The 103,358-nt window shown below is 40.9% G+C and overlaps 3 protein-coding genes across 9 annotated transcripts; 2 read left to right on the top strand and 1 right to left on the bottom strand.

Moving 5' to 3' along the window:
* Positions 1-1,733: 1,733 nt before the first annotated feature.
* Positions 1,734-16,187, top strand: ociad1 (OCIA domain containing 1). Of its 7 annotated transcripts, none has more exons than XM_008117617.3 (8): positions 1,734-1,844; positions 5,225-5,309; positions 6,018-6,071; positions 8,077-8,124; positions 10,737-10,863; positions 12,714-12,913; positions 14,392-14,544; positions 16,015-16,187. In XM_008117617.3, exons 1-8 carry the CDS (start codon positions 1,749-1,751, stop codon positions 16,050-16,052), a joined length of 801 nt encoding a protein of 266 aa, XP_008115824.2. In that variant the 5' UTR covers positions 1,734-1,748; the 3' UTR covers positions 16,053-16,187. The 7 variants fall into 7 exon arrangements, with proteins under 7 accessions (XP_008115824.2, XP_062837670.1, XP_003225356.1 ...); XM_003225308.4 differs by having other exon boundaries at positions 1,765-1,922; XM_008117619.3 differs by having other exon boundaries at positions 1,769-1,918.
* A 702-nt stretch (positions 16,188-16,889) lies between these two features.
* ociad2 (OCIA domain containing 2) lies at positions 16,890-43,005 on the bottom strand. The gene is made up of 8 exons (XM_003225309.4): positions 42,850-43,005; positions 30,461-30,564; positions 27,177-27,267; positions 23,644-23,697; positions 22,467-22,514; positions 20,204-20,309; positions 18,142-18,228; positions 16,890-17,007 (listed from the first exon to the last, which is right to left on the bottom strand). The coding sequence occupies exons 2-7, from the start codon at positions 30,512-30,514 to the stop codon at positions 18,147-18,149; spliced, it is 435 nt and encodes a 144-aa protein (XP_003225357.1). The 5' UTR covers positions 30,515-30,564; positions 42,850-43,005; the 3' UTR covers positions 16,890-17,007; positions 18,142-18,146.
* Positions 43,006-52,006: 9,001 nt separating this feature from the next.
* Positions 52,007-88,591, top strand: cwh43 (cell wall biogenesis 43 C-terminal homolog). The gene is made up of 16 exons (XM_003225318.4): positions 52,007-53,355; positions 55,829-56,020; positions 57,721-57,841; positions 58,104-58,279; positions 58,964-59,147; positions 67,373-67,461; positions 68,366-68,620; positions 70,249-70,374; positions 71,446-71,525; positions 72,405-72,510; positions 80,546-80,681; positions 81,305-81,454; positions 83,302-83,446; positions 84,961-85,022; positions 85,949-86,104; positions 87,479-88,591. Exons 1-16 carry the CDS (start codon positions 53,190-53,192, stop codon positions 87,555-87,557), a joined length of 2,223 nt encoding a protein of 740 aa, XP_003225366.3. The 5' UTR covers positions 52,007-53,189; the 3' UTR covers positions 87,558-88,591.
* The last annotated feature ends 14,767 nt before the right edge of the window (positions 88,592-103,358 follow it).

Below are 103,358 nucleotides of genomic sequence, written 5' to 3'. Positions count from 1 at the left end.
ATAATTCCGGGAATGCTTTTTCTGTGATTTCTCAAAGTCCCTAACCTGTCAGTAGTGAAACAGAACAGGAATCCTGCTTGAGACTCAAATGTCTAAGACTTAAAATGTACCCTTCTGACACACACACTCCACAAAAACCCTGTATATCAGCTCATTCAGGCACAGGCAACATTTGGGGGGGGGGGGGAGTATAGTTCCTCCAGTGTTATGACCATGTTCACATAGTATCAACCAAAATCAGGTAGAAATAAGAACAAGACAGTGTGCATCAGATAGTATTGTTTAATGACCCTATATTAAAATAAAACTTAAAAAAAGAATTATGTTTCAACTGATTCCTTTTAAACTGCTTTGGGGAGGGGTTCAGTGCATAAACAATTAATGCCCTTTCAATTTACAATTACTTTTGGGCTTTCCATTTTCCATTAGCCAATTTTTTTCAAAATATTAAAGAATCATCACTTTCCTGAAGGTTTATTTTTTGAAAATGTGAAAGACCTTTTAATTGTCTGCGCTAAGGATATGTGGTATCTTCACGCTCGAGTTAACAATTGCCTTCAATGTACTGCCTTGTTTCTCAAACTCTGCTCCTCCAAATGTTTTGGACTTCAGTTCCTAGCAGCTGGTAAGCTAGCTGGGATTTCTGGAAGCTGAAGTCCAAAATACCCGGAAGAGCAGAGTTTCAGAAAAACTGATCTACTGGATATCTTGACTGTTGTGACTGATTAGAACTTCTCTTTGCTGCCCGTCCTGGCGTTCTTTTGACTGCCAATGAAGGAGTAAGCTTGTTGTTGTCTGATTTCAAGTGCTTCTTGGTTTATAGTGATCCTATCATTTGGTTTCAAGGTTGAGAGAGTGTGACTCACCCAAGATCACTCAGTGGGTTTCCCTGGCCGAGCAGTAATACGAACTCAGGGGTGCAGCTACACTGTAGAATTAATGTGGCTTGACTCCACTTTAACTGCCATGGCTTAATGCTGTGGAGTCACGGTCGGTCGTTAGCTTTTTTAACCAAGGAATGCTGGTTCCTCACTAAATTACAACACCCAGGATTCCGTAGCACTGAGCCATGGCAGTTAAAGTGGAGTCAAACTGCATTAATTCTTCAGTGTAAATATATAGATGCACCCCTGGTTTCCAATGTCATAGGGTGCATCTACATCAGGCATGGGCAAACTTTGGCCCTCCAGGTGTTTTGGACTTCAACTCCCAGAAATTTCAGCCAGCCAATCGGCTGTTGGGAATTGTGGGCGTTGAAGTCCAAAATACCTAGAAAGCCAAAGTTTTCCCATGTCTGATCTACACTGTTAAATTAAATCAATTTAACACCGCATTAATTGCCATGGCTCAATGCTATGGAATCCTGGGTGTTGTAGTTTGTTAAAAAAAATAGCATTCTTGGGCAAAGAAGGTTGAAAACCTTGTAAGACAACAGCTCCCATGATTCCACAGCATTGAGCCATGGCAGTTAAAGTGGTTTCAAACTACATTAATTCTACAGGGTACCATGCACCCCTTATCATGGGGCATTCGGAGGCTGGATCTACACTGTGTTATATCCCAGGTAATGTGGCTGTGTAGACTCACATAATCCAGTTCAAAGCAAATAATCTGGGAACACATCCTGGAATATAGGGCAGTTTGAGGCACCTCCAGAAAAACCAGCACGCGTTCCCATACGGTTTTCATCCTTTTGATCCTCCGGAAGGCTTTCTAGCCGCGTCCTGTCTATGGAAACACAGGTCCGTATGGGAAAGCGTCGCCCTTCGTGCCCTTCCGGTGATTGGAGCTCGGCTTCCGGTTTGTGTGTTCTGTTGTCTTCCTGGGAGCCTCGGGCGAAGAGAGTGAGTGAGTGAGTGAGTGGTGGGCTCTGTAGCCGAGGCCACGCCCCCGCGCTCTCCCCAATGGAGCCTTCCAGGCAGGTGAGGGACAGGGTGGGATCCCCGGCCAGGTACTCTCTTTACTTTGCTGCTGTCTCGAGCCCGGAAGGCGGGGGATAAAGCGAGAGGCTCTTTCGTCCACGCCTCCGCCTCTCGTCCTTCTGCGCAGGGCTTTGGTATGTGGGGAATAGCAAGCCACAGGTGGCTAATAGCCATGTCCTGGCCTAAAAGCCCAGAGGGGCATTGAAGCAATGGCTGCTGCCTATAAGGGTTGAAGGCTTCATCAAGGGTAGTAGGCCGCCATTTAGGACAGAACAGGAATGCAAAAAGCCAGTTGTTCCCATATTCTGATCTTGTATGAGCCTAAATACGCTAAAAGCAAGGCTAGCCCAGGCTAGTACTTGGATGGAAGACCACCAATGACTAGAGACTATATTTCAGAGGAAGGGACTGGCGAAACCTTTTCAGTTCCTTGCCTAAGAAAACCGTATGGAATGCAAACAGTAGCCATAAGTCTACAGGGGATTTGGAAACATAACAAAACACAGCCACGACTTTAGGGGATCATCAGATTTTCTTTCTTTCTCCATTCCAGAAAGAAATAGTTATTTCAAACACAGCTGGAGAAGAAGAAGGGAAATATTAAGCAGACGAAGAAACAAAGTACAGAAGACTCTCAGGCCCCTTCCACACAGCTGTATAAAATCCACCTTAAACTGGATTATATGGCAGTGCGGACTCAGATAGTTCAAAGCAGATATTGTAGATTGTCTGCCTTGATATTCTGGGTTATGTGACTGTGTATAAGGGCCCTTGGGTTATATGGCTGTGTGGAAGGGCCCTCTGTTAACTGAAACGCAAGCAGAAAAAAGTTATACAGTGAAACTGTGTTGCATTGTTTGTCTGAATTTGCTTTGAAATTACTGTATTTTGATATGAATATAAAATCAATACAGAGTTTATGATGGAGTATACCAGTATGGAGCATACTATTAAGCCTGTTTTTAATAGTAGCTCTTAAGCAATCAGAAACTACATTTATCCTGGTTCTACCAAACCATATGGGTGCAGGTTAACTGAAAACCCTTCCACACAGCTGTATAAAACCCCACATTATCCGTTTTGAACTGGGTTATATGGCAGTGTGGGCTCAGATAACCCAGTTCAGAAAAGATACTGTAAATTATCTGCCTTGATATTCTGGTTGTGACTGTGTGGAAAGGCCTTGAGGCCCCTTCTACGCTGCCCCATATCTCAGAATATGATCCCAGCTTATCTGCTTATCCTAATTATTTTGCAGTGTACACTCATATAATCTAGTTCAAAGCAAATAATTTCAAATCAGTTACTGGGATATAGAGCAGCGTAAGTTAAGCTTGAGAGTCTATGGGCCCTTCCACGCAGCAATATAACCCAGAATATCAAGGCAGATGATCCACAATATCTGCTTTGAACTGGAATATCTGAATCCACACTGCCATATAATCCAATTCAGTGTGGGTTTCATACAGCTGTGTGGAAGAGCCCTACTGTATTTCAAAGTGACTGAGATGTGGATAGTCTTTCAGATGTGTTATATTTGGTGTTACAGTTACTGTAGTTACATTTTAAGCAGTTGGCACCTAAATAAAAGTTCAAGTTGTTTATATCACTAGGAAAGCAATCACAAATAACAGCAGTGATTTTACAGTCCTATGATGTATTTAAGTGCAACAGGCATCTTGTACAGTGTCAGGAACTTTTAGGGGTAATAACCCTGTGATCGGAGCCCCGGTGGCGAAGTGCGTTAAAGCACTGAGCTAGAGACTGAAAGGTCCCAGGTTCAATCCCCAGGAGCGCCGGGAGCGGCCGCTGTTAGCTCCAGCTCCTGCCAACCTAGCAGTTCGAAAACATGCCAGTGGTAGTAGATCAATAGGTACCACTCCGGTGGAAAGGACCTTGGAGGTGTCTACGGACAATGCCGGCTCTTCAGCTTAGAAATGGAGATGAGCACCAACTCCCAGAGTCAGACATGACTGGACTTAACAGGGGGAAACCTTTACCTTTAACACTGTAAGTAGATGTAGGATTGATATTGTAGGAAAAAAACATTACAAATCTGAAATGCTAATCCATATGTAGGTTACTGAATTATGATCCAGAGAGCAAAACCCAATTAAAACCTGGAAACTAATTGGTACAAAACTCCGACATGAAATATCAGTTTAGTACAGATATCCCTTCATTTCCCAGGTATATTTTTAGGTTTCATCACTGGATAGTAACAGTTTCGACACAGGATTGCACTTCCAACTTCTAAATGTTATTTAAAACACTTTTCCAATTTTTTGTCACTGCAGTCAGATTATAGATTGCATTCCATTGTAATGGTATCTTTTACTTTATTTTGAGTTTTTTTAGTCATCTGCTGCTTGTGGAGTGTCATAATAACACTAACCATGCTCTCCATTTAAATTAGGGTGTACATGTTTATATGACAAGGCTTCAGATATCAGCTTTAAAAAACAACTTGCTTTTGTGTTTCAAATGTGGTTTATTTTTCAATACACAACATATCTAATTATTAGCAAGAAATTTCAAATAGATACTATAAGCACAGTATCCAGTTCTTTGGATTCAACCGTGCTTAATATTTTTTAGGATTTTCACTATTTATTGTTAATTGCCATCAAGTCAATTTCAATTTACGATAACCCATGCTGTCATTACCAGTGCTGCTTAACTCTTGCAAACTTAGGGCCATGGCTTATTTGATGAAATCTGTCCATCTGTAATGTGTTCTTCTTCTATTCTACTGCCTTCCACTTATTTTTAAAGAGTCCTGCTTTCTCGTGAAAGTAGAACCACCCCATCTTATTTATTTTGGCTTCTAATCTAGGGAGACTTTAGGCTTGATTTCATCTTGAACTCATGTATTTGTTGTCTAAAGGAAAGGTACTAATTTTAATTACAGTCGTAAATTAAGGCAATATTGTTACATAAACCCTTTAAGTGTGTTCACTGGCATACATTCACCATGAGTTTTTGAGACTAATACAACTGAGTTACACAATATTTTGTCAGTAGAAAGGAAGATATATTTATTTGGTTTGTTGGGAAGTAACATATATGGATGTGTTTCCAAAAAGCGAAAGGTAATGTACGGCAAAACAGTTCCCATGTTCTAATGCCCTATGGAATCACAAAGAGTGTCTCACTAATGAGTTTAAACTGTTTTGAAATAGCGTATCTCATGTACATTTCATGTACACTGCTGAAATGTTAGCAAATATTTTTGCTTTAAAATTTATATAATTGCTGGTATGTTTCATACACTGACTTAATGTTCTTTGTTTTGTCAAAAGAGCCAAATAAATATGACTTACATACCCACAGAGGATGAAAAGAGAGTATTCAGAGAATGCAACGAGGAGAGCTTCTGGTACAGATGTAAGTGAAATGTCTCAAGAAGTAATGCCTACTTATATTCATATATTGTGTTTTATGAAACAATGAATATTGAACTCCTCAAAGAGTATAACTCTATCAGGATATTCAGGTTGTTAGTTGAGTTTACCAGGGAGCTGGGGTGGCACAATGGGTTAAACCCTTGTGCTGGCTGAACTGCTGACCTGAAGGTTGCCGGTTTGAATACGCAAGACAGGGTGAGCTCCTGTCTGTTAACTCTAGCTTGTGGGGACATTAGAGAAGCCTCCCAGCAAGACATCAGGGCATCTCCTGATAATAGAATTTAAAAAACAACAACTTTATCCTCATTCTTGCATCTATGAGGACTTTGAAACTCTGTTAATGAAAAGTAGGGGTCTTCAAAAATAAATTGCTAAAGTGTGCAGATGGCACACTCTCTATATTTCTTTTCTAAATGGTTCTAAATCATTTGATCTTGGTCAAAGGGAATAAAAAGTGATATGATGCCAAGAAAGAAGACCTCCATATTTGATAACGAAGGTATCAAATCTCTCTTAAAAGTAAAAAAAAAAGGAAATTTATGCTTTAAAAAGATTTAGTGCAGAATATTTGTGAACAAGTTTACCCAAAATCATTCTGAGTGCAACTGAAGTTTGCAGCCTTTCAAAAAAAGAAGGTAATGAATTCTAATTTCAGTATTAACAACTATATTTTTTTCCCCACCCACAGCCCTGCCTATTGCTAGTATAGGCATGGTGATCACACAGATGCTAATCAAGAAAGGTAAGCTTTCAACACCTTTGATTGAATTTGGATATCTTCTGTTTACCTTTCTTTGTGTTATTTAGAAACGTAATTGATAAAGATGGTTAAACATAAATGGAAGGGAATAGTTCAAAAACAAGAGATGTGGAAAAAAAAACCCTAAATGAAAGCATTACATTTTTTTAAAAAAATCAGAAATGAGGATTAGTATCTGCAATCAATCAGATATGTAAATACTTCACAGAAATTGTCCGCTAAAGAAATTACTTAGAAAGCTTTGAGTCATTTGTTGCCCAAAATAATGGAAATTTGTAAAGCATCATCTTTTTGTTTCCTAGTGGTGATTTCACACTCCACAGGAAATTAGGCATGGACTCTTAATGAGCCTGTATTAGACTCATTTATAAAGAGGAAATATATTGTTTGCAAAGTAGTTTGTAAAAAAATCAAATATTCATAGCGAAATTATCTTTTAAAGCCTGACCTCAGCTTTTATTGGATTTTGTCAGCAGATGTAGTTCCAAAACTACGCATGAGTGTTTTTGGACGATTCAGATTTAGACCTCCTTTCAAGATGTTATGGCACCTTTTAAACAAGGAAGTGATACTAGCTGCTTAAAACTAGGAGAGAGGATATTTCAAGTAACTGACAAAATGTGTGTAACCCACTGAACTACTTTATATGATACACAGAGCTATTTCTAGAAACCATTGCATTGATCTATCAGTGTGCATCCCTTTCCATGCGTGGATTTTATCTATGTTAAAATAAACATTTTCCATAAATGGCATGACATGGAATTATATGTACCTTCTACTTTGAACTTATTTAAAATTGTCATGCTATTACATTGTTATCTTCCCAACTGGGTTTTTTTTTTGGGGGGGGGGGGAGACACAATTTTAAAAAACCACTGATTGTAGACTAGAACATGTGTACTTGTAAGTGTTCTAGTTCACTGGTTCCCAATTTTGGACCTCTAGGTGTTTTGAGACTTCAACTCCCAGAAGCATCAGCCAGCTTGGCCAACTGTCAGGGGTTCTGGGAGCTGAAGTCCAAAACAGCTGGAGGACCAAACATTGGGAACTAATGTGGTGAATACTTAATTCATATTTATATAATTACTAGACATGGGTTCAGTTACTGTTTCATCCGTGTTTTTGTACCATTTTGTTTATTCGGAATGCACGAAATGGTACACATCCCCCCTCCAGTACGGAAACAGCAGTGAAACAAATGCAAAGTAGGAACAGTAACTGTTTGTCGTCTGATTTTCGTGTCTGCCAGGGCTGCACGCCCTGGGAGGCACGAGCACATCTCTCTTCTCCCCAACTTAACTGTGTAAAGCAAAAGAAAAAAATCTTTACTGTAACTCCATCAGCATGTGTGGACATAGCGCATCTTCGGTGTTCCACTTTGGGGTAGGCGCACACGTTTTGGACCTGTTTGCCAGACACACCCACCTTGGAAAAGGATTGCATCTGGCAAGCAGACCTGCCAGCAAGCCCTGAAGCAGAGTGCCGAACGCCAAGCACGACTTCGAGTCTGAAGAAGAGTGCCGAGTAAGATGTGTTTGGCATTCGGCACCCCACTTCAGAAACTGCTGAACGGCCAGACTCAGTCTTTTTCCAAAGAGAGTGTGTCTGACGAGCAGGCGCAAAATGTGTGTGCACACCAGACCCTGAAGTGGAGCACTGAGCGCCAAAGATGTGCTGTGTCCACACACGCCGATGGAGTTACAGTAAGGTTTTTTTTCTTTGCTTTTCATAGTTAAGGGAGGAGAAAAGAGAAGTGCCTGTGCCTCCCAGGGCCTGCAGCCCTGGTAGGCACAAAAATATTCGTTTTTTTCAGACCTTTTCCAAAATGCCCATTTGTATAGGCGCCCATTTTTGGAAGCAGTGCCCAAAAACGAAAATGGGGCCATACGATGGAACATACAGAAACAGATAGCAATTCCATATAAATCCACAACCCTAATAATTACCCTCTTTCCTCACATTAATCGTTTTTTGTTTTTTTTAGGGATTCTTACAACGCATTCAAGATTTGGCTCAATACCAAAAGTTGCATGTGAGTGTGATAGTTTATGTCTTTTAAATAGGTTTTTATTGCTTTTAACTATTATTTTTTGAATAGTCCTAGGCTTAATTCTATTTTATTGTTTATAGTTGTTAGGTAATAAATTGCATAATGTTTTCTGCACACTTAGCCACTTTAGGTCTGTTTTGAGAGGAGGAAAAGAGTAATTTAGACAGCAATTGAAGAAATCTGTGTGTAATAATCATCACTTATCCCAAGGGAAAAGATCTATAGGGGCCTAAGCTTTTACTGAAGATGTCTAAATCAGAATTTCTTAATCCTTTTCATGCTGAATATTCTTAGAATAGTTCAGATATCTTGAGATGCAGAAATAAAGATTGACTAGTTTACTGGTACTCCCTTTTTCTAGCTTTAATAAAAGTTAAAAGAAATTCAGTATGGTTGAGATTCAATCACTTGATGGTTTGGAAGTCACATTTCTCTTTCTTTTCATCTACTCCGTCCCTTTTTCATTTCTTTCCCTCTTCTTTTTGATTTGTTTCCTGGCAGAGCACTTTTATAGGGCTCCATTAGTGCCAACAACATGTCATAGACCACACTTGTATGCTGGTCATTTCCCTGCTTCTGAGTCAGTATTTGCCAGCATTCACAATTCTACCACTGTCACTATAAAAACCTTAACTCTTATTTAGCTGGTTGTGTCTTTAGTGTAAAAGTAAACAAATAGTTTTAATAAACAATATATCTATTTGATTTAAAACAAGCATTACATTATCTGTTATTAACTAAATCATTGTGTTGAAAAACACTAGTGATGGCTGAAATAGTTTTTAAACTTAGAATGGGCTAAAGTTGAATAATCTACTTCAATATCAACCAGTTCTCCAACCAGGTTTCATTACAGGCATGCCTTTTTGTACTTCCTTGCCTTAAATATGATTGGGACTTGCTAGATGAAATATTTATATAAAATCTTCACTTAGGTATAGCAACTCAGTCTGAATACAACTCTCATCTCACTGTCAGGCTGCTGGCTCACTTGAAACCTACTCCCCACAGGGTCTTCCTCCCCATTTCTCTGATAGAGATCTTTGTCATGCTTGCCTTTTACAGTGTTATCAGCTCTAATCCTGCTGGTAGCCACTCATTGCCTTGTGTCAGCCTTAGTTCCATTCTTTTTGGGTTTCTCTGCTGTCTTCTATAGCAGAATCCACACTTCAGCTACTTCCTCCCCTTGTGTTTTTGAATGCTACCTTATATCATCCTGACAGTTTCCTGTCTATCAGATCTGAAGGACCCAGCATCTGAAGGACTCCTCCCACTCTTGCTGTTAACTTCCCACCAGTCGGCTGTATCAGAATGTTATCCATTGCCCAATCAGTAATGCACAATTTGAATTCCCTCTAAGCATGTAAATACCTAAGTTCGAATCAACCTGATAATTATGCTCAGTTAAATCTCAGTAGCAATCAAGATTTTGTGTGTGTGTGTGTATGTATGTCAGGAGCGACTTGAGAAACTGCAAATCTTTTCTGGTGTGAAAGAATTGGCCGTTGCCCAGGAGACACCTGGATGTTTTGATGTTTTACCATCTTTGTGGTAGGCTTCTCTCACGTCCCCACACGGGGAACTGGAGCTAACAGGGAGCTCATCTGCACTCTCCCCGGGTTGGATTCGAACTGGCAACCTTCAGGTCAGCAGTCCTGCTGGCACAAGGGTTGAACCCATTGTGCCATCTGGGGCTCCAACAGTCAATATACCTGTCCACCTTTATACAGTGACTGCCCTAATACAAGTCTTAGTTCAAAGTCCTCTTTTTCTTCTGTGGTTGTATAACCCAGCAGTAGCTATTATATATCAATTAATATAAATCTGTATATAGGCATAATGCATTCTGCCACACATCAAAGCTGTTTCTGCGTATGTCTTGATCTTTCTGTAACTTCCAAAAAACCATGATAGTTGTGACTTCAACTTTCTCACCTTCCTTTCCCCACGTGATTATTTTGCCATATCTACCTAATAAATAGTATGTTAGTATGCTTTGAAAGCTAGCATGATATCTTGAAAAAAAGCAAGCAATAATATATTCTTTAAAATATAGTTGCAAGTGGTAGCTCCACAAGCAAAATACACTTGTAAGTCTCACACAACATCAAAATGTACACTGAGCAAAGTAAAGTACCCATCCCATATTTCCTTCTCTGCTTGAGAGATACTGATCCAAATAAACAGGGCTTGAGTTCAGTGGGATTTAATTCATAGATAAATTATTTTATGTTGTTTCAACTCTAGCCTTGTAAAATGAGCTTCTGAAGAAATAGTTGTCATTTTCTGTACAGTAGTTGGGAAATGTAGTTATTTGCCAAGAATGATCTGGTAGATAATCTGCTTTTGGAACAAGATTAACCAGGTTCTTGCTGTCTGGGGATGACCTAGTTGCCTCTGACCTTTTCTAAGATCTCTCTTTTGTTGTCGTGGAGAAGAATGCTCTGGGGACTAAACTAATGGTTTTCAGTGCTGATTTAAATATTTATTTTGCTTATTTCGTTATGTTTAATTTTAATCAAGATTGTATTCTTTATAAAAGTACCATGACATCAAATAGGTTAAATTGGTGTTTACCTTCCTTTGTAAATAAGTTGCTGGCTTCTGTGGATACATCGGCGGAAAAGTTTCCTATATGAAAACATGCCAAGAGAAGTTTAAAAAACTAGAGAATTCCCCGCTGGGAGAAGCTCTGAGGAAGCATAGACCCATGCCACATGAGTAAGAAATTATCTTTACTTTAAACTTTAGATTTTTTTAAAGTTTAGTATTAAAGATGTATGCAATTATGATTTTTTCCCCGTAGAAGCTGAATCACTCACGATCACAATCCACTCATGATTGTTATAAACACACACAAATTATTGTCTGCTTGAAATTTTGAGTGTTCTAGCATAGAAAATAATGTATTTTTAGACCACTGCAAAACAATCTTAAATGTACTTGCTTAATTTTGTTGTGCAATTATAGTGTGATTGTTGGGAAGGTGGCACATATGTGAAAATAATAATAAACATTGGATGTTTTTTTCTAGAAGTAAGCTTGGCCAAGAAAAAGAGTGGTAATATTTGAGCATTAACTATTTTTCAAAGTTGAGTATTCTGAGACAGTTTCTGAACAGGAAAAGCTTCAGCAGGATGTGGGAAAGTGTGTCAGTTCTGATGTTTCCCTTGAAAATAATATTTTATGCATAGAAAATGACAGCATTCAATTGATTGCAAGGACAGTTGTGAGAAAAACTAAGCTTTGAAGGAAGGAAATTAAAGAAACTTTCAATTCCGTGCACATGAACTCTAGTTAGCCTCACTATAGTCTTTTTCTGTGGTCTTTCAACTTCAAAGACACTTTACAAAGCAAAGTGAAATGTATGGGTTAGGCCTATAAAGCACACACCAGAATCGATAGTTTTCAGGGTTCCTGTACTCAGGGAACTCTTTTGAATTTGACTATTCCTGCCTCAATGTTGTAGTGTTCTCTTGAAGCACTCTTGTCATGCACTGATTTACAAGGATAGAATTCCACTCAGCCCCCTTGGTCCTTTTCCCCTCTGCACTGAAAGTCCGTTTTAGAATGTGCTCCTATTCTTGCTGCTCTGCAGGGAAAGAATTGGTATCTTGACTTTCATGGAGGCTTATCTGTCACCAGGAATTTATTTCTATCTGAAAACCATTATGCCAGACTGCAATTTAGTCAGTTACAGCTAGAAAAAAACTCGGCTGTCATTCATTGATGCAAGCAAAAAGGATTAAGATACCAGGATAAAAGGAATTTGTTTGGCAGTGAAATTTAGAAAAACATCATAAGCAGGCCTTCTCAAATAAAACTTTGGAAAGTGCAACTATTTTTCACACCACAATTTCTTCCACAGTGCTGTTCTGTGCAACATTCGCTTGTTGTATTAGCCAACACTATACTGTTTAAAACGAGTGCAGTTTAGGCCTCATCTATATTGCCATATAGTCTACACTGACCACATAATGCAGTTTCAAATCTTGGTTATACAAACCTCTTATCTATTTATATATGATGCTGCTCTTCTGATGGTGATTCATATTATATTTACTGTACATAGATTTATATACTGAATGTGTATTGAATAATCATTGTTTTGTTTAAAAACATAGATATTAACTGTTTGAGAATTATAGCCTGGTGTTTTTGTGAATAGACAGAAATATTCATTGTATGGTATTCAATGTTTATATTTCTGTGGCTGTTGTAAATATTTTCAGAATGGAAAGTTAGCCTTTAATTAAAATCTGCCATGCAGACATCTTTGTTATGGAATCCCTGTGCTAAATGAAGATTTCAGCCTGCTCTTAAGAATGAAGCAAATGCTTCTGCTATTCTTATGCTTTCCTTTGCCATTTCCATCTAATGTAGTTCACTCGCAATTTTGCTTTCATTTCTCTCTCTGCTATAATTGTTCAGTTTGTATAGTAGTTTTTCTCAAGTATTATAAATGTCTTATTGTAGGTATGAGTTGATTTTAATGCACTATACATATATCTTTAATAAAAAGTCTGTTTTATTTAAAATGAGCTTCTAATAACCAGTGTGTTTCTCTGCAGGTACCAGTCTAAACAACCAGGATTTTCAAATGCGTCTCCGCCTTTTGAAAGTGCTCCAGCAGCAGAATCACAAACCTCTTCAAAATATCCCGTTGATAATTATGGAATGATAGACTTTCGATCTAAGTATGAACCTGCCCCATTTAGTTCTTCCATGAGTGAATCTTCACCTAGTGGAATAACAGACAGTTCCCCTCAAGGTACAGTCTGTCTTGAATTTTGTAATGTATTTATTTCTCAACAAAAATGGACAGCTTACAATTGAGTTTTCATTCCACTGATAGAAGTGATTTTTTCACATTTAAAAAGGTGGCATTAGTATGCGTATTAGGAATATGTGTTTCATAAATATTGAAATGTCCAGTGTTGATTCAAGAAGTGGGATCATATTTGTGGGGAAGGATTGATAGGCACAAGGGGAATGCTCCTGCCAGTTGTTCCTGGAGATTTCCAAATAATAATAATAATAATCATCATCATCATCTTTATTTATATCCCACCACCATCTCCCTGAAGGGACGGCTTACAAAGGCACTCCAAGGTGCATATATAACATAGTAAAATATGGTACATAAGTATAAAGTCACATAAAATTATAACAACAACCCCTGTAACACATATAACATAAAAGTCAAAATAATACCATTTTAAAAACATCTGTAAGTAAAATTACCCTGTTTCCCCGAAAATAAGACAGTCTCTTATATTATTTTTTGCTCCCAAAGGTGTGCTAGGTCTTTTTTTCAGGGGTTGTCTTATTTTTTCATGAAGAATTCACGTTTATTGTTGAACAAAAAAATGAACATTTTATACAGAGTTGTCATCACAACCCAGCATAACTATGTATCTGCTTTGAAGTGGATGATAATGAATCTAAACTGTCACAGAATCCAGGTTTCTGAATCCAGATTATCTGCTTTGAAGCAGATGGTATGAGTTTAAACTATCATTGAAAACAGGTTTCTGAATCCAGATTTTCTGTTTTGAAGCAGATGATATGGTATCTGCTTTGAAGTGGATGAGTCTAAACTGTCACAGAATCCAGGTTTCTGGATCTAGATTATCTGTTTTGGCCTGGATGGTATGAGTCTACACTGCCAGATAATCCAGTTTGAAGCAGACAAGCTGAATCCGGATACTGGCAGGGGAGACGGGGCTGAGGCCTGGCATGAGAGAGAAGCCCGTCCCACAGCGTTCCTCGCCAGGTAGATGTCCCTGCCAACGAGGGGCTCAAAGGCAGAGAAAGACTCGACCATCCGGCCCCTCCCCTGCTCCCCGGGAGGCCCTGCCTCGCTGGATTTCTCCCAAGTCTTCCTCCACTCAGCAGGGAGCACCGTCCCTGTTGCCGCTGCCATCTTCCCCGTCTGGTGCTGGTGTCATTTGATGTTCCACTTACCTTAAACTTCATCTCATAGATCCCTGAATTTAGAGCAGTGTTGCAATGAATACAGTGCATTTAAAACAAAGACAAGCAGGCTTACTGTTTGAATCCACTTTCACTGTAATTTCAGTTACTTTTTCCATTAGAGAAGCCAGTTTTTTTTTAATTGGTTGACGTCAACTGCTCACAAATGAAACATTTCCTTCATTCCCATACTTCATCCATGTGTCATGTTATTCATCCCACATTTCCTCCCCCCTTCTTACTCTTTTATCTTTATTTCTTTTGTTCCTTAAGAACCAATACCATCTCAGGAAGAAGGTCCAAAAAGAAGAGGATTTACATATGATGAACTAAGGAACAGAAATAGAGAGATGTATGAGGCAGGAATAACACAGAGATCAGAGGTTCCATCAAAGTCATCACAGGAAATACCATTGAAGAAGGAAGGTAAATTGTTAAATCGCTGAAATATTTGGTAATGACATCTGCAGTGGTTGCGTCAAGGACATGGGAGTTTTGTGTTTAATCTTGCCTTTCCACTGGGGACTGGCAGCATTCTAAAGAGTAAACAAGTGTTCTTTTAAAAACTGATTTTACGCCTGTTTCCTTTCATTGGAATGGCCTGATTTATTACTGGGTACCATTCACTGAGACTGAGATAAATTAACCCAGGTGTCCCTTTCTGTTCTTTGAGCCTGAAGAAATCGGCACAGTAAATTGGTCTAGATCAGGTGTCTGGAAACAGCCAGCTTTTTGAATTGTGGTTTTTAATTAACCTTTGAATTCATAGAAGAATTCAGAAGGATGTGCCATTGTTTAATTCTGTTTACCCTTGTACTGGAAGGAAACTGTACTTGGCACCAAATGTGAGACTGTGCTTTTCTGAATAGAAAAAATCCAGTACAAAGAAGCAAAGACTGAAATAAGCTAGAAAGTCATACTACCTGTCATTTAATAGAAAATAGTATCTGTGATAACAAGAATCTGAATGAGAATATATTGTCTTGCAGTGTACTCACCAAGTCAATTTTAAGGCATTGTATTTTTATACAGGAAAAGTATTGTGTGAGGTAATGTATAACATGTCCCAAAAATCTATATCTCCTCAGCAGTTTATAATTTTGGAATTCTTTTGGATTTCCTCCCACCTCCAAAATGCATATATTTTTAATACAGTAAAATTCCAGTAATACCAAGTTTCATGAAATTACAAGGGCAACTTTAAATGTAGTTTGCAACTCTGCTTTGACATTGTGATAATGTCTACAGGGACAACAATTTGGACATGTTCCATAAAACTAATCAAAGATGGAATTTATAACTCCCAATAAATCATTATTATAGTGGAGCCTTGGGCATCAAAATCTGTATATGCTCGAGCCCCATTATGTACAATGGTGTAAGCAAAATTGTGCCCTTTATAGAACATGGCAAAAATCAAGGTTTGCTTTTGAGGTGGTAGAATCTGTTTATACAGAATCCATGGATATGGAGGATTGGCAATATAACAGCTATTCTTCAGTATCAATGTAAATAGCTTTCAAATAATCACCATATAACTACTAGTAGATCTCAAGGGGTATATGCATTTTTGGGACACACTGTGTATATATACAAAATAAGTCACAAACAATAGTGCCCCTCCTGTTGACGAAGGAAATTCACTAGCAAATTAGCTGGTTGTACTGTTGTGGTAATCAAAGTTAGCAAGTCCAGTGCTGTGCCAGATATTTTTCTGGCAAGAGTTCGTTTTGTTCTTAATAGAGATAGGGAGGCATTGAAAAAACAGAAAAATTAGAAAAAAACTGAAGGGGGAGGTGAGAAAACCTGGTTTTTTCTAGGCCTTCCCATTTCTAGCTTTTAGTATTTACATGGTTAATAAGCACCTTTGTGTACTACATTTGTTTTCTTTTTTAGGTAAAGTCAATAAGTATGGAGATAGCTGGGAAGAATGAAAACATTTGTACCTTTTGAAGACATCTCATCAATCAAATAATCCAGCTTTATTATCAGTGTGGGTTAAATATCAGAATATTCTGTATTCTGTGCAATGCAGATATGTGACAATAAAAATCTTAGGCTTGCCTTTTTCCTTGGCAGTGTGTGTTGATATTGGATCAAGCTAAAATTGTTTAATTTTCAAGAAACCAATTAAAAGTTTTTAATTAAACACTAAAAATTAGAAAATGCGTAGTCAGATTTGTGTACTACACTCATCCTTTCACTTTAGTGGTGGTTAGGGACACAGGATCTCTGCAAGAATATCTCTAGGCCTCCCCCCAATATACTTAACATAAAAACAAATATCTTTACGCAACAGAATCTTGTAGCCCCTGAATGAAGCAGACTAGGGACCGATTCGCATGGGCCAATGAGTTGGTCTGGGGCTGAATGGACTCTGGCATCCACATGATGCATGAGATCCATTTGACATAGTGTATGAGAAGGCCACAAAACCTTGCCTAGTGTTTTTAAAAAATCGCAGTATACTTGTCTGCATTTTGAGCCATTGTGAACAGTTGTACTGCTTCCTATTTGGAAAGTGGCTTTACACCACCATCCCACTTTCCCCAGATTCAGGCAGCCTGGGGACGGGAAATAGCACCTGCCTCATTCTGGGCTTTGCAGTTCGGTGGAGTAGCTCTCACCTACCATTTGTTGCATAACTGCGATTCTTTAGTTCATATATGTTGAGAACTCCAGTTTTAGGTTCCAAATCCAACAAGCAGAGTATTTCTCTGCAATACAAGTAATCCTGTTAAAAGCTTTGCAGTTCGATAAAAAATGGCAAATTTTGTTATAATTTTATTTAAAATCAATAATAAACATTGTGATTGAATGCAGTTTTTAAAAAAATTGAGGCCATAATCGAATATGAGTACCATGACAAAATCATCTCTTCCATGTTATCTGAAACAGAAAAGTAATATTTATTAATATTTTACTTATAACATGTTTAAGCTAATCTCAGTCAATATGGACATGACATCAAGATAGTATACAAAAAGAGCACTAATCCACCCTTTTGATGTTAAAGCAGAAATTCATAGATGTGAGGGGTTTTTTTCTGATCAAGCAGAATTAATTGCTAAAATGCAATAACCTTATGTAGGCAGTATAGGGGTAGATTTCTTTCACTTCCTGTTGTCTCTCACCCCTGTTCTTAACTATGAGTCATTTGTAAGTCAGATGTTTGTAACTCAGAGACTGTCTATATTAGTTCATTATTTCTAAAGTGTGGTATAGAAGAAAACAAATAATCTTGGAATATTCCCAATTTTCAAAACCTCATACTTCAGTGATGGTTTTGAAAAACATGTTAATACGAGCATACATTTGAAACATTGGATGCTTCATAGTATGAAGATAAGTAATAGTCATGCACCAAATCAGAGAGCAGCTTTAAATGTGAGAAGAAACACCATCACCACCAATTGAATGTAATTTTGAAATCCCCTTGAAAGGCAATTGTTAAAAGGAAACAGATGCAGGCTTTATAATGTTTCAAACACTACTATCACTTCAGCAAACTATTTAGCTTCAATTCACTTGTCTTGAAACCAATGTCAAGCTTGTGAGAATACTTGAAAGGTAAGCAGGACTTTGCTCTCTATTGCATATTATTGTTAAATAATAATCTAATACACAATAGCTAGTCTGAAGCATTCTCTCTCACGTATGATGCATGGCAAAGTAAAGCAATGTAGGAAAGGGAGGAAACAATAAAGTAAAGGCGTGTATTCCAGGCTGGGAAGGGAAACTATTATGTTTCTTGCCAATTCTTTACAAGATGCCAACAATACACAGGGAGTGTGTGTGTCTATTTAAAATGTTATAGTTTGAGGACATCTTTAAGGTCAAATTTAAGATGCTAGAGTTAGAAATGTCACAATCTGGAGTTGTTTCTGTGAAAAATCTTGATTGTATTTCATCATGACAGAAATCACTTGACTAAATCTGCAAAATCACAATGATTGCCAATGCAACTGATTGCTGAAAAGCTTCAAATGTTATTAAAAGTGTTGAAATTTCATAGATGTGTACCTGGTTTAAGAAGCAGAAGGCTGTGGTTTTTCCAGCTGGCTTGCTTTATTCTTAGCTTTACATTCATCACACATGTGATGACAATGCCTAAAAACATTAAGAATTTAGAAAAAAAAATGCATCAAGAAGTTTTCCGGAGAAGTGAATCCGAGATATACCGTATATAGGCCGAGTATAGGCCGATCCGAATATAAGCCGAGGCACCTAATTTTACCACAAAAACTGGGAAAACTTATTGACTAGAGCAGGGGTCCTCAAACTTTTTAAGTGGAGGGTGATTCATGGTCCCTCAGATTGTTGAGGGGCCGAATTACCATTTGAAAAAAAACTGAACAAATTCCTATGCTCACTGCACATGTCTTATTTGTAGTGCAAAAATAAACCAACCCCAGCAACAATTATTTATTTATTACATTTATACCCCTCCCTCTCTCACCCCGAAGGGAACTCAGAGCGGCTTACAAGTTGTATGTACATACAATATATTATATTATTAGCATAGCACAATATTAGCATTATATATTACTACAGTAAAGTCTCACTTATCCAACACTCGCGTATCCAATGTTCTGGATTATCCAACGCATTTTTATAGTCAATGTTTTCAATACATTGTGATATTTTGGTGCTAAATTTGTAATTCCAGTAATTACTACATAGCATTACTGCGTATTGAGCTACTTTTTCTGTCAAATTTGTTGTATAACATGATGTTTTGGTGCTTAATTTGTAAAAGCATAACCTAATTTGATGTTTAATAGGCTTTTCCTTAATCCCTCCTTATTATCCAACATATTCGCTTATCCAACGTTCTGCTGGCCCGTTTATGTTGGATAAGTGAGACTCTACTGTATATTGTACTATACCATTATACTGTAATATTATTAGTAATATTATATTTAATATATAATATATAATTAATATTTATTATACAATATTATTATATTGTATTATTATTAGCTGCCCTGAGTCCCCTATTGGGTGAGAAGGGCGGGGTAGAAATACTGTAATAAATAAATAAATAAATATTTTATTGTATTACATTATAATATTTATTATCAATATTATATGTATACACAATATTTATTTATTTTATTACAATATATTATATTATTACCATATCATTCATTTACAATATTTCATTTACAACACTGGTAAATGAAAAAACAATACGAAACATTCTGTTTCTGTTTTGAAAGTGTTGTTTCTTGTTTAATTGTGCGGTAGTTACTTTGAAAGTAGATATTATACACCAGAAACTTCGTTTTTGTGACTGCCACAATCTAGGTTGACTTGGTTGAGACTCTGTGGGCCCTTCCACACAGCCCTATATCTCAGAATATCAAGGCACAACATCCCATAATATCTGCTTTGAACGGGGTTATCTGAGTCCACACTGCCATATATTTCAGTTCAAAGCAGATAATGTGGGATTCTATACAACTGTGTGGAAGGGGCCCCAGAATATCAAGGCAGATAATCCACAATATCTATTTGAACTGAATTATCCGAGTCCACACTGCTATATAATCCAGTTCATTGTGGATATTATACAGCTGTGTGGAAGGGGCTTTTGAGATATTCATTGAAAAACTATAGCAAAATGTCCCATAAAAACAAAGTTTTTGTAGTTTAATAAACTTTCCTCATGTTTTTATGATAGAATCAATTAGGAAATGACACTTATAATCCAGAAAAAAATCATGTTACATAATGTTATTTAATGCAGGAGTGGGAAGTGAGTAGGTATCCAAATTTTGTTAAGTTGAGCCTCCCAGCAGCCCCACCAACACAGACAATAGTGAAGGACACTGGGAACTGCAGTCCAGCAATATCTAAGCAATCTCATGATTTCCACTCCTGGCTGAGAGAGACATTTGACCAGCCACTCCAGGAACAAAAGCATTCAAGTGGTTATGTTTATGACCAAGTTCCTCTCCAGATTGTCTGGATCATGATACTGAAAGAATAGGAAACAGAAAGCAAAGTTGCATCCTTACAACAATGCATTTTTAACATGCACTCAACATGTCATTTTAAGAAAGCAAAGTATAATCCAAACCATTTTCGTCCTGGGCCGGGAAACTGCAGACCAGCCTGTTCAAACTTCTTCTGGCATGTTCTTATATACGACATTGTCCCAACAGCAAAACCCAGGGCACCAGCAACTACCAGGAGGGGAAAGTAAAGAATAGTGGATTGTGGCAATCATTCAACACTGTATTTTTAACTTCCCCATTGACATCATATGGAGAAACATGATTAGAACAAATTAGTAGATTTGGGGGGAGTGTCCTTCTTTACAGTTCAATGTGGTTTAAAAACAAATCTCCTTAGGAGATGGTATTTGAAGTTTAAACTACTGATGTATTTCAATTTAATTTAAATATGAACATAATTATTTGCGTGGAAAAATATACATGGGTGTAAAGAGGATCTCAGTGTGTTCACACACAGAATGCATGGTTGTTGCTGACTGTGGGCACTAAATGTTTACAGTAATTTAGTTGTGAATAAGCTTGTCAGGTGAAATTAAGGACAGGACTCATTTCCCTTTGATGCATGTGCAAAAGGACATTCCAGCAAATGTTGCCTGAGTGACAACACTTGCTGAAATTTCCTCTTCTACACAACTATTAAATGTACAGGAACCTTGTCCCTAGTTGAGAGGAGAGTGAGATATTAAGTTCTGAGTTTCATTTTTAGTACTTCTTGGGAAAACCAGAATGACATAAGAGTACTGCAATACTGTAATGACGACATAGTGAAACGGCATAGCGTTTGTTCTTTTCAAAAACAAGAAAGCTATATGTAGGTAATATGTCTTCACGTGACAGTAATCATGAGACATGATAATTAATTGTAGAACGGCATTAAATGTTTGCCATATACGTATTCTGTAATCCGCTCTGAATCCCCTCGGGGAGACAGAGTGGAATATAAATAAAGCATATTATTATTATTATTATTATTATTGGATATAGGATCGGATATCACTATAGTGCATTTAAGTTTCCAGTTTGCTTTTTTAAAGAAAGCAGCATGAAAGAGCATATGCATAAAGTTCATCAGCTGCTGCCAATACTCAAAAAAAAAGGCAGAGGGCAAGAGTAGGGCTACCTTCAGGGCCACATTGTGAAAAGACAAATGCAGCCACCAAAGCTACTGAACAAACTATCTTTACATGTAGGGGGGAAAGTACAATAACAACAGGCCGAGGTAGCGCTGTGGGTTAAACCACTAGCTGCAGGAAATCTGCTAACCGGAGGGTTGGCAGTTCGAAGCCGGGAGTACGAGTGAGCACCCAGCTGTGAACCCTAGCTTCTGCCAACCTAGCATGTAATGCAAGTAGATCAATTGGTATCGCCTCAGCGGAAAAGGTAAAAAAGCGCCCCATGCAGACTTGCCAGCAACACAATTAGAAATGTATATGGACAACAAGCCCCTTCGGCATGGAAAAATGGAACAAGAGCACCTCCCCATGGCCGGAGTTGAGCATCACCTCCAGACTCCGGAGATGAAAGGGGAGGCCTTACCTTTGTCTGTGTATTTTATGTCACCGCTATTCACTGTTTTAAAAAGGCACTGAATGTTAGCCTTATATGTGTATTCTATAATCTGCTCTGAGTCCCTCCAGGGAGATAAAGCGGAATATAAATGAAGTATATTATTATTATTATTATTATTATTATTATTATTATTATTATTAATAATAATAATAATAATAATAATAATAATAATAATAATAATAAGTATCAAACACCACACTAAGCAGTAAAGGTTTAGTTATTCCCAACTGCAAGGTGGTGGTGGTGGAGGGGTATCAAATGAATTTCCCTGTGAAATAATGTTAAAATCATCCGACTTACATACAAATGACTCAAAACTAAGAACGGGGGTGGGACAACAGGATGAGAGAACTCTACCTCTAGGAACGGAAATTCACCCACAAAAGAGTTATCATGGGGAAAAGATTTCTCCACTGAATCTTTATCTCCAATCCTTTTTTCCACAACAAGCCAAAATGTTCAAAATCCAAATGATCACGGGGACAGAAAGTGGGGTGAAATCTTCTGAACAAGGGCACAGGCAGCAAAACAAACACCACAGGGGTTTAATCCTTTCCTGTGCTATCCAAAGTTTATATATGGCTGGAGTTAAGACTTTAAAAATGTACCTGTTCTGACTTACATACAAATTCATCTTAAGGACAAACCTACAGAACCTATCTTGTTCGCAACTTGGGAACTGCCTTGTATATGCCCAGGGATAGCATTCTAGTAATGTTTCATTCCAATAATACAGATCTACATCAATTTACTTACGTGCCATTTTAGGTAGAGGTCCAAGTTTAGGATTTGGTTTTAGGACACCTAAATAAGATACAGTTATTACAAAAAGTCGTATATTCCATCATTCAATCATGTAGCAAGAGAAAAACATGATCAAGTGAACAAAGTGCGCCTACTATTTTTTCCAATTGTAAGTATGACACTCCACTCTTCACAGGATAGCAATGGCTTGTTTACCTATGTGAAATGAATTTATTTTGAAAGCTTCCTTCTTGAATAGAAAGATTCTTAACAAAAGGATCCTTGTCTTTCAATGACAGAGCCACAGTCTTTTAAGCCAGTAATCAAAATTACTGTTATCAATGCAAACAGTTGCCTCTAACTGTTTGCATTGATAACCTCTGACGATGCCTGCCACAGATGTGGGTGAAATGTCAGGAGAGAATACTTCTGTAGCATGGCCATACAGCCCGGAAAACACACAACAACCCCGTGATTCCGGCCATAAAAGCCTTCGACAACACAGTTGCCTCTAATTTACAGTTAGACCTTCACTTTTCTCAGTTAAGAAAAAAAAAGACACCAATTAGCAAAAATTAAGAGATGTGAGGTCCAGAGGTGTGGCTGGATTTTAAACATGGTGTTCAAGGCCAGGATACAGTTTTGTCTTCCAGTTAGAAAAATATGGTGTGGGCGGTCTTGGAAGGTACTATGGGATATGTCTGTCAGCACCTAGTGGGGACCTCAGCTAAAAACACATCTAGAGAATGGTGAGAAAATATTAAAATATATTTATATCTTGTTTAATACTCTTATTTTCCAATAATAACAATAATAATACATGTATTACCTGCCTTTCCCTGTGGCTGTGATAACCCTTTACAGCTGTTATCTCACTGTGTTCAACCAATATGCAAAGAACAGAGCAAACTACCACTGCTCTCATTCCATGGCTTTCCTCATATAGAGAGCGAGAAATCAATATGGATGAGCTTCTAGAACTCGTGTAGATACACTGAATCACTAGGAGTTAGCCAATTGGGTCTATTGTGGCTGGCACTAAGAATTAGATTTTGACCTTGGAGTTTAAGGTTCAGTTAGAATGAACGTCCCACCTCTTTCACCACAACAAAGCAGTTCATTAGTGATGATTCTACAAAGTTTTTGTACACATTTTTAACTTTTTAAAAATGAAGAAAAAAGGATTTACCTTGGCCAACCAGTCCTTGAACAACAAGCATACTTCCCAAAGACAGAGGAAGAGCTGCAAACAATAAAAGATCAAATAATTATAGCCTTTGCATAATTTCGAATGCACTCCACCCTCAAAACTCAGAAGAGTCAAACAATGTTCTGAAATCAATTCAGTGTCCTTGCTTCCCATAACAATGCTGAACTCTTTAGATGAAAAGTGAGATTATAGTAAAACTGAAGTTCCTTCTACACTGCAATATAAAATCCAGATTATCTGATTTGAACTGGATTATATGGCAGTGTAGACTCATATAATCCACTTCAAAGCGGATAATTGGATTATCTGCTTTGATAATCTGGATTATATGGCCCGAGGCTTCTGGACACAAACAAAGCAGGCTCCTTGGCTTGGAAATAGAGAAAGAGTATCTCCCCCAGAGCCAGAGATGAGCACTGCCTCCAAAGCCGGAAATGAAAGGAGAAGCCTTTGCCTTTGTCTGTGTAAGTGTATCCCATTGTATTGTAATAAGGCATTGAATGCTTGTTTGCATCTGTTTACACTGTAATCTGTATTAAGTCCTCACGGGAAGAAGGGCAGAATATAATATAAATAAAGTATTATTATAACATATTTTGAATTGTGTTTGTATTTTTATGTGTCTATTTGTTGATGTATCTTAACTGTTCTCTGCCTTGATCCATAGGGAAAGGCCAGAAAATACAAACAAATAAACAAATACATAATGGACTTTTAAAAAATAAACAAAATTGAATGTTCTTTTGCCAGTTACCTTAGTTTCAAAAGTATTTTGCTCCTACTTAAAAAATGAGCGTTTTTTTAAAAAATTATACATTTAGTAATTGAATGGGGAAGTTTCTCTCTGCTTCCCTATTTTCCTTCTAAACCAGCCCCATGCATTCTTTTCATATTTTACACTCCACCTAGAACAGTAGTTTTCAACCTTTAGTTCTCCAGATATTTTAATTATCAACTCCCACAGTGTCTGGGAATGCTAGCTTGAGATTTTCTGAGCAAAAGTCCAAAGCATTTGGAAAGCTGAAGGTTGAGAAGCACTCTTGAAACTTAAGTGATAAAGTGGTAGATTCACATGCTTGGCTTGGAAGAACCAACTCCCTTTTCCATTAGTCAGTTGAGTTGAAGCAACATGATTGGGAAAGGAATCAATCTCTTGAGTTATAGAGTTACAGAGTGGTAATTGTGCTTTTGTTCGGGTTGCTGTGAGTTTTCCGGGCTGTATGGCCATGTTCCAGATGCATTCTCTCCTGAAGTTTTGTCCGCATCTATGGCAGGTATCTTCAGAGGTTATGAGGTCTGTTGGAGACTAGGCAAGTGGGGTTTATATATCTGTGGAAGGTTCAGGCTGGGAGAAAGAACTCCTGTCTGTTTCAGGCAGGTAAATGATGCAACTGGCCACCTTGATTAGTGGCCAATGCTGGACTACTCAACTACCATGTCAGAGTACACAGAGAAGGCACTGAAATCCACAAGCATGTGGACAATTTCAACAGAAAGGAGGAAACAATGAATATGAACAAAATCTGGCTACCAGTATTTAAAAACTCTAAAATCAGGATAGTAAATAAAGAACAATACTAAAAAAAACAGGGTAATTCCAAATAGGAAACAATCAGGGCCAACTAACACCTCCCAACAAAGGATTCCTCTAGGCAGGAAGCAGCCAGACCTTGAAGCGGCAAGACTATTCAATGCTAATCAAGCTGGCCAACTGCAACATTCACACATGCCTCAAATAGTCAAGAGTTCTTTTTCCCACCTTGGACATTCCACAGATATATAAACCCCACTTGCCTAGTTTCCAACATACCTCACAACCTCTGAAAATGCCTGCCATAGATGCGGGCAAAACGTCAGGAGAGAATGCTTTTGGAACATGGCCATACAGCCCGGAAAACTCATAGCAATCCAGAATAGGTTCTACTGAAGAACTCACTCAGTGGGGCTGAATCCTCCTCCCAACAGAGCCTGCGCCCACTTCTCAAACATTGGGCGAAACAATGCAGGCGAAACGTCAGGGGAGAATGCTTCTGGAACATGGCCATATAGCCTGGATAACTCACAGCAACTCAGTAATTCCGGCCATCAAAGCCTTCGACAACACATTTTGCTCATGTTTGTTTACATGAAATAATCCTCCACATCCAAATACCCTCAATCCCTGTGTGATTTAAAGTATTGGAAGACATTGTCTATCTGTCAGAACCCTGGCAGCAGAGCACCAATAACCATACGCAGAGGCCAATCTCTATCTAATATCTTTATTAAAGAAATATATAAAAGCAATAAAAACAAGTGAAGAATATAGTTCAGAAGCAGACCTTTCAAAAGAGGTCAAATATAGTCCAAAAATGTATTGTCCAATAAATGATATTAGAGTTCAAAGTTTTAATCCACTTGACCGAAACACACACTTTGCCAAGCAATAGTGTGGGGAAATAGCAGAGTCCTAGAGTTCAATGAAGCTTGACAACAAGGCTGGAATTAAACTTGATTCTTGGCTAGATTCGTAACTGGAAACAAAGGCAAAACATGAGCGTGGAGCAGGGTCCGTGGTAAAACTGCAAGGCTAGGCAAGGCTCAAAAACTTGATCCGAGAAGCAAGGAACTGGGGTACGAAGTCCACACACGATCCCTCTCCTGAAGCTGATCAATTGACTCCGCAAAGAATTCCTCGCGCCAACCACCTATATTGGGTCTCGTTTTCCCGCCAACATAACTCTTTCCCTAGAGAACGAGAAGCGAAACCCAACTCTGTCCAGATGTGTGACTCCTTAGAATTTCCCAAGGGAAGCAAGCCTAATCAGCTTGATTTCTGGCAGCAATGCGTAAACTCCTCCGTTGAGCTTCTCTGATTCCCCTTTCTCTGGAATAAGATTCTTTTCTGGGAAACGGGGGGGAGTTCTGCCCAAGGCCTGTTTGGCTGAATTCCTGAGGGCAAACATCAACATCCTGCAGGTGAAGAGACTCCGGCTCTTGCTGAACCGGCGAAAACCCCATGTTTTCCTCTTCGTCTGCCACAATAGTACTAGGAACAGGACTACAAGGCCCATGAGTCATCACACTATCATAGCTCCAGAGCGCCCCCCCCCCCCCCAAGGAAACAATGGTCATAAACAAAAGGAGCGGTCATGACACATTTGCAAAAAGGAGGGCCTTGTGCTGGTGGGACATATTTACATGTAGTATCATAATCATGTGACAAACACAATGCCCACAAATGAGCTGATGCATATTACCTTCCCCTTTAAGGTTTTTAAAATATGTGAGGAACAGTTGAATGTGGAAGTGACAAGGAATGTCAAGCATCCTCATAAAGTGGGACAACACAAATCTGTACAGATCATCAGTCTGGATTTCTGAATTCAATTTTGGTCCCCTCTAACTAAAACCTTCTTTGTACTAGTATTCAAAGCAAAGCAGACTACTAAAATGAAGCAAATGTTACAAGGAAAAGAAACAACGGGAAGATCAGTTATGTATTTCATTGCATTAAGAACAAAAGACTGTACCTCTGTACCAAAAACTTTCTTCTCTACACTGATTACGGATCTTTGCAAGTTCTTCAGGATGAATATTTGCAATTGGACAAGGCCGTGAACCCTGCGATTTAAAAACATTTATAAAAATGATTAATAATAAACAGAAGACTGTTTAAGGCTCTTTTCTTTGCCCCTCTACATTGGCATCTGTGATTTATTGTAAGACTCTGGAAGTTCTTGGAGTTGAAATCAAGCTCACAACAACAATACACTGGAAGCAAATGATTTATTCCGTCTTTCCACAATCACTAAATAACAGTTCTAAAGATTTCCTGCTCAAACACCTTGTAATATAACAGACCAAATCCCATTCACCCCCTTGTGGCCAAACACTGAGCCCACAGTCTGTTAACTGCAATTTCTATTTTTCTCACAAAACAGATATCTTATATACATTACCCTGCACCTAGTCTCCCCCCGCCCCCCACCCTCTTCTTTATGTCAGAGAACCAAAGTAGCCAGTTCCAGGCTGCTACGGTGATCCTGACAATTTACTATTTATCTTATATGCCCTCCCTGCACTTAAATCTGTGATTTACTATTTATTTTTCTATCACTGCATTCTCACCTGAAGCCTTAGAAATGGCTTTTAAACATTTTTTTTCAACAAAACACAGAACTAGTTTCACTTTGCAAATAAAACAGAACATTTCAAAATATTCTGCCACGGTAGTGAGAATCCTAGCCTTAATTCTGTCTTGTGACTGACAGCTTGACACATCAATTCTATAGATTACACTAAATTTGAAAATAGGGGAAGTTTGGCCAGATAAATATGCTGTTGCAACATGAAATGACAACCTGTATGACTGAGTTTTAAAGCTAACACTGTTAGACACGTATACATTTCCCCCTTTGACCATTTATTCTCAGTTTACAATACGTGACAGGATGTGAGTGCTGATAGTCTTCTTCCTGTCTGTAACTTTCTTCTTTTTGAATTGTCTTGCTTTCAGTCTCCTTCAGTCTCAAGGGGTAACCAAAAACTTGTTGACACTTTCAGTGCTAATAAGATAAACGGGTGCCTGCTTAGTTGTCTCCAAAACACACACTCAATGCTTTAGGATAAAAGAGACAACACGAACTTTGCTAATATAGACTGGACATCCCTTATGCCTCTGGTGGCACAGTGGGTTAAACCCTTGCGCTGGCAGGACTGCTGACTTGAAGGTTGGGTTGCTGACCTAAAGGTTGCCGGTTCGAATCCAACCAGGGGAGAGTGCTGAAGAGCTCCCTCTATCAGCTCGAGCTGCCTGCGGGGACATGAGAGAAGCCTCCCACAAGGATGGTAAAAACATCAAAACATCCAGGTGTCCCCTGGGCAACATTCTTACAGACGGCCTATTCTCTCACACCAGAAGCGACTTGCAGTTTCTCAAGTCATTCCTGAAAAAAAAATCTGAACGACCAAAACACTTCAAAATTGTCCACATGGGATCGTGACTCCTTTGCTTTCTAATGCTTCAAATGTACACACACTTTGCTGCAGGCACGCAATTATTTAAAATACTGTGTATAAAATTACCTTTCAGGCTAGGTGCATATGAAACATAATGAATTTCATGCATAGACTTGGGCCCCATTGCCAACATACCTCATTATGTAAATATATGCAAATACAAATATTCCAAAATCTGAAATCTCAGACACTTCTGGTCCAAAGTATTTTGGATACAGGATGAATAAGGATGTATAGTTTCATAAAGGATGGGGCAGACCAAGATTAGAAAGTGCGAGACTTGATAGCTGCAACATGGAGAAAGGAAATTTTATTGCCTTAATTTGCTGATTTGGTTTCCAGTGACTTCAAAGCCTTATTTCAGAATGGGAAGGAGATGGTATTAAGGTACATGGATAAGTTCTTATGGGATCACTACCAAGTGTGTGTTTAGAGAAAAAGACTCACCCTGGCTAATCAACCCACAGGCTGAGTAATTGGAGTAAGGTCAACAAGTTTGGGCCACTCCCGAAGATGTATAACTTGGGAGCTTTTGTTGTATGTCTTTTGCCTTGCTGAATGTTTGCTCCTGGGCTTAATCGGAGTAAGTTCCTGGCTTGCAGCCTATTTGACGTTGGCAAGGCTGTCTTCCATGCTCGCCTCCATGAACCAGAAATGAAGATTGTAAGAAGATATATTTTCTGATGGAAAGCATTGCATGAATGAAATGCAAGGGCCATATGTGAATTTGATACTCTAGACGAACTGTGACTGTATTATTACTAGAAAGTATGTATTGAAGTTGCTGTTTTCCCCCCCATGAACTCTGCTGCACAAGAGTAAATATTTAGTTTTGCATTTTCTTCTATTTGTGTTACTTTCTTTGCATATACAAAGGACTAATCTTCTGCTGGTCTGCACGCATGTCAAACCATAACAGATGGGACCCAAATTTCTGTATGTAAATGTTTGCTGTCTCTCTAAGGCCACTTCTACACTGCCATATAATCCAGATTATCAAATCAGATAATCCACTTTATCTGCTTTGAACTGGATTATATGAGTCTACACTGCCATATAATCCAGATCAAAGCAGATAATCCTGATTTTATGTGGCAGTGTAGAAAGGGCCTGGGATACACATATGCAAGCCTCGCACAGAGAACCCATTTCTGCATACACTATCCATACATAGCAAACCAATCTTGGGTGCATCTGCACTGCAGGATGAATGCAGCTTGAAACCACTTCTACTGTCAATGATATGGAATCCTGCAAGTTGAAGTTCTGCAAGGTCTTTAGCCTTCTCTACCAAAGAACACTGGTGTCTCATCAAACTACAACTCCCAGGACTCCACAGTGATGCCAAGCTGCATGAATTTTGCAGCGTAGACACACTCTATGATGCACTTTATAAATACACTGAGAGTCTTTGTACACTCAACAAAGAGCAAGTCTAGATGAAGTTTATAAACTGCTTTGTCAACATCTGGGAGAGAAAGGAGGCAATGACAATAATAGATGCCAACAAAAGAGAAGGGAGACTATTGCAAAATGTGTTTCTGCAAAAAAGAACTTGAAAGTATATTATTTTGTATATTATTTATTAACCAAAACTACTTGGGACATTGTTTGAAAAAGATCACTCAGTGGACAAAATAATCATCATTTTTATTTGTACCCCGCCTCATCTCCCCAGATGTGGCTTCAAAAACATGTGCTGGACAGATTATATACATGTCATACATCCCCTAGATCAGTCTCTACTTCAGTGCAAAGAGCAGGCCTTTCCTGAGTCAAAGTAAAACATACAAACCTTTTGTTCTGCTGGAGAGGTTTGAACTTTCCCATCATCTGGAACAGAAGCCATGGCTGTTTCACTGTTGCTTGCAAATCTCAATCAAGCCAAATAAGAGTGCCCTAAAAGAAATTAAAGTTATAAGCATTAAATATATATTATATATTTTAAAATAAATTCTTTTTTATCCAAAGAACATATTAAAAAGTCTTTGTAGCAAAGGAGACCGTTCAGTGTAGCCTATTCTCTAATCAGTGTCAGTTTTTAAAATCTATACATATAATAAAAGTGAAAATATGTATGTATGTGTGTGGCCCAAGTGTCCACTTCCACAGATAGCTATAGATCCCGCAGCTCAGGAGACACCAATAGCCCTCCCCCCAATGACATTGCAGGTTATAGAGAGCACCGTAAACTTGTCCAATGTCCTCCACAAACACCATACTGCCCACCACCCAAATGAAGGCTTTCATACGGGGACAATTTCATCCTAGATTTCCTGTTTTTCCTCCACCACAGACATCCCAGTGTTTCTTAATCTCTCCATTGGTGTGGAATTTGCATGACCCCGCCCACTGCTTCTCCCGTAACCCTTTTTATTCTTTTCTATGGCACACAGCAACAAAGCAATTGATTGGCAACTGAACACATACGAGAGAGGTTTGAGGAGAATTCACCCTGATTTACAGGAGTTGTAGGTCCTGGGATGTATAGTTCACCTGAAATCTAAGAGCACGCTGAACTCTACCAATGATGGACCTGGAACTAACTTGACACACAGAACCTCCATGACCAAGTTTTTGGAGGGATTTATAGGAGTTATAGTTCATCTACATTCAGAGTGCACTATGAACCCAAACAATGATGGATCTGGACCAAACTTGGCATGCATACCCGATATGCCCAAATTTGAATACTGATGGGTTTTTAGGGGATTTAGCCTGGACATTTTGGAGTTGTAGGTATTGGGATTTATAGCTCACCTGCAATCAATGAGCACTCTGAACTCCACCAAAGATGGAATTGGACCAAACATTGGCACACAGAGCCCCTGTGACTAGCAAAAATAATGGAGGTCTTTGGGGAAAATTCACCTTGATTTGGGGGAATTGTAGTTCACTTACATCAAGAGAGCATTGTGAACCGAAACGCCAATGGATCTGGACCAAACTTGGCACACATACCTGATATGTCAAAACTTGATTCCTGGAGGAGTTTGGTGGGAACTGACCTTCCTTTCTGGAAGTTGCAGTACACTCACAACCAGGGAAACGGTGACCTCCCCCAATGATGGACCACAGAACCCACATGACTAACTCAACTTACTGGAGAGATTTGAGGGGACTGACTCACCATATTGGGAGCTGTAGTTTACCCTACAGCCAGAGAGCACATTGAATTCCACCAATGATGCATCTAGAGCAAACTTGACCAACATAACAAATTTTACTGATCAAGTTTCTCAGGATTAACCTGGCATGATGTCAGTTGTAGTTAATCCACAACCTTATGCATTTTGTGCAATTAAAAACTTGACTTTTTCAAATAACCTGGGCAACGCCGGGTATCCAAGCTAGTTGGAAATAAAATTGTTTATTGGATTTCCATAAACTGAACATCCTTTATCCAAAATTGGAAAATTTGATATTCTCCAAAATTGTCCACAATGGGGGCTGAGATAGTTATGCTCTTTCTTCCTGATGGTTCCATGTTTTATGTACAAAATTAATTTTAAAAATCGTATAAAATTACCTTCATGATACATGTACAAGGTATATAAAACATTGATGAATTTTGTGTTTATACCTCAGTCCCATCTCCAAGGATAAACCCCATATCTTGTATATGCAAATATAGGCATTTCAAATTTGGAGAGGGGATTCCAAAATCCAAGATGTTTTTTGTTCCAAGCACTTAAATCTCACTTTTCTGTAAGGTACTGGCAGCAATATCAGATAGCAAAAGAACACAGGGAAAATACAAAAGACAAACTATTTAAAGAATTAAATTGAAATAATCATTTTTTTAAAAAAACTTACAAGATATTGGGTCTGGGACAACTTGCATGCATGTGCTTCCACTGACCTATGTTCTCTCCATCAAGGCAATCAGGAAAGAAGTGATATGTAATGAACTTTGATTTTGTTATCTATTGTAGCCATTCCATTGGATACGACAGAGTTTTATGGTTTTGGAAGCCACCTTAGACACAATTCTGCAAAACATTCAGCTTCAATTTTTATATCTATCTATCTCTATATAAAAATGTTCTGACCGTTTCTGCTTTAAGGTAAACAGCAAAACTAAACGCCCAAAACCCACAAAACTTGGCCACAAAAGACATGGTCATCCCGGCTGTGTTTAGACATAAAAAAAACCCCAACAATTCAAATTGGAAGTCACTCAAAACCCCAAAAAAACTGAATACTGCACTGTGCGCATGCACGGAGGAGCTGCCCCCGGCCAACTGAAAAAAACCCGGAGGCTGAGACCACTGCGTATGAGGCCAAACCGAAGTTTAGTCACCCTTTCCCAGGAAGGCACAAAGAGGGTGCCAAATCGGACCAGAGGCTTAAAAAACAGAGAGGGAGAGAGAAGGCAGGCAGGCAGGCAGGCAGGCAGGCAGGCAGGAAGGAAGGAACGAAGGAAGGAAGGAGAGAAAACGTCAAGCGAGCCTTCTTCTTTCCCTCAGAGAGACAAAAGAAAGGCAGGAAGGAAGGCGCCGCAGCCTTCTCCCCCTGCCCCCTTGGCCAAACGGTCAGGAAAATGGAGCACCACCACCCCCAACTCAAATAGGGCCCCGGCCGTGGGTGTTTTGGAATGGCTGTGGGTCGCTTTGGGTGAGGGAAACGAGGAGGGAGTGGCCGCCATTGTTCTGGGGGGTGGCTTCCTGGGCATCCCATTCGGAGACCTAGCATGTAGGCCCGAGCCAGCCCTCGATTAGTGCCAAGGATTGTGTTTATATCACTCTTCTCCCTGTTTTGGGGTACATAGGGTGCCCCATAAGTCGCCCTACATGTTGGTGGGGGAGTTGTAAGCATAGACCCCTCCCACAGATCTGTATAAAATCCGCATTAAACTGGGTTATATGCCAGTGTGGACTCAGACAACCCAGCTCGGACATTGTGGACTATCAGCCTTGATATTCTGGGTAGTATGGCTATGTGGAAGGGCTCTTAATGTGCCATTGAACTGGATTATATAACAGTGGGGACTCAAGGCCCTTCCCCACAGCTATATTACCCATTTATAATCTTATATTATCTGTTTTCAACTGGATTATCTTGAGTTCACACTGCCATATAATCCACTTCGGTGTGCATTTTATACAGCTGTGTATAAGGAGCCTCATATAATCCAGTTCTAATCAGATAATATAAGATTATAAATATACAGTAGAGTCTCACTTATCCAACATAAACACCCCAGCAGAAGGTTGGATCAGCGAATATGTTGGATAATAAGAAGGGTGTGATACCTCAGGCACCTTTGGTCCCTCACCCTGTGGCCATTGCTGACCAGGATGAAGAAGACTTTGGTTTTTTCCCATGTCAGCAAGATTCAACTCCTTTCCAGATGCCTTCTATTGACATTTCGGAGCCAGCGCCAATTAAGGATGCCCTTGAAACAGTGCCGGCTCTCCCAGATTCTCCTGACGGGTTAGTGTTTGATCGCAGGGCTTTTTTTGAAAACAGAGAGATCGCAGAGACAAAGCTTGAGGAGAAGCGCCAGATTAGCGGAGCGTGGAGACTATGGCTAAGCTTAGTTCTCTTGGGAAGAATTAGGGAGTCAGGCACCTGGTTTGGGGGAGCTTATGAACTTCAATAAAAGTACTGCGCTAGGAACTTTCCTTTGCGGTGTCAACATTACTTCTTACTGAGAAGCATCATCATCTCTAGCTCTTGAAATCAAAGTGGCCTGACGGTGCGCTTACTCCTGAGTAGATCGGGCGCCGGTCTACCTTCTTGCCCAAGTTTGGACTGCATTTCAGCTCCTGCACATCCAGCTCATGCCTTGCCCTGAAATCCTGCTTTTGGACATTTACTCCAGAGAACTCATGTGTGCCACTTTGCCCTTTTTCCCCACTCAATACTCAAGCCGAGTTTGAGTGTGTTTCGGTTTCTGGACTTTGGACTTTAATATTGGACATGAGACTTTCACTTCTTGGACTAATTTTGATCTTTCCTGGAAGGTCAATTGCTTGTTTAACTTTTCTGCTTATTTTCTTTTGAAACTTTATTTGCTTCAATAAAGATATTATATTGTTATTGGTCTCTGTGTTGGTTTTCAGTGCTCCCGCTGCCCAGGGATGTAACAAAGGGATTAAGGACAAGTCTAAACTAGGACAGTAAATAAAGAGTAACACTCAGAAACAGGGAAATTGGGAATTCTAGAAAGGAAACATTCAGGGCCAGCTAACACTTCCCAACAAAGGATTCTCCCAAGCCAGAAGAATCCTCGCTCCCACTATTACAACAGTCTTACTTACTCTGGAAAAATAATTAAAAAAATCATTTATAACATCAGGGAAGCAAATAAAGGGGAACCAACTGAAAATAAAGGGAATTCCAAAAATACAACAGTCAGGGCCAGCTAACACCTCTATACAAAGGATTCCCCCAAGGAGGACACAGCCACACTTTTGTGACGCCCCTGGCTGCGAGAGCACTGGAAACCAATACACCGAGGCCAATAAACAATCTAATATCTTTATTAAGGAATTAAGAAATTAAAACGAAAACAAGCAGAAGGTATAGTTCATCAATAGACCTTCCAGGAAAGGTCAAATATAGTCCAGTAATATATTGTCCAATATATAATATTAGAGTTTAAAGTTTGTAATCCAAACACTGAAACACACTCAAACTTCCAAGCAGTTTGAGTGGGGAAATGTCCAAGTCTTTTTCTAAAGTTCAAAAGCAAGTCCAAGGCAAGGAATTGAAGACAAGGCTGGATACACGGCACGACAAGGCAAGGCTGGATTCACGGCAAGACAAGACAAGAAACACGGCTAGGCAAGGCACGGCAAGGCTGGAAAGTAGTGGACTTAAGAGCAGTCCACACTTGGCTGGAAGCGAAGTTAATCCTCCAAACTGACACGTTGACTCCGCGCTGGCTAGCCAGCGCACAGAACTTTTAAGAACTTCGAATCTTCCCTTGGAACAGGTGTCTCCACTGCTCTTTTCCCAAGGGAAAAGAGCTAGAACAACATCTTGACCAGATGCAATCCTCCCTTAGAGTTCTCAGGGGAAAATAGGTTAATCAGCAGATTCCCTTGCTGCTAATCTCGCGCTTCGTCTCTGTCCAGCTTTCTCCTGTCTGTTCGTTTGCACAAACATTTTTCTATCAAAGGGAGGAGAGCTGGGAAGAGAAGACTCCGTTTCAAGGCCCTTTTTAATGAGCACTGAACTAGAATTGTCAATAGGGAACATCTGGAACGGGGCAGAGTCTTGCTGAATTGGCACTAAACCTGTTTCCTCATCACTGTTGTCCACAATAGAGTCAGGTTCACGGCCCAAGGGTCCATGGGACATCACAACTTTGAAGCTGCAAGGCCATTACATGCTAATCAAGGTAACTAATAACAGCATGCATACTTGCCACACCGAGAGTATTCATTGTATTCCAGCTAACCAAACTAGGATTCCTTTAGGAAGAAAACGGCCAGGCTTTAAGGCTGCAAGGCTATTCACTGCTATTCCACTTAAGCCAAAGCAACGTGTGGCTGGGCACAGCTAGTAACAAATATAATTAAAAAGCAACACATCACAAACACACCAATAATAGCACCAGTACTATGAACTCTTGTTATCTATATATATAAAAGAGTGATGGCATCAGGGCAGCGGACAAAACAACAAAACTACAGAGGAATAATAGTATTTATCCAATTGCTGCTGGTTAGAAGGCTAAGCTCCGCCCACTTGGTCTCCTAGCAACCTACTCAGCCCAGGGGACAGGCACAGTTAGGCCTCACTTAGGCCTCTTTCACAGATTATCAGATTTTAACTGGATTATATGGCAGTGTAGACTCAAGGCACTTCCACACAGCTATGTAACCCATTTAGAATCTTATATTATCTGCTTTGAACTGGATTATCTTGACTCCACAATGCCATATAATCCACTTCAGTGTGCATACTAAACATAAAGACTACCATGCAACAGACATTCAATACCACCACTACCTCAACAATTTCTCACCAACACCACCAGACAACGCCACAGCAACACGTGGCTGGGCACAGCTAGTTATGCTTATATAACTCTTAATTTAGGGCAGTATTAAAACATTCTAACACTGCATCTCGGCCATAGACTTTATTTGAATAGCGACAAAATGCCACAAGTCATAGAATCATAGAATCAAATGAACGACCTTTGTCCTGTTCTCAGTGCAAAGCAATAATTCCTAGCTTTTATATTCATATTGTTGGAATGGATCAACAAACCTGGTGGTATTGTTCTCTATTTAATACTCCTTTATACTCAAAATGCTGAAATTACAAATGGCTTGCTAATACACTGCAAGTTACATCTTGTTTGTAGAAATGGCTTGCTAGTACATGAACTGAACAAGTTGCTGGTTACTACAGTCCTGTTTATAACTCATTTTCCCAGCTATGTTCACACTAGCCTCATCCACACTAGAAAGTAAATAAAGCATAACTGTGATAAATTTATATTCTCAAAGAAATTCATGGGAGGTTTGCCCTCATTTGTCTCAGTTTGCTTTTAATTACTGTGCTTCAATATCAATATCCAGAATACAGAATTTATGGTATAGTGTGTGAGTAGATCAATAGGTACTGCTCCAGCAGGAAGGTAACGGAACTCCATGCAGTCATGCCGGCCACATGACTTTGGAGGTGTCTACGGACAACATCGGCTCTTCAGCTTGGAAATGGAGATGAGCACCAATCCCCAGAGTCGGACGTAACTAGACTTCATGTCAGGGGAAAACCTTTACCTTTGCCTTTATGTGGTATAGTGGAGCCCCAGTGGCACAGCAGGTTAAACCGCTGAGCTGCTGAGCTTGCTGACCAAAATGTCAGCAGTTCGAATCCAGGGAGCAGGGTGACCTCCCACTGTTTGCCCCATCTTCTGCCAATCTAGCAGTTCAAAAACATGCAAATGTGAGTAGATCAATAAGTGTCGCTCTGGCAGGAAGGTAATGGACCTTTATGCAGTCATGCCAGCCACATGACCTTGGAGGTGCCTACGGACAATGCCGGCTCTTTGGCTTAGAAATGGAGATGAGCACCACCACCACCCCAGAGTCGGACACAACTAAATTTAATATCAGGGCAAAACCTTTACCTTTACCTTTGGGGTATAGTATTAGTTAGGACTATTTTAGATAGTAACTCTCAAGCAACCAGAAACTACATTCTACTAGTTCCCATAGATGCCAGTTAACTGAGAGTCTACTGTACTTGTTTTTCCATAGCAAAGATGGGAACTGTTAATTAGATTATTTGTTATATTTATAACTCGTGTTTCCTCTGAGGTCAGTGTGGCTTACATGGTTCCCTTCTCCCTGACTTCACAACGATCCTGTGAATTAGGTCAAGCTAAGAGAAAGCCAGTGGTCCAAGGTCAATTCAGTGCTATTCATTGGTTCATGAACTCGTCTATGGCAGGTTTACATGGGGGGAAAGCAATTGTTGTCATGGGGCACAAGTATTTTAATGGAACTCAGGCTTATCTATACACATAATAAAAGTGAAAATATGAATGTATGTGTGTGGCTGGGACATCCACTTACAAAGGCAAGCTCCCACTTCCACAAATAGCTATACCTCCCACAGCTCAGGAGACACCAATGGCCCTCCCTCCAATGACATTGCAGGTTATAGAGAGTGCCATAAACATGTACAAGAGCCCTGGCAATGTCCTCCCTTGCCCACCCACCACTCAAGTGAAGGCTTTCATACTGTGACAATTTCAGTCTTGATTTTTTGTTTTTCCTCCACCACAACATCCCAGTGTTTTGTACTCTCTCCTTTGGTGTGGAATTTGCATGGCTCCACCCACTGCCTCTCCCATAATAACCCTTTCCTATTCTTTTCTATGAAACCCCGGTGGCGAAATGTGTTAAAGCACTGAGCTGCTGAACTTGCAGACCGAAAGGTCCCAGGTTCAAATCCCAGGAGCGGCATGAGTGGCCGCTGTTAGCTCCAGCTTCTTCTAACCTAGCAGTTCGAAAATATGCCAATGTGAGTAGATCAATAGGTACCGCTCCGGCAGGAAGGTAATGGCACTCCATGCAGTCATGCCGGCCACATGACCTTGGAGGTGTCTATGGACAACGCCGGCTCTTCGGCTTAGAAATGGAGATGAGCACCAACCCCCAGAGTCAGACATGACTGGACTTAACGTCAGGGGAAACCTTTACCTTTTACCTATTCTTTTCTATGGCACACAACAAACAGAGCAATTGATCAGCAACTGAATATACTAGAGAGGTTTGGAGAGAATTCACCATGATTTATAGGAGTTGTAGGTACTGAAATGTATAGTTCTCCTGCAATCCGATCACTCTGAACTCCACCAATGACGGACATGGAACTAACTTTGAACACAGAACCCCCATGACCAACAAAAATTACTGGAGATCTTCGGAGGGATTTATAGGAGTTGTAGTTCACTTACATCCAGAGTGCAGTATGGACCCAAACAATGATGGATCTGGACCAAACTTGGCATGCATACCTGATATGCCCACATTTGAATACTAGTTGGTTTTGAGGGGGGATTGGCCTGGATATTTTGGAGTTGTAGGTATTGGGATTTATAGCTCACCTGCAATCAATGAGCACTCTGGACTCCACCAAAGATGGAATTGGACCGGACTTGGCAGAGACCACATGACCAGCAAAAAAAACCCTGGAGACCTTTGGTGGAAATTGACCTTGATTTGGGGGAGCTGTAGTTCACCTACATCCAGAGAGCACTGTGAACCCAAACACCGATGGATCTGGGCCAAACTTGGCACACATACCTGATATGCCGAAATTTGGTTACTTGGGGGGGGGGGCTGTTGGGGGGAAATAACCTTCCTTTCTGGGAGTTGTAGTTCACCCACAACCAGAGAAACAGTGACCTTCACCAATAATGGACCTGGTCCAAACTTGGCACATAGAACCCCCATGATTAACTCAATGTTCTGGAGCGGTTCTAGGAGACTGACTCAACATAGTGGGAGTTGTAGTTTACCCTACAGCCAGAGAGCACACTCAATCCCACCGACGATGCATCTAGAGCAAACTTGCCCAACCTGCTTGCAAAATAACATAGTTTAGTTTTTTTGCTGCTTGTCTTGTTTGCAGAAATGGTTTGCTAGTACAGGAGCAGTGTATATCACTTATTACGACAATCCTGTTTCTAATTCACTGTCCCATGTATATCAAACATCGACTCCTTGAAACTGGCACATTTCTGAACTGTAAAAAATTAATAACAGGAAAGGATAACAACACTATGGCCCCTAACACAAAACTGTATAAAATCCCACATTATCTGCTTTGAACTGGGTTATATTGTAGTGTGTTCTCAGATAACCCAGTTCAAAGCAGATATTATGGATTATCTGCCTTGATATTCTGGATTATATGGTTGTGTAGAAGGGCCCTACGTAACACGATTTTTGTTCTGGGGTTATAAGGTTTCAAAGTAAGTGTCGCACAGTTAAACAGGAAAAAACACTTTGAATCCAGGAATAGATTTTGTTTCAAATTTTTTACATTGTAACACTTTATTTTGTTATCTTGAGTTTACAACTTTTATAATGTGCACTTTACTTTGTCTATTATCATAACCGCGCTGTTTTTAATTCCATGTTTTATTAAGTGTATTTTTTATTTTTATAGGTTAATATTTAAAATTTTATAAATTGTGTATTTTTTTGTTTATTGATGTATTGTATATTGTTATTGTTTTTATCTGGTATTATCTGTAAGCCATCCTAAGTCCCCTTCGGGGGAGATGGAGGCGGGGTATAAACAAACTTCTTCTTCTTCTTCTTCTTCTTCTTCTTATTATTATTATTATTATTAGTGTAATTGGATTATCGCTTATTTCAATGCTCACTTTCCCCCCAAAAGGATTTATTTTAATGTGACTGCCATCCTGAACATCTTAGACTGTGTCTGATTTTGCTAACACTTTAAAGTTACTACAATACTGTTTAAGGCCCCTTTTCCACACAGCTGAATAAAATCCACATTGAATTAGATTATATGGCAGTGTGGACTCAGATAATCCAGTTTAAAGCAGATATTGTGGATTATCTGCATATTCTGAGTTATATGGCTGTGTGGAAGGGCCCTATATTACATTATCACACACTGTAGAGTCTCGCTTATTCAACCTTCGCTCATCCAACGTTCTGTATAATCCAATGCAGTCTGCATCCCACCTGGCTCTAGGCAGCAATTCTAGCTTTATTTGTAGTCAATTTTTTAGTAGTCAATGTTTTTATAGTCAATGTTTTCAATACATTGGGATGTTTTGATGCTAAATTCGCAAATGCAGCAATTACTACATAACGTTAATGTGTATTGAACTGCTTTTTCTGTTGATCTGTAGTAAAATATGATGTTTTGGTACTTAATTTGTAAAATTATAACCTAATTTGATGTATAATAGGCATTTTCTTAATCCCTCCTTATTATCCAACATCTTCGCTTATCCACTGTCTTGCCAGCCCATTTATGTTGGATAAGCGAGACTCTACTGTATATCTCAATGTGTATCAGACATGTGCTCCAATGAGGCTGGATTTACACTGCCCAATGATGCAGTCTGAACTGCATGATATGGTCAAAGTAGCATGGGTCTACACTAGGTAAAAGTTTTCCCCTGATGTTAAGTCTAGTTGAGTCCGACTCTGGGGGCTGATGCTCATCTCCGTTTCTAAGCCGAAGAGCCGACACTGTCTGTGGACACCTCCAAGGTCATGTGGCTGGCATGATGGCATGGAGCGCCATTACCTTCTTGCAAGAGTGGTACCTATTGATCTACTCACATTTGTAAGTTTTCGAACTACTAGGTTGGCAGCAGCTAGAGCTGACAGCAGGGCTCACTCCGCTCCCCGGATTTGAACCGCCGACCTTTTGGTCAGCAAGTTCAGCAGCTCAGTGGTTTAACCCACTATGTCACTGGGGGCTCCTATGGATATAACATTACACTGACCATATTAACCAGTTCAAATTGCATTGTTTGGCAGTGTAGATTCAGCCTGAATCACAGAATCATAGTTGGAAGAGATCTCGTGGGCCATCCAGTCCAACCCGCTGCGAAGTAGGAAAATTGCATTCAAAACACCCCGACAGATGGCCATCCAACCTCTGCTTAAATGTCTCCAAAGAAGGAGCCTCCACCACACTCCGGGGAGAGAGTTCCACTGGTGAACAACTCTCACAGTGAGGAGGTTCTTGCTAATATTCAGGCGGAAACTCCGTTCCTGTAGTTTGAAGCCATTGTTCCGCGTCCTAGTCTCCAGGGCAGCAGAAAAAAAAGCTTGCTTCCTCCTCCCTATGACTTCCCCTCACATATGGCCCTCATCATGTGTCCTCTTAGCCTTCTCTTCTGCAGGCTAAACATGCCAAGCTCTTTAAGCCACTCCTCATAGGGCTTGTTCTCCAGACCCTTGATCATTTTTGTTGCCCTCCTCTGGACACTTTCCAGCTTGTCAACATCTCCCTTCAACTGCGGTGCCCAGAATTGGACACAGTATGTGGTCTCACCAAGGCAGAATAGAGGGGAAGCATGACTTCCCTGGATCTAGAAACTATACTCCTATTGATGCAGGCCAAAATCCCATTGGCTTTTTTTGCAGCCGCATCACATTGTTGGCTCATATTTAACTTGTTTTCCACAAGGACTCCAAGAACCTTTTCACACGTACTGCTGTCGAGCCAGGCATCTTTGCACTCTGAGTTGTGTTTTAAGGGACCCAGTTGGAAAGAGAGTTCTTACCTGACTGAAGGAGGTTGGACTAGATGGGCTCTGGGGCCTCTTTTGCACAAAAACAGGCCACTAATCAAAGTAAGTTCAAAGTAAGTTCCTTGACTTACTTGCAAGGCTTATCAATGCTAATCAAGGCGGCCAATTGCATCATTCACCCTTGCCTCAAACCGACAAGAGTTCTTTCCCCCACCCTGGACTTTCCACAGATATATAAATCCCACTTGCCTAGTTTCCAACAGACCACACAACCTCTGAGGATGCCTGCCATAGATGCGGGCGAAACGTCAGGAGAGAATGCTTCTGGAACATGGCCATACAGCCCGGAAAACTCATAGCAACCCAGAGTAGGTTCTACTGAAGAACTCACTCAGTGGGGCTGAATCCTTCTCCCAACAGAGCCTGCGCCCACTTCTCAAACATTGGGGCTTCCTCACCTGCAACACTTAGTTGCTTCTTTTGTTTTTCTCTCCCGTTGCCTTTGCTGGGACGCCTCCGCTTCCAGGGCAGCCCTCCAAACTGTGTCCGTCCGACCTGGGAGGAAGCAAACAAAAGCCCAGCCCCATTACATAACATGACCTCCGAAAAGGCGGAGCCTTCGCCAGGCCTGGAGGCCCCATGCCTTTCAGAGGGAGATTGTGCGCCTTTGTGCCTGTGCTTTCAAGCTCCCTGTCAATACTCACAGTTACCTCCCTCGACAGCTCTTGGCGTGCCTTGGCGATCGGTCTCCCATCCAAATGCTATCCAGGGCGGGCCCTGCTTAGCTTCCAAAATCACACACCCGCTAATCTGATTCTTGTGGTGATATCATTAAGCCACGAAGACTCATAGAGAGTCTCCCCTTACAGTACTTAATGTTCCTTGGTGGTCTCCCATCCAAATGCTATCCAGAGCTTGCCCTGCTTAGCTTCCAATATCACACACCCGCTAATCTGGTTCTTGTGGTGATACCATTAGGCCGCGAAGACTCAAAGAGAGCCTCCCTTCACAGTACTGTACTTAATGTTCCTTGGTGGTCTCCCATCCAAATGCTATCCAGGGCGGGCCCTGCTTAGCTTCCAAAATCACACACCCGTTAATCTGATTCTTGTGGTGATACCATTAAGCCACGAAGACTCAGAGTCTCCCCTTACAGTACTTAATATTCCTTGGTGGTGTCCCATCCAAATGCTAGCCAGGGCCGTCCCTGCTTAGCTTTCAAAATCACACCCGCTAATCTGGTTCTTGTGGTGATACCATTAGGCCACGAAGACTGAAAGAGAGTCTACCCTTACAGTACTTAATGTTCCTTGGTGATCTCCCATCCAAATGCTATCCAGGGCGGGCCCTGCTTAGCTTCCAATATCACACACCCGCTAATCTGGTTCTTGTGGTGATACCATTAGGCCGCGAAGACTCAAGGAGAGTCTCCCTTCACAGTACTTAATGTTCCTTGGTGGTCTCCCATCCAAATACGATCCAAGGCTGGCCCTGCTTAACTTCCAAAATTAACCCCTTAATCTGATTTTTACGGTGATACCATTAGGCCACGAAGACTCAAAGAGAGCCTCTCTTCACAGTACTTAATGTTCTTTGGTGGTCTCCCATCCAAATACAATCCAGGGCTGGCCCTGCTTAGCTTCAATAAACATATCCCTAAAGAAATAAAAATGCCCCCTCCCTTCTCTTTTTTTAAAAAATAATTACTGCTATTATACTCTAATCATAGGTGGTCTTGGTTCTCTTGGTACAGTTAGTTTGCTGGCTTTATTGGCCATTTAATATTTTAATAACTACTTCAATGATCATTATGTATGTTTTATAGAATTTATGGTGAATGTATTTTTACAAGATGCAAGGCAATTTGGTAGATTATGTTTCATTTAATTTTTGTTCAATTTTGTCTTAGTTGTTGCTTCCTTTTGAGATTTCATTTGACATTGAATGTTTTGCCTTTTTGGTTGGAATCCACCCTGAGTCCTCTCTGGGAGAGAGGGCAGAATATAAATAAAGTTTTATTATTATTATTATTATTATTATTATTATTATTATTATTATTATTATCCCCCATCTAGTTCTTAGGGTGACCCTACAGGCATGGGATATTGAAAGGTGGCTTTCCGAAGGCCTCCTTCAACTATTCTCAGCATTCCTTTGGGGTCTTCCATCTAAGTGCTATCTAGGGCTAACCCTGTTTAGGGTCTAAGATCAGATCCCCGTCTGGTTCTAAGGGCGACCCCATAAGGCCAAGAACACTAAAAGATACCCTTCCTTCACAGTACTGGACGTTATTGGTGGTCTCCCATCCAAATAATATCCAGGGCTGACCCTGCTTAGCTTCCAAGCTCAGACATACACACAAAAACACTCACCAACCTGGTTCTGATGGGGACCTCATTAGACAAGGGATAGTCAAAGGTGGTTTTGCCAAGGCCTCAAAAGCCTTCTTGGTGGCCTCCCATCCAAATGTTATCCAAGGCTGGCTCTGCTTAGTTTCCAAAATCAGACCCCCATCTGGTTCTTATGACAACCTATAAGGCAAGGGATACTCCTCAATAGAATTTGGCGTTCCTTGGTGGTATCCCATCCAAATAATATCCAGGGCTGGCCCTGCTTAGCTTCCAAGATCAGACCCCATCTCGTTCTTAGGGTGACCCCATAAGGTAAGGAATACTAAATGATAGCCTGTCCCTGTCGACTTCTGCCAAGCCTGCAAGGCAAAGGATACTCAAAGTTGACTCCCTCGACAGCTCTTGGCATGCCTTGGCAATTGGTCTCCCATCCAAATGCTATCCAGCCTGCTTAGCTTTCAGGATTAGACCCCAATCTGGTTCTTATGGCAACCCCATAAGGCAAGGAATATGCAAAGATAGCCTCCCTTCACAGTACTTGACGTTTCTTGGTGGACTGCCATCCAAATGCTATACAGGGCCGGCCCTGCTTAGCTTCCAGGATCAGATCCCTATCTGGTTGTTATGGTGACCCCATAAGGCAAGGAGTACTAAAAGACATGTCTTGACGTTCTTTGGTGGTCTCCCATCCAAATTCTATCCAGGGTCGACCCTGCTTAGCTTCCAAGCTCAGGCCCCATCTGGTTCTTATGACAACCTATAAGGTAAGGGATGTTCCTCAATAGCACTTGGTGTTCCTTGGTGGTATCCCACCCAAATAATATCCAGGGCTGGCCCTGCTTAGCTTCCAAGATCAGACTCCCGTCTGGTTCTTAGGGCAACCGCATAAGGTAAGGAATATTAAAAGATAGCCTGTCTTCACCATACTTGACGTTCCTTGGTGATTTCCCATCCAAATGTTATCCAGACCTGACTCTGCTTAGCTTGATTGATCAATTGATTGACTTTATTTATATCCTGCCTTTCTCCCTGTGAGAACTCAAGACAGCTAACATGTTTTCAAGATCAGAACCATCAAGTTCTTATGACAACCCCATTAGGCAAGGGATACTCAGAAGTGGCTTTGCCAAGGCCTCTTTCTAGTACTTGACATTCCTTGGTGGTCTCCCATCTAAATATTATCAAGTACTGATCCCCTACTCAACTTCCAAGACTCCATCTGGTTCTTATGGCAAGCCCACAAAGCAAGGAATACTTAAAGGTGGGTTTGCCAAGGCCCCTTTCTACATGCCCTGACATTCCCTGGAGGTCTCCCATCCAAATGCTGTCCAGGGATGACTCTGCTTAGCTTCCAAGATCAGACCCATCTGGTTCTTGGGTACTTGCCTTGAGGAAAGTCCCACTCGCAGCATGGAAAATGTGTGTTGCCTGTCAACTTATGGAAATAGTAATGTGGTTCATAGGGCCCTTGCAATCCACACTGCCCCTTTATCCCAGGATCTGATCCCAGATTATCTGGCTGTGGGGACTCATATATTCCAGGTTAAAGCTGATAATCAGGGATCAGATCCTGTGATAAAGGATAGCATGGAAAGCCAATAGAGCAGGGGTCCTCAAACTTTTAAAGCAGAGGGCCAGTCCACAATCCTTCAGACTGTGGAGGGGCCGAATTATCATTTGAAAAAAAAATGAACAAATCCCTGTGCACACTGCACATGTCTTATTTGTAGTGCAAAACAACAACAACAATGAAATAACTATACAATATTTAAAAATAAAAACAATTGTAACCAACATAAACCTATCAGGATTTCAATGGGAAGTGTGGGCCTGCTTCTGGCCAATGAGATACCCAAGTTAATTAGGATTGTTGTTGTTGTGCCTTCAACTCATTTCAGACTTTGGGCGAGCCTAAGTCTAAAATTATTTATTTATTCATTTACTATATTTATTTATATCCTTCCCTTCTCACCCCGAAGGGGACTCAGAGCAGCTTTATGTACATACAATATATTATATTACTAGCTGTGCCCGGCCACGCATTGCTGTGGCATTGCCTGGTGGTGTCTGTATTTTATAGGCAGTGTGGAAGGGGCCTAAGTGAGGCCTAACTTTGCCTATCCCCTGGGCTGAGTGGGTTGCTAGGAGACCAAGTGGGCGGAGCTTAGCCTTCTAACTGGCAGTAATTGGATAAAAACAATTATTCCTCTCCCTCTAATTAGGACTTTATTTTTCTTTTCTTTTTGTTGTATCAACCTAGAGGCATGGATGAGGGGTTGTGTTGTCAATTTTCGAGGTTGTGGGGTGTTTAGTTTTGTTGTTTTGTCGGTCGCCAGGATTCCATCATTCTTTTATATATATAGATTAGCATAGCACAATATTAGCATTATATATTACTACATTGAACTATACCACTATACTGTAATACTATATGTAATATATAACATATAATTAATATTATTATATGGTATTATTATTAGTATTATATTGTATAACATTATAATATTATTATCAATATTATATGTATATACAATATATTATATTATTAAAAATGATGTAAAAATATTATATTATAAAACTGAGGGCAGGGGCCAGGTAAATGACCTTGGAGGGCCGCATCCAGCCCCCGGGCCTTAGTTTGGGGACCCCTGCAATAGAGTTTTCTTAGGCAAAGTGGCTTTGCCAGTTCCTTCCTTTGAAATTTAGCCAAAGGTATCGTGTATTCGGAGCCCCTGATGGCGCAGCAAGTTAAATACCTGAGCTGCTGAACTTGCTGACCAAAAGGTAGACGATTTGAATCCAGGGAGCGGGCTGAGCTTCCGTTGTTAGCCTCAACTTCTGCCAACCTGGCAGTTTGAAACATACAAATGCGAGTAGATCAATAGGTACCGCTCTGGCAGGAAAGTAAAGTTTCATACAGTCATGCTGGCCACATGACCTTGGAGGTGTCTACGGACAACGCCGGCTCTTCGGCTTCGAAATGGAGATGAGCATCAACTCCCAGTGTTGGACACTACTAGACTTAATGTCAGGGGAAAACCTTTACCTAACCTTTTCATGTATTCATTAGTGGTTTCACATCCAAATAATAACCAGGACTGACCTGGCTTAACTTCCAATGCTAGATGGATTCTAGGAAGAAAAATTACATAGACATGTCTTTTATCGCTAAAGGAAAATATAATGGCAAGAAAACTAGTCTTACTGAGGAGTGGACTTCTGATCTTCAGTCACTAATGCAAACATTCTGGCAGCAATGCCACACCTTTCTCTGTCATTCGTGCAAAGTTTGTACAAATAAACCAACACAACTGGTGCAACTGCCACTTGAAACAAAGCCTGCAAAAAGAGGGGAAAGGTTGTTGTCCTTCCTGAAAACTCTGCAGCATGAAACAGATGTCTGTTTACCAGGAAAGAAGTCATGTTTTCGGTTGAACGTACTCCTTAGAAAGTTTTCAAAGAGTTTTTTCCTTCTGGGCCAGGAAAAGGTTTACCTGCAAAAAAGCATCCTGTTGCTAATGAGCAAATAGACACATTGAGCACATGCAAACATATTCATGGACTGTAGGAGTATTCTGTTCTTGGATTATACCTTTTCTCTTCTATACCAGGGTGATTCATATTTTTTGGATTGCAAATCCCATAAATCTAATAGTGAGATATGCCGGGACTTGCAGTTCAGCAACATCTCAAGGGCTGCAATATCCTTGCCCTATTTCTCCTGTAGGATGATAATATTAGTTTCAAAAACAGAGCTCTTCTTCCTGATGCTGAAAGAAAAACATATTCCTCCCTACCTACCCGATTTATCAATGGTGCTATTCAAGGATTCTAAGGTTTTCCAGTCATTAAAGACAGTTCTAGTTGTACTTTATTGCCACCTCCTGGCTGCCGGTGTATAATGATAACGTGTTGTTGAAAGCTTTCGTGGCTGGAATCACTGGATTGCTGTGAGTTTTCCGGGCTGTATGGCCATGTTCCAGAAGCATTCTCTTCTGACGTTTCGCCCACATCTATGGCAGGCATCCTCAGAGGTTGTGAGGTCTGTTGGAAATTAGGCAAGTGAGGTTTATATATCTGCGGATAACATGTGTTCATGCATAAAGTTGGCCCTCTATAGACACAAATTCTGCACCCACAAATTCAACAGTGTACTATTTTAAACTATTCAAAAATAAGTCCTAATTTTGCTGTATTTCTCTCAATATCTCACTTTTCTGTAATTGCAAATTCATAGACAGTAGCTTGCATATAAACCTACACAACAAATCCAATATTATTATCAATTCAGTGGTTACTCAGTTTTGATTCCCTTGATGTTCCAGTGTGATTCCGTTTAATGCTTTGATACAGAGTTCTGTGATTCGTATCAGCAAATGCACATGTTTTGCATGTCTCTTAGAAGACTCTAATACTCTTCTTACTGTTTATTATTTACTCCCCAAAGAAATCTTACTCTATGACATCTATCTATATATATAAAAGGGTAATGAAATTTTGGCCTAGGACAAAACAACAAAACTATACATCCCAGAAACACTAAACTTGGCAGCACAACCCCTCATCCATGCCTCTACATTCATACAACAAAAAGCTCCAGCTACTCCAGAAAACGGCCGGGCTTTGAGACTGAAAGGCTATTCACTGCTATTCCACCTGGCCAACAAAGGATTCCCATAAGCCACAGCAAAACGTGGCCGGGCAAATCTATCTATATAAAAGGGTAATGAAGCTAGTCTATATATATAAAAATGTAATGTTCGTTTTACTATGGAGTAAACAACAAAACCACTAAACCAAATCACACCAAATTTGGCCACAAAAGACATAGTCATCCAAAATATGTCTTTCAATAAAAAAAAACCTAGAAAAATAGTCCAAATTACAGAGGACAAGGAAGAGCCTTTCTCCCCCTAACTGCCAGTTAGAAAGGTAGGCTCTGCTGCCTTTAGCCCCCCATCCCCCCCCCCCGGCTGCCTTTAGGCCCTGCCCCCTTCATATCCTAGCAACTCCCTCAGCCAAAATGGCGCCCAGGGCACAGGCAGTTAGGCCTCTTCGAAACAGCCTATAAAATACAGATTATCTGATTTGAACTGGATTATATGGCAGTATAGACTCAAGGCTTTTCCACACAGCTATATTACCCAGAATGTCAAGGCAGGATAATCCACAGTATCTCCTTTGAACTGGATTATCTGGAGTCCACACTGCCATATAATCCAGTTCAGTGTGGATTCTATATAGCTGTGTAGGAGGGGCTTCATATAATCCACTTCTAAGCAGATAATATAAGATTATAAATATAATATGAAATAATTACTGTGTTATAATAATACAGAACAATATAATCTTTAAAGCCAGTAGAGTAAATAAAAATCAACACTTGAAAGCAGGGAAATTGGAAATTCCCGAAAGGAAACAATCAGGGCCAGCTAACACCTCCCAACAAAGGATTCCCCCAGGCAGGAAGCAGACAGTCTTTGAAGCTGCAAGGCCATTAAATGCTAATCAAGGTGCCTAACTGCAGCATTCATACCTGCCACACTGAGACAATTAATTGCTATTCAAGCTGGCCAACCAAAGATTCAGCAAGGTAGAAAGCAGCCAGGCTTGCAAGCAGCAAGGCTATTCAGTGCTATTCAACCTGCCAACCAAGATTTCCCCTAGGTGAAAAATCCCCAGGCTTTGAAGCCATGAGGCTACTCCGTCCCATTCAACCTGGCCTAGCAAGGATGCCCTATGTAGAAAGCGGACAGGCTTTTAAGCTGCAAGACTATTAAGTGCAATTCAAGCTGGCCAAACAATGATTCTCCTACAAAGGAAGAAGCCAAGCTTCAAAGTGGCTCTTTGATTGAGGATACTACTCCAGCTCACCAAACAGGAATTCCAATAGTTATAACACAGCCAGGCATTGAAGCTGCAAGGCAATTCAGTGCAATTAGACCAGACCAACAAAGGATTAACTTGGTAGAAGGCAGCCAGGCTTTGAAGCAGTGATACTACTCTGTACTATTAAAGCTGACCAACCAAAGATTCCCTTAGGTAGCAAGCAGCCAGGCTTTGAAGCAGTGAGGCTATTTGTTGCAATTCTAGCAGCTCAAAAACCCATTCCCCTAGAATGCAAGTACCCAGCCTTCCAAGCAGCAAGGCTATTCCACCTACATCTAAAGCGCACTATGGATCCAAACAATGATGGATCTGGACCAAACTTGACATGCATACCCGATATACCCAAATGTGAATACTGATGGGTTTTGAGGGGATTTCGCCTGGACGTTCTGGAGTTGTAGGCATTGGGATTTATAGTTCATCTGCAATCAATGAGCACTCTGAACTCCACCAAAGTTGGAATTGGTCCAAGCTTGGCACACAGAACCCCCATGACCAACAAAAAATGCTGGAGGTCTTTGAGGAAAATTCACCTTGATTTGGTGGAGTTGTAGTTCACCTACATCCAGAGAGCACTGTGAACTCACACACTGATGCATCTGGACCAAATTTTGCACACATATTTGAAAAACCTCAAATTTTTCAGAAAAAGTGACATCTTTCAAATCTGAAAAACTTCCAAAATTTAGATATATCTGACCTGCCGGGTTTGGAAAAACCTCAAAATTTCCAGAAAAAGTGACGTCTTCCAAATCTGAAAAACTTCCAAAATTTTGATATTTTTGACCCGCCGGGTTTGGAAAAACCTCAAATTTTCCAGAAAAAGTGGTTTTACAAATCTGAAAAACTTCCAAAATGTGGATATATCTGACCCCCTCGGGTTTGGAAAAACCTCAAAATTTCCAGAAAAAGTGACGTCTTCCAAATCTGAAAAACTTCCAAAATTTTGATATTTCTGACCTGCCGGGTTTGGAAAAAACCCAGATTTTCCAGAAAAAGTGACATCTTCCAAATCTGAAAAACTTCCAAAATTTGGATATTTCTGACCTGCTGGGTTCGGAAAAACCTCAAATTTTCCAGCAAAAGTGACAAGGAATACTTGGTATTGTCAAAGGTTTTCATGGCCAGAATCATGGGGTTGCTGTGAGTTTTCTAAGATGTATAGCCATGTTCCAGAGACATTCTCTCCTAAAGTTTCGCTCACATCTGTGGCAGGCATCTTTAGAGGTTCCGAGGTCTGTTGTAAACGAGGCAAGTGGGGTTTATATATCTGTGAACTGTCCAGTGTGGGAGAAAGAACTCTTGTCTGTTTGAGGCAAGTGTGAATGTTGCAATTGGCCATTTTGATCATTTAATGGCCTTGTAGATTCAAAGCCTGACTGCTTCCTGCCTGAGGGAATCCTTTGTTTGGAAGTGTTAGCTGGCCCTGATGGTTTCCTGTCTGGAATTCCCCAGTTTTTTTTTAGTGTTGTTCTTTATTTATTGTCCTGATTTTATAGTTTTTTTTAATACTGGTAGTCAGATTTTGTTCATTTTCATGGTTTCCTCCTTTCTGTTGAAATTGTCCACATGCTTGTGGATTTCAATGCCTGCTCTGTGTAGTCTGTCATGGTAAAGTAGAGTCTCGGTTAACCAACCTTCGCTTATCTGACATTCTGTATTATCAAATGCAGTCTGCCTCCCACCCAGATCCACAGCTGTTTCTCTAGGCAGCAATGCGCAACACGCCCAACAATAACACAAGGGCAGCCACACTCCCAAACAAGTGGCAGACGTTGTAAAACATGATTTTTGGTGCTTAATTTGTAAAATCATAATGTAATTTGATGTTTAATAGGCTTTTCCTTAATCCCTCCTTATTATCCTAAATTTTTGCTTATCCAATGTTCTGCCGGCCAGTTTATGTTGGATAAGTGAAACTTTATTGTAGTTGTTAGAGTGGTCCATCTCTCCTGGCTTGTTCTTGGCCTATTTATTTATTTGAAAGGTTGTATTTCTAGTCTCCCACAAGGGCTCCAAGGAAATGAACAAATAAAAATGAATTAAAATACTATAAGGCAGGCATGGGCATACTTTGGTTTTCCAGGTGTTTTGGATTTCAACTTCCACAATTCCTAACAGCCAAAGTTTGCCCATGCTTGCTATAAGGTATCCTTATTTGTTTGCTTATGTGCTTCAGATCCAGTACGACCCTTTTATCTATGTTGATATCCAAAATTTCATTTCCCCATGCTTCAAAAATTTTAGTTCTGATGTTAAAAGCTTTGCATTGGGTGTCTACAACAAAGAAATCACCTGTAGAAGCTGCCTATCTTTGTAGGCAGCTGCTACAGGTGATTACTTTGTTTGCTGACACCCAACACAAAGATTATAATGTACGATTCCAGGAATGGATAGGGAGAAAATCCCATAGCCGTACAGAGAGCATGCACCCCACCCCAGTAGAGTTATAAAAAAAATATATGAGTATGAATACTGAGCTCAGGAGCTTTTCATAGCCAACAAGTAACAGTTTTACAGTGGGTGTGGGCTGACTGGCTGGCCCGGGTATTGTTTTTATGTGTGACATTATATGTCATAACACCATACATTCATCTCAGAGGGAAGTCATTTCTTCAGTCACCTTGGAGTATGCAAGTGTGCTTCTGGACAGCAAAGGAGGAGAAGCTTATAGTGAAGCGATGCTTTCTCTATGGAAAGAAATTCTAATTGAAACATTCCTGGGTTTGTAATATTTCCTAATGCATGTTGTATCATTAATGGGCATGAAATTATATTTGTAAGTGGGTTTGTCATTAGATTTGGTTTTTAAAAAATCGACTGGTTTGGTCTGACACTTCAGATAGAGGATGTTAGATTTTTAAAATGTTGCTGACAAATGCTCCACTGCAAACAAAAGAAAATACACTTACTTTAATTTATTCTATAAGTTATCTTTCTAAATTGCCAGGGAGCCAGAATACTTGCATTTGTGAATTCTAACAAATTGTAGAGCTGCAGGCAAAATAGTATTATAGTGTCTGTGTGACAATCATTTTTGATTTCTTCTAAATAATTAGATATGATTGGGGGATATTAACTGAGTGGAAATGACTAGAACCTATATTGGGATCTTAAATGACTCTTTTGTATTGATTATGGGAAGAGACTCCCAAAAGAGTGGTGATGTAAATTTGGAGATAGAGTAAACTGCATATAATGGTAACAGATCTTTTGTTGAACCCCAAAAGTTATTCACATGTTATGGATAAAATGAAGAAAGCAAAAAATGAGTTGTGAGATAAGGGAAACTGAACTGAAATTAATTTCAGAGACAGAGCCCCCTTCTACACTGTCATATAATCCAGATTATCAAAGCAAATAATACACACTATTTGCATTGAACTAAATTGTATGAGTTTACACTGCCATATAATGCAGTTCAAAGCAGATAATCTGGATTTTATATGGCAGTGTAAAAAGGACCCCGAGTGATGCAACGGGTTAAATCATTGAGCTGCTGAACTTGCTGGCTGAAAGATCAGCGGTTTGAATCCGTGGGATGGGGTGAGCTCCCACTGTTATCCCCAGCTTCTGCCAACCTAGCATTTTGAAAACATGCAAAAATGTGAGTAGATCAATAGGTACGGCTCCAGCAGGAAGGTAACAGCGCTCCATGCAGTCATGCCGGCCGCATGACCTTGGAGGTGTCTACAGACAATGCTGGCTCTTCGTCTTAGAAATGGAGATGAGCACCAAACCCCAGAGTTGGACATGACTAGACTTAATGTCAGGGGAAAACCTTTTTGCTAACTACAGCAAAAAAGCCTCTGACACATTTTGACACATCTAGTATGATGCCCCAATGAATTATTTCTGCCTCAGTCATACAGAATTCTCTGTTATTATTATGTAAGTCAATAGTTAAATTTTGAAAAGTTTTGCTATTATATGTTAAAACAAGGATAGGCAAAGGTAAACTGAAGGATGGTGGAGTGGCACACAATGGAAACGAGGGTGATGACTAGCGTACATGTGGATTTGAATAGCCTATTCAGGTTTAATGCTGCTACAGGTCAACAGGAATACAAGAATTAAACATTATATAAATATTATCTAGACGAGGCACATTCTTAAAAACTACAACCTTATCTTACACACTCATATGGCTTCAGCATGGCTTTCAGATTTTAAAAAGGGACAAGTAAATATAATAGGTGAAGTGCTTAAAAAATTGTATTCAAGTTGCATTTCCAAATAGGGGATCACTAGATGTCAAGTTGAAGCTGGAGATGTGGGTTTCATAGAAGCCCTAGCATAATAATATAATAATAACTACACTTTATTTATATTCCACCCTTCTCCCTGAGGGAACTCAGAGCAGATTACAGTATATAAACATGCAAACATTCAGTGCTTTGTTACAATGAAATACAATGAGACACAAATACACAGACAAAGGCAAAGGCTTCTCCTTTCATTTCTGGCTCTGGAGACGGTGCTCATTTCTGGCCCTGGGAGAGGTACTCTTCTCCATTTCCAAGCCAAGGAGTCATCTCCTGGTTCTGTGGCCGACAGGATTGCTTGGAGCGTCTTTTTGCCTTTTCCTGCCAAAGTGGTATCTATTTATCTACTCACATTTGCATGTTTTCGAACTGCTAGGTTGGCAGGAATTAGGGCTAACTGCGGGAGCTCACCCAGTCCCGCAGATTCGAACTGCCAACCTTCAGGTCAGCAGTTCAGCAGCACAAGGATTTAACACATTGCACCATTGCGACCCCATATTATCAAGACAATATGGCATTGTGTCATCACCTTTAAATGTGTTTGATAATTTAATGCTACTAAACTGGTTTCTTCAAGGAGATTATTGCATGAGCCTTGTAGCGTGCATCAAGAACTCCTTAAACATCAACTGAAGTACTCATGATCACACAACATCATTGTTAACTCATGTCTAAGTAGTCTTCCAGTTCTTTGCAGTCTATACTTTTCAATAAACAGAGAACAGAGAATAAACAAGCCCTGTTGCAGCGGGTTTGGGGACAATGATGTCTTTGTGGGTGTGTTAGGGGCATCACTTTCAATCACTTCAGTTCCCTGTCCCCAAACTCCTTGCCATTCAACTTCTATTTTAAAGTTTGGTCCCCTGGAAGTGTTTGCAAAATCAAACAAGATCTATTATAGACTATGCATAATATTTCCCTCTTTGTTTCAGGTTATATTTCCTGGTCTCTTTATTATGCCCTTCCACCAATGATTTATTATTTTCCTTTACAAACACTGAAACTTACTGGCTTGGAAGCCTTTGCTCTGGCATTCTTCTCTCCAGTGCTTTTAAACATTGGTCTGTTTTGGAGACTGGCAAACCAGAAATGCACTTTAGCTTTCCTGAGACTGGGTATGATTGGTGAGTATACTTTCGTAAAATATACAGGGTATTTGTGAGGGGCTCAGTTAGCAATAGCACGTAGTCTTGTGCCTTTGTATAGAATCGCTATCTGTTTCTGTTTCATTTGTACGGCCCCGCTTTTGTTTTCGAATGCTGCTTCCGAAAATGGGGCCTTTCCGAATGAGCTGTTTCGTCTGCAGAGCATATTGCAGAGCGTCTCTTGTTAGGCACTTGGTGCTCGGCGCTCAGCTGCAAGCCCTGGCAGTTGCAGGCTCTTTGGGCTTGCAGGCCACTCGCACACTCAAAGAACCCATGACTGCCAGGGCTTGCAGCTGATTACCGAGCGCCAAGTGCCTAGTAAGAGGCGCTCTGCACTCCATGCGGTGCTTGGCGCTTAGTGCTCAGCTGCAAGCCCTGGCAGTCATTGGCGCTTTGGGCCTGCAGGCAACACACACACTGTCTTAAAGAGAGTCTCTTTCTAAGTTACCCATAATGGAGCCTGAGGAAGAGCCAAGGGTTGCAAAAACAGCATCAGTGAGCCACAAACTGCATTTTGCCTATCCGGATTCAGAGACAGGGGTTTATCACATCAACCCTAACAACTCGAATGAATGCTGGAGAGAGCCTAAGGATCAGGGAAATGGTGAGACCCTCTAGCCCTAAAACTGAGGGGAAGGGAAGAGTGGGAAGCCTGTCCATTGCCACCAATGGGATGAAAATCAGGCGACCGAATGGTTACCTTTTGTTTTACTGCTTTTTCAGTTTTGGCGAAGGGTCTCCTGTATTGTGCCAAATGAATGAATGGCATGAAACAAAAACACAGATGAAACAAATAGACAAAATTTGGGCCCATGACTAATAGCCAGATGTAAAACCAAACCCCTGAACATTTTAAACATGGCATAAATCATTTTGAAATATGCATTTCTCTTTTCTCACTCACTGTTTTAAGTGCCATTACAATTCAATCAAGCTATTGCAATTTCTAAATGTATGAAGGAAAGGTGTGATGTAGCATTGGCTATCGTTTACTACCAATAAAGCAGTAAGAGAATCTGTAAAGAGGTCAGACCAAGGTGCCACTTCAAAGTAAATATACAAAAGATCTAGCAGTAATTGTATTAACATCTTAGTGGTAGGCCATAGCTGTAGGCCCTTTTTACACTGCTATATAATCCAGATTATCAAAATAGATAATCTACATTATCTGCTTTGAAATGGAATAAATTAGTCTACACTGCCATATAATCCAGTTCAAATCAGATAACCTGGATTTTATATGGCACTATAGAGGGGGCCTTAGAATTCACCTGAGTACCTTCTTGATCTCAAAGTAAGGAGCCGCGGTGGCGCAATGGGTTAATCCCTTGTGAACTGCTGACCTGAAGATTGAGTTACTGACCTTAAGGTTGGGTTGCTGAACTGAAGGTTGCTGGTTCAAATCCACGGGATGGGGTGAGCTTCCGTCTGTCAGCTCTAGCTCAGACATGAGAGAAGCCTCACAGTAACACATTCAGGCATCCTCTGGGGCAACATCTCTATAGACGGCCTATTCTCTCACACCAGAAGTGACTTGCAGTATGTTCTCAAGTCGTTTCTGACACAATTTAAAAAAAATCTCAAAGGAAGATAATGAAATGAAATTGATTTTAGTTTTTATTTTAGCTGTATTGTATCAACATCTATTTAAAGTTATGTAAACGTATTTCCCTTTCTAGGAAGCCTTGCTTCTTACCAGGCTCCAAATGCTTACCTTCGACTTTTGATCTTGTCCATGGGTGTCTCTTCATCGCTGGTGGTTCAAACAGTAACATGGTGGTCTGGAAATGGTTTGCAAAGGTATTGTGTAACTGTGTGAATTTTGTACCAAATGTATTGTGATCTTCTTTGATACTGCTGTAAAAAAAAAAAGAGCATGTTTTTATCTGAAAGTAACAGTTATCCTTATCAAAGTCTAAGTTGTGGTAATACTTTTATTAGGTCAACTAAGAAGGCACAAAAATATAACTGAAACTTTAAAAAAATTTACCTTCATACACAGCCATTTTGTTATTGTCATCATATTCCTTATAAATATTTGTAAAACATTGTATTTTTACAGATACTGCAGAATCTGGGGATTTATATTAGGAAAAATTCTTCTTCTTGTCATTCGGATTTGGTATACATCATTAAACCCACTCTGGAGCTGTACAGCTTTCAATGCTGCTGTAATGATTTTAGGTTTCATGGCAGTTCTTGAACGAATGCATTCAGGTGAGAGAACAAAAGCAATCCGTTTCTTTCTTGGGGCTTAAAAATGCAGTTCCTAGAACATCCCTGCCACGGCAGGAATTGGTTAAGGGATTCTGGAAAGTGTAATTCAAAAACACAACAGGTGTGCTTTCCACTTACATATGGGCTACTTGGATCTTGACTTGTCAAATAAATTCTGTATTAGAATATTGTTCTTCATGGACATTCTTAGGCCCCTTCTATACTGCCATATAAAATCCAGATTATCTGCTTTGATCTGGATTATATGGCAGTGTAGACACATATAATCCAAAGCAGATAATGTGGATTGGATTATCTGCTTTGTTAATATAGATTATATAGCAGTGTAGACGGGGCCTAACTGAAGACGAAGGGCCCTTCCACACAGCTATATAACTCAGAATATCGACAGAAAACCCCATAGTATCTGCTTTGAACTGAGTTATCTGAGACCACACTGCCATATATTCCAGTTCAAAGCAGATAATGTAGGATTTTATTCAGCTGTGTGGAAGGGGCCCAGGTTCAAAGAAAGATTTTTAAAGCACCGTTTTAAGCACACATATATTTTACCTCGCATCACTAGCTACAAACAGTGCAATTTAATTTAATGCATTAAGATGTCCTTAGAATTTCCTGAAACACATTTACTCATTCATATATTTTAGAAGGCAGATGTTTCCATGTGTGTATTCAATCATTTAGGTGCCAAGAGCCAGGCTGGTAATGTGGCAGAGGAAATTCTTCATCGATCTAACTGGATTTTATCAGGGATGGCTTTTGGCAGCCTTATGTTCCTTACTCTCTGGATTTTTGGAGAAGTCTCACTAATTTCTAGATGGGTAGTGAGTGGATTTCCAGAGCCTGGACCAGATCCTAACCCACATGGGTAAGCGTTGATTATTTTGATTTTCTTGTAAAGGAACTCAAAACTGAGAGTTCCAATCAGATCTAAATTATGTCATTATAGATCCTATTGTATAGCAGTTGAAGATATTGCACCCCAGCAGGAATTCACCTGGCCCTCAGCACCAACCAAGAATCCAAACATGAGATTAAAACAATTTATTGATAAAAACACATATAAAAAGGGGAAATCACTATAAAAAATTGTAAAGGCAAAATCCAAGAAATAATAAGGAAAAAGAGTCATATAAGCAATAAGCCAGACCAAACTGGTAACAGAAAAACAATCCAAAGGTAATATTCCAAACAGTTCAAAGCTGTTTCAGGGACAAAGTACAGGAACCCCAAAATCCAACATGAGAGTAAATCTAGGAAACAAGGATCAAAACATGAGCATGAATCCAAAAGCCAAACATCAAAACTTCTTATGCTAAGCATCCATAATCTTGGGTCTTGAAATAGGGCCTGAACTGGAAACAAGACTTGCTATCCTCATTTGTAAAGCGACGTGGCCTGATCTAAAATCCCATTCCAATGGGAAGCTTCTTGCACCTGAAATTCTCTCCCCTCAGAAGCATCCTGGTATGTCAGCTCCTCCCTCGACTGAGCTATCTCTCAAGTCATTATCATGGGTTGCTAAGCTCCTTGTGGGTGAAAAGTCCTCTCCCTGTCTGCTGGATTCCAAAACAGTTCCACTTTCAAACTCCATCTCAGAGACAGCATTTTGCTCTGAAACTCCCTCTTTTTCCTCATCTATAGATCCATCTATTACTCTCCCAGGCCCTAAAACCCCAATCTCCTCATCTTAACTTGCCTCTGCGTCTGTCTGTCTCAGTCTCTGTTTGATGTGTTTATGGGCATTGAATGTTTGCCCTATGTGTGTATAATGTGATCTGCCTTGAGTCCCCTTCGGGGTGAGAAGGGCAGAATATAAATCCTATAAATAAATAAATAAATAAATAAATAAATCTTAATTAGGCTGAACCACAACAGGAGATTTAGTAGTTGAGGCTGCTTTCCTGTGTTCAGTGGGAATAAGTCAATTGTTCCGTGGGATTTACACCAGAATAGACATGGTGAGGACTGTACTGCTTAATCTGAATCATGTTTCATTAGAGCAGTTTGGAAGAGCCTTGTACTGAGCATTCAAAGAATGAATGAAAAGAAGTAAACAATTTTTTCTCCAGTCAAAAATGAACACCACTGTGTAGCTATCCAGAAGTAGGGTGGGAATCACCATAGATGAAGGGGTAAGCTATTACAGTAGAGTCTCATTTATCCAACATAAACGGGCCGGCAGAATGTTGGATAAGCGAATATGTTGGATAATGAGGAGGCATTAAGGAAAAGCCTATTAAACATCAAATTAGGTTATGATTTTACAAATGAACCACTAAAACATCATGTTAGACAACAAATTTGGCAGAAAAAGTAGTTCAATATGCAGTAATGCTATGTGGTAATTACTGTATTTATGAATTTAGCACCAAAATATCATGATATATTGAAAATATTGACTACAAAAATGCGTTGGATAATCCAGAACGTTGGATAAGCGAGTGTTGGATAAGTGAGACTCTACTGTAGTTAATTTCAAAATAGACTACATGCATTAGGAAAGGGATGCAAAACTTCACATATTATTGCCCAAAGGGACACATTTCATAACAGGCTAAGAAACATGTCTAACCATAACAACTGTGATGACTCATGGGCCATGTAGTTCCGTTCCTAGCGCTGTTGTGGCAGATGAAGAGGAAAACTTGGGTTTTCCACCATTTCAGCCAGAATTGGAACTTTCCCAGCCTGATTTGGAGCCCTTGCACCTGCAAGAGGTTTGCCTTCCAGAAATCTGCCAAACAAGCCCTGAGTCAGAATCTCCCCCATTTTCTCGCCGTAGTTATTATCAACAACAAAAAGGAGTTCAGCAGGCTAATCGCAGAAGCCTGAGAATCGCAGCCAAGCATTCAGCTGATTAAGACTGCTTCCATGAGAAATTCTAGGGAGTCATGCATCTGGACACAGAGATTGACTTTCGGTTCTGATTCCCCAGAGAAGTGTTCTTTGGTGGGAAAACGAGACCCTATTTAGGTTCCTTGCCCCAAAGGAATCTTGCGGAGTCAATTCGTCAGCAACTGGAGTAGATTGTGTGTGGACAGCGCTACTCCCGTTTCCAAGCCTTCGTTCCTGTTTCCAAGCCTCGTTCCTGTTTCCAAGCCTCGTTCCTGTTTCCAAGCCTTCGTTCACGTTTCCAACCTTGCCTTGCTTCCCGGTCCTTGCCAAGTATTTACCACGGATCTTGTCCTTGTTCCTCGTTCCTCGTTGCCTTGTATCAAGCCTTGTGTTCCAAGAATCAAGTTTACTTCCTAGCCTTGCCTCAAGTTCCTTGGACTAAGAACCTTGTCATCTCCCCTCACTTTGCTTGGCAAAGTGGGTGTTTCGGTTATTGGATTACAACTTTGGACCTTAATATTTTATATTGGACATTGTTTTCCTGGACTATAATTGACCTTTCCTGAAAGGTCTTCTTCTGAACTACATTCTACACTTATTTTTATTGACTTTATATATTTCCTTAATAAAGATATTAGATAGATTCTGGCCTCTGTGTATGGTTATTGGTGCTCTGCAGCCTGGGTCGTGACAGTTTGACTCCGCCACCCTAAGCACCAATTAACCTAGGCCAGAATGTCTACCGGAGCCGGACCGGGGGCCCAGCCACTCAGCTATACCATCGACAAGGATGAAGTGGACCGCATCTGTGATAAGCTCAATGCGCAGGAGGGAGAAATAAGGGGATTGAAGGAACGCGGAATCCGTCTCCCGGCCCTGGCGTTGCCAACCAAGTTTTCTGGAGAAGCTTCTAAGGTTCATGTTTTCCGTCGCCAATGCCAGGCTTATATAGAGGCCCGTAATGCCGAGTTTCCCCAAGAAGACATCAAGGTGGCGTGGATCTACAGTCTCCTAGACGGGCCAGCGGCCAACTGGGCGACGGCACTGTTCAACCAAGTCTCCCCACATCTAAGATCAGCGCAACACTTCTTGGATCACATTAAGGCGACTTGGGGGATCGAAGACAATTTGGAGGCAGCCGGCCACAAACTCCGGCGCCTCTCCCAAGGGGACAGACCCTTGTCCCAGTACATAGCCGAGTTCCGAGTGCTGGCCCATAACACCGGCTGGAACGACATAGCCCTCAGAGGACAATTTCGGGAGGGTCTCAACATCGAGATGCTGGAGGAAATCTCCAAGGTGGATCCTCCACACTCCCTTGAAGGACTCATTGAACAATGTTTACGGGCTGAAGTCATGCTTGCCAACAGAAAGCAATGGATCCGAGGCCAGAGCGGCAGGGCTGGAGCGAAACCTCCCGCTCCCACCGGCGTCCAGCCGCGTCCAGTGTGGAGACCCCCGCCACCAGCCCCATACCCCAGAGGAAGCGAGGAGGTGCCGATGCAGCTGGGCAATGTGCGACCCAGATTAGATGCTGCCGAGAAGGCCCGCCGCCAACGCCTAAATCTCTGTTGGTACTGCGGGAACGGGGGCCACTTTGCCAGAGAGTGCCCAGCCAAAGGGAAGCCCGCCGCCCGTCTGGCGGCGGCGTCCTCCACGGAGACGAAGGCGTCTGAGGCGGCTGGCGTGAAGCCGGCGGGGGAAGCCAGCGACCGGGCGTAGAGAGGCTCGCCAACCCGGTCAAAAACCCCACTCAAGAGCCGCCAACCGGGGTCCTATTTCTCCTAGTGGTCACCTTGTGGTCAGCGAAAAAAGGACCCGTCATGATCCATGCCATGATAGACTCAGGAGCCACAAACAATTTCATTGATAGAGAGTATGCCGACTCTCTGGGATTACAATATCACGATTTCAAGAACGCCCGTGTGGTGCAGGCCATAGACGGCCGCCCCCTCAAGACAGGTCCAGTAAGCCAGTGGTCAGAACCCACCAGAATGTGGATAAGGGAACACATGGAAGAGATTTCCTTCTTTGTTACCGAGGTTCCCCACTTCCCTGTGATTTTGGGAATCCCATGGCTGACACTCCACGACCCAAACATCTCCTGGTCCAACAGAGAACTGCAGTTTGCTTCAAAATATTGCCAAAACCATTGTCTTGTAGCCAAGGTCTGCCATGCCACAGACGCTGAACCCATCATCACCTTGCCCAAGAAGTACTCAGAGTATTGGGACGTATTCAATGAAAAAGAAGCCGAGAGACTACCCCCGCATAGACCTTATGACTGTGCCATTGACTTGGTGGAGGGGGCCCCGATCCCGCGAGGACACCTCTACTCCCTGACTGAACCGGAGCAAGAAGCTCTCAGGGAGTTTTTAGAGACAAACCTCCGCAAGGGGTTTATTAGACCCTCTCAATCCCCAGCCGCTTCCCCAGTGATGTTTGTAAAAAAGAAGTCAGGGGACCTACGCTTGGTGGTGGACTATAGAGCATTGAACAATATCACTAAGCGAAACCGGTATCCCCTGCCCTTGATCTCGGACCTATTAGACCGGCTTCGAGGGGCCAAGGTTTACACCAAACTGGATCTTCGAGGAGCTTATAATCTAGTTCGCATCAGGGAAGGGGACGAGTGGAAGACCGCCTTCCAGACTAAATTCGGTTTATTCGAAACCCTGGTCATGAATTTCGGTTTGTGTGGAGCTCCCGCAACGTTTCAACATTTTGTCAACGATATCTTTCAGGATTATCTAGACCGGTTCTTGATTATCTACCTGGACGATTTTTTGGTGTTTTCTAGATCACAATCAGAACATGAGAACCACGTTAGAATGGTGTTACAACGATTGCGGGATCATGGACTTTATGCCAAGCTGGAAAAATGCGCTTTTGATCTACAAGAGGTAGATTTCCTGGGATATCGTGTCTCGCCACTAGGGCTCACCATGGACCCGGCAAAAGTTTCAGCAGTATTGGAATGGCGGGCGCCAACCAACAAGAAAGAGGTGCAACGCTTCTTGGGGTTCGCGAACTACTACCGCAAGTTCATTCCAGACTTTGCCCGCTGGTCTGATCCAATCACCAGCTGCATCCGTGGGAAGCAGCCTTTCCGCTGGACAGAGCAAGCAGAGAAAGGATTCCAGCAGCTAAAGAAATTATTCACGTCCCAGCCAATCCTTCAACACCCAGATCCTGAAACCCCTTTTGTCGTACAGGCGGACGCTTCCGATGTGGCAATTGGGGCTGTACTCTTACAACCAGTGGGAGATCATCTTCACCCTTGTGCCTTTTACTCCCGTCAACTGACCGCACCAGAGAGAAATTATACTATTTGGGAAAAGGAACTTTTGGCCATAAAGGCAGCCTTTGAAACTTGGAGACATTGGTTAGAAGGGGCCAAATTCCCCATTGAGGTCCATACTGATCATCGGAATCTAGAGCATCTAAGAACTGCCCGCAAGCTAAATCAGAGGCAACAACGCTGGGCTTTATTCTTTGAGCGTTTCAACTTCCAAATCCACTATGTAACCCCAGCCCAGACCAAGCAAGCAGATGCACTGTCACGGAAACCGGAATATGCTGCAGGGCGCAAAGAGACCTTTGAATCCCAACTGCTGCAGCCCGAGAACTTTGCCACGCTCACTGTGGGAAATACCAAATCCACTCTAATTGATTCAGCTCCCTCTACTCCAGGGCCCCTTTGTGCTCAGGAAATCAGGGCCAGTCAACAAGCAGATGCCTGGGCTCAGGACCAACTTCGCCAAGGACTACAGTTTCCCTTCTCGCTTAAGGATGGGTTACTTTGCTATAGAAACCATGTCTACATCCCTCCAGGACCGGGCAGGGAAAAGGCACTTCGTCTGTGTCACGACTGCAAGCCAGCAGGGCATTTCGGACTATTTAAAACCATGCATTTGATCCTAAGAGATTTCTGGTGGCCCAAGATCCGCAAGGATGTGGAAAAATATGTCAATTCCTGCCCAGTATGCCAGCGCTCCAAGACAAGAAGAGAGAAGCCCTCAGGGCTTCTGCAACCCCTTCCTACCCCATCTCGCCCATGGGAAATAATCTCTGCGGATTTTATCACTGATCTACCACCTTCCTGTGGATTCACCACGATCCTAGTGGTGGTGGATCTTTTTACCAAGCTAGCCCATTTCATTCCCTGCGATGGCCTCCCCACGGCCAAGGAGACTGCAGATTATTTCCTTCAACATGTTTTCAGATTGCATGGTTTGCCCAAGAGTTTGGTCACAGACCGTGGGTCTCAATTCACCTCTCGTTTCTGGAAAGCACTACAAAAACTATTGGGCATAGACTCTCGTTTATCTTCGGCTCACCATCCCCAAACGGATGGGCAAACTGAGCGCACCAATGCCACTCTGGAACAATACCTTCGCTGTTATGTAAACTATCAGCAGGACAATTGGGCTTCCCTGTTACCGCTGTCGGAGTTTGCCTATAACAATGGTGTCCAGGCTTCAACTAAAGAAACCCCGTTCTTTGCAAACTATGGCTTCCATCCACGTTTCTTCCCTTCTATTGTTGAAACCTCAGAAGTTCCCGCAGCAGAGGACTGGCTGCAGGAACTCACAGCGGTGCAACAACTTTTGCTCCAGCAACTGGACCAAGCCAAGGCGGACTATAAACGCCACGCTGACAAACATCGCCAGCCGGGCCCCGAAATCAAGGTAGGAGACCGGGTTCTTCTGTCCACTCGCTTTTTGCCCTCCCATCACCCTTGCCGGAAGTTAGATGCCCGTTTCATTGGTCCCTATCCGGTGGTGGCGCAACTTAACCCCGTGACTTTCAAACTCCAACTTCCGCGCTCTATGCACATTCATCCAGTGTTCCATCGCTCCCTGCTCCTTCCGGCGGATGGTGTGCGCCCTGATGCAGACCGGCCGGCCCCCCCTCCTGTTTTGGTGGATGGGGAGGAGGAGTTCGAGGTTCAGGACATTTTGGATTCTCGCTTTCATCGCCGCCGCCTGCAATATCTCATTGACTGGGTGGGTTTTGGCCCCGAGGAACGCTCATGGGAAGACGCTTCCACAGTCCATGCCCCCGATTTAACCCGCCGCTTCCATCAGACCTACCCCACCAAGCCGCGGCCTCGCGCCTCGGGGAGAGAGCCCTATTTTGAGAGGGGGCTTGAGGAGGGGGATAGTGTGATGACTCATGGGCCATGTAGTTCCGTTCCTAGCGCTGTTGTGGCAGATGAAGAGGAAAACTTGGGTTTTCCACCATTTCAGCCAGAATTGGAACTTTCCCAGCCTGATTTGGAGCCCTTGCACCTGCAAGAGGTTTGCCTTCCAGAAATCTGCCAAACAAGCCCTGAGTCAGAATCTCCCCCATTTTCTCACCGTAGTTATTATCAACAACAAAAAGGAGTTCAGCAGGCTAATCGCAGAAGCCTGAGAATCGCAGCCAAGCATTCAGCTGATTAAGACTGCTTCCATGAGAAATTCTAGGGAGTCATGCATCTGGACACAGAGATTGACTTTCGGTTCTGATTCCCCAGAGAAGTGTTCTTTGGTGGGAAAACGAGACCCTATTTAGGTTCCTTGCCCCAAAGGAATCTTGCGGAGTCAATTCGTCAGCAACTGGAGTAGATTGTGTGTGGACAGCGCTACTCCCGTTTCCAAGCCTTCGTTCCTGTTTCCAAGCCTCGTTCCTGTTTCCAAGCCTTCGTTCACGTTTCCAACCTTGCCTTGCTTCCCGGACCTTGCCAAGTATTTACCACGGATCTTGTCCTTGTTCCTCGTTCCTTGTTGCCTTGTATCAAGCCTTGTGTTCCAAGAATCAAGTTTACTTCCTAGCCTTGCCTCAAGTTCCTTGGACTAAGAACCTTGTCATCTCCCCTCACTTTGCTTGGCAAAGTGGGTGTTTCGGTTATTAGATTACAACTTTGGACCTTAATATTTTATATTGGACATTGTTTTCCTGGACTATAATTGACCTTTCCTGAAAGGTCTTCTTCTGAACTACATTCTACACTTATTTTTATTGACTTTATATATTTCCTTAATAAAGATATTAGATAGATTCTGGCCTCTGTGTATGGTTATTGGTGCTCTGCAGCCTGGGTCGTGACAACAACCTGATTGTCAAAATAGTTGTCAAATGTATGCTGAATCACTTTCTATGATTTTTCCCAAGAGGAAAGAAATTAATGCAATTTAAACTTTGTTTCCCCGATTTCTAACAAAACCATGGCAATCTTCTGTTCTCTCTCTTTTTTGCTTCAACTTATAGAGGTGTAGTCCTATTAGGACTGGCTCATGGAGTGATGCTTTCCTTTTGGTCTTGGTCTACCCCTGCACTTTGTGTCTGGTGTCTTGCAGGTAAATGTACTGTATGCTTTTGCTGGAGTCCTTCAACTTTATATAACCATGATTCTAAGCTGGAATCCTGCAAAAAGTAGAATTCACTTTTGCTTACATATATGGAGGTGAAACTTGCTGATCTCACCTATGCTGAAGTTTATGAACACATGTATGAGCTCCATTTAATGTTACTAGAGAAGGAGGGAATTCATAGCAAGTTAAAGATATTTTGAAGTGATGTGAGAAATTGTTAATTTGGGAAATTCAGGCAGTTCAGTGCAGATTTGTTGTTATTATTTGCTATCATGTCAGGCTAAACTGCAGTGGTTTGAGCATTGGGAGACCAGAGTTGAAATTCCCTCTTAGCTACGGAAACCTACTGAGTGACCTTTGGCAAGTCACACTCTCTTGGGGTCCATCCACACTGTACCTTTATCCCAGGAGCTCCCGGTTCAAAATGGAGGGTGGCTAAACAAGATCACCTGAAAATATAGGAAGAATCGCTACAAATCCCTGAAAATGCGAGATTTTCAGTTGCGAAAATATCCCAGTTCTGGCCGGAAAATTTGAATCTCTGTATGTCATTACGGAGTCCCCAGTGGCGCAGCGGATTAAACCGCTGAGCTGCTGAACTTGCTGAATGAAAGGTTGGCGATTCAAATACAGGGAGCGGAGTGTGCTCCTGCTGTTAGCCCCAGCTTTTGCCAACCTAGCAGTTTGAAAACATACAAATGTGAATAGATCAATATGTACTGCTTCTGTTTTACTGAAGTCAGAACCTGCTTTGCTTGCATGTGAATGCTGTTGTGTTGTGTTTATTATCAGTTGCGGGTCATGAAATGTCTTGGTGCTGTGTGCATTTGAATGAAAATTAAAAAATACTATCCCATGATGTAACATCATTTATGTTGTCTCTTTCTAGGGGCAGGAGGAGCTGCTGGCCTGCTTGTCTTACAAACATGGTATGCAGCCATTGCTGGTGACCTTCTTGCTGTCTTTACAATGTGCATGTGGCCACGCATAACCGGATGTTTTATTAATTGTTTACATCCCGGGAAAGCCATGGGTACTGCCATGTTCATGTTAGTGCTTGAAGTGTTCTTCTGTGTGTGGTGTACAGCTTACAAATTTGTGCCTGGTGGAATTTACGTTAGAGAAAAATCCCACATTCTTCTAGGTATGTTTGCTCTTTCTTAACCAAAAGAAATCATCAGATGTTCTGTGCTTGCTGTTTAGAAGGTGTAAAGTTGCAATTTAGAAGGTTTTCACCATCTTTCCCCATTTGTCTTGACACAATTGAAATTCAGCATTGAAAGGACATGATGACTGTCCTATCAAACTGCTTAGGTAGGCAGCAAGCTAGGCTATTAATGGTCAGGAGCTCAATCCAACCTGGGCTTTGATCCCATGACATCTCGGTCAATAGTGATTTATTACAGCTGATTACTAACCAGCTGCTCCGCAGCCTGGCCAAGATAATCTGCTTCAATAATCTGGATTATATGTCAGCGTAGAAGGGACTTCAGTTAATTTATAACAACTTCACTAATTTCTTAGCGTTTTCTTAAGCAAGGAATACTCTGGGTGGTTTTTCCAGTTCTTATCTCTGAAACTTGTGTTTCAAAATATATAGCCTACAACACCTGATATTCCTTAGTGGTCTCCCATCCAAGCTATTTCTAGAGTTGATCCTATTTAGCATCCAAGACTAGATGGGAACTGGCGCCTTTAGGATACTCATTTGTTTTTGTTAATGAACCTGGTTCAAACTTGGCACACAGAATCCCCATGACTAACTCAACCTACTGGAGAGGTTTGAGGGGAGTGACTCACTATAGTGGGAGCTGTAGTTTACCCTACAGCCAGAGAGCATACTGAAAAGTGGTTCTCAACCTGTGGGATAAGGCCCAGCAGTGGGCCATGAGAACAAAAATCCGGTCCATGAACCTCCTTCCTCTTCATTTATTTATGTTATTTATTTTATTTCTGCTTCTTTCTGCAGAGCTGAGCATTGCATTGGATAGATCACATCAGCTCTAGATTATTAAATATGGTTTTCTGTGGGCAAGCAGATGGCAACTACTGAATCATATGTCTGGATGACATATGTTCTGTATTAGAAATTAGAGCTGATGTGGTCTATCCAATGCAGTTTTCTGAATCAGCACCCCAAATAACCAAACCAAATCTAAAGTTGACCAAAAACTGATTCATAACCCTTTGGGACTAATGTTGGACAGTGGTCCCTGTTCAAGTTGGCCCTGGTCAAAAAAGTTTGGGAACCACTGATCTAGAGAAAATTTGCCTGACATAACAAACTTTAAGTACTGATGGAGTTTTTCGGGGTTAACCTGGCATGATTTGAGTTGTTGTTCATCCACAACCTTATGCATTTTGTACAATTAAAAATTGCTTTTTTTCAAATAACCGGGCAATGGTGGGTACCCAAGTTAGTACAGTAGAGTCTCACTTATCCAACATAAACGTGCCGGCAGAACGTTGGATAAGCGAATATGTTGGATAATAAGGAGAGATTAAGGAGAAGCCTATTAAACATCATATTAGGTTATGATTTTACAAATTAAGCACCAAAACATCATGTTATACAACAAATTTGACAGAAAAAGTAGTTCAATATGCAGTAATGCTACATAGTAATTACTGTATTTACGAATTTAGCACCAGAATATCATGATGTATTGAAAACATTGACTACAAAAACGCGTTGGATAATCCAGAACGTTGGATAAGTGAGACTCTACTGTACAACATAAAAATCCCAAATCTATCATATGTTTATTACAGGGATTGTCATGATGTTGATTATCTTAAACACGCTAGTTGACTGCAGGAAAGATCTTCACTGCCTGTTCAATGTAAAAAATAGTAACAAATTCCTCTTCAAACAAAATGAAAAATACATCAAATTATGTAAGTATAACCTTGTTTCATTCCAAAAAGCAAATTGGCGGTTGACTTTCAGAATATCAAAGCAGCAATCCTATGCAAACTAACAGGAAAACAAGTCTCATAGAATTCCATGGATTGTATGTGTTAATAGACACGTATAGGTATTATGCTGTCAACGTGCAGGATTGGGGGGCTATGCTGAGCACAAAAGATTTAATTACTGTAAGTGTTGGACCACTTTGGATGATATACTAAACTTGGTCCATAACTGTCATGAGGATCAGGATAAGAATGTAATGGAATATACAACAAAATACAAAATCCCCAAAAGAGTAATATTGTTATTGACCAACCAAAATGCAGAAAATACAGTATACAAAGTTTCAGAGCTTCACTGGCTTCTTCAAGGAAAGATGCTAAAAGTCATACAGAAGGGGAAAAGTGACAGTGTTAGTCACAGGCCTATGCTTAGTTTCAGATGTCATTTCTGTTGTTTGTTAAGAATGTTTTGGGCTCTCAATGCAGAAAGTGTCCCTTTGTGGCCACATGGGAACTAGGGGACACAGGGCAATCAAAGACAGGTAAAAATATTGAGGTGCTGAGGAAGAAAAGTAATGGAAAATGATCAGAGACCATTCTGCAAAAGAACGTAATATTACGTTGGCAAGAAACTGCTATGTTTTGCTCTGTTACAGAAGTTCTAGTATTATGGTTTGCTGAAGTCTGTAGGTTTAGTAAGTTATGGGTTAAACTCTTGTGCTGGCTGAACTGCTGACTTGAAGGTTGGGTTGCTGACCTGAAGGTTGGCGTTTTGAATCCGTGAGATGGGGTGAGCTCCCACCCGTCAGCTCTAGCTTGCAGAAACATGAGAAAAGCTTCCCAGCAGGATGGTAACACATCTGGGCGTCCCCTGGGCAAAGTCTCTGTAGTTGGCCAATTCTCTCACATCAGAAGCAACTTGCAGTATGTTCTCAAGTCGCTTCTGACACGATTAAAAATATATTAATAACAAATGTGTAGGCTCCTAATAAATCAATCCTTGTGTTAATGCATTATTTGTATTGTTCAAACATTCTTATCTTCCGTTTCTAGCTTTGTGGCTATTTGTTGGTATAGGTTTACTAGGATTAGGACTGCGATATAAAGTTTATGAGAAGAAATTAGGCCATGGGGTGAGTTATTTGCTCTGTTTGATTATACATTTTATTTATTTATTTATTTATTTATTTATTTATTTATTTGAGAAATGTATATCCCTCCTTTCTCTGAGCACAGACCCAAGGTGTCTACAACATAACAAAAAAAAATACAGTACAAAAGTTAGACAGGTAAAGGTAAAGGTTTTCCCTTGACATTAAGTCTAGTCGTGTTAGACTCTGCGGGTTGGTGCTCATCTCCATTTCTAAGCTGAAGAGCCAGCATTGTCCGTAGATGCCTCCAAGGTCATGTGGTCGGCATGACCGCATGGAGCAAAAGTTAAAACAATGCATAAAGTCATAAATATTTGAAACAGGGAACACAGTTAAAATCATATAAACATTAAAACCAAGATTAAAAAACATCAGAGCTTTCCTACAAGTTATTTGGCTTAATTAAACACTTTGTTGGTACGTGTTTAATATTTTATCTTCCTGAATATCTCCTGATAAAATAGTATTTTGGAACAAAGTGAATGGAACAATGTATAGAATGCTGTCTGGATGATGCGTTGCCATTCATCTTTACCATCTCCTACACTATTATGCATTATGTATCCTTCACAATGAACTGTATACACACACCCACACATACAACATGGTGCTTTCCTGATGTTCACACGTTAACAATACTGATCCCTGCCCTCAAAATCTTGCTATAGGGAAGATGATAGGGGTGGAAGATGTAAGGGAAACATGGGATGAAGCAAAAGCAGTTATTTAAGTAATGTTCAGTAGGGTTTATAGCTAGTGATGGAAACTGGCCTTATCCAACATTTCATTTGATGCCATTTGATACTGCTGCCATGAAAAGAAAACAATACTCTCTTCTTTTTCTCTTTTCAATTTATCTAGCCTCCAAAAAAAGTCTTCTCTGCATTGATTTGGCCATTCAGGTTTGGTTATGATAATGAAGGGTGGTCTAATCTAGAGCAATCAGCTATTCTGCTGAATCAAACAGGTACATCCAATAAGGTTATGATTTGACTGATTGATTGATCTGACTGATTGCACATTAGGCCTCCCATATCTTCTATCTGCTACAGAATGAACAAGGGTTTCCTCTATAACAGTGGTTCCCAACCTGTGGTCTGTAGACCACCAGTGGTCCCCAAGAACTAAAACATGGTTTGCGGCCTCAAAATTACTACATTGCTGCAACAAGACCGACTGGTCTTGTGAAACCTTCTTATAGTGCCAAGGCAATGGGATGTCAGTAGGGGAAAGGTGCGACAACAAGCCTCCTGACTGCTGCTTCTCCTCCTCCTTCTACCTGAGCGGAGCTGTTCCATGTGGCGCTTAGAAGTGGGGGAGCCTTGGTGTCTTTGTTTTTAAGGCATGTTCCTGGGATTATTTGGGGTGCTAATTCAGAAAAATGCATTGGATAGACCACATCAGCTCTAGATTATTGTCAGACACCTGGCAGCAGGGCACCAAGAACCATACACGGAGGCCAATCTCTATCTAATATCTTTATTAAGGAAATGTATAAAAGCAATAAAAACAAGTGAAGAATATAGTTCAGAAGCAGACCCTTCAAATGAGGTCAAATATAGTCCAAAATGTATTGTCCAATAAATGATATTAGAGTTCAAAGTTTTTATCCGATACCGAAACACAAACTATTGCCAAGCAATAGTGTGGGGAAATGTCTGAGTCTCAGGAGTCCTAGGTAGCTTGACAACAAGGCTGGATACAAGGCTGGATACAAGGCTGGATACAAGGCTGGATACAAGGCTGGATACAAGGCTGGATACAAGGCAAACAGTGATTCTTAGAACAAGGTCCGTGGTTAAAAGCAAGCGAGGCAAGTCTTGAATACTTAATCCGGGAAGCAAGGAACTGGGGTTACGAAGTCCACACACGATCTTACTCCTGAAGCTGCTCTGTTGACTCCGCAAAGATTCTCCCGCGTCAGGCACCTATATTGGGGTCTCGTTTTCCCGCCAACAACCTCTTTCCCTAGAGAACGGGAAGCGAAACTCAACTTTGTCCAGATGCAAGACTCCTTAGAATTTCCCAAGGGAAGCAGATCTAATCAGCCTGTTGTTTGGCAGCAATCCGTAAACTCCTGCGATTCTGTTCCCTGACTCCTCTGTCAGCACAGTAGGATTCTTTTCTAGGGAACGGAGGCGAGGAATGTCCAAGGTCTGTTTTACTGAATTCTTGGGGACAAACATCAACATCCGGCAGGTGAAAGGACTCCGGCTCTTGTTGAACCGGCGAAAACCCCATGTTTTCGTCTTCATCTGCCACGATGGCACTAGGAGCAGGACTACAAGGCCCATGAGGCATCACACTATCCCCTCTCCCAAGGCCCCCCTCATGCAGGGCCCCTCTCCGAGAGTCGCGGGGTCGCGGCTTGGAAGGGTAGGCCTGGTGGAAGCGGCGGACTAAGTCGGGGGCATGGACTGTGGAAGCATCTTCCCAGGAGCGTTCTTCTGGGCCAAAACCCACCCAGTCAATGAGATACTGAAGGCGGCGGCGGTGGAAGCGAGAATCCAAAATGTCCTGAACCTCGAATTCCTCCTCTCCGTCCACTAAAACAGGGGCGGGGGGCGGCCGGCTCACGTCGCGGCGTACACCATCCGCCGGAAGGAGGAGGGAACGATGGAACACCGGATGAATGCGCATGGAGCACGGAAGTTGGAGTTTGAAAGTCACGGGGTTAAGTTGTGCCACCACTGGGTAGGGACCAATGAAACGGGCATCTAACTTCCGGCAGGGACGGTGGGAGGGCAAAAAGCGAGTGGACAACAGAACCCGATCTCCTACCTTGATCTCGGGGCCAGGCTGGCGATGGCTGTCAGCGTGACGTTTGTAGTCCTCCTTGGCTTGATCAAGTTGCTGGTGCAAGAGTTCTTGCACCGCTGTGAGTTCCTGTAGCCAATCCTCTGCTGCAGGGACTTCTGAGGTCTCCACGATGGGAGGGAAGAAACGGGGGTGGAAACCATAGTTCGCAAAAAACGGGGTTTCTTTAGTTGAATTCTGGACACCATTGTTGTATGCAAACTCTGATAGAGGTAATAGGGAAGCCCAATTGTCCTGTTGGTAGTTTACATAACAGCGAAGATATTGTTCCAAAGTGGCATTGGTGCGCTCAGTTTGTCCATCTGTTTGGGGATGGTGAGCTGAGGATAAACGAGAGTCTATGCCCAATAGTTTTTGCAGGGCTTTCCAAAAACGAGAGGTGAATTGAGATCCACGGTCAGTGACCAAACTCTTGGGCAATCCATGTAGTCGGAATACATGCTGAAGAAATAAGTCTGCGGTCTCTTTGGCCGTGGGAAGGCCATCGCAGGGGATGAAATGGGCCATCTTGGTGAAAAGGTCCACCACTACTAGAATCGTGGTGAATCCAAGGGATGGTGGTAGATCAGTGATAAAATCCGCGGAAATTATCTCCCATGGGCGAGAAGGTGTGGGAAGGGGATGCAGTAGCCCTGGCGGCTTCTCCCTTCGCGTCTTGGAACGCTGGCATACAGGGCAGGTGTTGACATAATTTTCCACATCCTTGCGAATCTTGGGCCACCAGAAATCTCGCAGGATCAAGTGCATGGTTTTGAATAGCCTAAAATGTCCGGCAGGCTTGCTGTCATGGCACAAACGAAGTGCTTTTTCTCTGCCGGGGCCTGGAGGGATGTAAACATGGTTCCTGTAGCATAATAGACCGTTCTTACATGAGAAAGGGAAACGTAGTCCTTGGCGGATCTGTTCTTGGGCCCAGGCATCTGTCTGTTGACTGGCCCTAATCTCTTGAGTGAGAAGGGACTCTGTGGTTGGGGTTTTTGGGTTAGGAGGAGCTGGCTCAATTGAAGTGGATTTGGTATTTCCCACTGTGAGCGTGGCAAAGTTCTCGGGTTGCAGCAATCGTGTTTCTGAGGTGTCTCTGCGCCCTGCTGCATACTCCGGTTTTCGTGATAGGGCATCTGCTTGCTTGGTCTGAGCAGGAGTCACATAGTGGATCCGGAAGTCAAAACGTTCAAAGAACAAAGCCCAGCGTTGTTGCCTTTGGTTTAGCTTTCGTGCGGTCCTTAGGTGCTCCAAATTCCGATGGTCTGTATGAACTTCAATGGGGAATTTGGCCCCTTCTAACCAATGTCTCCAGTTTTCAAAGGCTGTCTTTATGGCTAAGAGCTCTTTTTCCCAAATGGTATAGTTTCTTTCCGGAGCTGTTAGTTGGCGTGAGTAATAGGCACATGGATGGAAATGTTCTCCCACTGGTTGCATCAGCACAGCCCCTACTGCCACATCGGAGGCATCTGCCTGAACAACAAAAGGGGTTTTTGGATCAGGGTGCTGTAGAATTGGCTGGGTCGTGAATAATCGCTTTAGCTGCTGGAAACCCCTTTCAGCTTGTTCTGTCCAGCGGAAAGGCTGTTTTCCTCGTATACAGCTGGTGATTGGGTCAGACCAGCAAGCGAAATCTGGGATGAATTTGCGGTAGTAGTTTGCAAACCCCAAGAAGCGCTGTACTTGCTTTTTGTTAGTTGGCGTCCGCCATTCCAACACGGCCGAAACTTTTGCCGGGTCCATGGATAGCCCTAGTGGCGAGACGCGGTATCCCAGGAAGTCTACTTCTTGCAAATCAAAGGCGCATTTTTCTAACTTGACGTATAGTCCATGATCCCGCATGATCGTTGTAGCACCATTCTGACGTGCTGATCGTGTTCTGTTTGTGATTTCGAGAACACCCGAAAGTCGTCCAAGTATATAATCAAAAAACGGTCTAGGTAGTCCTGGAAAATATCATTGACAAAATGCTGGAATGTTGCGGGGGCTCCACATAATCCGAAATTCATGACTAGTGTTTCAAATAATCCGAATTTGGTCTGGAAGGTGGTTTTCCATTCGTCCCCTTCTCTAATGCGAACCAAATTGTAAGCCCCGCAAAGCTCCAGTTTGGTGTAAACCTTGGCCCCCCGGAGTCAATCCAATAGGTCCGCGATCAGTGGCAATGGGTAGCGGTTCCGCTTTGTGATGTTGTTCAGTGCTCGATAGTCCACGACCAAGCATAGGTCTCCTGATTTCTTTTTCACAAACATCACCGGGGAAGCGGCTGGGGATTGGGAGGGCCTGATAAACCCCTTGCGGAGGTTTGTCTCTATAAACTCCCTGAGAGCTTCCTGCTCTGGTTCAGTCAGGGAGTAGAGGTGTCCTTGCGGAATTGGGGCCCCCTCCACCAGATCAATGGCACAGTCATAGGGTCTATGTGGGGGTAGTTTCTCGGCTTCTTTTTCATTGAAAACATCCCAAAAATCCGAATATTTCTTGGGCAGGGTGATGATGGGTTCTGTGTCTGTGGCATTGCAGACCCTGGCGACTAGGCAATGGTTTTGGCAATACTTTGAAGCGAACTGCAGTTCCCTGTTAGACCAGGAGATGTTTGGGTCATGGAGTGTCAACCACAGGATACCCAAGATCACGGGGAAATGAGGAACCTCAGTAACGAAGAAGGAGATTTCTTCCATGTGTTCTCTTATCCACATTCTGGTGGGCTCGGTCCATTGGCTTACTGGACCTGTCTTCAGGGGTCGGCCGTCTATGGCTTGCACCACCCGGGCGTTCTTGAAATCATGATATTGTAGTCCCAGGGAGTTAGCATAGTCTCTATCGATGAAATTGTTTGTTGCCCCTGAGTCTATCATGGCATGGATCATGACGGGTCCCTTTTTTACTGACCACAGTGTGACCACCAGGAGAAATAGGACCCCCGTTTGCGGCTCTTGAGTGGAGTTTTTGACCGGGTTGGCGAGCCCCTCTACACCCGGTCGCTGGCTTCCCCCGCCGGCTTTGTTCCAGCCGCCTCGGCAGCCTCCGCTTCCGCGGAGGACGCCGCCGCCAGATGGGCGGGGGGCTTCTTCTTGGCTGGGCACTCCCTGGCGAAGTGGCCCCCATTCCCACAGTACCAGCACAGATTCAAGCGTTGGCGGCGGGCCTTTTCTGCAACATCCAGCCTGGGGCGCACATTGCCCAGTTGCATCGGCTCCTCCTTGCTTCCCATGGGGTTAGTGGCTGGCTGTGGGGGTCTCCATACCGGACGAGGCTGGACACTGGCAGAAGAGGGGGGTTTTACTCCGGCTCTTCCACTCTGGCCTCGGAGCCACTGTTTCTTGTTGGCGAGCAGGACTTCAGCCCGTAAACAATGGGCAATGAGTCTTTCAAGAGTCCCAGGGGGATCCACCTTAGAGATTTCTTCCTGCATCTCAAGATTGAGGCCCTCGCGAAATTGTCCTCTGAGGGCTATGTCGTTCCAGCCGGTGTTTTGAGCCAACACCCGGAACTCGGCTATGTACCGGGACAGCGGTCTGTCCCCTTGGAAGAGGCGTCGGAGTTTGTGGCCGGCCGCCTCTTCATCATCCTCGATTCCCCAGGTGTTTCGAAGATGGACCAGGAATTCCTGTGCGGTGTTTAAGTGCGTGGAACCCGCATCGTACAGCGCCATCGCCCATGTGGCCGCAGGTCCATCTAGGAGACTGTAAATCCATGCCACCTTGACATCTTCTTGGGGAAACTCGGTGTGGCGGGCTTCTAGGTATGCCATGCACTGGCGACGAAAAACATGAACCTTGGAGGCTTCTCCGGAGAATTTGGTTGGTAGTGCTAGGGCAGGGAGTCGGACTCCGTGATCCTTCAAGCCCCGAATTTCTCCCTCTTGCTCTCGAAGTCTGTCCCGGATCCGGTTGAATTCATCCTGGGAAATGGTGTAACTGGGTGGTAGCTGGGTAGGGCCGCCCGCTCCGGCTCCTGGTGTAACAGACATATTGGCCTTAGGTTGCTTGGTGCTTTTGTGGCGGAGTCAAACTGTCAGACCCCTGGCAGCAGGGCACCAAGAACCATACACGGAGGCCAATCTCTATCTAATATCTTTATTAAGGAAATGTATAAAAGCAATAAAAACAAGTGAAGAATATAGTTCAGAAGCAGACCCTTCAAATGAGGTCAAATATAGTCCAAAAATGTATTGTCCAATAAATGATATTAGAGTTCAAAGTTTTTATCCGATACCGAAACACACACTATTGCCAAGCAATAGTGTGGGGAAATGTCTGAGTCTCAGGAGTCCTAGGTAGCTTGACAACAAGGCTGGATACAAGGCTGGATACAAGGCTGGATACAAGGCAAACAGTGATTCTTAGAACAAGGTCCGTGGTTAAAAGCAAGCAAGGCAAGTCTTGAATACTTAATCCGGGAAGCAAGGAACTGGGGTTACGAAGTCCACACACGATCTTACTCCTGAAGCTGCTCTTTTGACTCCGCAAAGATTCTCCCGCGTCAGGCACCTATATTGGGGTCTCGTTTTCCCGCCAACAACCTCTTTCCCTAGAGAACGGGAAGCGAAACCCAACTTTGTCCAGATGCAAGACTCCTTAGAATTTCCCAAGGGAAGCAGGTCTAATCAGCCTGTTGTTTGGCAGCAATCCGTAAACTCCTGCGATTCTGTTCCCTGACTCCTCTGTCAGCACAGTAGGATTCTTTTCTAGGGAACGGAGGCGAGGAATGTCCAAGGTCTGTTTTACTGAATTCTTGGGGACAAACATCAACATCCGGCAGGTGAAAGGACTCCGGCTCTTGTTGAACCGGCGAAAACCCCATGTTTTCGTCTTCATCTGCCACGATGGCACTAGGAGCAGGACTACAAGGCCCATGAGGGATCACAATTATTAAATATGGTTTTCTGTGCGTGATCAGATGGTGACTACTGGATGGCAAATGTTCTATATCAGAAACTAGAGCTGATGTGGTCTATCCAATGCAATTTTCTGAATCAGCACTCCAAATGACCAAACCAAATCTAAAGTTGACCAAAAACTGATTCATAACCCTTTTGGTACTAATGTTAGAGAGTGGTCCATGGTCAAAGTGATTCCTGTTAATATGGTCCCTGGTCAAGTAGTCCTCAGTCAAAGTGGTCCCTGGTCAAAGTGGTCCCTGGTCAAGTAGTCTCTGGTCAAGTAGTCCTTGGTCAAAGTAGTCCCTGGTCAAAGTAGTCCCTTGTCAAGTGGTCTCTGGTCAAAGTGGTCCCTGGTCAAAGTGGTCCCTGGTCAAAGTGGTCCCTGATCAAGTGATCCCTAGTCAAAGGGGTCCCTGGTCAAGTGGTCCCTGGTCAAGTGGTCCCTGGTCAAAGTGGTCTCTGGCCAAGTGGTCCCTGGTCAAAAAAAAGTTGAGAACCATTGCTCTATAAGGAAAAAGAAGGGGTTATAAACTGAAAGTTTTTGCCCAACACAAACTTATTGGACCGGGTCAGTCTCTTGATCAAAAGTCTGCCATTAGCTATCATTTGCTGACACAGGGGCACAGGAAATTGTCTTATTTCATCTTGATCTATTTAGAAACCTAGTTCCCACTGCTTTCCAGCTCTTTGACATGGAGCTAGAAAACGTTAAGTTTTGGAGTGAGGCTGCAATGGCCACGCTGTCTGGGGATTTGGTTGAAAGTGGTTCATTGGGGTCCCAGGTGTATACCATCTGCATTGCCTGAGCTACATCCCTTCCCTATTTTAGATGCCATGGGAATAAAGGAGTAGGTGCCCCACTTTGGGAGGACCCCCTATAAATGCCACATACTGTTGGCATTATTTCAGAGGATATTTAAAATTCATGGGGCCACTAAGGCATTGGGCGATTTGAAGGTACATACATGGATATATACATACTCAACTTTTGGTGGAGGAATGAATCTGTGTCCCAAAAAAGTATTTTTATTGTATTTTATTTATTTATTTTACATTTTTACATTCATCTTTTAATTATTTAATGCATTTGCTCTGTTTTTAATTTATATATTGTCATGTTTGCTGTTAGTGCCTTGAATCCCTGTATTGGGAAAAGGCAGGATGAAAATAAAGAATAAACAACAGAAAAATAAATAAAGATGAAATAGTTGATGATCTTCAAGCTTTTCACTTCCCACTGTCCTGAACAGCACTAGACAAAAAGTTACTGAAGCTTTTTGAATTGGTTACACTCCTTTTTCAAAGTATTTGTGTTTTCCAGGTGCAGATTTCATTACTATTGTGGAAAGTGATGCCTCTAAGCCATTCATGGGCAATAATGATCCAACCATGTGGTTAGGAGAAAAACTTGGTTTTTATACAGATTTTGGCCCAAGTACCCGAGATCATACTTGGGGGTGAGTCTGGAATATTTGGATACCAAGACAGAGAAGTAGGCAATTAAAGATATCTGTGTTATATAAACTGCAATGGAAATAATGTGTTGTGACAAATAAAGAGCTTATCATCTCTCTTGGTTTTCTATGAAGACTGGTAGGCTGGATCTACACCACCCTATATCCCAGGATCTGATTCCAGATTATCTGCTTTGAACTGGATTACATGAGTCTACGCTGCCATATAATCCGGGATAAACAGATAATGTGGAAGCAGATCCTGGAATATAGGGCAGTGTAGATCCACCTTCAGTAATGTTTCTGGCTGGGAACTGTAGTAAACAGCAGAACAATTCTAAATGTAGCCAGCAAAAAAGTAAAAATGATGGCTGGTAGGAGGCATTAATAAAAGGTTATTGGCTATTAGGCTCAGTTTCAAATTGAATATCACCTTAGGGAATGTTTAGACAGAAACATACATCATAAACATATAAACAAACAATATCCGAATCCTTCTAAGTCAGGGCTATTTTCAATAGCCTTTCAATGCTGGATGAATCTCCTCCTCAATAAATATATTCAGGAGGAGCCATGTTGGTTTACATTATACCTTGAAGCTAAAAGTTTCTTTACTTGTATTGCAGGATAATGGTCCTGTCAAGGTACCCGATTGTGAAATCCAGGCATCATCTTCTCCCCTCTCCTGAAGGAGAGATAGCACCGGCCATCTCCATGACTGTAAACTTTACAGGGAAGCTGGTGGATTTTGTCGTTGCTCATTTTGGGAATGAAGAGTATGTATGAAAATAATTTCCTAGAGAGGAAAAATTATGGAAAATCATACATTTTTGTTTCATCTTTTAAAATGGTTGGAGATAGCAACCTTTTTAAGCCTCCTCTATTTGATGTTTGTCTGTGTCGGTTTATTTCCTGAAGTTTATGTCTTCTTTGGCTTGCAGTTTCCTTAGCTCTATGTACTTAAAGCAGACTGGTTCAGTGACTGTTTAGAATGTTCAGTTTTAAAAGGATGACAGAAGTCAGTTGAGGCTTGAGTCTGTTTGTGTGGAGAAGCCAGTGTTAGAAATTAGAAGTCAGTTGAGGCTTGAGTTTCTTTGGAAGTAGACTATTATAAAAAAAGAGCTATACAAAGCAATATAGTTTTAAAGAGACTGTTAAAAATTATAAGTTAAAGATACAAGCGGAAACATTTTAAAGCTTAACCTGACAAGAAATGTACCTGTATATTTAAATACATGAAGTTGTGAGTAAAACAAACATGTTATTTTAAAAGAAGCCTACTTGAATCTTTGTCTGCTGAGAGCATTGAATAGAAACAAGATATTTATGTTCCTAGTGATCTTCCATTACTCAGTAAACTAAGGGAACACTTCCTGAAATTCTGCTACCCAGTAGGCTTTGATCCTAAAAGGTCATAATGCAATACTCCTATAGATTAGGATCCTAACAGGCCATAATCCATCATCTCAATAACATTTCCTTTTTTTCTCCAGTCATTTATGAGAAAATAACTCACAGGTTTTTTGAACCATAGTTTTCTGTGTGTATGACAGAACTGTAGACCTGATTAGTCCAGGCCTACAACTCCCATCACTTCCAGCTAGTATGACATTACTGGGGTAAAGCTGGATTAATATGTGTGAACAGAATGGGTACTTGGGATCTGCTGAAGTTTAATTTTCCAGGACACCTTTTGGATACCAAAATCCATGGACGCTTGAGTCTCATTGCATACAACAGGGAAGTAAAATGACATCCCTTATATAAAATGGCAAAATCAAGGTTTCCTTTATGGAATATTTTCAGGCTGTGGATGATTACTTTCATAGACCAGGAGAGATCTGATTGCACCTATACTAATTTCTCATAATTTGGTTACTCAAATGTTGTGAGGTGTTATGAAGAGCCCAGGAGTTGCATTGTATCTGTGATTGTGAACCCTGATAATTTACAGATGAACACTCTGGCAAAAGATTCCGGAGGGAGGAATGGCAAAAAATAAATCCTTTCTTTAAATTTGCTTGTTATACAAAAATGATGCTTGTCAGATTCAGTGTCTTATGGCAAACATATCCTGAATGTGCATAGGACTATTCTTTCAACAGCCATGAATTGTAGTTGGAGATTGCCAAGAATGTTTGTAGTGCCCTCTATCCTATCCTATCCTATCCTATCCTATCCATCGTCGATCCACTCCTTTGGGCTTCACACAAATCTATCATTTGCCAAAATACACAATCCTGTGCTTTTCTATTTCTGGCCGAACAGCTTAACCATTGGTTAAACCCATCGAGTGCGAAGTCTGCCGAAGGGCCGCTTGTGGTCTCTTGGTATTCAGTTCGTGAGTCGACATGTCCATTGATTGTCTTTTGTTCGTAATATATGCCCTGCCCGTCTTCTTTTTACTTCATAGATTTCCTTGACCACGTCATGTACTCCGGTTCTTTGGCACAGCTCTTTATTGCTGACTGTATCTCTTTTTGTCACACTACACATCCTTCTTTCCATTGCTCTTTGAGACACCACCACTTTTCCTCCTCTATTTTGCTGTTGCCCGTTTCATGTAGTGTCCATCATCTTTTCTTTAGAAAAGGTTTTTCTAAAATTTTATCAATTTTTTCAGAGAAGATTTGGATAGAAAGCTCCAAGCAGAAGCTGCTTCCAGTCTACTGAGGATGAGTTCTGATCAGGTTGCATTTCTAGGATATGTCACATCATCTCCTGGTTCCAGAGATTACAAGCAATTAGTTGAAAATGGCAATGTTAAGGTATTACAACATGAATTGTGTTCATAACAATGTATCTACTAATTAATTTTAAAAGTCAAGATCTGTTACAGGACAGCTCAGTGACATGGGCATAGCTTTATGTTCCAATAGATCAGTGGTTCTCAACCTGTGGGTCCCCAGGAATTTTGGCCTAAAACTCCCAGAAATCCCAGCCAGTTTACCAGCTGTTCGAATTTTTGGGAGTTGAAGGCCAAAACATTTTCTCTCTGTGTTGTCCAGAGGAGTAGCTGTATAGTAACGAAGATGCATACTTGCAGGTTTTTTTGTAACAGTTGTGTGTCATGCCAAATTGTCTCTGCAGGAATTCCTTCCTAAACATAATAACTAAATGGATGGCAATTCTGTTCCCTTTTGTATCTGATCACCTTAATTGTCACCCCTAACCAACTTTAACAGTACAATGTTATCAACATATACTCAAAAGTAATTCCCACCAAATTCAGTGGATTCCAGGTGAAAATGTGAAGTGGTGTAGACTAAGACACAAACCTCTACATATAAATGTAACATGTGAATCAAAGATCTTACAGGTTCCTAAGAATGGGAAGCTGACCTTTCCCCCTTTTAAGGTAAAGGTTTCCCCTGATGTTAAGTCCAGTCATGTCTGACCCTGGGGGTTGATGCTCATCTCCATTTCTAAGCCGAAGAGCCGGCGTTGTCCGTAGACACCTCCAAGGTCATGTGGCCGGCATGACCGCATGGAGCGCCGTTACCTTCCCGCTGGAGGCAAAAATACCTATTCACTGATTTACTTCCGGATTGGTATGCTTAGATCTTGGCAAGGACGTCAACTTTGAAGTAGCCTTAACCACTATTAACCATCATTATCCAGTCAGGATGAGGTCCCTATCAGCTCTCACTTCTTTAATTACATCCTTCTTGCGTACCTGGGAGTAAAGAGTGTACAGCCCTCTAAATATTATAGACTGCAAGTGTCAACACACGGTTGACACTGGCTGCCCTGGTTAAGGCTGATGGGAGGTGCAATTCAGCAATATCTGGAGGGCTATACATTTTCCCCATAGTATAAATATATATTCAGTGTATACCTTTTGCTGGAAGGAATAGTATAAATATTCTGAAATTTTATCTCACATTCACATGTTGTCTGGAGCAGTTTCTGTTTCTACATATTTCTGGTTGTCACCTGGTTCATCCAAGGTCTCACTACATACCAGTTCCCGTTAGTTTTTCCCAGTTATTCAAGAACATGATCATAATATGCTGCAGTTCCCATAGTTGTAGCTTTGGAAAAAATGCTACTATGATGATATAAATGGTTGTCAGCTGTCCCACCATATGGTCCAAACTCAATACATTTCTTTAGTCATGTGCAAGAATTTCCATGTTCAGAGACTGCACTTTTATAAAAACGTATAGCTTCACGTTTTCCAAACCACACAAACATATTGTGATATATTTATTTTCTTGAATCTGGGAGAACATCATTTGTTAATGATTTTTTCATTTGGCCTCTATTCACTTACTCTTAGGACATTGACAACACAGATCATGACAGGTGGTGCAGCTATATAATGTATCGTGGCTTAATAAGGTATGTCTATCAAATAACTTGATTGTTTCCCTCTAGCCCATTTCTCTACTGTTCTAAAGACTGTTCTTGCCTTATGTTTGTCCTCACTTTATGACATATTGCAGGCATTCCAGGAATTGCTCGAGGGGTGGGGAGCACACTCAGAACATATACCACCAATTCTGTAACAACTGTATGACTGCCAGTGTGTTTCTAAGCAGTGGAAAGTGCTGTGGATTCTCTTTAAAGCCCCAAATAGCTTGGCAGGACCAGTCTATTTCAAGTATTGCTTATACCCTCTGCCGGAGGGAATAATCAGCTTTAATAGTTCACCCTTTGCAGAACTGGATAATTTTTACTGATAGTCTTGGTTGAATTTTGCACAGGATTCGGTAGTGGTTCTGCTAAAGTCCTAGAACAAGGGGTGACCAAGGTATATATGATCACTCCAAATATCTTCCAAAACATAGTTAGATTATTTCTTTAGTTTTGTGAGAATCTGCGAATGATGAAATTTGTGAAGTCAAGGTTGGAATGCAGACTTGAAACAAATGTGGCCAAGTGCCAGTTTAGAGTATTTGCACCTGATAAGAATGCCCAAAAGCAAGGCGAAGGAGCAAAGCACCCATATTTCTTGATGTCATTCCCACATCTGAAGCAACTCCTGTCTAGGAAGCCACCTCTGATTGCCTATAGGTGAGGCAGAAGTCCTATTATGCAAAGCCTTGTCTCTGTAGCAAATTATTCCCTGTTGTTGCTGAATGCTGATTTCAGTTCATGTTCAGAAACAGTTAACTACAGATGGATGCTAAAAGTTGTCTTTTACATTATAAGACGGAACACAATCACAAAGGCCAGATTCTAGTTTTGAAATCCCGAGTCAGAAATTACTGTATAAGCAATTGGATATTTTATGACATTGACAACATTGTATACCTTTATGGCAGATTGGGCTATGCTCGAATATCTCATGCTCACTTGAGTGACTCTGAACTCCAGATGGCAACTTTTAGAATCCCAGATGACCCAGATAATTATGCTGACAATGACAAACTCACCATCGACCCCAGTGAAGTCCCTAAAGAAATACACTTCAATTCACGGTTAGTGTATTTTAAACATAAATGATGTGTAACATTTTCAACAGGGTAGCTTGGGAACTCCAATCAGAATTGCACATAAATGATAGATGGGAAGTTTTATTGATTTGTTGATTTATTTGTTTGTTTACAGTATTTATATTCTGCCCTTCTCACCACGAAGGAGACTCAGGGTGGATCGCAGAACATACATATATGGCAAACATTCAGTGCTGTTTATACATAGACAATTGAGCATAAACAGAGGTATATGGGCTTTTCCCATCTTCGGCTTCTTGGAAGCTTGTGCTCAGTTCTGGCCACCGGGGGGGGGGGGGGGTGCTGTCGCTCCATCTCCCTGCCAAAAAGCTTTGTTCATAACTTCCTCCTTTTTTATTGAATCGCTGGCATTATCTTATGAGTGCCTTAATACCTCCTCGCTTTTAAGCGGTCACTATTTATCTACTCACATTTTACATTTGTGCTGCTAGGTAAGTGGAAGCTGGACTAAAGGTCTGGAGCTCACCCTGACCTGGGCTTCAAACTGTCAACCTCTTGACTGACAAGATTTATTGCAGCTGGTGGTTTAACCTGTTGTGCTAAAGCCCGGCTCTTTTACATACTGTTGAACAGTCTATACCTACAGTGTGGATTTAAAAGACTCAATTTTGTGATTCTGTTTCTATCACGAGTGATATATTAAAGAAATAATCTTCAGATGTTGAGGTTTTGTGTTTAGTTTTTCATTTGTAATTGAACTGAAGCTAGTGCTGTATTACCATATACATTTTATTGCAGAAATTTCACTGGATTCCACAGCACTTATATTGCAATCCTCTGTATCTGCTCAGTTAAGATATACTTGCAGATAACTGTATATAGGATTCTTCCAGATAAGTGTACAAAGACAGAAAGGGCTTAGGTATTTTAAAAACTTGTAGAAATTAATAGCAGGGCACTATAGGGACTTGTGGACCAAAAGGTCCCAGGTTCAAATGGCGGGAGCGGAATGAGTGCCCGCTGTTAGCCCCAGCTCCTGCCAACCTAGCAGTTTGAAAACATGCAAATGTGAGTAGATCAATAGGTACCGCTCCGGCAGGAAGGTAACAGCCCTCCATGTAGTCATGCCGGCCACATGACCTTGGAGGTGTCTACGGACAACGCCGGCTCTTCGGCTTAGAAATGGAGATGAGAACCAACCCCCAGAGTCAGTCACGACTGGACTTAACGTCAGGGGAAAACCTTTACCTTTTACTATAGGGAAAAGTCAAATTAGATGGTTTCATTCAAATCATGTAGATTCTTGCTATTTTTGAAATTCTGATTATGCTATAAAGGAATATGTATATTTACGTGATACAGCAAAACTATGTTCTTACGCAGATTTATTATTTATAGGTTTGGTTCCTATAAAGCAGAACACAATTATGAGTTGAATCATCGCTTTCACATGAGCACTCCAAAGTATTTCAAATAAGCAGACTAGAAAGCTAATACACCAACACAGTTCCAAGAAGGAGAAATCAACGACGATGACAAAGCCAAAAGAGATAAGAAGCACCTATTAAAAACCACCGCAAGTCTGTAAATGTCTCATGATCCAATTGAATTGACCATGCTCATTTAAAGTAATTCTTAGTGCAATCCTACATTTATCTCCTCGGATATAAGTTCCACTTCATTGATTGAATTTACTGCCAGGTATGAGAATATATAGCAGTGGTTCCCAACCTTTTTTTGACCAGGGACCACTTTGATCATTAGTACCAAAGGAGTTACGAATCAGTTTTTGGTCAACGGTAGATTTGGTTTAGTTATTTGGGTGCTGATTCAGAAAATTGCATTGGATAGACCGCATCTGCTCTAGTTTCTGATACAGAACATATGTCATCCAGTCATCACCATCTGCTCACCCACAGAAAACCATATTTAATAATTTAGAGCCGATGTGACTTATCCAATGTATTTTTCTGAATCAGCACCCCAAATAACCCCAGGAACAAGCCTAAAAATGAAGACACCAAAGCACCCCCGTTTCCAGGCACCACATGGAATGGCTCCACTCAAGGGGGAGGGAGAAGGAGGAGAAGCAGCAGTCAGGAGGCCTTTCTTGAGTAGTCAGCCTCTTCCCTCCTGACATCCCTATTGCCCGGCACTATGAGAGGGTTTCGCGAGACCAGTCGCTCTTGTTGCAACCGTGTAGTAACAGTGAGGCTGCGGTCCATATTTTAGTTCTTGGTGACCACTGGTGGTCCACAGACCATAGGTTGGTAACCACTGGTCTATAGAATTGAGTCATACAAGGATTTGCCTGGGTCTTTTAATTTCTTCTAGTTAGAGAGGATCACTCATATTGGACCCAGTTGTGTTCATATATTCAGATTGAGCATTGTATATTTCATATATATATTGGATGCAGAATTGAATTTTGTATTGCCTTAGATCATTTAACTTCTGAATCAAAAGAAATAACTAAATAAATTGCCAGTGTTCCAATCCTAATTGGTGTGCATAATCTTTGGTTTGCCCAGAAGAAGCATTGTGCAGAATATGAAAAGTGCATTATTAATTCATATCACAATATTCAGCATTTTTGGTGTACATTTTGGATTATACCCTGGCTGGGCTAACATCAACAGAATGTTGATGATTGTATGTGCTGGCTGGGCTAAAGATGTATTGGCTAGCTGGGTGTTGTATCACACATGAACTTTTTGTGAAAAAAAGAAAATAACTTGCTCCTTTTTGGTTTCAGCGATGAGAAAGGCTTGGTCATGGAAATGAATCAATTTTAATACAACTTAAAGAAAAATGTATGAATAATTATATGTGTATATATAACAATTGAGAGGAAGATTGAACATCATAATTTTTCTTTATATCTTGTATTATCATTATTATCATCATTATTATTGTTATATTTTCTATTGTATTGTTATAATTGGTACTAAATAAAACTAAAAAAAATCAGGTGTAGTTCAAAAAAAGTAATTTTCAAAACTGTGATAAATTGTGACCATCCATCTGAAGAAACTGTGGATTCTATTAGCTTGGGTACAATTGTCTTCAACTAAAGTAAACCAATAGTAAGCCTAAAAACCCTAAAGAAAGCAGATCCAATTTCATCTTGAAAGTTTAGCCGTGCGAGTTCTGTTTAGTACATGTTATTTTAATTTATCGTGTCAGAAGTGAATTGAGAATACTGTTATAATGTGTAGAAAAACCACAAACAAAGTTAAAAACTTGGCATTATACTAAATTTCCTTTGACCAGAAGCTGGCCACTTGGAGTGCTTCTGGTGTTGCTATAAGAAGGTCCTCCATTGTGCATGTGGCAGGGCTCAGACTGCATTGTAATAGGTGGTCTGTGGTTTGCTCTTCTCCACACTCATATGTCATCTCATTTCTTAAGATTGGCTCTGCATCTTGTGGTACCAGAGCACCGTCTGTTCAGCACTTTCCAAGTCACCCAATCTTCTTTGTGTCCAGGAGGGAGTTTCTCATCTGGTATTAGCCACTGATTGAGGTTCCGGATTTTAACCTGCCACTTTTGGACTCTCGCTTGCTGAGGTGTTCCTATGAGTATATCTGTAGATCTTAGGAAGCTATTTCTTGATTTAAGGCGTTGACTTGCTGGCTGATATCTGAGTAGAGGATGGGCCAGAGATGTCAATGCCTTGGTCCTTTCATTGTTGGCTGCTACTCCCCGACAGAAGTCAGATGGTGCAATGCTGGCTAAACTGTATAATTTCTCCAGTGGTGTAGGGCATAGACATCTTGTGATAATGTGGCATGTCTCATTAAGAGCCACATCCACCGAGTCCACACTGGGCATGTGTATTCAGCAGCAGAGTGGCAAAGTACAAGGGCAGATATCTTCACTGTGTCTGGTTGTGATCCCCAGGTTGTGCTAGTCAGCTTTCGTATATTATTTCTAGCATCCACTTTTTGCTTGATATTCAGGCAGTGCTTCTTATAGGTCAAGAGCACAATCTAGAGTAACTCCCGGGTATTTTGTTATGCTGCAATGCTCCAGTGGGATTCCTTGCTGCAAGTCACTTCTGGTGTGCAAAAATCAGCCGAGTACAAAGATTTTGCCCAGGGGACGCCCAAATGTGTTACTATCCTGCGGGGAGGTTTCTTTCATGTCCCCCAGTACATGGATGAGAAACTGACAATTACTAAACTGGCTACATTTCAGAGGAAGGAGCAAACAAAACCACTGAGTATTCCTTCTCTAAGGATCTTATCAGACAGCAGTACTGAAAGGTATCATTAAGTTAAGTAAAGAGAGGAATCGGGAACTGACCATACCTTCCAGTCCTCCCTTGCTCATTTTCATTCATTCTCATCAGACTTTTAGTGCTTCTCTGTAGGCACCCACTATCTTCCTCATCACACATAGGCAATATGTCTCCGCCCACAGCTTTTTTCTCCATGCAAATCTGCCTGAATCCCTTTCCATGGGATGCAATAGTTTTGCATCTAAACCCATTGGTCCCTTGAGAGAGGGATGCTGTTTTAAATCCTTGCTTTCCGTGAGATGGAAACGTTCTCTTATTTAAACCCATTGGACCCTTGAAACAGGGATGCTGTTTTAAACCACATCTTTCCATAGGAAGGATTACTGTAATCATACAGTTCTGTAAACAGGGATGACAGCTCTCTGCTAAGTACATTATAATTGGAACAAACCAGCAAAGGAAAACTGCCTGTTTCTGTTCTACAATGCCTCTATTACACTATTCCTGTCATCAATAACTTTTTTAAAAAAGAAAATTGCAAAGGGAAAAAGTTATTATGCACTTCTGCCAAGGGCTGCCCATCAGAACGCCCCTTTTTGTTACGAAATGAAAAATCAAAATGTGAAAAATCAAAATATGAGAGATATAATAGTCTTTCTTTTGTCCATATGGATAAATTCCTTCCAGCAGCTCATGAGGCAAGAGCACACTTCAAAATCCTGTATTTCTCACTCGCTTCTCTCTTCAGATTGTCTCTGCACCTGCTTAGCTCAATCCTGAACAAAAACGCAACAGTATCAAAAACTCCCAGGCTTCACAGCTCTACAGACATGGCTTCATGCATCTTATTTTGCAGTTGACACACACACATTAACTGATTTCTTACATATCGTAACACCTTTTACCATGGCAAGCTCCGAAACAGAACAGAGACTATCATGGATCCCATCACATATTGTTTTGAGCCAAATAATGGGTCCATAGCACTATTTTGGCTAAAATCACAATTCCTTCCCAATTGCTTTTTCTTTCACAATTGCTCTGTAGTTCTGTGACCGGGGGGTGTGTGTGTGTGACAATCGGAATTGTCTTATAGCAGCCATGATTCCCAGAAAATTGACGGTAAGTGTGATGAGGTGGTATGAAAACCATAGGAAATTCATGAGATAGCCATAAGTTGACAGCAGGCATGTAGCCGGGGGGGGGGGGGGGCTTGAGGGGCTTCAGCCCCCCGCCCGAAATTCTCAGGGTGATCTGCAAGAAGGCCTTACGTTTATTATTTAAACTGTTATGTTTATTCATATGATCTGATCACCATGCTCAATATATCCCATATGCATGGCGGTATTGAGATAATGATACAAGACTCTCACCCAGACTCAGCCCTCCAAAACCACCCCCCCCCCCCCGAATCAAAATCCTGGCTATGGGACTGGTTGACAGGCAACTTGAAGGTACGTACACACACACATGGTCAACCCAGTGAATGAATGGGAACTTAGCAATAGGAACTAATATAAGTTCAATGTTCCCATTGTATCTACTCAAATTGGGACAAGGATTTAGGCCACACTGCAATCATGTGGGTATTTCGTAGGGTTCAAAAGATTATCAAAATAATGGTGTGATCAAGGAATAGTGGAAGCAATCTACTTCTGTACTGCTTAGATTTTTTCTGCACATTGGTAAAGTCAGGTGAAGATGAGCAGAGCACAAGATCATAACATTTCGTTAGAGTACTATAAGCGACATTACCGTAAGATGGAGCATAGATTTCCAGCATTTTCTGTTTCACTTCATTTATGTTCATAAAAGCAAAGAGCAATTACTATGGTTGGGCACATAAGACAATCTCCAAATATCTTCTGTGTTCCAGTTGGTAGGGGTCCCCTGGGAACTGTTTTTCATTTCAGTTTTATTGATTTTCTGTCCTTTTTTTTGTCTTGGCGCAGCCAGTAAAGTAACACCTTCATGAAGGAGGACTTTTTGCTGTAGCTAGAGAGAATATTAGAAATACTGATCATGTTCTGTCCATTTGCAATACTAGCCCAGTTGTCCCACCATGACATCTTAATAGCAAAAACTATAAACAGTACGTTTCTATTACAGATATTTCCTTTTGCTGTCCTTAGTTATAGGAATTTGTTGAGTGCTAGCAGTCATGTTAAAATATCTCATTTATTTAAACAACAGGGCACAGTTAGATTTATCTGATTCATTCAAAACAAAAATGCGATTCTTTTTTGAGTTAACAGTACACTCAACTACAATTGTGAATTACACTAAGGAACTTATTCTCATTCTTTCAACTATGGAAAGGAACCAGAAAGTCTTTTAGAGAAAGAGAGACAGAGAAAGAAAAACAAAAATCAAAAAGCACATTGAAAAACTCATATTATTCTGGAATACATAATATTGGCATCAATGCTCCAGTGGTGATACAGTTGTGTATAAAACTGCTACAATTTATCATCAGTAGCTCTTAGTGTGTAAGCTTATTTATGAAGCCTATGAAGGAATTTCACTGCAAAACATCAATGCTATGTGCTGCAGCATAAGAAAAAGAAAACAGAAAATTATATAGCTGGATTTCTTTGAAAAATTGAAGTGTCTAATAGTGCCATTATCTTTGCAATCAAAAGTGTACAGTTCTGCTTATCCCATCTCTTAAAGAATATAATTGAGTTATATATGAAAGAGAAAAGTAGAACTAAAGGGATCAGGAAGTTGGAACATATCCACTTATGGTACATAAAAATGCTTTAAAAGGTTGGTGCCTTTTAGCCTAGAGCAAAAACTCTCCTGCATCACTACAAGGAAACTCAAATGATTTTAAAACACTAGAACCTGGATTCAAGGTCATCCATTGCAGCTAATGTCAGGGACAAACAAAACTGCCAGAAGATACTGCTCCTTGCAATGTATTCCTAGTTGTAATTTACTTTGCTCTTAGTTTTAATTATTGGCTCTTTTAGGAACCCAAGTTTTAACTTGGAAAAGGTGAGCATAAATATAATGAATACACACTTTCTCTTGTGATGCATAATGGACTAATGAGGCTGTGCATTTGTTAGGAAAATTAGTAGTGATTACTATTTCATGTAAAGTTTTTTTAAAAAATTTCATGTAAAATTTTTTTTATTGTGTCAGAAGCGGGTTGAGAACATATTACAACATACTTCCGGTGTGAAAGAATCAGCCATCTAAAGAGACATCGCTCAGGGGATGCCCAGATGTGTTACCATAATGCTGAGAGGCTTCTTTCATGTTCCCCCATAGGAAGCTAGGGCTGACAGATATGAGCTCACCCCATCTTGCGGATTAGAACCTCCAACCTTTAGATCAGCAGTTGAGCCAGCACAAGGGTTTAACCCATTGTGCCACCGTGGCTCCTATGTATTTAAAGTAAAATAAATAAATGTTATTGAAGTTTGATTTCTCAATGGCTATTCCTGTTAGTCATTCTTGTTAATGGCTATGAAGTTGATATTGACTTATGCCAATGCTTTGAATGAGAGATCTCCTATTACACTACGTAAGAACATTTGAAAAAAATTCTGTTCCTGGTTTGAAAGTGTTATTTCCTGTTTAACTGTGAAGAATTTCATTTGAAAGTAGTTTTTATACTCCAGAAACTTCATTTTTGTGGCTGCCACAGACTTTGTTGAATTGGTCGAGACTCTCTTGAGATATTCATTGAAAAACTAGAGCAAAATGTGCTGCAGGGTGTCCTGCAAAACAAAGTTTTTGCTAAACATTTTACTAAACCTTTCCCATGTTTTTATGATAGAATCAATTAGGAAATGACATTTATAATCCAGGAACGAAATTCGTGTTACATAGTGTTATCTGTTGGAGCATGTAAAATTAGTTGTTGAATGTATTAACTGAAAATGTAAAGCATGATGCTGATTGGTTGGGCTACACCCGGGGAGCTAACCGAGCCTGGGAGTTTTGTCAACTGGTACATATTGTTTTCTGTACAGGAGCTTACCAAGAGAGGGTTTGCTTCTGGGCTGCTGGAAGAAGACCATTTACATGGATATCTAAGGACTATTTGAATCTTTCTCAAAGGACATTGTGTGAGTCAATGCAACTGTTCATATGACAGTATATATGTTGCTCTGCATCTTGAAGAGTAAACTTCTTGTTCTTTTCTCTGGCAAGACAGTGTGTGGACTGGCCAAATGTGAACTACAAGTGATTTTCATTCTGCCACATTATCAACAGCCCTATGCAAGCCTTGCAGACTCAGAACTGTGACATCCTTCAATATACCCATTCAGTTTTAATCATAAATTTTAAACTTGTGTCTTGTGTTTTAATCTTTATTCTGTGAATTTTAATGTGTGTGTGTGTGTGTGTATATATATATTAGAAGTGTGTTTGAATATGTGTATTTTATAGAATGTTTAAGATGATTATGTGTTTTTTGACATGTTGTAACTGGGTAGAGGTGGGTATGAAAAAAAATCACTATCATTATCATTATCATCTACCTGTAATGTGGTCTTCCTCTTTTTCTACCATCTTCCACCTTATCAAGCATCACTGTCTTTTCTAGTGAATCATGCCTTCTCATGATACAGTAGAGTCTCACTTATCCAAGCTAAACGGGCTGGCAGAAGCTTGGATAAGCGAATATCTTGGATAATAAGGAGGGATTAAGGAAAAGCCTATTAAACATCGAATTAGGTTATGATTTTACAAATTAAGTGCCAAAACTTCATGTTATACAACAAATTTGACAGAAAAAGTAGTTCAATACGCAGTAATGTTATGTTGTAATTACTGTATTTACGAATTTAGCACCAAAATATCACGATATATTGAAAACATTGACTACAAAAATGGCTTGGATAATCCAGAGGCTTGGATAAGTGAGCCTTGGATAAGTGAGACTCTACTGTATGTCCAATGCACGACAGTCTCAGTTTAGTTATTTTGGCTTCAAGAGAGAATTCATGCATGAGAACTCCCGTGCCTCACAAGGCTATAGATTCCAGGATTCCATAGGAAACAACCATTGTAGTTAAAATGGAATAATGGCACTATAATAATGCAGTGTTTAATGGCCTCCAGTTTTGAGTTGTTCAGATGGAACTGGCTGCTGTTGCCTTAGATGCCTTAGATCACTGGTTTTCAGCCTATGGGTCCCCAGGTGTTTTGGCCTACAACTCTCAGAAATCCTAGCTAGTTTACCAGCTGTTGGGATTTCTGGGAGCTGAAGGCCAAAACATCTGGGGACCTACAGGTTGAGAACCACTGTGAGGCTTAGATGAATCCATGATCTGGGCTGAGAGGGGGAACTGTCCAATTAAAATGCAATGTCTCTAGAGCAGTACTTCTCAACCTGGGGTCCCCAGATGTTTTTGGCCTACAACTCACAGAAATCCCAGACAGTTTACCAGCTGTTAGGATTTCTGGGAGTTGAAGGCCAAAAAAGTCAGGGGACCACAGACTGAGAATCAGAGCAAATTATCTATGTTTGCTGCATAAAAGGCCTAAAAAGCAACTAAAAAACTATGCTTAATCTCCAATAGCCACTTATTTGAGAGTAAGCTTTATTAGTCAAATGACAGCTGTCAGTTTCCATACCAATGTGCTTCTGTTCCGGATTATATGGTAATTTACCATTCCGGCTATTTGAAGTGTTCTACCAATTTGGGGGATAGCATTCAGAACCTCAGACAGTTACTATAAAATTTAGGCTAAGCCTCAATGTGGGCTCACTGCCCCACCCATATGGGGCAGTGAGCCCACAATTGGGCTACCAATTGTCATTGTGATTCTGGTTGGACTTATTGAGGAGGGAACAAGCTTGTTTTCTGCTGATCTGGAGGCTAGGACATGGAGCAATGGATTCAAATTGCAGGGGGGGGGGATTCCACCTAAACATTAGGAAGAACTTCCTGATGGTAAGAGCTGTTTGACAGTGGATTAGGCTTCCTTGGACTGTGGTGGAGTTTCCTTCTCTGTAGGCTTTTAAGCAGAGGCTGGATGTCCATCTGTCAGGAGTGGTTTGATTGTGTTTTTCCTGCATGGTACGGAGTTGAATGGGATGACTCTTGTGGTCTCTTCCAACTATGAGCCTATACTTTCATGATCCTAAGGAAGTAGTGAATTAATCAATAAAAATTTATTTTGAGACTTAGGCCCCATCTACATTGCCATATCATGCAGCCTGAAACTGTAATATATAGTCAGTGTAGATTCATACAGTGCTGTTCAATAGAACTGTATTATATGAGTCTATGGCTCCTTCCACACAACTGTATGAAATCCCACATTATCTGCTTTAAACTGGGTTATATGGCAGTTTGGACTCAGATAACCCAGTTCAAAGCAGATGTTGTGGATTATTTGTCCTGATATCCTGGGTTATATGGCTGTGTGGAAGATTCCTATACTGACCATATGATGCAGTTTCATGAGCTAGAATCTCCTTTGTCCAGTGTGTTAAACTTATGTCTGAAGTTATGAGATATACATAGTAGATGCTTTGAAAAGGAAGAAAAACAAAGAAGTAGAGAGAAGACACATCAAGTTTATAATAGAAGAGATATCTGTACTGCTTTAAAATCCTCTGTTGAGGTGGGATTGATGAGGAATCTAAGTATTGTTTGGAAACCTCCATAGACTAAAAAGAATATTTTGTCAAGACCAGAGCAGAAGAGATTCCTTGATATTACTGAAGAGGTCATTGCATACTGAATATTAAAAACACATAAAATGAAAAATGATGCTTCTGTCTATTCTTTTATTGATTTTATTAATTAATATTAAATACTTAAGTTACAAGAAACAATAGGCAGACATTATATAGTATATGTATTTAAAACACACAGAAACAAGACAAAATACAAAGACAATAAACAACACTTTGTTTCTATTCCCTCATTAAATTTGCCTTCCTGAGCTTCTCTGGTGTCAGTATGCTAATATACATTTTTTCTCCTCTCTAAACTACTTCTATTGTATTTACTATCTTTACTTATAATAAAGAAATATTTTTCTTCTCTCTATATTAAAGTTACAATGTTTTATTCTTTACATAGTTTGTAGAAGGTTTCCAGGGTTTTTTTATAAGTTTTTATAGACTTTTCATAGGTTTGTCAATTTATGTGTTTCAGCCAAATCCATTAATTTGTCAATACACTCTATAATAATTGAAACCTTTCTCCACTGTTAACAGCATTTCACATACAGTGTGTGTGTGTGTGTGTATATATATATCTATCTTTTGTGGAACCCTCGATGGCGCAGCGGGTTAAACTGCTGAGCTGCTCAATTTGCTGACCGAAAAGTCGGTGGTTCGAATACGGGGAGTGGGGTGAGCTCCTGCTGTTAGCCCCAGCTTCTGCCAACCTGGTAGTTTAAAAAATACAAATGTGAGTAGATCAATAGGTATTGCTCTGGCAGGAAGGTAACCGCACTCCATGCAGTCATGCCAGCCACATGACCTAGGAGGTGTCTACAGACAACTCTGGCTCTTTGGTTTAGAAATGGAGATGAGCACCAACCTCAGAATCGGAAATGACTAGACTTAATGTCAGGGGAAAACCTTAACCTTTACCTAATACACACACACACATCTTGTTAGCTGTATATTTTCAACTCGTACTGGTTTAAATACTTCGCAATTTGGCCTGAGTCCCATTGTTATGACAGTGGTGGGATAAAAATGCATAAAATAACAGTACTAGGTGGGATAGTATCAGACTTGTTTAAGTCTTTATAAATGTTTTTAGGATTGGTCTAAAATGTCAAGACCATAATGAAATTATGACTTTATAACAAAGATGAGTAACAGATGAGGGCTGGGAGGTGTAGTAACTCCCTTCCCTCCCCCAAATTAATGCCACAAGAAATCAATGTATTCATACTATACGTTTTATAAGCGGCCACAGATCTCTCCATTGTCTTTTTGCCAGACTCCCTTAACAACCCCTCAGGATAAAGGCGGCACAGTTACTGCAAATATTTTTAGCTGCGTCAAAGAGCTAATAGCCTAATTACATAACCTTTCACACTGAAAACATGCACAATAATCCCAGTGTTTTAAACACTCAAAGTTACAGGTTTAGACTGAAGAGACTTGGTGACCTTCTACACTGCCATATAATCTAGATTATCAAACCAGATAATCCAGATTATTTGCTTTGAACTGGATTACATCAATGTACACTGCCATATAATCCAGTTTAAAGCAGATAATCTGGATTTTATATGGCAGTGAAGAAGGGGCCTAAGAGTCAATGGTTGAAAAAGTGATCTTTGCTTTGTGCAGAGGTCAGTCTTACGTACTTTCAGTCCTAATGAAAAGATCTGCATTCTATTTTTTTTTTAAAAAAAAAATTCACACATGTGGTCAAATAAAACAGATCACCACTTGAACTGCCATGGCTCCATGCTATGGGATTCTGGGAATTGTAGTTTCACAAAGCCTTTAGCCTCCTCTGAGTGCTGGTGCCTTACCAAACTACATCTCCCAGGATTTCGTAGCATTGAGCCATGGCAGTTCAAGAGCCATTAATTATATGTCACCCTAAGACTCTGGCGTCCTGTGTTCAAATCCCTGCTAAGGGAGATGCATCTGCATTGAATTATAGAGTTTGGCAGCACTTTAACTACCATGGCTCCATGCTATGGAATCCTGGGAGATGTAGTTTTGCAAGGCCCTTAGCCTTCCCTGCCAAAGAGGACTGGTGTATCACCAAAGTACAAATCCCAAGTTCCCATAGCATTGATGGCGGTCTTAGGACATTTTAGGATTTGATTTTGAATTGGATTTCAAAAATGAAAAAGGCAGTGTTTTTCATTATTTCAGTTTTAAACCCGGATCAAAAATACGAAATGGAAAAACAGGATGCTGGACCGAATTTGATTTTAATACTTAATTTGTCAGGTTTACGAGACCTGGTTTGATTGTTATTGTTTCTCTTTTTTAATATATTATTTATTTATTTTAGGACATACACAAGATTTAAAATTCCGGCCATCACCACAAGGTTATTTTCTTTTACATATTAATCCTATTTGAGACAATCCTTCTAGATTTACATACTGTATAATATTCGTATCCTATGGCCTGATCTGTAGACTTATTCATAATATAATTCTTGACCCGGTTCCATCTTTCTTCAACTTCATATTTTCTATTTTCATTACTTTTTGAACCATTTAATTTTACATCCATAATTTTGCATTCCATGTTATCCACTATATGCTGATGCCATTTATTTACTCTCCACTTTGATTTGTCTTTCCATCCCAATACTATCACCGCTTCTGTGCTCTCAATTATTGCTTCCTTTATTTCCTTGTAATTTCCCATTCCCTCTCTTTGTCCTAAGATCGCCATTTCTTTTGTTATAACCCAATCAGTTCCTAATATTTAATTTGACACATTTTGTATAGTCTGCCAGAAGTATTGTACCTGTTCGCATTCCCATTGATTATCTGTTGAAAAATAAAAGAACACATGATACATGAATTGAAAAGACTCAGTGCATATTCAAAACTGTGGTTTTCACATTTTCTGGTAAAATATAAAATAGCTTTTTTTGTACGTGCGTATTTTATACTGTGGTCAACAATGCTGTTGGGCCGCATACTATTGATTTTTATGACAGAGGCTGTGGGCCGGTGGAAATTTGAACATTGGCTCCCGAGCCGGACTTTGGGCATGTCTAGTGTAGATGCTTTCTTGGATGAGTCGCACTCTCTCAGCCTCAATTATGAACAAAACTTGTCAAGAAAATCTGGTGAGAAGTTCCCCTTGGGGGCGCCTTAAGTTAGAAAGGAATTAATTCATTGCCTCTGACAAAGCAACTTCTTCCAAACAGTTGTATAAAATCCACACTTAACTGAGTTATATGGCAGTGTGGACTCAGGCCCCTTCCACACAGCCATATAACCCAAAATATCAAGGCAGATCATCCACAATATCTGGTTTGAACTGGGGCCCTTTCCACACAGTTGAATAAAATCCCTCAATATTTGCTTTGAACTGGAATATATGGCAGTGTGGACTCAGATAACTCAGTTCAATTGTGGATTATCTGCATTGATATTCTGGGGCCCCTTCCACACAGCTGTATAAAATCCCACATTATCTGCTTTGAACTGGGTTTATTTATTTATTTGCGACATTTATATCCTGCCCTTTTCACCCCGAAGGGGACTCAGAGCGGCTTACAAGTTGTATGTTCATACAATATATTATACTAGCTGTGCCCAGCCACGCGTTGCTGTGGCGAAGTTTGGTGGTATGGGAAATAAAGTATTGAGGAATTGGTGGTAGTTAAGGTCAAGGGTAAAGGTTTTCCCCAGAGATTAAGTCCAGTCGTGTCTTACTCTGGAGGTTGGTGCTCATCTCCATTTCTAAGCCAAAGAGCCGGCGTTGTCCGTAGACTCCTCCAAGGTCATGTGGGATGACTACATGGAGTGGTGTTACCTTCCCGCCGGAGCAGTACCTATTGATGCACTCACATTTGCATGTTTTCGAACTTCTGGGTTGGCAGAAGCTGGGGCTAACAGTGGGGGCTCTCTCCGCTCCCCCAATTCAAACCTGTGGCCTTTCGGTCCAGAAGTTCAGCAGCTCAGCGCTTTAACACGCTGCGCCATCAGGGGATATTATTTCCTAAAGGTTGTGAATATACAATATTTCTGATTGGTTTTGTTTGTTTGTTGGAGGCAAGTATGAATGCTGCAATTAGGAAAAATGATTAGGATGTAATGGCTTTAAAGCCTGGCTGTTTCCTCCCTGAGTGAATTTTTTGTTGGGAGGTGTTAGCTGGCCCTGATTGTTTCCTGTCTGGAATTCCCTTGTTTTCAGAGTGGAGTTGTTTGCGATATTTTATGTGCTTCTACTGTCTGTGGCCCTGAGAAAACAGGATTTGCCAGACTTTGATGATGGGAATACTTTGTTGGGAGGTGTTAGCTGGCCCTGATTGTTTCCTGTGTGGAATTCCCCTGTTTATTTACTGTCTTGGTTTTAGAGATTATATTGTTCTGCATTATTCTATCCCAGTAATTATTTCATATTAAAGAAGAATCTCACTTATCCAACATTCGCTTATACAATGTTCTGGATTATCCAACGCAGTCTGCCTTTTCATAATCAATGTTTTTGTAGTCAGTGTTTTAAATTCATTGTGATATTTTAGTGGTAAATTTGTAAATACAGTACAGTAGAGTCTCACTTATCCAACATAAACGGGCCGGCAGAACGTTGGATAAGCGAATATGTTGGATAATGAGGAATTAAGGATAACCCTATTAAACATCAAATTAAGTTATTATTTTACAAATGAAGCACCAAAACATCATGTTAGACAACAAATTTGTCAGAAAAAGTAGTTCAGTACACAGTAATGCTATATAGTAATTACTGTATTTATGAATTTAGCACCAAAATATCACGATATATTGAAAGCATTGACTACAAAAATGCGTTGGATAATCCAGAACGTTGGATAAGCAAGTGTTGGATAAGTGAGACTCTACTGTAAATACTACATAGCATTACTGCGCATGGAACTACTTTTTCTGTCAAATTTGTTGTATAATATGATGTTTTGGTGCTTAATTTGTATAACGATTACCTAATTTGATGTTTAATTGGCTTTTCCTGAATCCCTTCTTATTATCCAACATATTCACTTATCCTGCCAGCCTTTTTACGTTGGATAAGTGAGACTCTACTGTATATTTCTAATCTTATATTATCTGCTCAGAACTGGATTATATGAGGCTCCTTCTTCACAGCTGTATAAAATGCACACTGAAGTGGATTATATGGTAGTGTGGAGTCAAGATAGTCCAGTGCAAAGCAGATAATATAAGATTATAAATGGGTTATATAGCTGTGTGGAAGGGCCTTGAGTCTACACTGCCATATAATCCAGTGCAAATTAGATAATCTGTGGAAGAAGCCTAAGTGAGGCCTAAACCTGCCTGTCCCCTAACTGAAACCTGGCTGTCCCTTGGTTGCTAGGCAACCAAGTGGGCAGAGATTAGCCCTCTAAACTGGCAGCAATTGGATAAAAAAAATTATTGCTCTCCCTCTAATTAGGACTTTATTTTTCTTTTCTTTTTGTTGTATCAACCTTGAGGCGTGGATGATGGGTTGTGTTGTCAAATGTTGAGGTTGGGGGGCCTGTACTTTTGTTGTTTTGTGAATTGCCGTGATGCCATCACTCTTTTATATATATAGATTATTAGCATAGCACAATATTCATGTCATACATTACTATATTGTATCTGACCAGTATACTGTAATATTATTAGTAATATTACATGTAATATATAAAATACAATTATTATATTGTAATATTATTAGTATTACATTGTATTACATTATAATATTATTATCAATATTATATGTATATCCAATATATTATATGGCAGTGTGGACTCAGATAACCTAAGGCCCTGCCACACAGCCATATAACCCAGAATATCATGGCAGAAAATCCCACAATATCTGCTTTGAACTGGGTTTATTTATTTATTTGCGACATTTATATCCCACCCTTTTCACCCCGAAGGGGACTAAGAGCGGCTTACATGTACATACGATATATTATTAGTATAGCACAATATTCATGCCATACATTACTATATAGTACTAGACCAGTATACTGCAATATTATTAGTAATATTACATGTAATATATAAATATAAATATTATATTGTAATATTATTGGTATTATATTGTATTACATTATAATATTATTATCAATATTATATGTATATACAATATATTATATGGCAGTGTGGACGCAGATAACCTAAGGCCCTTCCACACAGCCATATAACCCAGAATATCAAGGCAGAAAATCCCACAATATCTACTTTGAACTGGGTTATCTTAGTCCACACTGCCAGTGTGAATTTTATACAGCCCAAGTTCAAAGCAGATATTGTGGATGATTTACCTTGATATTCTGGGTTATATGGCTGTGTGGAAGGGCCTTGGATAGAAAGATGGCTTTCTATCACCCAATGTCTTGTCGCATCAATCATTCC

This window comes from Anolis carolinensis, chromosome 5 (assembly GCF_035594765.1).
Source record: "Anolis carolinensis isolate JA03-04 chromosome 5, rAnoCar3.1.pri, whole genome shotgun sequence".
Lineage (NCBI taxonomy): Eukaryota > Metazoa > Chordata > Lepidosauria > Squamata > Dactyloidae > Anolis > Anolis carolinensis.
The sequence above is the reverse complement of the archived record's forward strand: the minus strand, read 5'-3'. Positions and strand labels throughout refer to the sequence as shown.

What these genes read in the sequence shown, in the direction of transcription:
- ociad1 (XM_008117617.3), top strand. Translation starts at nt 1,749, where the DNA reads ATGGGAAAGCGTCGCCCTTCGTGCCCTTCCGGTGATTGGAGCTCGGCT. An exon ending in GGAGAGCTTCTGGTACAGAT is followed by an intron (nt 5,310 to 6,017) that starts GTAAGTGAAATG and finishes CCCCACCCACAG; the next exon opens with CCCTGCCTATTGCTAGTATA. An exon ending in CATAGACCCATGCCACATGA is followed by an intron (nt 10,864 to 12,713) that starts GTAAGAAATTAT and finishes GTTTCTCTGCAG; the next exon opens with GTACCAGTCTAAACAACCAG.
- ociad2 (XM_003225309.4), bottom strand. Translation starts at nt 30,514, where the DNA reads ATGGCTTCTGTTCCAGATGATGGGAAAGTTCAAACCTCTCCAGCAGAA. An exon ending in CCTCTCCAGCAGAACAAAAG is followed by an intron (nt 27,268 to 30,460) that starts GTTTGTATGTTT and finishes TTTAAATCGCAG; the next exon opens with GGTTCACGGCCTTGTCCAAT. An exon ending in AGAAAGTTTTTGGTACAGAG is followed by an intron (nt 23,698 to 27,176) that starts GTACAGTCTTTT and finishes TATTGTTTGCAG; the next exon opens with CTCTTCCTCTGTCTTTGGGA.
- cwh43 (XM_003225318.4), top strand. Translation starts at nt 53,190, where the DNA reads ATGTGTGACATTATATGTCATAACACCATACATTCATCTCAGAGGGAA. An exon ending in TGAGAGAACAAAAGCAATCC is followed by an intron (nt 58,280 to 58,963) that starts GTTTCTTTCTTG and finishes TCAATCATTTAG; the next exon opens with GTGCCAAGAGCCAGGCTGGT. An exon ending in ACCCGAGATCATACTTGGGG is followed by an intron (nt 80,682 to 81,304) that starts GTGAGTCTGGAA and finishes CTTGTATTGCAG; the next exon opens with GATAATGGTCCTGTCAAGGT.